Source organism: Anas platyrhynchos, chromosome 7 (assembly GCF_047663525.1).
Source record: "Anas platyrhynchos isolate ZD024472 breed Pekin duck chromosome 7, IASCAAS_PekinDuck_T2T, whole genome shotgun sequence".
Lineage (NCBI taxonomy): Eukaryota > Metazoa > Chordata > Aves > Anseriformes > Anatidae > Anas > Anas platyrhynchos.
Genome location: NC_092593.1, coordinates 3655152 through 3799330, shown reverse-complemented (window position 1 = coordinate 3799330; position 144179 = coordinate 3655152). Strand labels below are relative to the sequence as shown.

The following is a 144179-nucleotide window of genomic DNA, read 5'->3' as shown; positions in this document are numbered from 1 at the left end:
GGTCTACTTCTGCCACATTCCTGTATATTTATTTTCTGCATTAAGCTGACATGGTCTTCTAAATCCACCTGCTTATGGGACTTAAGATAACCACCCATCTCTGATTTCTGCAAACCTCTGTTATACACAACTCTGTCGTCCTCGTGTGTTGGTACATAAATTGATGTAAGGACCCAAACACTATTTCAAGTTGTAAAGGCCAGCTCTTTAACTCCTGCCGGTGACTCCCTGGACAACACTTTTCCATCTCCTATTTCATTGTATGGTACACTGGTTAACAGCTCACTGAGACTTAGCAAATGAAAGCTGCACTCCCTTGAGTGAAACCATACCGCAGGGCAGCCAGCAAATCTTGCTTTCCAGATTATTCAGTCTCTTTTCTAATTCAGCACCTGTGCAGTGCAAAATACACAGGCATTTCAGTAGGCAGGATCCAAATACCATCCCTAACCAACAGGTACCCAGAGCAACAGGACAGTCAACCTCTTTCTCCCATAAATGCTATGCTCATTGGTGCACAGTTGCCAACATGACCAGAACCCTTTTGAGTTTTTCCCTAGATCTGGGTGGTCACAATAGCCTCTTGGAAGGGGAATATGGAAAACATCCTCAAGAGAAGAAGAAGAAGGTTTTCCCCACATCTCCACCACTTTGGTGAGGCCTCTAGAGCTCCAGCCACGGTTTTCTTGTGCAAGTGGTAGGGAACAGAGCCACCACCTGGCAGCTGCCAGCATGAGAATTGTCACCCCTGCCCTGGTTCATGGGGACCCATCCTTTGTGGGTGCAAAAATGGGAACTGAGTCACCAGTGTGGGGCTGACACCCAAGCCCTAGGCAGCTTATACCAGCCCAGAGCAAAGCAGCAGGAATGCTGAGAAAGGAGAGGAATTTAGATGGCACAGAGGAGAGCCTCCAAGCATCACAGCTTTTAATCTACATGCCTGCAGCCAGCCTAAACCCTGCTGTAGACAGACAAGTAATTTCTTATTTCAGGGAATGGCCTTCCCCTCTCAGTTGCAGAGTAGAGACCCATTAAAAATAAAACAAACAAATATATAAACCAAACAAACAAACAAACTTGTCTATGTGGCTGCAATGAGCTGCTGCCAAATGAAGGAGCCCAGTTTTCCTAAAGTCTGTACCATCTTCACATGTTAAAGAACCACATCATCTTCTGACATGTTCTCTCATCTCTTTTTGGTCTTAATTTACCATTCTAAATTGAGATACTAGAGCAGGTGGAGGCAACCCAGCTCCAGGCTAATTGGTTCATCATGCACGTTACGATAATTTTCATTCTGGATTTCGATTAGGTCAGTATGGAGACTGCCTTGGTCAGAGTCTGTAATGATCTGCTTATTAACTCTGTTGCAGGGTCCTTGACTGTACTCATGTTATTAGAGATTGCAGCTGCCTTCAGCTCTGTGAACCGTGCAGTTTTATTGGACTGTCTAATGTCCTGTGCTGGACTAAGTGCTTGGTTTCTGTCCCATCTGGCGCCAGGATTTCACTTTGTTCTTTCAGCCTACCTCCAGCCACACTGAAATTCTTTGTGTTATTCTGATGGGTTTTATTCCAGTTCCACCAGTACTCATTAGACAGTGCATTTCCTACCAAAGCACCATTAGGGAGAATGAGGACTTTATTTTTATCATTTTATTTATTTATTTATTATTCTGAACAGATAACCTATTTGTAAATTTTCCATCAAAATTCTGGTATGGCAATCTAGTCTTCAAATGGTTTGAAATTTAGCTTCAGAAAACTTTTATTAGGGCTTGACCTAATCCAGAAAAGATCACTACTGATTGACAGAACCTAAGAATATAATTGTGACAAAGGCAATACTCCTTATTTTCCATTACAACAATATTTTGATAATGGAATATTTTGGCAAATCTAGAATCATTTTTGACACTACACTTTCTACATCTGAGCATAATACTAGCACTTTCAGTATTTCCTCATCTAAGCAGTGTTTCCAGAAAAAGACATTTTCTTGCTTAACTGACAAAGATCCTTTTTAATGTTTTCATTACAACAAGATTTGATTACTGCAATGCATTTTTCGGCTCATCTTCCTCTTGTTAGAGTTAGTTCCTTTCAGTGGTTCAGCAAAACTTCTGCCATTTCCTAAAACTGCTGACGATAAAAATCCTGTTTTCTATTCTTTGCATTATTCTTTGAATTGCTTCCCTGTTTGTTGATAAGTAACCCTTAAATGGTTTGATTTTTAAGAATGAAACTCTTTATTAGGTACACGGGAAGGATCTTCTGATGTGGGTGGGAAGATCCCAGAGATGCTGGGTAACTTCAGGGTGTTGGAAAAAGTCACGAGAAAGGGATAAAGGGATATTTCATTACTGGGAAAGAGGAGGGAAAGCAAGCCTTCAGGGAGGGTGCAAGGTGTTTGTGTGTGTGCAGAGAGGTGAAAATTAGCTTATGTTGGTCATGTGAAAGAGATTATAATTTCCCCAAGAAAAAATGATTTTGCTACATAACTGTTTTTCATGAGACATAGGTGTGCAATTTCCCTGAGGTCTCTGTGCCAGAATTTCTATTCAAGATCTCTTGGCTTTCTGACATGATACGCCTGTTTTTCTTACTATTTCCATCCCCATATGAATCTCTGTTGTTGACATTCTGGGAGGTATTAATTCTCTTAATGTTGTCAATAAAGGCAAAGGCATTTAGATCAGGCAATCTGAAGTGATCAGCCCTGTACTAACTCAACTCCAACTGATGGCTGCAGTTAAATTCCCAGAAAATTTAACAGGAACAAAATTAGACACATACGAATGAACACACATGAAAAAACACCCCCTCATGTATTGCAAGCAAAACTTTAATTTTCATAGGAAACAAGTCAATTTAATCTTATTTTATGGAAGATTTCCTGCCACATAGAAAGCTGGACATTGAACTGCCCAAGCTGGGAGCTCACAAGACCTGCTTAAACGTAACAAGCCTTTGCTCTGTTCCAAATTTAAATACAATCATTTGTTAGATATTGATTCAATTCCTGCTCCTCTATATCCAAGTTTTTCTAGGAGGTTTGCTACAAAATTTGGTTACCACACTTCTTGCTGACTTTTCAGATGAACATTGAATCACTCAGCAGTTTTGAGCATTTTAACATTTTATATATATATTTATTTATTTATTTAACGGTTGGTTTGTTTGTTCATTTGTTGAGAAGTGCACTGCAGTATCGGTTGGTTGGTTTTGAGAAGTAATGATTTATCCAGAAGCATAAGAAACCTGTGTTTTAAGCCTCAGTCTTCAGTCCCAAAGCAGTGATTTCCATATAGGTCCAGGTTAGAGTAATACAAATCCCTAGTGTCCTCAGTTTTCATTCTTTCAGAGTTGAAGGAAAAAGTGTGACTGCTCATAGCTTGCTAATTACCTGTAAACTTTTATTATAAGGTATCATTAAAGTCCTCCTACACAAAGTAAAACATGAGTAAGAAAAAGAATCATAAGCATGCCAATGATAATTCCTTGACGAATTTTTCTAACACCTGTAAAATTCTTCAATAGCTTATCTTATTTCTCCTGCTCGGCTGTTTAAAAAAGTTTAAATATAAGCTTTGGTGATTGCACTGATAGTTATCACAAATTTCCTTGAGATAATCGTAGAATAAAGCACTGTGTAAATGAACTGTAATTGTAAATTGTCGGTAATAACGTAATGCTAGCATTGGTTAATTATGGGCTATATTTGATCCATATGTAACACTCTAGTTGCTCCAATTTAAGTCAGTAATAGCCCAGACTGATTTTAAATGTGAGTGATTTCTATTCCAGCAACAATAAATCATAATGAGAGATATTGGGTTTTATTCTTTTAAAAACTTACAGCAGGCCAAGTATTTAAACTTTACACAAAGTCAGAAATCCAGGGATAGGTCTTTTTGGGAGGGATGAGGGTTTCTTTATATATTATAGAAGCACGTCACCTGGTTGATGCCATGTGTGCTTCAAAGAAGAGTAGTTTCTTCATTTTTTTGTTGCATATTTTAATAAAGAAAGACAAAAGACAGCCCCTAGATATCCTAGAAGAGTTGGTCCCAACTACAGACTCATCCAAATACAACAGTGCTCAATGGAAACAAAGAACCATGTTGCACTGCAAAGCATTTATACAGTAGGACTGCACACTGAGTAAAGGAACATTTCCAAACAGGACCTGCCCTTTCAAAGCAAAGCATATAGTACAGCCCAAGCTGTCTTTATCATCTAAACATTCAGATAAATTATAAAATTTAAGTGAAATCTTGGCTTAGTTGAAGGTAATGAGTAAGGCGACTGTATAACCTGAGGTCAGACTTAACCCTGGCTAGGCTCTGTAGAAGACTTTTTAGCCCACAGAGAAGCCCACAAACCTCAAAAGAAGTCATTACAAAATCATGATGGAGTCAAAAGCAGTCAGTATAATGCTACAACATGTCATAGGAGTCATGTCTGCTGTGAATTCCAGTTGTAGCTCATATAGGACAAGGCTACTGAGATAATCAAGCACTGGAGCACCTCTCCTGTTGGGAGGCTGAGGGAGCTGGGAATGTTCAGCCCAGAGAAGAGGAGAGTTTGGGGGATCCTAACAATCCATACCTGAAGGGATGGTGCCATGAGGGTGGAGACAGGCTTTTGTCAGAGATGCCCCATGGCAGGACAAGAAGCAAGAGGTACAAATTGGAACACGAGAGGCTGTATCTAAATCTCAGGCAGCACTTTACCATTCAGGTGAAAGAACACTGGCACGGGTTGTCCGATCATCCTCCTTGGACATTTTCAAAAGCCATGGACATGGGAGACGTTATTGCTCTCTACAACTACCTGAAAAGAAAGTGTGGGGAGCTGGGGTCTGGCCTCTTCTTGAAGGTGTCTTCCAGTCTAAATGGTTTTCTGATTCTATGGGCAACCTGCTTTAGGTGTCCCTGCTTCAGCAGGGACCTTGGACCAGATGACCTCCAGAGGTCCCTGCCAACCTCAGCCATTTTGTGATTCTGTACCCCAGTAACACTGGCACAGGGTAGAACCACCACTACATTATATATATTTGTCCCTCTGCATTTCAACAAGGTGACAAAGCTGAAGGTTACCAGACAGGAATACAGAGCAATTAGCAAAACGACAAAAGGTATTGTCAGTGTTTTGATGCAAAATGTAATGACACCTGTGCAACAGGAGCTGTCTCAGGATGTTTTACATCATGTCACGATGATGTCACAAAACATACTGGGGCCTTTCAGATGATGTGCTACATCCTCTTACACCACTAGGTTGCAAGTGATTCAAACAACTGCTGTTCATTTTGAATTAGTGTAACTGTTTGTAAAGACACGTGAAAATAAAAACAAGGGCGTAGTAAGAATAACATTAGCCACAGCCATATTACAGCTATCAAAAGAATTAATGAAAGTGATGCATGACACCTGAAAAATGACTTCAGGAGGAGTTACAGGTTAGCATTTGAGCTGTGGCAGACTACCAAGAAGCGCCTGGCAGGCATGTTATCTTTTTAAGAAGTCAGAAAGGCCAAACTTCAAAGGTATAATGCAAATAAAACACAGGTGCCCTGCCGCAACCACTGTATGGCAAGAGAAGCTGAGCACACCTCACTGCCAGACAGCTGGAGCAGTCCCAAACACATTGCTGTTGTTCCCAGAAGTGCTCTCTCTGGAAAAGAATACCTCCAGGAACAAATACGAAAGGAGTGAAAATGCTAATTTGCTGGCACAATTTCCCTCAAGAAATTTCCTGTCAGTGAGAGGAAAAAAATAAAGATCATGGAATGTCTGTGTTCCTTTTCATTCAAACTCCAAATATGTTTTTGTTGTTGTTGTCTTCTTTTAATTTTTATTTCCTAGGCCAAAAGCTGCATTCTAGCTCTCTCAGAGCTATCACTGATATAAGCCATCCTTCACACATGAAGCTGTTTCATGTAGTCATTACTTTCCATGGTGTCTATATTAAAAGTTCTTCAAATGAATTGCAGCTGGTCTTCATGATGTACATAGATTTTTTTTTCCTCTTTCTTGCTCACACTGAAATAGCTAAGCCTAATAAAAATCTAGTTTGATTTGCAAAATGTATATCCTTAGGCTGATCATATGATTCATAGTGCTTGCAAAATAGAGATATTTTTTTTTTTTTAAGTAGTATTTTAGGAACCAGAGTTATGAAAATAAAGAAGTTACATAACATCTTCAGCCAGAATTAAACATCTTAGGTACACAATGTGTTTGGGGAGAACACAACAGCTCTTTAACTTGTCTGAAGCTTTTCTGACATAATTGTTTGAGTCAAGTTTGTCATTGCAGCAGTTAGGGTGGTGTTGTGATTGAGGGGGATTTCTAGCAGCACTCATACAAAGAGGGTGGCCAGGAAAGAGCAGTGCTGAGGTTTGGGGAACAAACAGTGCACTTCAGGGCTGATCTTCAGTCCTTGTTTGCTGAATCTGAGCCCAAAAGAGATGCTCACACTCTTTATTACAGGGAGCTTGGAAAATACTGATTTGTTATGGAAAGGCATTTGCATCAGAAAAAAAAAGCCCTAATTAAGTTATGCCTCAGAATTACAGGTGCTCTTCAGGAAGGAAATGTCACATACTGCTCCCGCATCCCCAAAATTATCCAGTTTACTTTCACTGGTAAATTAATTCATTCGATCAGCTTTATAAGACCAAAAGTATCAAGAAGGTGAAGCTTTTCACTTCAGGTACTATAGAGTTTTTCCATAGTCAGTCCTACTGCAAAGTTAAATAACAAACCAAGCTGACAAAACTAATAAGTGGCTCTTTTGAGGTGAAAAATGGATTTCACAATTAAGAATCAATTTGATGCAATCCCACACTTCGACAAAGCAAAAATCCTTTATTTTCTAATAATTATTCATTGAGCATCTCCTGCATTGACCACACACTTAATGCTGTCCACTATGCTTAATCATTTATTCAAAGAAAATTTCTCTTGCTGACAAGGAATCAGTGTCTGTTTTAATGCCATGTGTCTTGTTTCTGAGGAGTTTGCTGCCTGGCTTTTGAATTGCTGATGAATTTGGTAATTGCAAAGTCAAAGCTACTGAGCCTGGGATGTTCTGCTTTTTAACAGTAACCTGATATTAAGGTGTTGGTAGGCACAATCTTTTCAACTTCATTAATCAAAACAAAAGTGTTTTGAGGTATCACAGACAGAGAAAAATGAAGGAAAAGTATCTGCCTATAACATTAGCATCAGCTGCAGTCAATGGATAGTGTAGATTTCACTATTACCCCTCTGCATGTGATGATTTTTTTTTTATTGCTGTTGGCTTGTTTTTGTTTTGTTTTTTAAAAAAGGGGAAATGAAAAGCTTTCCCGTGCTATGTTGAGGCAGAGAAAGGAGAACTGAATGGTGTGACGGGTGTATCTATGGGACTAAGGCTGAGCCAGCATGCTCAACTGCACTGCCCTGCTGAATCTGAATCTAGCAGGATAGGTAATGGGTACAGAGCAGAGGACCATCAGGGCAGGCACCAGGGTTTTCATGGCAGTTCAGTCAGTGCCTCCTATTTTTGCAGAAATGATGGACACCATTTTGCTGGGCAGTTTTCTGACAACGTAGCACTAAGACGTTGCTCCCAGTATCACTATGTGTGCAGCTGCAGAGCTGCTCCACACGAGCAGAGTGGTGAAGAAACCTCCCAAATATATCAACAGGCATCACCATCATCCATAGAGCCAATACTGTCAGAACTAGTTTTATATAATGCTCCAGAATATCTGCTGCAGTAAATAAGTACCATTAATTCAATTACACTGTAGAACCATTTTGAAATTAGTGGGGTTATAATGTATCTACAAAATCAATTTTTGAATCTTGAGTTAGAAGTCTAGCCCAAAGCAACTTTTGTTACTTGGATTTTTTTTTTTTTATTAAGTCACTTCAACAGTTGAAAAAGCCCTTTAAACATACTTATGTAAACTTGTCTTTTGTGTTTGTCTGCAATGGAAAAGTTAGCACTGAACATTGCCCTTGCCTATGAACTGCGCTTTTGGGGAGAAAATTCAGTCCCTTCCATTTGAGAAATGAGATTTGTTAAGTGAGTAGGCCACAAGGCAGTAATAAGACTATTGGCAATTTGAAAGACAAAATTAAAAACAATGAAAAAAAGCAAACAGCTGAGACACCGAGTCTAAAAATTATCTATGACATACATAGGAAAATGTTTTCACAAATTCTCCAAAGGATTTTTAATTATTACAGATTGTATTAATTAGTTAATTATGCAATAGATGGTTTTGGAACCATTCCCATCAACATTATGTATACTTAAAAAAAAAAAAAAAAAAAAAAAAAAAAGGAAAGAACAAACTGTCCAGCCCTGTAAACCTCTATTTCAATCCAATGGTCAGAGGGGTTATTGGGGTTCATAGTTTTTGCCACACTGTACACATTCTTGGAAGGAGAATAACAAATATGCTAAAAGAGCATTGGCAGGTTTGTTTGTTTGTTTGTTTTGTTTTTTTGAAGCTACAAAATATCTTTATTCAAGCAATAATGAGCAATGTGTAGGGCATCTCCTGAGGATTAATGACTATCTGGGAGAGGTGATAACTCAGAGGGTAGCTCAGGGCCATTAACTCCAACTCATCATTAAAAGGTGCTTATAAGGGCTTTTATACCTTTTTAACACTGTGCAGATAAGAAAAGCAGTTAAACATTCATCTACTTGTTTCAAGTAGCAATATATACCGATATATACTTTGGACCAGACTCCATGGATTGGGCACAGAAAAAGGAGCAGGAAATTTGACAAAACATTTTTTTCCTTCAGTTCCTGATTTCTAGTTTAGATTAAAGGAGAATTTAAAGCAGCCTTGAGACCGCCCTTAGTAGCCACATTTCACTGAGCTTCTGCAGCTTTTAACTAGACTGTTAAAAGTAAAAGTATATTCAGAAACACCTCCTACTCTTCTCACCCTAGCAAAAGCCCTCCAGGTAAGTATTACTACCTGTATTAGGGAAGCAAAGGCTAAACCTGCCCATAAGTGGAAAGGAATGGAATGAATATGCATCACCATTGCTGTCAAATGTAGAGGTCTTCTTCCCTGGTGATGAGCCCATACCTCAAAATTAATATAGAAATCCCATTGGGGGATGATGGAGAAGAAATAAATAAATAAATAAATAAACAAACCTTTTAATAAAAGTTTAATTCCTCTTCTCTATATCATTCCTCATCCAAACTCATTTTTCTAGACCACACCACAGTCCAGAAGGTTGGCTTTCTAGCAAGTCAGAGACCAGAAGGGGAAAAAAAATAAAGAAAATAGGTAGCAATAGATAAGAAGACCAAAGGGGGAAATCACAGAATCACAGAATTTCTAGGTTGGAAGAGACCTCAAGATCATCGAGTCCAACCTCTAACCTAACACTAACAGTCCCCACTAAATTATATCCCTAAGCTCTACATCTAAACGTCTTTTGAAGACTTCCAGGGATGGTGACTCCACCACCTCCCTCTGATAGTCTTTCACATCCCATTCCCTGCATAGCATGTTTGCAGGACAATGGCTCATCTTCAGGTTGGAAATGAGGAAACATTTCTTCTCAGAAAGAGCAGTCAGGCAGTGGGACAGGTTGCCCAGGGAGGTGGTCCCTGGGGGTGTTCAAGGAGAGGTTGGACATGGTGCTTAGGGACGCGGTTTAGTGGGTGACATTGGAAGTAGGGGGATGGTTGGAGCAGATGATCTTGGAGGGCTTTTCCAACTTTAATGATTCTGTGATTATGTTCTATGACTTGCAGAACCCACAGGTTGGAGGATACAAGATAACAGCAATACCTTTCAACACGGCCTTGTCAAGCAGCTCAACTAGAAGATCTCTAAAGGTCCCTTCCAACAGAACTATTCCATTTGGTAAAAACAGTTGGCAACTGACTTTTGACTTTAATCAACAGCAATTAAGTGCAAGAGGAGACTTTGGCCGTGCCTTGGGGACTATAGGTCTGAGAGGGGCCTACAGGGTGCACAGCTCTGCTGGTGGGAAGGCCATGGCCAGGAGGGCTGCAGAGAGCCTTGAGACCCTGCAGGAGGGTCAGATGGGTACCAAAACCTAATGTGAACTGAAAGCACTAATTGAGCCTGGAGAGGAGAGCTGGAAGGCTGCATGTGACATTTCTGGTGGGGGGGAATAAAATAATAATAATTAAAAAAATAAAAGACAAGATGAAGCTATCTTTGGAGCATTCTGTAATCTCAATTAAAGGGAAAAAAATGAAAATCTGACATTGAGGGAGGCCCAAGAATTACACTAGTCTTGAATAGCTGTAGCAATCACCATAATATTCCTGTCCAACCCGGACATCAAGTTCATCTCTTCACCTCCTTGGTGCTTTCTAGAATTCGAGAATACTTTTGTCTCGGATCTTGATGAGTTGTCTTCAAACTCATCAGCATTATTTTCCCTGTTCTTTCCCTGTACCATCCAAACATGATAGCCCCCTCAGCTGAGAAACCACGTTAACCATGTGTACAATGGTATACTATGCTGCCCATACTATGCTGCCCATACTGGAACTTTTTTTTTTTTTGGCCAGGTCTTCAAATGCATCAAATCTTTAAATAGAAAATTACACCCTCAGCTTTCTAGCCAGCACTTTATAATTTCACTCATTTTCTGATACATTCTTCATGAAAGTGGAATTTGGGTCTTTTTTTTTTCTTTTGGCATATGGAAACATTTTTAATTGTTCCTCCAGTAGCCCACTAAATGATTTTGTTCTACTTCACCCGCATTGCTTCATTTCTTGTATCACTGCTTGTCCTTTGATTACAATTGCAAATGGAAAATGTTTGAAAGTTGGTTTTGTTCTAAGAGCAGCTAGGAGCGCACTGAATTAGTAGATTAGCCTATTTGGCAAGTGAGATCCAAGCTCAGAGGATACTGTAATAAATTTAAATGTTCACATACTAAGCTGCATGTCCATATTGCACAATCACCACCTATTACAGTGTCTAATTTAAAGATAGTTTGTGGCCTTTGCCCAAAATTTGCAACACCTAAATAAACAGGACTATTCCAGTTAATCAAAACATTTTCTCAGTCCAGCTCTCATGAAACAAGTTGGCTGATACCCTATTGCAGCAAGAGGGGACACATTTGAAAATAAAGCAAGGAGAAGAGGTATGGAGATTATTTTGTCCACGTGTCATGCTTCAAAACTGTTTTTGAGCATCTTCAAAGCAGGTAGTTTCCTTCCCACTGTCCACAGCAGAGCAGAGCTAACACTGTGTTGAAGTCTTCCCTCCCTCCTCACTCCCTTTATTCTTTCCACTACCTTGAGATTCAGATTAAGCAACAGTCCCAGAACAGGTTTATTTCCCTTCTGCTAGTAACAGATTCCCTAAAGCATTTTAACAGTCCACAGCATGCACGCATGGGTAACCCGAGCCAGACACCTGGTGACAGCTCGCTGGCACCAGCATGCTGAGGCACAGACCCATGGCCCACCTGGAGTGCTTGGTGGGCACATAAGCTGCTGAACCACCCCATGTGTGCACCTGAGCAGGGTGTGAAATCCCCCAAAATTAGCTTTATGCCTTCAAACAAACCCTGCTCCCAACCTCTTATGGTGGGGGGCACCCAACCCCGCTTGGAAGTGGGCACACAACCACTTAGAAGGGGGCAAACTGCTCATTAACACATCATCTTCCCAAACAGATGGATATGAGATCCACAAATCAAACACTAGCTGTACGGGGGCATTCGGCAGAGCTTGCGAGGTGACACTTTTTTGCACATGATATCATTATTGCTCTTCTCCACACAAGGCATCTGGAGCACTTAGTGACAACAGCTCTCATGTTACTTACCCTTCCCATACCATGCTCTAAGGATGATGGTTTTTAAACTCAGCAATAGTTGCTACCTTATGCAGGAGTGACGTGATTGATCACAACCGTAATCCCAGGTTGATGCTTTGCTGCGGCGTGGGGACACAGCAGCTAGTCTTGTTCTTTTCCTTCCATGGATCAGCAGTTTCTGGGCCTAAAAAGCTCTGCGAGGAGCTTCCATCATAAACAAAATGAAGGTGGGAAGAAACCAGCTGGTTATTGACACCTTCTCTCTCCACAAGGAGTCAGTGGAATGAGTACTTGGCACTACAGGGCTACTCCCAGTGCCACACTCACTGTCTTGTTGCAGGAACAGCACACCTGCTGTTACATCTAAGTAAAACCATGGGTCCTGCTGAGTTCCTCCCATTCAGCATGGGATGGAACAGAAACCACACAGAGAATCCTATACTCATGATCAACTGCAAAGACAATATCAGAGGTAGGAGCATCATGCCCTAGATAACATTGTTCCAAACGCAAAATAGGACTGTCTTGCCACAGTGATATGTTGAGCCCAAATCAAATCTAAATGGAGAATTCTAATCACACAAGGATGGAGAAACCCCATTTCCACCTGAGCCTTAAGTGAATATCTCCATTGAAAGATGGGTAAAAAGTGGAAGAAAAAAAAATAAATAAATCAGCTTTCCAACATGGTTCACTTTTACAGAAAGGGTAAAAATTGGTATAGAAATATCCAAGGTGCACACAGCTTTCACTCTACATCAAGATACGAAGATATTTAATGTTTGGGGAAAATCAGTAATGGGCTGCATAACTCATTACCAGGTTGCTTTACCCTTCTTAGAATATCCCAAGTTGGAAGAGACCCATAAGGATCGAGTCCTAATGCATATGAGGACTCCACTTAAATGCATATATGCTACTTTAAAAAAAAAAAAAAGAGGAAAAAAATAGCAAAAAAAATTGCTCCTAACCCTCAAGAGCATTGAAAGCAGCCTTAAATAAGAAGCACAGAAGGTCTGTGTATGCCTGCAGTATGTGTACTGACTGCTTGCTATGAGCTCCAGTACTGATACCAGATTCAGGAGCTGCTTGACAACGAATCTGCAATAGTTGAGGACCAGCAGCAATAAGAAAGAAGTGGTTCTACCTAGCAGCTGGAAGCATGTGCATTTTAGAATAAAATTTGTATTAAAAAAATAATAATAATAAATCTGTTTCTATAATATTCAAGTTTCTTTAATACCTTATTTATTTATTTTTTGTAATGAATAACAGGGGCTGTACATCCACCATTCGCAAACCTTTAGAATCATGAAAAGAAAGAATAAAGTTAACCTATTATGGCTAATTAAAATTAGTTTGTTGAGAGTTTAATCAATTAACACTGAATTTTCAAGGCAATATTGCTGCTATTCACGCTCAGTGGAAGCACTTTCAGGCAGTCCCTTTATTGCAACATCTATGTTCAGATGACCTTTACTTCATAAAGGACTGAGCTAAACATTTTATACACAGGGCAAAATCTGTTTATTGAAGGATGCCAGGGGACTGTCTTTAGGAATGCGATTTGGCCTCACTTGGGTAATTTACCAAAGACAGAAGAAAGTTGCAAACCTATTTGTAGCCTTCATTTGAAAGGCATGCCATTTCTTTGTAATACTCCCTCATCTCAAGATCTGTGCTGCAGTCCTGCAAATAAGCCTCCTCCCAGACTGATGCTATAGTGATTGTCCTGGTAAGCCAAAAACGCTAAACACAGGACAAACAAACAAACAAACATCCTTCCACACAGCAGATGCTTTCCCAATTACTTAATTTGACTTTTGTGTAATTCAGACATGATTTCAGTGAATAATATTTTCCAGACTGAACTTACTTATGAAGCAGTTTGTGGTCAGACATCAATTACCCACAGTAGGCAGCATATCATTGTGAGGCATTACCTTCTCCATTCAAAGAGCAGCAGAGATAAGGGCATTAACACTACTGCTGGGTCCCTAACTCAGAGGGTTGGTACTTTTACCACATTCCTCAGTGGTGAGGATCCACCCTAGTGCTTGTGCAAGACCATATGTTGAAACAGCACCTGACATCCACCCTGAGCTCCTGAAGTGTTTGCTGACTCATTGTCCACACAGAGGAAAAAATATACATGTATTTACAGCTAACAGTACCCTGTCTGGGTGAGGGATGCAAAACAGATTTCTGAGCTTATTTTTTTATTTTTCTTTTTAAATTTGCAGTTCAATTATTAACGTGGCTTTTCTGCAGTGAATGAGATGAGCAGTTATTTAACTCCAAAAGGAAGAAATATTTAAATACAGAGATACTGCAGCATGAGTTTGTCTTACTGTACTGCTAATGCTTTGCTCTGTTGTCCAGTCAGACCTCTGTGGGCATTTCAGCACATAGCTCAGCACAATCTCCAAAGTCTAAACCAGGACAAAGTTCTCCTATACATGATTGAGGAACAGCTCAGGAAATGGGAAAGCAGCTTTGGCCATGCCATGGTACAACCCTGACCTCAGAAGCAAACTAAGGTCAGTTTACTTCACTGTGCTCAAGCAACAGGCTTTTGAGGAAAAGCCTTTTGGCCTGGTAGGATGCACGCTGTTTGGCAGCAATTCCTGCACCCATTTACAGATACCCTGGCAGGGTGCTGGGTGTCCGGCGACATCTTTTGGCAGAGCCATAAAATGAAGCCACTGCTGGGTGCTGAGATGCTCAAAAAAAACAAGGTACATTTTCATGAACCCCCAGAGACGTGTATTTCCTTAGAGTCAACATACAAGGCTGTATTTTCTTTTCTTGGCAATTATTTTTTCTAAGCTAAGGTGCAGATGGAACCACAGCCAAATCAAAAACTTTTTATGAAAGTCCTAGTTCCTAACGTTTGTTTTCAAGGAACACATAGGTGGGAATTCTTGACTCCCTTTCAGAAAAAATAGGGTTTAGTTATATCTAACCCTTCATAATAATCTTTGTACTAAACTATTACTGGTGTTAAAGCTCATTTTAAACTTGAAATAAAAGCCCACAAAAAAAAAAAAAAAAAAAGAGTAGATATGTTGATAAGAAATGAAAAAGCCTTATCCAGTCTTAGGAGGTGTCCGAAATTAATAAGTAAAAAACTATGAAATGTAAAGTGTTGCTGTACCACCAATAAAGAACCTATCCAGGACACTGCTTTTATTGTCAATGTGTTCTGTTCTCTAACCCCCCCCCCCCCCCCCCCTTTTCCCTCACTTTGACTTCAGTTTCTCCCCAAAACCTCTCCTCTCTTTTTTTTTTTTCTGAAACTGCCAAAAAGATACTACAGCCATGAAAAGAGAAGTATTAAGCCCTCTTTTTCCTAGTTAGTCGTGAGTGCGTTGTGAAAGTTCTTGAAGACAGACCACCACATAGATAATTTCTAAAGGCAGAAGTACCTACTGAAATCCTCTAAGCCATATTGGATGTATTTTGCCGGTTCTTCTAAACGATACTTTTTCATAACTTATTGACCAATATATACCCTTCCAGAAATGGAAAGTTATATGAAATGCAATTAAAAGGGTGCACACATTAAAAAGAATCTCTCAGAATAGAATTAGATTCCCCATATACACAAAAATCCCAGTAAAAAGTGTTTTGTTTTTTGTTTGTTTGTTTGTTTTGTTTGTTTTTAAAATCTTCACAATGAATAATTACTCATCAGTTTCTTTAAGTTTGGTTGCAATTCAAGCCTTTAAATTTGTATGGTTATTTGTCTATTATGACAAATGTACCAATTCTTCAACAGTCATAAAAACGAAATGACAAGCAATATCTTGGAAAATAGTTGTGGGTTTTATTTGCTTGCTTTAAATGCAGCTGTAGTAATTCTTAGAAAGTAAACTAAACTCATTCTCAGCTAAATGTTGCCAAGCCCAACTGTATCACTCTCTCATCCAAGCTAGTCATTCACCTTCCTTTCCACTGTTTTTGCAGAGAGAGAAGTTGAGTGTTATTCAGAAACACATTCAGAAAGGCAAGATCTAGAAATAGAAAAACAGCTTTCATTTATCATACTTATTAGCATCAGATTAGAGAGATTCCCAGAATCCCAATTGTGAGATAAAATCATTGTATTTCATGTAAAGTCCTATCTGGCTTTTGAAACTACAGATTGGTGGGAAAACACAAACACATGCATGCCTGCAGCTTTTCCATAAGCTATGAGATGGCTCATTTCAGGAGACTAAGGAAGCAACATTTCTAAGAAATGACCCAAGACATGTTCTACACAGACACACATATACGTGCATAGTTTACATCAAACGTATCATGAGTTACTTCAGTGATCTTGAATCAGCAACACAAATAAAACTTAAACATTTAAAAGTCTTTTTTTTTTTTTTCCCCTCAGTCATTCCCATCTATTATGCTATAATAAGGAGGAATTTGGGGTGAGGAGGATTGTTGTTACAACTTCAATTACTTTCATTCCAAAAACGTTATAAAGCCAAAACCAACCAACCAAACAAAACTTTTTTGTTTGTTTGTTTGTTTGTTTTTCCCAAGGTACTGAAGTTGGTCTCTGTCCTCGAACAGGTCCTTATGCCCCTGGCCCCATGGAAGTTAATTCTTATTGCCACCAAAGGGCAAAGATTTAATCAAAGATGCTCAGGATTGAGATCTGCAGCCTGCAACTAAGCTCCAGATGATGGGGCTGATATTTTGATGTCTGTCTACACTATGTACGTATGCATCCACCATGGTCAAAGGAGAGCAAACCAATGGCATGCATGAAATGCAGAAAACAATTCAAATGGCCAAATGCAGGTATCTGCCTTAAGCCAATCTGAAGTACTTTCTTGGCTCCACTGATTATATGGATTAGATCTCACTGCCACAAGAGGATCCTCTACACAGAGATCATATGAGGAAACCAGAATTTAGCTACACCAGACTGGAGAAGAGACCAGCTTTTGGTCTCTAGTTTGTTCTCAGTTTGAGCTGGGAAAACGTAGAATCAGTTCTAGATCTTTTGCCAGTTCTTTAACATACCTGAACCGTTTCAGACAGGGTTTACTTACCTTCACCCACAGAACTGACAAGGAATTTAAACTCAGGTAAATGAAAACTACAAATTGAGTTCTTCTACCTCTGTTCTCCTCCTTCAGTGTTAGTTTTGGTATGATAAAGTGAACAGTAAAACAAAGGCCTAATTTTTAAGAGTGTTAAAGAGACTTCATTGACATTTAAGAATATTTCAGTTATCACTTTGATATCTAAATAAGCAGCAAGATTTGCAGACATGCTCAGAGTACTAGGAGCAGCAGAAGGCTGAGAACATTTGGAAAGCTATCCCCAAATTTCATAAAAATTGGCAAGACTAATTGTAAGCAATTTCACTCACTAAGCTTGATGCTTAAACTTGCGGCACACTAATTGCCATCGGGGATGAGCAAGGACTTGGAATTCCTAAAGTGCTTCAAAAAGAATAATGGCTTATCTAAAATTCATTCACTTATTTGAGCTCCAAAGCTACTTTCCAACTCATGCAGTTAGGAGTCTGTTTATTTTATGATTGTTACAGATGTTTCTACCATGGTGTTTGAGATCAGTGTCCCTTCACTGATCAAATGGTTCATGTGAAAGCTACTGCTCTGCTTCAACATGACTCAGTCCAAAGCGTGACTGAAAGCTGCCATGAAGAGACACTTGGATATCAGCAAGCAGTTGAGGGATGCATCTACTTATAAAAATGAATGAGGCTTCAATGCCATGGATACTTCCATGATTTTGAGAATTGTAAATATTATCCACCTAATCCACCATTAGATACTTGCTACCGTTATACTAAGGTCTTATCTTTCTACATACATATTTCCATAATCACTGTAATGTACTGAACTTTTGTCTGATATATGCTGAGAAGCTGACTTCTGCAGTTTTTCTTGCCTATTTCCATTTCATCTTTATTTTTGTTTAATAGCCTGTCACTTTAATCCAATTCATGAAGAAATCAGCACCAAAATGCTCAAATTTATTAATCAGATTCATTGTATACTTAAAAACGTACACCCTTCTGTAACTTGAGACCAGATGAATGAACCGAGAAAACCAACAACTCAAGGATGAAAGAAAAGGCAACGCACTCACAGTTCACTACATCAGTCTGACCTGAACATCCTGCAAGGGAATCGTTTTTGTTAAGAACAACTCCAGCATGTTTGGGAAACAGTGCATTGTCAATATAATCTTTACAATTACAGTCATACGATCAGTACATCTGGAAAATAACAGTCAAGTGATTAGTCTGAACTTCATCTGGATCGGGCAATTTTTACACGGCTCTGTCAAATGTCAGACCTCCTTCTCTCTCACCAATTTCAGAAATGTTGCACCGTGATTTCAAGCAGTGAATCATCCTTCCCTGTGCCAACCATCTGTTTTGTCTGCCCCCTCAGTGTCTGAAATTAGATGACGGAGGGCAGGGCAGGCTTTCTAGAGTGGCCATTAATGTTAGTGGAGGAGGGGCTCTGGCGACAGATTTTCCATCTGAAATCATGGACTGTTAGAACTGGCAAGGACTAGAGAGGAGTGAGTAGAAAAATAATGAAAAGAAGAAGAATTAATAAAGGAACAGGGAGGAAAAATATTCTAGAAGACAGCAAGGGACTAGGAAAAGGAAACAGAAGAAAAAAGTAAAGGGAATGTGTATGAAGGAATAAGAGAGAGATTAAAAAGAGGAAGTAAAAAAAAAAAAAAAAAAGAGAAACATAGAAAAGCTCCTGAGAAATTTGTGTGTGTAGAGCATTGACTTACCCCTAATAAATAAATAAATAATAATAATAATAAATCCTACAGTCCCCACTGAAAATTTCAGCAATCCTGGTACAGGTTAAAAGGAGGAGCAAAGGAAAAAGTTATGAGCAGTATAAAAGGAATAAGATGACTTCCATGAGCCATGCTTGAACTCCAGGACTGGCTGTTTCCAGAGAGAACCTGCAGAAGATGCAGGGATTAATAGGAAGGGTGCTGGATCCTGGGAAGATCATGAATATGCACAGGGGATTGGTCAGCAGCAACTGCGATGGATTTTATTATTTTATTTAAAAGTAGTCCTGGTCCTAAAGCAGTTAGGTAGAGGTGGCCATTTATTCAAGGCCAAAATTTTACCTTTACATGGAATTTGCTGTGGAAATATTAGAGTTACTTAGAGATCGAGCCTCAGAAGGATTCACAAATATTTCTGGTTGATAAATAATGCAGAAGCAACAGAGAAAGGTGTGCTATCTTCCACCTAACACAAGACTTTTAGACACTATTTTTCACTGGCCATGGCCTAAAAATTTCTTACTCCAACACATTTCTCAGAACCCTTACAGCAACAGATTTAGATACTTTTTAATAATCTTTTCCCCAGATCCAGAAACATCTGCATGGGAAAAGTATAAGACTGAGTCGTCCTATTGTTCTTCCTACAATACAACTTTAAATTTAGAAAAGTAAAAAAGTTATATATATAAAAAAAAAGTTGCAAACAAAAAAAAACTCACAAACCAAATGTGTGAAATCTTTTTTTGTTTTCCCTTCTTTTAAAAAACTCTGATCAAATGTTGTCATACATCCCTCCAAGTGTATTGTAATACTATACAGAACAAGGAGTAATTAAGTGTGCCAACTATCTCTAGTCTATCTTTCATCACTGCCAGCATAGATTGTCCCTTAGCATAAAGGAAGGGCTATGAATTGCATGTGAATGAACAGTTAGATCTGTCAGCTAGTCCTCTACTGCATGTAACTAGCATACTTCAGTAAAGGAATTTTAAAAACTGCAGAGAAACTTTATGTATATATATATATATATATATATATATATATATATATATATATATATATATATTTGAAAAAACAGTATGAATCAGTTAAAATAAAATGTTTTCTCAGAGTATTCAAAGTAGGACACTATCCAGTAATAACTAGTTTTAGACCTAAATTACACTAACTTCTTGATCTGTGGTGAGACAGATTTGTCATTCATCTGATATATAATTGAAGTGCTTATCGCTGTTATAAGGAAGCAGTCATTGGGTTGTATTGCTTGGTTTGCCCAGAAGTATGATTTAGTTCAATCTGGTCAAACACAAGCTTGTCTTTGTCAGAAGCCTAAGAGTCTACTACTGCATGCAGGTCAGTGACCTTTCTGTAATATTGCTGCTACTGAACAAGGTATAGGTTTAGTATAGGTTTAGTATTAGTGTATTACACTAATAACATCTTCAAAAGACTTGTTAATAGATGTATCTTGTCAGATGGAAAATAAAATATCTGATTTACACAATATCCATATATTTAAAAAGTGGCTGTTTTTTTTGAGAAATCTTGTATTATGCATAATTCTGCCTTTTTTTTTTTTTTAGTACTGTGTGCATACTTAAGAAAATTTGAAATAAAATTAACTCAATTTATCTGGGATAAGTGGGACAGTGAATTAATATTTAGGAGGGCTAGATAGCTGTTAAATGCTATAGAAATAGTCTCTTTCAAGTCGTATAACCTTTTATTTGTTATTTAGCCTCAGAGTGTAAATATAACATGTTTGCTGGAAGATTATTTGCTCCTGGGAGTAAATTGATGAACAAATCCAGTCTTGCAAAAAAAAAAAAAAAAAAAAAAAAAAAAAAAAGTATTTTATTGTACACAACAGACAGAAGTTAAAGGCTTTCAAACAGTAATGGACCAAATTTTTAAACCATCATCAAGTTGTGCTCTGATTTTGCATCCGCGATTTTGCACCTGCAGTCAAGCACAAAATTGTGGGCACAGTCAATTGTAAGAGCATCTAGCTGTTTGATTGTACCAGCAAATTAAATACTAACTGTTGATGCCTGGCTGCTATCTGCTGCACCCATCGTGAAATTCAAAGACAAAATTAGATTGCTTTTAAAATAAAATGGTGTGCATATCTGAACAAAGTTACTAGTGTACTTCCTGCATTTAATGACACATTCACGTTAGATTGGCTGAAAATGGAAAACAGCTTCCTTTGAGAACTCAACCTGCACTAAGATCTTTAAAAAAAAAAAAAAAAAGCTTACTTTTGATTTGTAGTTACAATGCTTGGTTTCTTCTGCATAAAATTCAGACACCTAAGTGATGCTGAAAACTCATCTATGTTCTCATCACACCGTCCTTTCTGCTCTCAGGGTTTTCAGTAAAGGTAGACCTGAATTTCTCCTTGGAGAGGTATTTACCTGCCCTTCAAGAGAGACAACACAGTAAAATTACCTTTTCAAAACTGATGGTTGTTTGACCACTGCTATGGCCTGTGCACATGGGTTTCTGCAGATCCAATGCCAGAGGTTACTTTCTTATAATTCCCCCAAAGATGCACTGAACAAACAAACAGAATAAAGTTTGTCCATTAGTTCAGTTTGACGTTATGTTGTAGAGCCATCTCTGTCACTGTTTTTACCTTATGACAGCTTTCAGGGGAAGCCATTACTACTCACAGCAGTAGGTTTAAAAGAGGAAAGTATTACTTTCATAATTAACATGTGGTGACTTTCTTGCTCAAACATGAGCAAGCTCAAAAATGAGACAGCAGCACAAGTCTCATTTACTGGTGTCCCCACTCAAATATTCTTAGCAGTCACAAGCAGCAATTGGCCGCCATCGATAGGAGACCATCAATTGCTGAGACCTCTTTGAATTCCCACCTGCTGATCATTTGCAGGGGTCTGTAAGCCTTGGCAAATGACAAAATGGCACTGACCATTTGCTTAATGTCTCCTCCCTTCCATTGATAACACTAGAGTTCTGCTGGGCTAGCCCACAGTCATGCTCAGTACACAGAAAGAAAAAAAAAAAAAAAAGCATTTCATTTCTTTGGAGAAGGGAAAATAAAAAAGATGAAAATAAATAATAATAATAATAATAATAATAATAATAAAAACACTATTAAAGGGAAAGGTGAAAGATGATTTGGATCAGTAGGACGGTCAGGAGATTACAGTGTTATGTGAACAAACTTCTTAGAGAAAAGTAATCAGTGATACCTAAAATGTCGTTAAGGTGTCCTATAGACTAACATACAGCCAGAGTTCACCCAACTCTTATCTGGACTTTAGCGGAGTATTGTGCATCATTTGATTCATATGAATAAGAAAATGAATTTCTCTTTCCACTTGGAAAGACCAAAGAGTACATATTTTGTGTGCACATGAATAAGACGGAGGAGTTTGCTCTAGTCCTTGCATTTGCCAGAAGTCTTAGCTAGCTGAGAAAGATGCAAGCATTTCCCAAAGATTTAGAATTAGTCCAGCAAAACATTAAATAACCTTTAAAAAGTCTTGTTCTGCTACAGGTTTAAAAAATACTAAATTCTTTCCCTTTCCTTTCTTGTCCCCTTTGGATTCTCTGGTGGGTGAAACTACCCATGTTTGTAGTTAGGCAGCTGGCTCAAAATCACTGATAAAAGCAAATGTTGTAAGTACAAAGCACTGAAAAGCCTAAGTCTTCCTTTAATGCTTTACTAGCACTTCGCTAATAGGCCCATGGGGTGCAGTCAGTCAATAATAACCCAATAAAATCAATAACGATAAACAAGAGTCAGTGTTCTAATAAAAATAGAATTTTTAAAATCCAAACCAGCTGTTTCAGTGTTATGTACAAACACAGGCCTGGTGCTGAGGTTCACTCTGCTTCCAAGAGCCAGCTGCCAGTCCCACATGCAGCTTCCATGGAGGAGAAGGCTCCTCCATTGGTCAGCACAGTCACTGTTTATTGCCAAGGTGAATGTACAAGTTTATTGCTTGCTTTCTCCTGTGATTTTATTGATGCTGTTGAATTTTGGTTTGTTTTCTTTTTATATATTTGTTTCATATGTTTTATTTGACGCAAACTCTGAAGATTTTTCCTCCACTATCTTCCAAACAGAAGAGCAGCACATAAAATCAGCTTTGGTCACCTATGAAATGCTTTCCCTTTGTTGGACTGTGCCCTCTCCTATATAATTACCTGTGGATTAAACCTACTGTTGCTGTCTATGAAGGGGCTGGCCACATGCTGTGTGAAGTTGTCTACAGAGAGCATGTAAGCTTCAGGGAGATGAAGAGGTACAGGACTGAAGTATCAGAGATATCTTGGTTTTGCTACAGTCAAAGATCTGCTTTTACTGGACTCTTCAGGTTCAATATCATCACTCTCATTATTTAACAGCAAATACCTAAAAATAGAAGTACTTCAGACGGGAGAAAAATAAAGGCATATAAATTAATCTGAACTCCCTGAAAAATAGAAAAAGTATTTCTTTCTAATCTTGTTTACGAACTATGGCTATGCCATATGAAGGTTTGAGACCAAGAGTTCCTGCCACTTTTTTTTTTTTTTTTTAATAAGAAAAACAACTCTGTACAATTTTTATAAAGCTATTCAAATATGTTCGGAAGATTAATTAACCTTCCTAGATTTAGAACCAATTTTATTTATAGTTCCTTTGATATATAGAATTATGTTCTATTTTACAAATGACAGTTGAAAAACAGGGTTGTGGAAAGTCTCATCCAGACCCTAAATTTGACCCAAATGTTTTCAGTACTTTCATCTTCCCACTAACGGGACCTCCATTTCCAAAAAGAAATATGAGGTATTTGAGAGCAAAAGTGGTTCAACCTGGTACAGATACTTCAGATTAGGAACAACCTACTGCTAGACAATATAACCTGGAGATGTAGGACACTGGAGAATAGGAGACAGAAAAAAAGAGAAAATGCTCCCATGGACTCAGAGCAAGCATTTGAATACATTGGCACCACTGGGAGAACAAGAGAGTGAAAGACAGGGGAGGTGTATGAGCAAAGAAAAAAAAAAAAATTAAAATATATAGATAAATAAAAAATGCAAGTAGCCCCTTTAATCTTTATAGTTGTAAGAAAACTTCTGCATCTGAGTTCTGATAAGCAGTCTGGTAAATGCTCAATTAGACTTTAGGACCTTTGTGTAACAGTGTCTGGTCAACCAGAAAGCATATGCAGATCTGATTGCCACTAACCCCCCACATCCCTCTCCCCTCCCTTTTTTTCTTCAAAAAAAAGCTGAAAACAATTAGGGATGCTTTTAGCTCAAGTGTACCACTGCACAGGTGGAAAAGGAAATCACACAGGATACAGCGTGTGAGAGAAGTCTGATCAAATATTATTTTCAACAATTGCACCATAGCTGGATATCCTGACATAGATAAGTGGCAAGAAAAACAAATTTGGCTCTCATTTACACTCAAAAAACAGCCCTCTAATGGCACAAATAATGTTTCCTATCATTTTCCTATCTACCCTTAAACATTTTTTTCCTCTCTGCAATCAAATTTATCTTCTAACATGCAGCTTCTTCTGAACGCTCTCTGACAAACCCCATCACAAAGTGCTATGTTATGCTCCAAACATATTTAGAGTAATGGTTTACTCATTTTCTGCATGAAAAGATGGGCACAGTACTTTGCAGAAACCATCAAACCTCTTACTTTGCGTGCTTTTTTCTACAGTGCTTCTTTTGCCAACATCATTAATTGCACATAACTCTACTGCATGTACTAAGAAACACAGACCTGGCCAAAAGCAGTTTCTGGCACCATTGCCATTCCGATATATGCATTTCAGCTTAACAATATTATCAACACGTGGTTTTGACTCTTACTCAGAAAAAGTTCTACCATCTTCATTACAAAGGAAGAAGTGGAAAAACTCTTGGTACAAAGTCTCATTTTAACAGAGCGAAGAACATGCTATTAGCAACCATCAAGAGTCCAAAGTTTATCCTTTTCTCTAGGGTTAGAGTCATACAAGGTTTCTAATATCCTTCAAGACAAACCCTTATTTTACTGCAGAGACAGAAGACCATGCTGTATAAATTTTTATGTGCAATAGGTGTGGGTGTCCAATCAGACAGAAATACATAGTACCATGCTCATGAAATGAATTACACCAATGTCTGTTATAAATCTTTAACATAGCTCATGAGATCAATTAAGATGTTCAAGCAGCTACAAAAAGGATGATTGAGGCAAATGGTAACATCAGGATGACCATATGGTAAGGGAACGCTAGAGATGTGTGGACATAAAACGCACGCCATCAGAGTGCCACCAGCACCCGCACACAAAACAGTGAGCAGGGAAATGGCAAGACACCGAGAAAAATACCAGAAGAAAAACAGAACAGCATGGGAACTGATGTACATACAAGATCCAATAACACAGGATTAATAAAAAAGGGCAAGGTGCCTTGTTCCGACAAGTCGCAGGTGTAAAGTTTTAGTGCACCGTGGAGCTAATGCTCCCAACGCCTTGCAGCACCAGCATAGAGCACGTCGCCCAGCCCCAGCACACCCCACGGAAAATGTAGCTGAATGTTTAAAATAATTATGTTTAATACGAGATGATCAGCTGTAAACAGCAGTGATTTTATCTTTCTCCTGACCTGCAGGGATGGAACAAATTAATTGACTGGCCCTTTTTAAGATCTCAGGCCGTTTCTTTCAAGATTGCCCATTGGGCTGTGTTACTGCAAGCCATCATCTCTGCAGGAGACAATGGCCTATGGACAACTTACTTCACATGCAGTTGCGTTATTATAAGGTGATAACAGCACCATTAAGTCATATCACTGCTGTACTAAGGTTAAAGACTTTCATTTCCTAAGGTTGTTCAAGCTGCTGAACTGCAATAGACAATTTAGCTTAACCTTTCACAGCAGTCCTAAATCCATACTTACTAATGAATGCAGCAGCGCATGTGGGGAAACCGTGTTCCCAACACCTGATTAAGAATGGGGGGAAACTCAGTATCTAAGTGCTGAACCCATCTTTTTCAGGGTCCTATTCCTTACCTGAGCAAAAGATAAAACTAAATAGTTAGAATACTAGACCCCCCTAGCTTAAATGTATATAAAGCAATGGAAATAAAGATGAAATGAATCTCTGATCACTCATGTAATTTCCCTCCCATAAGTATTAAAACTTTTTCTGGATAATTTTTTGTCACAGTATTTTATAAGGTTGGGATTGTTTTGCCCTCCTTAATGTCAGAAAAATAAAATACATTAGATCAGATTTAATGCTATCCTTATAAATTATCCTTAGGTGTCTAAAATAGCTTTTTTGTTATTGTGTTTATTTTTCAAACATCCATTTTTAGATCTGTTTTTTCCTCATAGTGAGCCAATACTGCGTATCAAAAATGTGGAAATAAACATTTTACACTTTTTTTAAAAAGGAAATATTGATAGAGGAATTAACATATTTACAAGAGAATGTTGTTATCCACTCAATACTTAAAGAAAAACTGAATAAATAGTTTTGCTTCTGTTCTGGCTTACAGCAACTAGAGTCAAAACTGGTGGAAGATGAAGCTGTCAAGGTGAAGGAGAGCATTTAGAGATTTTTAAAATTTACTACAGTATATACAGAAAAAATGTCTAGAAATATTGTCACCAATTAGAAGTTAAGATTACTTTCTATGACCGCCCTTTTCTAGCAAGAAATAGATGGTCAAGTTTTATGTGGATTTGAGTCTACTGAGCTTTCCATGAGGACCTGTTAGACATTCAGCAAGCCAAAACCAACAACCAAAAAACAGCTAATTCACATTCTATATTCTAGGATATGGCAGAAAAATAAAAGTTGTGTTACTAGTTTCATGAAATTCTTGTGTCACAACTTAGAGAGGTAGACACAGATAGCAAAAGAATATACTAAAATCAGAGATAAAATGCCTCTCAGGGCTCAGAGCCTAAAACCCAAATCAGCCCATTCTCCCATGAAGAAAACCCTATTAAGTAATCTGATCCACCAGATTTGGGCATCTTAACATTAAACAAAGTTATTTTTGCTGCCCCTATGACCAACCTGAGTAGATAGCCCTGATGGCAGTTTTTCTGTTCTCAACAACAGAGAAAAAGCTGAATTTCTGCCTCTAGTGGAGAGAGAAGCAAGTAAGTGGGGGAAATAGCATCTCTTGAGTGATTGCCAAGAATTCCCACAAAAAATAAACACAGTCTGGTGGTTATGTTCTTAACAGCTGTGTTAATGGGGTTAAAGAAACCTTAAAGAAACTGTCTTTTTTAAATGAGCTCTGTTCTTAAAAACCTGATACGGTACAAGTTTTGCTTTTAAACCCAGCTGCAACTCAAAGAAGCACCACTCTAGCAACAATAGTGACTTGAGGGGATGTGGAGGGCCCTCATGCCCTGGCAGAGTTGTGGCAGGGCACTGATGACCAGTGCAGTGCAAAACTTCAGCATCTTCTTAGAAAGAGAGCAAGCAAAGAGCTGCACATGTATATAGCAGTATTGTGTGTCACCTCATCATGCTTCCTTTTCTTAGGTAGCTTAGCTTCAAGCATATCAATATTAAATTATATTCCTCTTAGGCATAACTAAAAGTTCCTTCTATTAGAAACTCAGAACACAAAAAAAAAAAAAAAAAAAAAAAAAAAAGAGGATGTTTGCACTTAGGTTTTGTTTCTCTTGTAGCGAGAGCTCACAGGATAAAATTTAGGATAAAGGGTGTCTCCAGTCCTCTCTCAAAACAGAGTATGGTCCCAGTCCATAGTATATGATGATGTAACAACTCTTCTGGAAATACCGTGTGGCAGGGAAATACAAGGGAAGGCACTGAGACGAGCAAAAAACAGCGCCAGGGATCACAACGTGTACTTACTTCCCCACAATTAAAACATTGCCTTTTTCTTTTTCAACTTTTTTATTGCTATTTCAGTAGCACTTGTGGTATAAACTTGGTCTACAACATGATAGCATGTTATCATCACGTACAAAACGTTTCCTAAGAGAAGGAAAGGCAGCATTTACCATGCAGAACAGGCTCCAAAGCAGTGTTAGCCGCAGCCCAGAGCCTCACAGGGCCCTCACCTTCACCACTTGATTTTGGGCCTCAGGGGAGCCACAGGCATGTTGTGCCTCTCCTGTGGCCCTCGCCAGCTCCCACCAGTCCAGCTGCTACATCCTCCTTTGTGAAGAGTAGATGCCTTTAGGTTCCTGTTCTGGTTGCATGGAGCCAGAAAAAATAACCACCACCCAAGGCACGTACGTTTTCGGATCAGGGGCACCAGCACAGCCTCCCCCCAGAAAAGGCCAGGGTTCAATCTTTGGTGATTGGATCACCAATCTCCGCACAAGGGTAGGTGCAGGGTCTCCCATTCACAGCCACCCCCAGTGTATCCATCTCCACCTGGCACGCAGCAGGAAGACAAAAGACCGCTGTAGAATAATCATTGCCAGCTGCTGGGTAACTCCAATGTAAGATCTTTTCTTTGTGAAGAAAGAAAATAGAACAATCACAGGGACAATCCTACTGCAACCTCTGCATGTATTTTGGCAGTATAAAAATAGAATACCTCTTTCCCAGGTGCATCACAGAAAAGTTAAAGGAGAGGTTTAAACCTTCTTTAGACACATCCCTCAACTTCTACTCTATATGCATTAAAGGCCCTCAGGGATATATTGCTGTAACTGTGCCTGATCCCACCTTTGAGCACACTTCTTGTGGCCCTGAAGCTGCCTGAAAGCAGCTTCTTGTAACCAGTTAGAGGTGACTGCCATTGCCATATTCTGCTGGGGGAAAAAAAATCAAACAAAAAACATACGAACTTTGAAAAATATTATATTTTGTGAACTTGCCTTTAAATAGATGTACATACAATTACATTCTAAAATTAAAAAAAAAAAAGTTTTGGCTTTACAGTTTCAGAGTGATCTTTCTACTTCAAGTAGCCTTTTATAGTGCATGTTTTCTTCCAGTCTGAACATAAAATTCAACCCCAAATTATTTTTTCCGTATTGAAAGTCGGTTGAAAATTGTTAATCAAAGTGAGCATTAAACCTTTCGTGGGGAAAGAATTTGCAACCATCTTTGAACTTAAGCATCATCTGTAGGAACAGGTATGTCAAAGCCTCCTCTGGCCCCCACACTTTAGCCCTGATAGCCCATCACTGCCCTACTGTCATACAGACACAGACAGGGACTGTACACATGGTATGGGAGAAGCCTGGGGAAGAAAATGAGGAGGATTCGAGGTGAGTAAGTGCTATACTAAATCCTCCAAGATCTGGATATAGGTTTACTTAGCATGTAAATAGCAAAGGTATTATAGTAAAATTGATGTGCAGAGTACAAGTGAATGGGAGACCATATCAACAGACAGGGCAGGAGACAGTTCAGTCAAGACAGAAGGCAGACTTGAGTGTTCAAAGAGCTGTACTTTGGCCCCTTCTTCTCATACCAGATGGATTTTCTGGCTGAGACTTATCTGCAGTTTTCCTCATAGCTACTTTACAAAGGGAACAGAGCAAAGAAACCACTTGGATCTGTTTTCCCTAGAACAGGAGAGAGAATATCTTCAGTGCTGTTTTGGATCTAATAAGTCACAGGAGGCACCTTACCCCTTACCTCCCAGTTCATGCATTCGTTGCATTTCTCTGATTACAATCCAGCTTTCTCACTTTCCACTTGACTCTAAATTCTACAAGAGAGCTTGATTGGGTTCAAAAGAGGAGCACAGAAAAGCTTTGGAAAAATCATCTGAGTCTCTTAAATATGTAGGAAATTCATGTGTTCAAGGTATTCACAACCAGAACACAAGAAAACCAGCTTGCCCTAAAGTTAGAGCCAAAACAGAGACCCAAGTGTCATCAAACTGGGGGCGCTGGGAAAAGAATCTAGATCCAGGTTTTTCATCTGGCCTCATCTCAGTGATACACTGGCCCAGATCCAAAAGCACCAAAATGCTTTGGTGCTCTAATCCACACTAAAGCCCTCGTGTGTAGCTCTATTCCACACTTCCCAAATCCTCTTTTCTCTTGAGCAGACAAAACCCCCGATTTTCATACATGCCAGAAATGCTTTGTGTTTGATCCTAAAAGCAATGATTTTTCCACTGTCACTTTTTTTTGATGTCAACAGGATGTCACATATCAATGAGCAGTAAGGTCAGAAGGAAAAGAAAAAAAAAAGAGCTTCTCACCTGACTGATACCCAGGCTGCAACACCATTACATAAATTGCTTCCAGCAATCGTAGCTTTCTGTGTTCTTGCAATAAAGTATAACAAGTCAAAATTCCTGCAATTTCTGGGTCTTCAAGGATGAATTCCAGTTTGATGGGTTTTGTGGGGTATAAACAGAGACCTGACTTCAACACGTGCATCATCCCAGGTCTCTGAACTTTATGAGCACAAGAAGAGAAATAATTCAACCACAAAAAATGACATAAGGAGCATTGAGAGCCTGACTTAAACCCACAGAAAGAAACACATTCAGAGTTAAGCCTAAAAATGGGCTTAAATCATGCTCTTGAGGGCTAGAGGGAGAAGGATTGAAAAAAGAGGTGAATTTACACAACTTCAGCATTGTACTCGAGTCAAAACTTTTTAGCCTAAAGCCTGAAATCGCTGATGGTTTTAGGGCACAGTGATGTTATCAGGGGCAGAAGCAGAGATGTTTCTCTCACTCTGTGGCCCCTCACACCTCCATGGTCCTACAGCAAGAACTGGCTGGATGATGTTCCTTAGAGAGCTCCTGCACCATCCCAAAGCCTCCTAGATACCCTGTGGGAAAAAATAGCATTTGGGTTGCTGGTGGAGAACAGACTCTTACAAACAAGTCCAGAGCTGTCAGACAAAGCTGGAATATGAATTATTCATAAGTTTGATTTATTTTTTTTTAATTAAACACAGATTTTTAAGACAATTTGTCCACTAAGTTTTAGCTTTTAATAATTACTTTTTTAAAGCAGCCTCCTTATAAAAGTGTGAAACCAGCCATTTACTCTTGATTGCATTTATTCTCTCTAAATACTCCCAGAATCCAACTTTACATGAATTTTAATGCCATGCATTAGTAAAAAGATGGATTCAGTATCCTGACTACATTAAATTGTTTTTGCAAACTCCTAGAAAACTGTCATGCTACTAAAGGGAACGTTAAAAAGAAAAAAAAAAAAAAAAGTAATTCCTAGAAAGACACCCCCTCCACAGACATTTCCTAAATCATTCTGCCTCTGTTCTACTACAGTAGACTTTAAATGTCAAAAGATACTACCACATAAGAAATATCTCTGCTTGTTAGTAAATCTTCAAGATATCCAACAATATTCCATTTATACCTCGTGACTTTTAGTGATGTCTTTTACTGATACTTGCAACTGCCTCCCACTCAAACGCTAGGCCTTTTCTCCAATGAAAACTTTCATAAAGATTCAGACGTAGAAAATTAACTTTTACTTGAAATCTATTAAGTCAGTGGAGCAGGGAAAAGAAGTTTGGAAGGATACTCTCAAGCCAGAGAGATACTCATGTCTAACAAACTGTGCCAGCTTGTCACCTCCAAGAGGTGCTCAAGGCACAAAAGCAGTTCAGTGACACACACAGCATGCTGTGGACCTAAGAATGAATGGGGACATTGCAGTTCTCATCCTACTACAGACATCACCAACAATGGGACCAAAGCCATTCCTGAAAACTCAGAAATGACCTCCAAAATTTGCATGTTTTTATTCCATTCCCTTTCCAGTTCCTGTGCAGATGGGCCAATGCTGTTACGGCCCACAATATGTCCCTTCTCCAAGAGCGCTATAGTGCCATTAACCCATGGCCCCAGCAAAGCAGGACAGAAACCAGTAGGATGGCTTATCACAGCTTGTATGCCTTTGAGGATTAAATGATACCTTCTAGATTTGCTCTTTATGCATAAAAAATTTATTTATTTATTTTCACATGACTTTCAGGATCAGGTCCATACACATTATTTTTTAATCTTGTAATGATTGCAAACACTGACTTTTATCTATAGAAAGTGTATATGGCAGGAGATATCAGCACAGATGCACCAGATTCAGTGAACTCACCGAACGAGCTGCTTTCCAAACTGATTACAAAATTTACTTTCAGGCTGGCTTGCAAGGAGACTCCAAACTTTAATTAGTGCAATAGCAGGGGAGTGGGTGAATAAGTCCAAAGCCACCATCTGAATAATTGTCTATTTGTTTATTATTATAGCTTCCACAGACCAACTATTTGCTTAAGAAAATACCTTTAAAAATCCACACATAAAAATCAGTGGTTTGTTTTTCCAGTGTGGGGTTTACACTTTAAGTTTCAGCAACATAATGTACCAGATATTTGATGCTACAGATGGTTGTGGGGAACCAGAAATACTTGAGGGAGGCAGGGCAGGATGTACTTTTTGTATCTCTTACTAAGAGCTAATGCTTTCTTGGTAGCTTTTTAGCAAGAAATTCAGCAGAATCACATTGGTTTGCAACCAGTTCTCCAAACCTGACTGAAGAGGCAGCCACAGGGGCCATGCTAATTATGCTAAAGCACATGCTAATGATGTGCTGGAGGTTGCATTCATGGTTCCAAAAGGGAATCTAAAAATTTATATTTTCATGTAAAACTGCGGTGGTACACGGGGCCCTCTCAGGACACACCCCATGACACACCAAAGCCAGAGCTGCTCCTCACATCCTCCCCTTTTGCACAGGTACCAAGTCTCTTTCCCTTGCTCCCTCTCTCCCTTTTTAGTGGTAATGGTTAATTATGACACACATTTCAATTAGTGCTCCGGCCCTGTGATCAATGACCCACACGCCTTTGAAATGCCAGCGACATGCACAGCACAGCTCCTCCAGGAGGAGCCACCGCAGTGCACTGGGCAGGTTCCAAAGGGTTAATCCCAGAGTGAATTCTTCAGATGTGTAATTTAATACTTCATAACTGCTGAAAATTGGAGCCCACATAATTTATTTTCTTTGGTCTGGGCACATTTGCCTCATGCTTGGCTGTGGCTGACTTCAGAGAGACACACCTAAAGCCCTCAAGTGTCCCAAGTGGCCCATGTCAGTTGTGCAGAGAGATTGTGGTGCTTGGAGCGAGCCCAAGGATTAGGTGTTCCTGAGAAGGTTTTTTTGGCTCTACAAAGCCCACGGATGTCATGGGAATAGGCTGCACTCCTTCCCCCGGCTCCCCCCCTTGAAGGCCACATATCAACGGGGTATCTAACCACTCAGAGACAGGCTTCGCACAAAGGTATACATTAAAATAAATAGAACATGCAACCAGAAAGCACAGAGAGGGAAGGAGGAATTGCTAAGCGGAGACGGGAAACAATTGCTTCATTGTGGAGCCGGCAGCAAGGAATCGCAGAGCCGAGCTCCACCTACAGTCCCCTTCGCAAAGCTGACTCCAGCAGCCAGGCACGGCTGGGCTTCCCTCCTTGGGCTGCTCCAGGAGTTTTCATTTTTTCAATGATTTCTTTAATTATTATTGTTTATTACAAAAAAAAAAAAAAAAAACACAACTTTTTTTGTTTTGTCTAAATATGAAAGTGGGTAAAATAATCACATCATCCAAGTACTTTTGAAGTTAATTTGCTTTCTGTATTTTGAAAGGGAATAGCCTGCTTTTTCCTGGAATTAATTTTAGGATTCTGTCTCAATCTCTGACTTTCGTTTACACCAGCTTCATACCATCTGACAGCATTTGCCATTTTTATTGCTGTTTGAGTGAAGTTCAGTAGTTTCATCATTCCAGTAAAAAAGTTTGTCTAAACTGTATTCTCGCCTCCTTTAAGAAAAAAATAAAATCAAAGTTCAAAAATGTTTGGGATTGTAACTTCCAAAAGCATTAGCCAGCCTCTGAAAGCTTAAGTGATATCATTCCTATTTTCCATTTACTCAAAAAAAAATAAAAATAATAATCTGAGACTAATTCATGCTTTGTTATTGGTGGCATGCAGCAGCTCATCTGCAGATGTACATTGGAGGCAGAGCACCAGGTCACATGGTGGGGCTGCATGCCCAAGGAAAAGGCAATGCTATCGGAAGCCTGGTCAACAGCCTGGGACACCTCGTAGCCTCACCAGGTTCCAGCAGGGCTCCAGGTAGCACTGGCTGACACTTGCTACCTTGTGGCAGCTTACACAGTGTGTTTTCACCAGGTGACTCCTGCCCTCTGGTTACCTGCCTGGGATGCAGTTCTTTGGCAGAGGAGATTTAAATTTTCCTCAAAAAAAGCTGATGAAAGCAAATGTCCTGCAGGAGGTTATTTGCTCAGGTTATTTGCTCATGCAAGAGCAGCCTCACTGCACCAGTACCATAACCAGACGTTTGACTGTGCAAATGGCACATATCACAGGATCATATCTACAGCCAAACCTCAGCTTCCCAAAATCCAGAAGGGATGAGAAGATATGGATGAGGGTGTTTTCCAGAAGATCTTCTGCCTCTTCATTAAAGTACTTATACGAGGAGCTCAGCAAGTGTGCTGCATGCTTCTTAAGTGATAGAAGAAACCAAAAACAAAAATTAGGTTTTTATTGCATATTTTGTTCATTCCTTAACTCAGACTCATAAAAGCCCTTATGCTAATTAAAGCAGCGTGCTCTGCTTGATATTCAGTCAGACAGTGGCAGCACCAGGTCTGTTAAGAGGTAGAAATCTTATTCCATTAAGGGAATTCCTGTATTTGGATTCCTACAATATCATTTGGAAAAACAAAACTAGAATGCTAGAATGAACTCTGAATCTTGGATGGAGGAAAGGAGGTGAGCCTAAATCACCCCAGGGAGACTCAGGAGTAACATTTCTTCCCATCCCAGACAGTAAGGACGATCTGATTTACATCAGCTGGAGTACACTGCTGAGAAAGTTCTGAAGGGAGGGAATTATCAAGCTATGATCTCCTACTACTTAGGCTGTTGCTTTCAAAAAAAAAAAAAAAAAAAAGAAGCCACAAAAGTGATACAAGCAATGGGGGGTTGGGGGGGGTGACTAAGGCTCAGAGACAGCCTTGACATTTGTCATGGACTTGCAGTCCATGCCTGAAGGAGATGGAGCGGGGCATGGTCTTATAGGGGAGTGAAAAGAACACAGTGAGACACAGGGGAAAGACCTCACTGAGAATAAGGTAAGAGATCATTAACTTAAGAACCTTTTATAAATAAATTATCAAGTGCTGCCAGAGTCTGCTATCTAAGACAAAAACCCTCTTATATGCTCAGGAGACAAGCCATTTAAAAATTCTCCATCACTTACAAGAATTTTTGATGAGCATTATCATCTCACTTCATGGTCCAATATGTCCAAAATTTACATAACTTTCAAATGGTAGTAGGTATTAGCATTTTCACATCCTAGGTGAGAAAGCAAGTAGAAAAGATTGAGTGATTTGGATGTCAACAGCAGCGTTAGAAATAGAATACACTGTTCCATCTCCTGTGCAGCGCGGCAGTTCTTGATGCACACTTTTACAAGGCAGATATTTGACCTGTTACACTATGATGCATGAAATAATAAGTAATGAGTGGGCGGGTGATCTCACCAGTGTCTTTAAACCTCCTGGAATGTGTGGGTTACAAGGTTTGAATCATACAGAAGTAGTACCAAATTTGCATGCTGTTTCAAAGAAACTGCAGAAGAAGGATCCTAACCGGTGAAGAATGAAGAAAACTGAAAAATGTCAAAAGAACAAGAAATGAGTCAAGGAGAAACTATTATGAAAACATAAAACAAGATTATCTACCTGTATTTAGGAGGCAGATGTTCAGTCAGGCTCCTAAGAATTCCTATCCCTGACACAATTCTTCCCACTTAGAGAGAGGAAAATAAAAATTTATCTATATATTCATCTTATTTGGTGTGACAGAAGACAGGTGGGACATTGATCCCTCCCATCACTGTCAGCGAGAGCAATTCCCCTACTCCAGCTCCCACCCAGCTGCCAAACCACTATAAACGAGATCAAAATCAGAGTTCACATTTCAGAAAGAAAGATATTAATTTCAGCCAAACATCCATCTGTGCCCAGGCTGAGTTTCTGCCCCTATGTTTTCCACAGCTCCAAGCAGCTGGGAGGCTCAGGAGGTCATTGCCAATAAGACCGCATGGCCAGGCTACACATTTATGAATGAGATGACTTTTCTCCAAATGTAAGACAGTAGACCATGGATGACTGCCACCTTTTTTTCCACAAAACCCTCAGGAAGATGAGTACACTGTATTTCTTCAATTCAATGCTGATATATCTGATTTCCCTCCAGGACAGACCAAACATTAAATAACATTGAACAGGCTGACTGTGAAGCTAAAACACTTGCAATGAAAAGTTTTCATTCTCAGCTTATTTCCTAGTTTACAAAAGCTCTTATCAAAAAAGCTCTCTAAATTGGAATTAGCAAGTGATCCAGGTCTCTAAAGCCCAGGGACTGGAAGTGAAGATTTCTTAATTATACCAGCAGGGGCTTGATTTCTATTCTTAGTGCAGCTGGGTAATGTTGTTAGGTTCTTGCCGAGCACCGTTTTTTATTGGCAGGGATAGCCCCTGGTTTACTTTGGCAAAAATATAGAGCACTTTAAATTGAAGCATCTTCATGTATGTGTGCAAGGGAGCATGCACACTTCAGCCACACACACAGATAACTCTTCAGCAGAGCCCATGTTCCTTCAGAGTTCAATACGTCCTTTCTTGGGAATTTAGTTAAAGCTCCAAAACTGGTAATTACTCTTCTTTTAATATTCTTTTTTTCCTCCCACAGGGTGCTTTTACAATACCTTAATTCCTGCTTCAGGGCTAGAGACCAGCCCCAAAGAGGCTGTTGAGATCGTGCCCCAGATGACAAGTGGCAACACAAGAACCACCACCGTTAAAAACTTTCATTCATGGTGACTGAATTTCTGCACAAATCACCTCCCTGCTGTACTCCAAGGATATACCCAATATTGGGAACAGCCACCAAAAATCATCTCAAGCCCACATTATATAGTACTAGAATCCAAAATTTTACCCCAAGAAAGAAATCACTACAGATTAAATACATAACTCTCAAATCCTTGAAATGCTCTAATAAAAAAAAAAAAAAGTCACATAATAAAATAGTGTGCAAAGTATAACAACACATGCCCATAGCTGCAGTTTAAATGCACTGGGGGTAAGGGGTAGGAGAAGGCAGCATATTAGTTTATCTTCTTAAGGCTCCTCCTGGACAGAATCCAAAGAATTGGGTTCAATCCTCAAGTAGGTCATATATTTTTCTCTTTAAAATATTTGACTCATACTGGCAATGTTCTCTGAAGAAAAATGAACTCTGGACTCAGAACAAGATAAAGCTGTAGTTGTTCAAACAGATATTTGAATCTCATGAGTTGATGGTTACTAGTTGCCTCTGTGAGAGTCTAGTGGTCATCTGAGGCATCTCTCATTTTTGCACACACAACATGCTTAGAAAACGCCAGCAGTCACAAGACAACTGGTGGTCACATGCAGTGCTATCTTTAAAAGAGACAGAAATATTGCATCTTTACTTTCCTATCTGTTCAAGCTGCCTTATCAAAATTCAAACTTTCTTGCTGGGAAACTGTTCTCTCTTTGGTACCTTTTCTGCCAAAATCCAACTGTAACAACAAAAGTTTATAAACAATGAAAATTCCAGCTGCTTGACATCAGCGATGTGAAGCTTTCACTTCACACTGATACAAATATTTACCCTGAGCTCTGGCAAAGCTTTCCTTGCCCATGTCGCCCTTAATCATACATTTTTCCTTGATTGAGTTATGCTTTCCAGTACGTGATTTGCTCTGGTTTACTTTTTAACACATCCCAGAGGCTTCGTCAAAATCAGCTCTGTGCAGGCCATGTCATTTGGTAGCTGCCAAACATGCTATTCAGAAGGACCTTGGCGAATAGCAAAACAGTGTCTTTTTCTAACTGCTCTAATAAATGTGTTTGTTCTTTTCTGACCACCATTTATTTTTTAGGTCCCACATATCCATAAAGCAATGAGCCAAGAAGGTAAGCAGAAACACGCTCATTTTTCCCTTTAATCTACTCCCTTGAGGCAATATGCTGTCTTCTCTTACAGACACCTTAAAGCTGAGAAGCTGAAAACTATTGATGACTCACATTTAAAAATTTACAAGACGGAAAGTTTATTATCAGAGGGAAGAAACAATAGAGTTACTTTGTTGCTGTATTAATCTTCACAAAACTAAGTATACAAGAGTCAAAACAAATACCTGAGTACATTGGATCATCTCAACCTATTTGGACAACTACGATTATATATATTCTTACAAAAGAAAGAAAAATTGACAGGTTTCTTGATTACATTCGAAAAAACTCATTGAAGTGCTTCAAGGAGAAGCATCTACTAACAAAGGAAACTTGCTTCAACATATACATGAAAGTGTACTCATATCCCAGTGCATTAATCAGTACAAAATACTACTTTTGTATACACCCCACCCTATTTTCCTTTTTCATGCCCTTCTACATCCCAAGCAAAGGAAGCAATGTACATAAGTGTTGAAGCATTTTGGGTCCTGGAGAGAGTCAGAGGTTACCATAACTTCAAAAGAAAATTTCGTCTTAACAGCTACAGCCCAGTTTCAACTTGATCTTTGTTAGATGTGCAGGGACAAGAATAGATGGGTCTCAATTAAGTGAGATGAGAATTCTGCCACCAACATGAATAGGATTATAATTGTTTATAACATCTATTTTCATGACATATTTGGGTGTAAGACACAGACTTGAGAATGGCTTATTTTATAATTTTTCTTACCTGTTAGTTTCCTAGTGACCCTCATTTCAGTACCTGGTTAAAGTTTTAGAGTATATTATTCTAGGAGTTATTTAAAAACACACCACACCACAGTCATTGGCAACAGCCAACACAGGTTCACAAGGGGAAGGTCATGTCATAAGAGGACATTTTTTTTGTTAGACAAGATCACCCAGCTAGTTGACCAAAGGAAACCAGTTGATGTAATCTTTCTGGATTTCAGTAAAGCTTTTGTTACTTTCTCTCACAGTATCCTTCTGGACAAAATAACCAGAATAGAGTTAGATATAAGCATAATAAGATGAGTGAATAATTGACTGACAGGTAGGGCCCAAAATGTTCTTGTAAATATATATATATATTTGTGTGTGTGTGTGTGTGTGTGTGTTGCAAAGCAGAGAAACCTGAAGTATTTAGCTATTTAAAGTGGTCAAATAACTACTGATCCATCTGAAAAATAAGACTCAGATGTCTCAAAACCATCTACTATTTCACTATTAACTTGGTGCACACATTCTAGGATCCCAGCTGAGTTGTTTGAAACCCTAAATACATCAGTTCTGAGTTTCACGAAGAAATTTCTTCTTTCACGGCATGCATGTTCTCACCATCCAAAGCATGCTTACTATTGGCATTTCATATCAGAAACAAGAAAATTAGGAAAAAAGTATTTTATGGTCCTAATAAGTCACTCTAATTCAGCTCAAAACTAGGCATTAAATATTTGTGAGTATTCTTCTGTTCTTTGATAAAGTTTAAATCTTCCAATAAAACAAATCCTATGAACGTGTTGAAGTATTAGGGTTTTAAGTTTTGCTTCATTCATTTACAACAAAACTATATTGAGATATGTGATTATGAGTGTAGCGATCCTGGCTTCAGCTTGAAGTTACCCCTAGAGATCTCAGGAGAAGTGGCAAAAGGGAAAAAGCAATCTGGGAAGACTTTTGTATGGCAAATTGTTAAGCAAATAACAGATTCACACTTCAAGCTGGTCAGTGCACATAACTCAAATACAGCAGCTGAAGTGAATTTTCACCTCTGGTTGAAGGAGCACCACCACCCACGGTGGCCCCTTCTCCAGACCCAGCATGGCAGGAATGGGGATGACTGATACTTGTGATAAAATCAAATTAGAAAAATAAACTTGTAGAATTTAAAGTGCAGATTAGATTCAGTCTCTCACATTTTTCTACAGTGTCCCAGCTAAACCTCACATTGTAAATCCATTTGCATCCATAGCTTCAGTCTTTAAATAGAAAATATTTTTAAATTGATAGGTATATGCTGAATGTTTTGAAATCCTCTAGTAAAAACACATTTTAATGTTAAAATCATTTAGGAAGCTAAGTCTCAAATACCCTTGTATCTAATATATATTTTTAAAATTTGATTCTGGAATGACATTAGGGACATTTTAACATTTATACCAAGGCAGTATGACAGGAATCCAATAATTGTATATCTTGTGGTTACTGTTAGCCTTACAGATGTGTTTTCATCACATGAATTTCTGGGCACATTTGGAAATTAAAAAAGATATCATGACTGACGATTTGGTGCCTGAATTCTACAAAACAACTGGGAAAATGATCAGAAAGGGCTAAAATCTAAAAGAAAATAAAAAAAAAAACAACACACACACAAAACACAACAAACATACAAACAAACATAACACACTGATCTTGTGACCACACAGACAAGAGTTTTTTTTACCTAACCTATGTCTCAGCTGGACAATCATAAGAACCTAAATAGTCAATGAAAAGGAAAACGATGTCTCTAAGGATTAATTTCTTTAATTGAAAGGAAGAAATTTAAAGCTTAATTCAAATGCCCAGAAATGATTTGGTGTCATTTCAGATTCTCAGTGGATCCTCCATGTTTCAGGACACAGGACAATAGAGAGCATAAAACCTCCAGAAGCTGCAGTATGAGCTTAGGTAGGAGCTTCTCATTAGATGTGTATTTATGGCCAACTTAACCCCAAAATGCTTTATATCAACCAGATCTTAAAAGCCAATATCCCTCTTTGATGACAGTGTGACTAGCTCAGTACAGACAGGTAATGTCAGGGAGATTAAACCCAATCCATGTGCCTTCTGCACAAGACACATCACAGCACGCTGATCAGGAAAGCAAAAGGGAAATTTCCCACAATCTTAATTGTGAACTCATAATCAATAAGTTAAACAGAAAAGTCTATAAACATTACAGCTTTCTACAGATTATGAGTGAAAATTCAAATGTGCCACCAATTACCCAAGGACAGGTTTGCCATTCTCTTCAGTAGACCCAGAAGTGGTCCCATCACTAGCCACTGATTATAGGAAAAAATACATATGAGAAGCTAAGAAAAACAGAAGTCAGATGGAAACCATGTGATTTATTACTTACATTATTGAAATATTTAGAGTCACGGGTGAAGCAAACAATTTAGACTGAAAAAAACTTCTAGAGTTTCTCAGTCTCACCTCAACAGAATTAAAAACAAGAACCCTTCCAGGCTTTTGACAACAGAGGAAAATATCAAAACTGTGGTCAGATAAGATTTTCCCTTATTAAATTTTTTCTATATTTAACGTATAACATTTGTTGACTGAAAGAAATTCAGGTAAAAATAAGACTATCCCTACTTTATCCTCAAATGCTTTGGAATTTAAAGTTTTTCCATGACTGGAGTGGAAAAACAATGCCATATTGACTAACACTTAAAATTTCACCATGTATTTCAACTACAGTAATGGGTTTCCTAGAATTTGATGGTACAGTTACATGTAGAGAGCAACTGCATCTTTGTTGTAACTGTGGACTTCTCTCAACAGCTTCCATATTCCTTGCCCTCTTAATCAAGGATCACAAGGACAGTTACCAATATCAAGCTGTTGATGAACTTCTCCTGTGGAAGAGACTGAGGTATTCAGCTTCCTTTCCTATGGAGCACCAAATATCCACAATTTTGGTTACAATTTTATCAGGCCAAAACCTTGCCACTAACATCAAACCAAGGTGTATCATTACTTTACTCCACTCCCTGTGGACACACTCTTGTCTCTTTACTTGCTCCCTCAGTATTTGTGGCTATAATTTTCTAGCTTCCTAGAACTTTAGGTAGATGCTTTTCTCCAGCTTTTCGAGGACTTTTCCCTGTTTTTAAGACCATTAGAACCAACATGGAACTTCAAAACTAAATTATTTTTATTGTCAGTTTTTTTTTCCCCCAGCAATGTCAACAAGAAAGTTCACTGCTGTAGCTATTATGTAATTCCCAGGTGCAGAGACAGTAGAGGGAGCACAAGAGCACACAGAGAAGTATTAGCTACAAAAGTATTTGAACTTAGTGTTCAGTCCTAATTATTCTTTGTTTGGGGTTTTTCTTGAACATTATCCATTTGTTACCTGGTGAGGTGGATGGGTGAAGTTCGGCAAGACAAACAATGCTTTGAAAAAAGCAGAGTCAAACAAAAAAAGCTTAGAATGTATAGACTAAGAGCTAGAAAGCTTTCTAACCAAGGAGAAGAAAAAAGGAAAAAAAGTGTTTCTTGAAATAGAGATCTTAAACATAACGCTGAGTAACTTCCTATTTTAGTAACTGCCACAAAGTATTTCTGACTATGTTCAGTACATAACTCATTAAATCAACAGCATTATTCATTAGGGTCAACCAAGAATTATCAGTTATGTTGAACCTTGGTCTAATTTCTGTTTGTTACAAAATAGAAATAAAAACAAAGTTTGCTTGTTTCTGGATTCAACAATCAAACAAATCTCAGCTCAGGTTCATCTAAAATTTGCTGAAGTTCCAGTTTCTAAAGAATTCTTTTCATCTGACTGATGGAAGTCTCCAGACTCAGCTTGAATGAACTTGGAGTGTTTATTATTATTTTTTTTAAATTAAAAATGTGGCTAATTCATTTATTTGTCATGGCTTTAGCTTGAAATCAAATACAATATTGCATTTCTAAATGAGCTTCTTTTCAACTTATCAGTTATTTGAACCTCAAAGAAAGATGAGGGTGATAAAGCTCTTATTTATTAATATAAGAAGAGTAATCACACTGATTTTAGTGTTATTCCACTGTTACACCATTTTAAAATGAAAACTTCTTTCACTTGAATTTCAAGTCTGAGGAAGAAAAAAAGTAGTCTTTACGTGAATCCTTATGAACTGCAGTGCTGAACATTCTTCTAATTAATGTGCATAAAACTGCACACAAAGTGGGGTACGAATGCCTACTGAAGGACCAAGTAAAGTTTCATGACTTTACTTAAGGTTTACAAAGTTCAAGTTTTTAAAGTTTACAAAGAAACTTGAAGTTTCTTTGTATATAAGTATATACCAGATTATGCTTTTCCACATTATCTCAAGTTAATTATGTAAAATACCATTCTTTACACAATATTGAAAGTTCCGCAGACTCATTCATAACTGGCTTAAAAGCAGTGAAATATCCCATCCTGGAGTAATTTTCCTGAAAGTATCAAAACAGTTTTTACTTCCTCTCCAAGTCAACCAATTCCTTGGATATTTTGCCTCCTACCTTATCATACATGAAGCATTGAGTGTTATAGTATAGTAGAAGAATAGTAGGAACGTAGAAACAGGAATCATAGAAGATGAGAGAAATCACACACACACAAAAAGTCAGTTCTCTTCAAACATTATGTCTAGTATGCATTAAACCTCTCCAAACTGCTCTGCAGAACTATTTGTTTTAGTTCTCCAACCAGCTCAATCCAAAAGTCCTGGAAAAGATATCCCAGCAACCACCACCATCACTTGCAAAACAAAACAAAAAAACACCTTACTGCCTCACAGTCATTCAACTTGGATACTAAATATGCTGTCAAAACAGTTACTCCTTCCATTCTAAACAGATCAGAGAATCTGAACCCAAATGTGTGAACTCAGGTGTAGGTCTCATAAGTCCAACCAAACATTCGAAAGAAGAGAAAAAAGAATAAATAATAAATCTCCTAGAGTAATTGAATACCTTAGCTCTCCCAAAGACCACAGAAGTCCTTACCAGTATCTTTTGTACAACTCCTGCTGGCTATTTGGAAGCTAACTACTACTGTAAGACTTCACAAAATTCCCATGCAGTATTTTAATACTTTCTTTAATCAAGTTACTGCATCCCTTAGACTATATATTTTTTTTTCATTCATGAATCATTTTCTTATGCTGTCTAGTTCCCATCTCACGTGAGCTGAGACTAATATTTTCTAATCTATATTCAAATGTTTATTGATATATCAGCAAGTATGAATCTACCCAACTGTCATTGAAGCACTATATTTCTTGCACTTGTTTAAAACAGGGACCCATTCTGAAAGGTCAGTGTGTATAAACAATATGTTTATTGGCTTCCAATTAACTCTGTCCCATCTGTGCAGATGAAAATTATTCTTGTAATAGCTAAGCTTTGCAAAATCAAGATCATTATATACATCATATGAGTTATATAGGAAATAACAACACTACCTTGTCTTATCTAGGTCATTACCTTTAAGTCAAGATTCCTGTCAGCTTAGTCATTTCTGGTCCTGGTGGAAATTTGTATCTGCAAGCATGAGATGCAGAAATGATTCAGCAAAAATTAAAATTACCTGTAATCCTATTTCATAGCAAGAGACCAACACCTGCATGAATCTGACTTCCTGAAGCTAATAGCTATGAGTTTTCTGAAAAATAAGCTCCTCTCAGAGTCCAATTAACACCCAAAATTTGACTCTCAAAGTGATTTGACTTAAAGTATATGTATTCTTAAATAGGTGGATACGTGCTTTACAGACCAAGTGAAAGCAGAGGAGGAATCTTGATCAAAAACTACCTACAGTAAATAGTATTTCACATATTAAAAGAACCAGGTAATTACTAATTCTTAGAAAACATTTAAAAAATCCCTTTGCTTACAGAACAAACTTCAGTGTCATTTTTACATCCCCTAAGCTAATATTAAGCTACAGTATGTTCGAAAATACTAAGCCAAGAACATTGAAGCTTCATTGATTACAGCAGTATCAATGTACACATGATGCTTCTGTAAAAAGCACGAAAGATGGCACTAACAAAAGATACAGCTAATCTAACTTTATGGCAACTCAGAAAAATGCACAATACTGTACTACTATGCTGTCAGGTAATCTACTGCCTCTTTAAATAAATCTAAATATTAGGTCTAGGAGGGATCAACCTGAGAAAAATGCTAAAATATAACTGCTAAAGTTAATACTTACTTAATACTTGCTTTTCTACAAGACTTAAAATGAAAAGGCTTTCCCACTATTATAAGATGTACAGTCTTAATCTACATTTCAATAAGATATTTAAAGGCAATGCTGAAACTGTCAAGGACCCTTTCTTAAGCCTGAGAGAGACCTACAAAGGAATGCTGACAATTTCGTTTTCTGTGACACAGAAGCATTATTTTATCAAGAAAATATTATTATATTCATATTCATTTTAGCACTTCTCTTTGCAAACCCCAGATGCGTTTGGCTGCACAAATGCTATAGTCGCATTTGTGTTGTCAAAAGCCCTTACGATAAAGGTAGATGAAGAGATCAGCATAAATGTACGTTCTTCTGTCAGAAAGGCTAAAAATGAAACTAGAATGAAATTTCTCACTGAAATACCCATAAAAATACTCTAAGAAGTGTCCTTCAACCTGTTGTTTTACTGTAACAGACATAGAAGTATAGAGGGTTTTTCTAGTATCTCTTTGTTACAGTTTACATACCTATTGTTAACGTTAAATTCCTTCTTTATGCTAAATACACATTTTCAGTTTCCTCTTCTTTTTTAAATCTCAATTATAGATGTTTTAAACATAGTAGGTCAAGCACCTAGTTAAATTAACTCTTTCATTAATAATGTGGCTCCAGTTAAAAAGGCTTATATTCTTGTGTGAATGTATACATACAGACCATAAACAGTTTCTAATTAGTCACATGTGGATTCAAATGAGGACTTGTATGCTATAAACCAACACTGAAGTGTATAAGAAACTGTCAGTCAGATCAAAAGTCAATCCAAAATCATCCCATTTGCAGAGCTGAGATGCTGTCACAATTAGTTAGCCATAAATGTTTAAAACAGCAACCAAACTTTTATTCTAATTGAGCATGAGTTGAAAGGCTGCACACTTTGATGTCTTTGCTTTTATCATTTGTATATAGCTTAAAACAGCAAAAAAAAATTTTTTTTTCCTTCTCTGAGAAATAGGAGACATTACTTCTTATTGAAAATATACAGGTAGGTCAAGCTGTATTTGTGGACTCAATATATGGTTTTCAATCATGCATGTAATCACTTACAGCAATAGTCTTTAAAACTGCAATTACAGTAGTTTCTCATTACTATTTAACCATTTCTTCCTGTTAACTGTTGACTTTTTTTTTTAATTCATCTTCAGAATATTATCTGGAATGAGATCCTACATCTCTTAGAGAAACTGATCCCAAGGACCAAATGACATTGTCATTTTCAATCCTTTTTATTTTTTTTTTTTCCTTCAGGAGGGAAGAAGGCAGGGAAACCTATTTCCAGGAAGCACATTTGAGCAGATGCCTACAATCTAAGAATATGTTAACTGAAACTTGAGAGGCAGCAATGAAAAGTCCATACTTAATCTTATTATAGAAACACTCTGTCTGTTAAACAAGGGAAGCAAAAAATACAAAATGCTGGTCAGGTGGAGCAAATGAAGCAAAGGAGCCCCTCACCCGAGTTTAAAGTGGAACATGAGCATAGTCAGTGAAGTATGCCTCAGACCACCTCTCCTTTTTTTGAGGGGAGCTGGCAACAGAAAGTTTGCAACATAATACTCCCACCTCTGCCTTCACTGTGGTCTTAAAAAAAAAAAAAAAGCTTATGTTCAACAGACACTACAGCATTCCTCAAACCCATTGCCCATCTAACAGCCTTTGCTGTCGCAGGGATTCAGGACTTTAGCTTAATGCTGTCACTTATAGGCTGAGTGATATCACTGCACTTGCATCATCTGACAATGAGCCAATGCTGGACATGTACCTATGTATACAGACCTGGATTCATTTCTCTCCTGGTAGGATGCAAACCTCTATCAAAGCTATACCAACTATCAGCAACTACACATACATGAAGGTAAAGGGCAGCAAGAAGACCCTGGCTAATGAGACACACCTCTTGCACTTTCTGCAGTACTTAGTCGGTTGTAACATCACACCCCTGGGAATGGGGCTGCAAAGGCTGTCATCCTCCTCCTCACTTCATGAAGGTTCTTTCTCCCTAAGATGTTCACCACTCACACTGTTCAGGATTTGTTTAAACCCCAGCTCTTTTTCCTGAGACAACTTGCATACATAGCACTAGCAGCAGTTTATTGTAATCTGAGGGAAGCCTCTTCAGCATCCTTCCCTGTGAAAGAAAGGAGAGGAAGTAGTGGACAATCTAGCCTTCTTCATGGAAAGCACGTGACAATGCAACAGCTTGTCTGCAGAGACTGCAAAATCTCTATGAACCCAAAGGTTGCAGTTAAGACCAAGAAATCCTGATGTTAGGGACTGTACAAAAACATGCAAAAAGTGATGACTTTTTTCCAGATGAAGAACAGAGGAAGATGACTGATTTTGTTCTCATTTTTTAATTTAAGCAGTAGTGTAACCTGATTGTTTCCAACATGAGATAACGCAACCATTGATGGTTTGTCCAAGGACACCCCAGATATCTGTGGCAAAGCTGGGAACTCCACAAAGCCAGGGGTTCATTCCTAACACCATCCTAATACCCGTGAACAGTCAGCCAAAAGGTGATTAGAGAGAAAGTCTCCTCAGACAATATACATATTGAAATAGTGCCCAGCATATTCCCTCCAGAGATACTATGTCAGCGTTTCTGCTCTCCCTCACTGGACAAGATGCCAGATACACTGGGCACACAGTGACAGTGGGGAAGGTAGTTGTTCATGCAACTTAGCTGCAGTTTGATATTAAAAAAAGGCTGCAGGATCTGTGGGAACAGGGTATCTAGCAGTGATTGCGGCCATTATTTTTCTCTTTTATACTGATACCTTTTAAACTATGCTTGAGATCTTTGTTGTTGTTGTCTAGTACCCTGTGGCACTGGCCTGGTGTGATGAGACTTCAGCAAGATACGCACATAAAAGCATACACTGCAAGTGTGACAAATTGCAATGACAAGGTTGGGTTGGAGGTAACTTGTGAATGATCTAGTGAATTGAAAATGCCTGCGTGCTCTGCCTAGTAGCAGTGAAAAGAGAATATGGGCAGTGCCAGTTGCGTGCTGCAGGCAGGAGTCTTGCTGAGAACACAGGAGAAACACACCATACCTTATTAACACGCCCAGCTTCTCAACGAGCTCTTTAGAAAACAAATATATAGCATCAGCAATCAACCATATTATTATTAATAATGCAGTTAAAATGTGTGGAGGAGGTGAATTTGGTATGAATCCAGCATCTGAATTATGTACTATTAAAATGAAAATCTCTGCTTAGGTACCCAGAGAACACAGACATTGCTATAAAAACCCAATACACAGCATACAAAGGCATGCAACTAACTAAAACCCATCTCAAGTCATGAATAAAAACAATGCAATAATTTTTTGCACTCTAGAGCATCTTTCATCCATGGTTCAAAAATCAGTCTGCACACATTCCCTGGTAAATACAGCATTTTAGCAAGACAGATGAGGAACAGTATCTTGGTTTTCAGGATGGGAAACCAAGTCAAAAATAATCCAGCATCTGAACACCAGTGAAATTGTATTGATTGATCAGAGCACATTATAAAATGTTGTGTCAGGCTAGTATGCCAAGATAAGTACACCCTTTGTAAAAGCTGTGTATCTCTTTGGTTCCTGTTCTCCTGCAGAGCAATGCTGAAGTCCCTTTCCTCTCCCTAATCCAAAGTGGTAGATGTTGAGGTACCATATACACTCTTACATTATTTAACTTTGATTTCATCATCACCACTTGTGTCCTACAAAACTAACACAGTAGAGTCTCTGTGATTAGACACATCTCAGCTAGTTCAAATCAAAGCTTAAATTATCATCATAGACTGCGATGACACAGTATGATAGACACCTAAATTCACAGAAAAGCACACACCTTTCCTTATGACAGATAAAATCTCTGAAAATTTTAGTCAAAAGATATAAGCTAAAGCAAAAAAAAAAAAAAAAAAAAAGTCATGGTTTACCCCAAAATTTTAAGTTACGACAGCATAGTATAAAATAAGGCTTACATGTTATAACCTTTACAAACGACATAAATCATTATGGTGTGGCATGCAATATGCCATGTTGAAAGGCACCCACAAGTATTGTTGAGTCCAACTCCTAGGTCCACACAAGCTACCTAAAAGTTAAGCTGTATGTCCAAGAACATTGTCCAAACACTTCTTGAAACTCATCAGGTCTGGTGCTGTGACCACTGCCCTGGGAAGCCTGTTCCAGTGCCCAACCACTGAAGAATGTTTTCTTAATAACTGGTTTTTAATTTATTGCACCAGTGAATTACTTCAACTATTTTGCAATAAATATCAAAGTATAAAAATGATAAATCAAAAAAATATTCTCCTGTCTTGATACGTATTCCCTGGAAAAGAGAGAATACTGCAACTCCAAGTAAGGCCTGGTATTTAACAGGAAACTCGTTTCCTGTTTTAATGTTACATGTTCCCAAAGCCATTCAACACCTTTACTTTCTTTCCATCCAATAGCCAATGTGTCAATATCCTCCTTAAAAATTAAATACTGTATCCTTCCCCCTATTTCACCACAATTGTGGAATGTAAATTATTTCCAAATACTATCATAACACGATAGGAGTTATATGTCATAACATGATAGGAGACCTCTACATATATTGCCCCTAGTCCTTTTTCCACTCTGTTGCTGATAACCTCACCCAAATATGAGATGTACCTTTGCTTGTGAAAGTCAGTGTTTTATTAACTCTGCTCAGGCTTTTGTATTGAATACGTGAGATGAGTCTACTCATTTTTAACATTACATCTGTATTCAAATACTATTCACCTAGAACTTGTAATTTGTGATAGCCAAATAAGGTTGCCCTTAAAAATACTATTAATAGGTACCAGTTATTGCTGTTTTTTTTTCTTTGATCTAGAGTGAAATTTTGTACTTCATGATAAATTAGAGAACAACCACCACAGTTAGATAGGAATTATTAAAAAGGAAAATAAATAAATAAATAAATAAATAAACCACAGAACTCTATTTCTTGAGGTACTTTAATAAAAGCATTTTTTTTCTTCTATGTGCATCTTACATTTCCTTCCTTCCTCCTCATGTACCACTGAGATTTTTGTGTGCACAAAATATGTAGTTCTGTATCCCATTGATATTTCAGCTAGCTATTCACTCTCCATGCAGTTTGACTAGTGGAGAAGAGAACATCATGAACACTAACATGTAACACTAGAAAGTGTAAAGAATTCAAATCCACTGTTGTAAATGAATGATGCTCTGAAGATTACAAAAGGCTTAGTCTAGTTTCCCATGCTATATTTAAAAGGCCGGTAGTGGCAAATGGAAGTAGAGTCGATAATAGATTTTTTTTTTTTTTTTTTTTATCTATTATCACTGAAGAATAAGACCTGTACCAACCAAGCATCATGCCTTTCTGTAGAAGAAGGGATATACTTTTAAGAGGTTCCAGAAGCATCTTATATTATGCATCACACTATCTTATTTTGCTCAAGGTGCACAACGTATGTGGCCAGGTCATCTGCTGAAACTAGAGATCTACATTTCTGAACAAGGAAACTGCATCTCACAAAAAATGATTTGCTTTTGGAAATAAACAGCAAGTGAACAGTACTACATAGAATGGAGAAAAAAAAAAAAAAAAAGTGTGAAATCTTTCACTTATTTTTCCAGCAGAAACCACCTACAAAAATCCTGAAGATCAGAGGATGGTACTAAGGCCAGAACATCAATCCCTTTCATTATCCTAGTAAAAGTTATCCAGCTAGGACAAATGCAGTTGTTTGTTTTTTTGTTTTTTGTTTTTTTTTTTTTTTGAGGAAAGACCAGAAGCAAGGAGACAAAAGACCATTCTTTCAATATGCCTAAAGCTGACCAAATCTAATATATGAAAGAGCTATATATATATATATGCTTTTTCTTTAACGCATTTCAAATTGACCTAAATAAATCACTGAATTATTTACTACTTTCCAAATCTAAACCTTTATAGACCTCTAGATTTACCTAGAATTTATGTATTTTTTAATCCACCCTGTCCTTGTGAGGGCAAACATTCCCATATATTCAAAAATTCTGACTTACAAATTGCTGTAAAAACAACAGTATTTGTTTCCACCTCTCTGTTATTATATGCCAAGATCTCATTCCCGTTGATTAATGATGCTAACCAATGGCCACTGACAACTGATTACCATCAAGAATGTGTTTTCTCTATTATAAAATTGGCTAATACTTTAATAGAAACATTATTCAGAAGTTATCCCATATCTTAAAATTCGAAGTATTCTGTCAGGCTGAAAAGGAGAGAAAAACATGTCCCCTCCCCCCTTTGCTTTTCATATAGCTGATGAAAAGAAAAATGTTTCCAGTTTTGCTGTGCATTTTGCTGTAAATTTGTCACACATCTCTAATCATTTCCACTAAATGTGGTTACTAGCTTCAGTGACAGTTTTGTTGGGAGAAAATCACAATCCTTACAAAAAAGAGTGCACATTTTATTAGTTTCTTTTTGAAAATTGTTATCATTGCTGCAAATATGTCTCCATTGGAGAAGTGGAATACTAAGGAAGCCATCACAAGGAGGAGGATGTGAGGCATCTTATCACAGCAATGAGTGGGAGTGCATTTCCTTGTAGTTACTGTAACAGTAGTGGCAAATTTTTTAAAATATATATATATATATTTTTTTTTTTTTTTCACTAAAATGCCATAACGATAACATCTAGGAAATGGCACAGTGCTCCCTGAGAAGTATCATGAATATTCCAGAGCTGGATGATAACCAGATGCAAACAAAACAAATTAATTCATAAAAAATATATAGAGAGACACACTTTGCATTGCTTTAAAGATAAATAGGTGAAGGAAGCTTCAAAACAGGATTTTTGAGCTTTTTTTTTTTAAGCATTTGAAGGAGGAAGAGCTTAGCACAGGGGAAGCTCCAGAACTGCCATTTCAACTGTTTTGTTTTTCAAAACATATTTGATTGAGGACAAAAGAAGGATGAGGAAAGTCTAAGTAGAGTTTCCAAACAAAAAGGGATGACTGGGAGGGCAGAGTTTTGGTTGAAGGTTTCCGTTACATACTGTACATCCAGTCTCCAGGCACAACTGAGGCAAACGAGCCAAAATGCTCAACTCGATCAATGCCATTCATTCAAAAGCCAGAATGTGACAGTGAGAGACTGTGGGAAGCAGCCTAACACAAATGGAAAATTTGCAAGTGAAGAACTATAATAATCGTCTCCCATAACAGTCAGGTCAGGTTTCGAGCCCTCCCCCCAAGCCCCCCCACTCCTTCCCCCACTCTTGCTGGGTACAGTTTAGCTGGCACATTTTGTTCAGGATACTTAGGAGAAGGACCAGAAATTTTCTGCTATGGTAAATAGGTTAGGTAACTCAGGCTACAGCATGGACAAACAGCAGAAAGAGTCTCAGTGAACTCCACTGACTGTCCCATATTTAGGAAAGAACTTGGGCAGGTATAGAGAATCTCTTAATTATTTCCACATCCACAGCTGCTACAAATCAAACGCCTTCCATTGAATACAGTATACTGTAGCAACTCCCCAGCTGGGAATATCAACTCTTAGCTCCCCAGGCATATGCCTCTGCAGCACAGCAGGTCTACCACAGGCCTTCAACGTGTCAAGAGCAAAAGACCTACAGTTCAGCCACCCCAGCAGGTTACTGCACCAACTACATTTAAGTTTACTACAGGTTAGCTCTCTAACATGAAGTAGCAGCCAGGGTGCACCTCTCACCATGGTCTGCAGCAGCTGCTTCACCTTTCAGGGACCTACCACAGAAAGGCTAAACTTTTTCAGGTTCACATGCTAGGCCACCTAGCAAGAAGTTTATGTTGCCAAAACCTTTGCAGTTCCTACTACCACATGCCTCCCTCCCCATCCAAAACTCAGAAACAGAAATCCCTATCACGCGTTCATGGTTGCAACCACTCAAATTCATTCCCTTGGCTTCAGCCAGCACTTGGACTAGTTGATCTCTACTGAAAAAGTCCATTTATGCTGGCAGTGGTACAAAAGCAGTCTACACTGAAAACCAAACCAGTGGTTCAGAGCTCCAGTAGCCTCTCTATGCTTTCTGTGACTGTTAGCTACCACCACAAGCAGACAGTGCATCACGTTCAAGAAAATGTGACCCAGAAGTCATCCCTTCTGTTGTCAAGCTTTACATCTTCCTATATCATGGCAGCTTCCCTGCCTCTGTCACTACACAGCTCTTGTTCTGTTTGTAGTTAGCAACATGAAAAGTAAACATATTTAATTGTTAAACTATTATTTAAAAGTAACCGAGAAATTCAGATTTTGCAGTTGTTTTCAGTAACAATTTAATATCTTTTTTTCCTTTAAATAATTAGGAGTTACTAACACTAATACATATAAACTTATGGCCATCAGAAAATGTGCAAATTCATGCCTATATTTGATCCATGACTGCATAATCACTTGCGCCATATCTAGTAAAACCAGATTAGGTGTACATTAATATACTCATCCATGTTGAAGCAGTTTGCCATAGGAAAGTGAGAATAACTCTGGAAAATAAATACTTTTATCTTTTATTTTTGGCAGGGCAAATAATAACAATAATCTTGCTACAAAGATCAGTTTTCCTCAGTCTCCATCTCTATACGCACAGTTCTCTTGATTCCATTTGTACCTTTGGTGGTACATTTATACCCACATAAAGAACTGCAATATCACCATTTTCAATAGATTCATTTAAAACGTATTTAACACTACAGTATCTCATTTAGCAAACTTCAGCTCACAATCAGTGTATGATCCTCTAAAGGAACACACTACATAGAAGCCCCTAGAAAACATTTAGGAGCAACCAGGCAATTGTGCCAGGGCAAGGAGGTCCCAGGAACACACAGCAAGATAGAGTGCTGACACAGGAGGAGATGGAGACTAGACTCAACGATGGAAAGGAAACTTCCTAAAAGCATCATAAAGCTCCGCACAAAACTTGTTACAATTCAAAAGACCATTTACTTGACCAAAATCAAGCCTAGAAGCCAGGAACAGCCCTCAAGCTGGCACCAAGTAATCACTTTTGCCTTCCATGACTACTACAGTTTTGCTCCCACCTATGATTATCTTCACTTTTATTTTAATAAAACCTGGATTTGCTGAATTTAAAGTCCATGGACCACAAAAAACGTTACCTGGACAAATTCACCACACAGCTCTAACTGACTCAAGACCATAACACATCTTCACAACCTCTTTATTTGTATTATTAACATTATGAAGATTGAATATAAATCGGCAAGGTCATAGTAAAAAAACAGGCTAAACTCTGCATCACACATCAAAGTCATCAAAGAACCAAAAATCACACTGTACTTACCTTGATGGGCCATGAAGCTGCAAGTGACACTCAGAAGCAGGAACTCGTGAAAGAATCCCCTCACTGAAGCATTAGGAGGAGCTTGAATTAACACATAGTAGAACTTTTGAGCCATCCCAAAGGACCACATTCAGGCCCAGGCAGAAGGAAATGTGGGAGGTGATGCCGACCTGCCCACCCAAGGTGGACTCGTTACCTCCACCATCACCACCCTCAGGTGAGCACCATCACCACCCCATACCAACCCTCAGCCTGGTGCTGATTCACAACACAAATTATTTCTTCATGGAAATGTGTTCTTGTAGGTACTGCTAAATATGTACAAGTACATAGTCACCTGCCAAATCCCTGATGTCCCTATAAGCAAACCCTTTTCTTGGGTCAACAGTGAGTGATTTGTTTTTCTAACAACAAAGCTTCCATAGTGAACACCTTTGAACAAATACTCATATGATAATCACTACATCATACATTGTATTTCTGGCATAGCTTTCATACAGCACAGATTACCCCTATTTGATTTACTGTCGTAGTAGTTATATTCCCCATGTCTTTGTCTGCCTCAATTCAACCTTTGAGCAGTTTTGAGAGCTGCTGGTCCAAGAGTAGTCTGCATACCCTCCCAAGTATAAGTATGATTTCCTTTGCTTAAGAAATGTTAACCTTTTCAAAAGCTAATTCCAAATGTTCTATTTGCTTTCTTGTGTGTTTTTGGGTGGTGTCAGTCTGGTACTTTTATGAGTCAGATCTTCATAACTGCAAAGTGCAATTAACACAGTTAAAAGCAACCACAGTTTCATTACAGTTCTGTGCCTCACATTAAAGACATATTTCTCATATGCTTTACTTTTACATGGCATGTTATACTGAAATCTTTGTAACACAGTTCTATGGTTATCTTCCTTCAAACGAAGTGAAAACTGTCAAAAATATACAATGTTCCAGAACTTACTATCATAAATAAAGTGGCTTTGATTCCCTTCCTTTCCATTACACTCATTTATTCCTAACATACAATATTCAGTAATGTTGAAACTTCCCAAGGTGGTTTGCTATTTGGTGATGCATCTGCAGATGCCCACCAGAACCTCTTTTTTTTTTTTTTTTTTTTTGTTCATCCCTCCCACAGCATCTTGCTCTGTGATACAAAAGCACTTAAAATACAATTTGAAATATCACTAAGACCGTACAAGAATTGGCTTTTCTCCATGGGAATAGGACTTTACTCTCTGTTCAGATACACCATATGAAACTGATACATGAAACCAGAAGCCAAGTTTTAACCTCCAGCTTTACTGATGTTCCTTGGATGAGTACTACAGAAAAATTAAATAAATAAATAAATAAATAAATAAATAAATAAATAAATAAATAAATAAATAATAAAGTGACAGAAACAAACCAGGTATAAGCCATTAGCCTGATGATGGGTCTAAATCCATCCTGGTCCTACACTCCTTATAGATCACAGCATCTGCAAGTGCCCAGATTTTCTCCTTCCTCCTGAACTGAGACTGTAGCAGGGGTCACTCAGTTCCTGCTTTGTCTCTGTTTAGGCTTAGTGCAATACTATTGATAAGCCAGACTTGCAAATCCCCAGGGCTACTTTAAAGATCGTGTTTCATTCTTAAATATAGACTGTGCATGAGCATGACCGCTAACAGGTAGGTGCATGCTGCTAAATGTTCTTTTAAGCTGCAAAGCCCTTTTGTTAGATTTTTTCAAATTCTCATTCAAGCATTGGTTTTGAATGTTTAAATGGAGGGTAGAAAGAAGAAAAAAAAATAAAATTAATCTGGAATGTCTATTAGTTTGCTCTACAGATGTTTCCTTTTTTATTATTATTGATCTTTTTTTTTTTTTTCTAAAAGATTTTCTGAAATTTTCTAAAAAGTAAAGTGGGAAATTAAATGAAACATACAAATGTAAATAGCAATGTACAGTTATAAAGATATGTATTTTGAAAAAAAGTCCCATTATTCACCTATTTATCAAATATACTAGTAAGGCACAAAGCAGACAGATAATAAAAGGACACCACTTAACCACTTAGCTAATCTGTCCAAATTGGAAAGAAGATATTCAGACTCAGAGGTACTATTTAAATAAAGGAATATGCACCATGTGGTTCAAAGCATTGTATAAAATGTCATGTTAGAAATGCTAATATTCTAATAAATAGATATATCCCATCTCACATTCCTTTGGATTTAAAGCTCTGCAGTATTATAATATGCTAAGTTAAACATACAGGGCCACAGTCAGAGGTGACACAAATAGCTGTGCAAATTACACATTGGTGAACGTGTGCAAGCTCTGGTAACTTGCATCAGAGAAGGCAAAGTACAGGGCCAGGAGCCACATTACAATAGGGAGTAGCTGGGTAGGAGCAATAGAAAATAAATAAAATTATGTAAATGAATGCTATGCAAATGTGCCACATCTTTTTAAAAGGCAGTGAATTGCACGATATCTATTTCTCAACACAAATAATTGTCAGGATCCTGGGTATACTATATTCAAGGGGCTGGTGGTGGGTGAATAAATATCGGGGCTGATTATTTGACTGATTCTAGGATGTAAGTGGTTTTTCAGGTAAACAAGACCAGTGCCTGGAGCAAAATACCATAGTAATATGACCAGAAGGGTGCACAGATAGGTGTCATACAATGACATTCGATTAAAGATGGTTGAATACATTTTTTCAATTACTTTTTTAAAACTGTAACTGGAAATCTTGGTTTTCGTTGAAATGCATTTGTAAATTAGAAGCACACATCTTGAAGAATATTTTATTGTTTGGTCACAAACACTGTGAGTAATGAGAAGCTATTTCCTGACCAGCTCCCCTCTGCGTAATAAGTTGAACAATGGCTATTCCATGAAGAAACCAAGATGATGGGAAGAAAACAAATCTTCCAAGAACTCCTGTCAATCATTTGCTGACTGTGGTGTAAAACATTGACCACTGAGGCCAGAATTCAATTCAATAAATTAAAAGAACTGAGCAAATTATTTCATTCTTCTTAAAGGCAAAAAGTCAGGAAATGCAAGACAACTATCCGTATCATAGCTGTGTGCAAATAAGTTACACAACCCAAAAGCACTCCTTCTCCTTCTGGCTGACAATGCAATGTGTGTCACAGCAGACTTGTACCTCGAAGGCTCCTTGTCTCTTCCTGTCTGTGCATTTCCTGCAAAGTTACTGGTAAATCCTGCAAGTTTCTGGTAAAGAATACAACGCTCAGGTTATATTTTAAATCATTTACTATGTTGCTCTTCATCATCTGCAGTTTCCTGACTGTGCTGTAACATCACATATTTATATGCACAAGCATACATATATGTACAGACATACACACAACCCTAGATGTTTACAGGAGGATTTTGCCTCTTTTGCCTGAAGGAAGCATCAGACAAGTACCTTAGGGCTCAGCCATGATGCTTTAAATTTACGGTGCCACTGAGTGTGTAGGTATGCCTGACCGTGAACCCAATGTGCTCCCGTCGCTGGGGACAGCAGGTTCTTTCGTCTTCCTAATGGACATTCCTCTATGAATGTCTGTGGCCTACCTGACTATAATCCTTTAAATTTTAATTCACTTTACATTTAGCCGAGTCATAAATACCATTTAGGTACCAATATTCTGCTTTATGCAATCCCTAAGGTGGTGCTTTTATTTTAATGAAGCCATTTGCAACTTAAGAGGAAAAAATATTCCATCTTTGATTGAATATATTTGTCAGTTTTATTCCCGACTGACATTTTTATGTGAAAACTTGAATAAAACTAAGGGATAGCTTCTTACCAACTGGGATAAAAGTTTCAGTGTGATTTTGCCTTCAAAATTAGTTAAATAAATTGTCTTTGAAATTCATTTTGAAAACATCAAAGTTAACCCAATCTATAATCAAAAATAAATTCCAGAATTATATTGCATTACAAAATGAAAAAAAAAAAAAAAAATCCTGTTATTCACTATTTTAGAAAAAAATATACAACAACAGATAACAATTTTTTCTATTTAAAATGTCATTTTTAGTATCATAGAGTGGCATTGACTTACTTCTACTGTTATATGAGAAGCCAAATATTGAAAGTGTTCTAATATTATTTGCTTTCTCCATTTTTGTATTGTGTGGTAATTTGTTTGTAGTAACATGTCATTTCACTGAATGAGAATGCGTGTTTAAGTGATGCTAGTTTTGCTTAATGTGCTGATAAAAAAAAAAAAAAAAAAAAGAAAAGAAAAAAAAAAAAAGAAAAAAAAAGGAGAACTAAAGCAATTTCACGTAACTGGCAGTAAAGTTCCTAACTTGAATATGCGTAATACTCTCTTCCTGGATAATTTGCTTTTCCTATTTCTATAGCTCTAGTGCAATGGGAATTACGATAGGAAAGTGCCTTTCCCTTGTATAAAACAGGCAGAGGTTACCTTGCATTTAGGCTCTCCCTATATCAGAGTAAATAGGATTTTTTCACATTAACACTATTGCTGATCAAAACGAGAATTTTTGTATTAGGGCAAACTGTAACACATTTAATTGTTTTTAATCATGTTTAGAATTGCACAGATTATCATTAAAAATATTTTAAACAGAAATTATCATAGCAAAATACACAGGCCTGCTCTGCCTGATGCTCCTGTAATAGAAGTAACTCAGTTTGAAACACCTTGCACTTCAGGTACCTTCTCATTCCAGCTCATTCCCAAGACAGGAGAGTTGTGTGTTTTTTGTATGACAGGCAGGGCACTTGAGGTAGCTGTTCTACAACCCTGCAAAGCACTGCTGGTATTAGAGCAAACAAAAATCAACACTGAGACAACAAAAGTAAGAAATTCTGACTTTTGGTCTCCTTAAAAATGTGTCTCTCAACACATCTCTCAACAGAAGGTGCAGCAACAGAAAATGTTTTCCCAAAAAGCTGTTGAAAAACAGAAATATTTGTAAAGTTAATTCAAGCTTTAGTTTCATGCTCATAAAATTTCACTGAGACAGGTAAATGGCATTATTGCCTTTTTATATTACAAATTACATCACGGGTCCCACAAGGCAGTGAGCTGCCTAGCTCTGGCTGGAGTAAGTCTGAATTAAGCATCTGGAAACACTACAAACACTTAATACTGTGTATAAACCAGATCACAGCACTCCAGCACTAGGGAAACCTTGCCTTTCTCAAGGTAAAAAAAAAAAAAAAAAAAAAAAAAAAACACCTTAGCAAGAAAGTGCTGCTCCAGAGTTAGAGTTATTAGAATTATTAACTCAGAAACTTAATAATATGAATTGTCTAGTCTGTAACATATATATATATATATATATATTTAGATGATATACCTTTTAGATAAACTTTTTAAAGTATTTTAAGTCTGTTTTATAAATGTTATAGCAATGTTAAGATAAGTTTTCTTCAATACTTAATATTTGTTAAGACCTGACTACTTTTTTATTTTGGCTGTACATAGTTGATTTATGTAAACATGCAAAATTATTTCACATTGGTCTTTGTAGGTTAACTTAGCCACTTATTGACACTGGTGGATTTGTGTGCAAGTACGTGTTTCAACTAAATATATGTTGTAGTTATTTTCATAAATGCTGGGAAAAAAAAAAAATAAAAAGTTGTGTAAATGTCTAAATATGCACATTTGAATATCTGTCCAGCCTTCTGGTTTCATTCTGACCCAGTCCAGTGGCCTTTCTTGATCTTTTAGGAAGAGGCAATGTTGTGAAAACTGAACACCTCTTACTTAGCCAAGATTAAGACTGAGAACCAATTTATATCAATTTGCATGGAGCTACCAAGTCTGAGTTCTTCCCCTTGAGATTGGTGAAGCTGGATTGCCCCATTTTGGCCAATGTGACCACCCAAACATCACTATCTTGTTTCCTATCCTTAGCCGTTGAAATGGAAAGGAAGGTTAATGTTAATAATTACCTGCTTCAGGAAACACCTCTGAAAGCCCTCGGCTTTAGCAATAGAAATCTGACTCCATACAGTATACTACATTTGGTTTGATCCACAGCTCCTTAAGTCAGTGGGAAAAAATGCAATTAATGTCCAACTAATTGATGGATTGGGGTCAGTACTTGAATTTTCTGCATATTCAGTTGTCTACTTTTTTCTACTTGGCCAAAATTGTTAAAGGTTTGTTTTTAATTAATTGACTGCTAATGAATAGTGCCAAATTCACATGAATTAAATCCTCCTTCTATCACAGATTGCTGAATGCCATAGCATCCCCATAGGCCTGAGTTCTCAGGAGGCACAGCTCTGCACCCGGGGCTGTGTGGGCACTGAGGTTTCTGGTCAGGCTGCAGGCTAGTCTTGTTGCTGTCTATTCCAACATTTAAAGTGAATACAAAAGTCTCTAGCAAAGAGATTTAGGTCAGTATTTACATATTTGTCCAGTGACATTATGGGTGCTGTCAGCTAATACAACAAATGCATTTGTTGTTTTGATTGTTTATATTTCGGTTGCTTAGGGTTTTAGTTCTGTTTAGATTGTTGATATCTAGCAATACATACACTTGGAATAAGGGCAAAGTCAAGGTCAGTGCCCTGGCAGATCCACTCCAGACCTTGCAGTCTGGACGAGGAGTTGCTGGATACTCTTGGGGCAGTTCCTATACTGACGGATGTGCTCAGGAACAGTCTCTCTTGCTACTAGTGAGAGTCTAAGATCTCATCAAGCAAACATTGTTGAATGGTTAGACCAGAAGTCTTTGCATAATATACATTTGATTTAACTACTATTGCAAAATAACTAATGTAAAAATGCTAGGCAAGCTCTAAGAAAACAATGAAGTGTTCCTGCATATTCTCATAGGGAAGTCAGCCCTCCTTCCTCACAAAGGATAAATGTAAGAGTAATTATTACATCAGAGTGTACATCAGAGATGGTAATGTAGGGTGGATTTTTTTTCTGTTGCATGTTTTCCTGCTACAAACTAGATCTTGGGTTTCAATAGAAACCCAGCTGATTTCCTATAAGAACAGGCATAGCAATCTCAGCAGCAAACCTCAAGCATTTACAGTGAGGAAAAGCATGCCTAATTGTCATTACTTTATGGGTAAAATGAGACACAGACAGGGTGGCCTGGCTTGACCCAAATCACTCTACCTGGCAGAAGTGAAGCTATAGTTGGTCACTTCAGTACCAAACCAACAGTTTATGCTGTCTACCTCATTCATTTAAAAATGTATCAGGTTTGGGCATTATCATATCATAAAGATGCTTATAAGAGTGGATGGTACGGTATAGATAGGACTCTGGCCTGTGGCCAGAAGCTCTGAATTACACTTTTTCTTGGCTGCACCACTCACATTCAGTCTTATATGAAACCTGAGCTAATAACAGATCATAGATATCTGTGCCAGGTGCTGAAGTGATCAATTATTTTTCCAAAAATAATCATATAAGTACAGTTAAAATCCCAGAAATATGGTGTCTGCCCATTGCACAGACATACATATTTTGATAAATACTTCCTAGGCCATCTTTCCCATTCACTGCAACTCCAAACATTCTGAGAAAAGTGTATCTCAACATAGTATGAATTGCTCAGCGCCATATCACATCTCTGTGACTTCATGCAATTTCCTATTTGCAATTGGATGGAGTAAGAACAGCAGGTTTTGGTTCTTTGTGGCTTACTAAAGACTCAGATAAATAAGCATGAACCAGGGCTGGTTATGTCACTCACAGACATTTATGCTTTGAAATCTGATCAAGCAAAGAGTGCAACCACCAAGACCTGAAACCACTCTTAGATTCGTGGCTATTCTGGTCAACTCCTAATTTATATGAATTTATAGCATAGTTTTCTCCAACTTTTCTTTTTTTTGGTTCCAATTTGTCTATTTTATTTTCTTGATTTGTAATCCTCATAATTCTTTTTTACTGCTACTATGCATTTGGATGAAAATTTAAGAGCTTTTTCATACTCTGAAGGCACTCTTCTGTTCAGTAAGGCAGCAACTTTTTACTTATCAAACCATTTCTCTTTCTCTACTTGAGCATGTGGATCATTATTCTACCTTGTGTGCATTCTGTTGCATTTCATCAAAGTCTTGGTTCTGACTGTACTTTAACCTCTTCTGAACTTGGACATTATTTCTCTGCTATTGTAACTTGTTTCTACATAAGATCTTAGCCCAAGCGGTCAATCTTCCACTTATGCCCCTGCAGTACTTTAGAGTTTCAGAGTTTAAGGACAGAAGTATCATTTCTAACTTCCTAAGGACTGCAGACCCCCACATTACATTACTGCCTGGGTGCCCCTGTATGGTTTCCAATAACTTAGGTTAGAAACTGAGCCTCCAAAAATTAAACCATTATGTGACAAACAAAAAAAAAGTTGTCAGTAATAACAAAGAAAATCCATGTAATGGCCTGCAAGAGGACATGGTTGTACTGTTGGGTGCTGAGACTCCACATTCTCAAGAGGAGGCATGAAAGATGGCTCCATGGCAAAGAACATAAAAGTACATTTTTCCCAGTTTAATTTTTAAAAACGCATTTTCACCCTCCAAATTAACAATTTCTCCCCCAAATGTGCACATGAGCACCACAATGTTTCTTGTACATAATGATCGGTTAGCATTTCCCAAAGTACTGTTCACCATGAGTAATATCAAACAGACGCTCACAATGCTAGATCATCCCCAAAGTTTACTTTATCTATCCTACACAAGTTAACAGGGTGCCCAAGTGCACCACAATATGCATGCCACATCACATTCTTTGAAAGCAAGCAAATGTAGTAGAAAACCATACCTAGAAATTCAGTCACCTCAGATCTTAACATCTTCCCTAATTTCTGCCTATAGCAGACTTCCTCTGGAAAAAGACTCTGTGTTTTAGAAAAAAAAAAAAAAAAAAAAAAAGTAAAAAAAAAAAAAAAAAAAAAAAGAAATTAGAATCTAATGGGAACCTGCCTAAAAGCTGACAGATGTCCCAACTATTCAGAGGTACTGCATCACAGAGCTGGCACTAACAGGCTATGGTACCCTAGTTAGCATTAACTTTGTTCAGTTTATTTGCACTCATTTCCTTACAGCACCCCTTCTGATGGCCCTTTCCTTGACATTGTCAGGACTGCAGAAGTCAACATGCAGATAGCCATGCTGGTTTTACATCAGCTATTTAGGATGTTACGGCAGCCTAGACATGGTGCTGACAAATTTATAGACATAGAGCTGAGACCAAGGGCTGAGACAAAAAAGTTACCACAGCTTGAGGAATTACTAGGAATTTGCTGAAGTGCTTTGCACAATTAGTATATTCTTGGGCCATCTCAAAAGAGGACAAAACAAGTTAAATTAGACTTCTTTCTTTCAAGTTGAAGATAATGTATTTTACCTTCCCATTGCCTGAGGCTATGAGGGTGCACCAAATTGGTTTCTGGGGCTCAGCTGATGTTTGTTAATTTGTCAAGCCACAGTAACTCAATCACATACCCGAATCCCTAGCAAGAGTCACTGCCATTATGCTAAATGCCTTATGCTAGCAATCAGAATACGGTTATTGATATTAATGTACCATCTTAGAAGCTGTGTTCAGCTAATACAGAAACACTGGAAAATGTGTCAGAGAACCTTTTGCTTTCCCTGTTCCTTGGTGATGGTGGATCCAGTGGAGGTTTGGCTCTGTCACCATATCACATCTCACCACTGACAGTGGCGATCCTTTACTGGATGCGGGGGGAAACTTAGTTAATAGAGATGAGGAAAAGGTGGAGGTGCTTAATGCCTTCTTCGCCTCAGTCTTTAGCGGCAATACTGGTTGTTCTCTGGATACCCGGTACCCTGAGCTGGTGGAAAGGGATGGGGAGCAGGATGTGGCCCTCACTAGCCACGAAGAAATGGTTGGTGACCTGCTACGGCACTTGGATGTGCGCAAGTCGATGAGGCTGGATGGGATCCACCCAAGGGTACTGAGAGAACTGGCAGAGGAGCTGGCCAAGCCGCTTACCATCATTTATAACCAGGACTGTTGAGTCCTGGTTATCAGGGGAGGTCCCAGTTGACTGGGATGCTAGCAAACGTGAGGCCCATCTACAAGAAGGGCTGGAGGGCAGACCCGGGGAACTATAGACCTGTCAGTTTGACCTCAGTGCCAGGGAAGCTCATGGAGCAGATCCTCTTGAGAGTCATCATGCGGCACTTGCAGGGCAAGCAGGCGATCAGGCCCAGTCAGCATGGGTTTATGAAAGGCAGGTCCTGCTTGATGAACCTGATCTCCTTCTATGACAAAGTGACGCGCTGGGTGGATGAGGGAAAGGCTGTGGATGTGGTCTACCTTGACTTCAGCAAGGCTTTTGACACCATTTCCCACAGCATTCTCCTCAAGAAACTGGCTGCTCTTGGCTTGGACTGGCGCACGCTTCATTGGGTTAGAAACTGGCTGGATAGCCGGGCCCAAAGAGTCGTGGTGAATGGAGTCAAATCCAGTTGGAGGCCAGTCACTAGTGGCATTCCCCAGGGCTCAGTGCTGGGGCCGGTCCTCTTTAATATCTTTATCGATGATCTGGATGAGGGGATCGAGTGCACCCTCAGTAAGTTTGCAGATGACACCAAGTTAGGTAAGTGTGTCGATCTGCTCGAGGGTAGGAAGGCTGTGCAGGAGGATCTGGATAGGCTGGACCGATGGGCTGAGGTCAACTGCATGAAGGCCAAGTGCCGGGTCCTGCACCTGGGGCGCAATAACCCCAAGCAGAGCTACAGGCTGGGAGATGAGTAGCTGGAGAGCTGCCAGGCAGAGAAGGACCTGAGAGTGATGGTTGATAGCCGAATATGAGCCAGCAGTGTGCTCAGGTGGCCAATAAGGCCAACAGCATCCTGGCTTGCATAAGAAACAGTGTGGCCAGCAGGGCTAGGGAGGTGATCGTCCCCCTGTACTTGGCTCTGGTGAGGCTGCACCTCGAGTACTGTGTTCAGTTTTGGGCCCCTCACTACAAGAAGGACATCGAGGTGCTTGAGCGAGTCCAGAGAAGGGCAGCGAAGCTGGTGAGGGGCCTGGAGAACAAGTCCTACGAGGAGCGGCTGAGGGAGCTGGGATTGTTCAGCCTGGAGAAAAGGAGGCTCAGGGGCGACCTTATCGCTCTCTACAGGTACCTTAAAGGAGGCTGTAGCGAGGTGGGGGTTGGCCTGTTCTCCCACATGCCTGGTGACAGGATGAGGGGGAATGGGCTTAAGTTGCACCAGGGGAGTTTTAGGTTGGATCTTAGGAAGAACTTCTTTACCGAAAGGGTTGTTAGACATTGGAACAGGCTGCCCAGGGAGGTGGTGGAGTCACCATCCCTGGAAGTCTTTAAAAGACGTTTAGATGTAGAGCTTAGGGATATAGTTTAGTGGGGACTGTTAGTGTTAGGTCAGAGGTTGGACTCGATGATCCTGAGGTCTCTTCCAACCTAGAAATTCTGTGATTCTGTGATTCTGTGATCCCTCTCTGCCAAAGCAGGGAGCAGACTCAGGGAGCAGGAGGGTTACTGCTTTTAGGGTTTGGTGACAGCAACAAAGACCTGTCTCTGTTGGAAGAAATACCGTGTGGGTTTTTCTCTCAGTAATTTTTCCAGGTGCAGAATATCTGGGATATTCTTGCTCAGACAAGGGCACAAGACTGAAGCTCTTACTGATCACTCACAATTACCACTTTGAACTGAAGCCTGAAATCTGTGGGAAAGATATTCTACATGGTGTTCACTCTAGCTATATCCAGATAAATTAACAACACAATGTGACCCTTTATATTTATTTCTCTCACTGAAAAAAATAAATAAATAAAACAGACCTTTAGTATTTCCTCTCTGATTTAGCAAACGTACTTGATGTTCACTATAATTTTTGTTATATTTTGTTTTGTTTTGTTTTTTAATTCTACTCTTCTACTATAAATTTCACTGTATTTTACTATTTACATATTAAACAACATACTAGAACTGATGTTTATTGTTTGGGACAGTAAAATAAGTATTCCATCCCTATATTTTTCTGAAGTATGTGCCGCACTTTGTAGCTCTGGATTTCACCTCATTATTTCAAAATACACTCCTTAATTGACTGAGATAACGCAAATAATTTTCTTATTGATATAGTACCTTGTGTGCAGCCACAAGAGGAAGGCAGGTCAGGATCTCTTCTATACACTAGAGCAGAGTATCAGTGCCAAAAACAGCATCGTGGGTACTTAGAATAATATTATTGTACGTTAATATTGTAGCCTGTCAGTTTCTTTAAAACAGCGCAAATTTATTCTGCTCTCAATTTATTCTGCTTCTAGCCCCCTCAAACTGGTAGTGAGGAAATTAAAAGCTTCTGGGAGTTGGATACTGGGACAGATTCTGCAAAGTAGCCTGGGCGAGTTCTCATTTAACTCTTGGCCAAAAAGCTTTTGTGTGGTGGGTACTGCTAAGCCCTGCTGGAAATGTCATGGAAGTGTGCAGGTCTCGTGCAGCTGGAAGAACAACACACAGAACTACAGTTCTTTTCCTGAGCCATGGCATAAAAGCAAGATACTGAACCATAGTTAGGTCTATAACCAAGCAATACTTACTTCAAGCCATTTCAGTTAATACCTGTGAAAGGATTAGCACTGTAGACAAGCCTTTAGTGGCAACAATGATTATCTACTATATGTCATGAGGTGCAGTGAAAAACTAAAGTGCAAAATTAAGCTCTTTACTAGCTTAAGGAGATTTTTTGTTTAGGTGCCTATGGAAGGATAGATGATAGACTCTGCTTCACCTTATAAAACAAACATTAAGGATCAGCAAATCATGGTGCAAGACACTTACAGGACTTGGGTGGCCATTTGAGATATGAAATGAAAGTCACTTTATAATAGACTTACAGTAAACAAATAACATGAATTATTTGGAGTTGATGAAAAGATTATAAATTAGATATCCCTGAATGCTATTAAATATCAGTTACTGGATCTTTTGGCAAACTTACTGAAAGGTTGCGCAGTGTTTTCAATGTAAAATCAGACTCTCTGGTGAATGGTAATGATGTCAACACTCATTTTATTTCCATTTTGCAGATGCAGACTATAATACATAGCAGATAAACTGGCTCACATATTTACTTTTTGAAAGATGACAGGGCAGAAAGCAAGTACTGCCCCCCAGGTCCTCATCCACAGCACCCAGCCATGCGTTCTTAGCCCGGAGTAGGAGTGGGTCTATTTTTCTATTACATCTACTTTGAAAGGGACAGTATTAGCCAACTCCAATACAATTTGAACCAAATGTGATTCTCAGTAACCTGACTGCTATGTTGGGATGTAGATAGGAAGGAAATGAACACGACAAAGATTTCTCCCAGCCTGTCTTCCCAATGGCACAGGAAGCTTTTCTCCTCTGAATCTGCGGTACTGCAGCTCCTTGGCTGTAGGATATACCCTGCCAAGATACACACTGTTAGGAGGAAAATCTAGCCTGGAGTTAAAGCTGTGTGGATCAGGAGCAATCTTCCATCTAAGCTAGCAGATGAAGACCAGCTTTGATTCATCCATTGAAAGCATGATTGGCTCCTATTCAACTATATTGCCATTGAAGGAGCAATGTGAGCTACCATTTAGATAAAGCAGGTAAATGTTATAATGGGTTACAAAACTGTATTTTTAAATAGGTGATCAAATCTTTGTGGATTCCCCTGGTGAATGTCCATAAACCTATGACAAAAAACATTAGCATGAGTTGTAGCGTGAACTATATGAACTTATGTGAACACTGGTGCAACTGTACTGCGATCTTGCGGTGTTTGCATTAAAAGAGCCACAACCTCAAGGTTTGAATCTCAGTTTCTTACATGGAGAATTCACTCAGGTAAAAGCATGAACTAAGTTCTTACACATATTAAATTACTTATATCTCCAAATTACATATTGCTGGTAATACGATAGGTAATAGACAAGTATAAACTTGGTTATTCACATGGTAGCTGGTTTCCTTCAGAAACAAATATACAATCAAGTCTAAATATTTTTTTTCACCTCTATCCAGTTTCTATCTAGTTTCCATCATGAAGGTTAAACAGAATGCTTAATGAACATACAATGACATGCCGCCCTCACCAGATTAATCTATTGGTGAACATATTGCTTTCACTGATTTTAGCATCTTCCCTTTCCTTAAAGAGGGCATCCCCTGCACTTGTATCTTCCCCAAACTAATCACACAAATTCTGCTGATTTCTGTCTTATACTATTCTAAAAGTGAAGTTCCCATGCTCATGTTCAACCACTCTTCTTGGCTTCCACTGTACAATTGCCTGAAGGTAGGTTAAAAATTAGCGTTCTTCAACAATACCACTAGTACTGTAAACCTTCATTAGACCTTTTAAATACTTGCCCCAGACTGGACAAAATTTCCTATTAAATCCCCTCTGGTTTCTGGCAGTCATTAATGAGAATGAGCCACGCTGCCTCTAAGGCTACCCAGCACTCACGTCAGCATCTTGTAGTGTCAGGACCAGCCAGTGCTGCACAAAGAGCAAGGTTTTAAGTACAACACAGCTCTTTTTCTGCTAGAAAACTATACATGCCATACAATCAGGTTTTAGCCTTCAGATTGGCCATTCAAGAATGGTTTTACTGATGATAAAACTGGTATCTATCTGGTGCTTTTCAACAGGTGAACTATCTAATAAGCAGCAGAATCCCTGTGCTAAAGAGATTACACTCTGAAGCACTGAATGTAGTAAAATGCTGCATTAAATTTAGCAGGTGCTTGGCGTGCATTTATTAAGTGATTATTCCCTGGGCTGGTACTTCCCTCCTCCCTATTTCAAAAACTGAGCTTTTTTTTTTTTTTCATTGACTCTACATCTATCTTTGAGCTCCCTCTCCATTGAAGAAATTCACTGCTGCTCCACAAAAAGACCATACATCAGATAACTGGAGTTAAGAGCTATTTTGAAGTCTTAAGTTGCACTTGTCCTGGCTCTCCATGCAGGAATGAATTTCACTCCCTGTGTATGTGCACATTTGAAGGCTCTAAAATGTTTTAGACTCACAAATTGTCATTCTGTTCTGATGGCTTTTTATTGTGTATGAGGCTGAGCTCTTGAGTCATGGCATTTTGCTGCTGATTGGAGAGGGAAGGAACCACTTCTAAGGAATTACAATGTTTTCAAAATAATTCTGAATAGATATTATGAAAATACATTACATAAACCTACTGAACCTACTTCAATTCACTTCTTTCTTCATTCATAAACATTTAAAGTAAAATTAGTTTAACTTCACCTCAGATTAAAAACTGAATTTAACTTATTCTCTATCCTCTAATTAACATTGTATATATCTATGTAATACACAGTTGCAGTTATATAGATGCACTGTGCAGAAAAAGCATCCTTAAACCAAGCTCTCTTTCTAGAGCCAAAATAAATAAATAAATATGGTAAATTCAGAAGTACCATTTATTAAACATTATAGCCTTTACTTAGTATTCATGTACTTAATTTCTTTGAAAGTAATTTAGAGTAGCTTCAGTTTTCTTTATCCTTTCCAGAATGTAGTGCCCTAGCATTCATCTCATGTGGAATTTATAAATACAAGATTACAGATTTATGTATAGCAGCACACTTAGCTGTGGATGTTGATGAGAGACAGGAAAAAAATAAAAATAAAAATTAAGCAACCTAATAATAACAACAAATTTGATTACAATAGCCTTATTTTTTCATGATAATTCATATGACGGAATTTTATGTTTGTCTTAACAGAATTTACCGATAAAAGACTGTGATGTCTGCATTCATGCAGTGAATTTGCTGCACCTTCCATCACCCAAAGCAGTACACTATACTCAAAATTTTCTTCTTTCTTGTTTTAAACATTCTGAAAAACAGAATATAAAAATTCTGTATGTTATTCAGCATTGCTACAGGGGTTAAATTGTTAATGCTTTACTTTCACTGTAGTTTTTTATCAAACTTTCTTTATTCTTTCCCTGGGGATAAACAAATGGACAGCTTTCCTCTCTAGTATTCCTCCTTCCATTACCATCACAGCAGAATGCATCTGAGACTATAATAATTCAGTGATGAAATACAAAATGTCGCAATGCCATCTCTCTTAAAGTGAACTGAGATTTTGTTATGCCATTTTAGGTGCACTAATAGCTCCTAAAGTCCCATGGAGTATCTTAATGTGAATTTAATGAGCTGATAGCATATAAATGACAGTACTGTGAGGGTGAAGGTGACATAACCTTTTTCCTTCTATTTGATGTTTGTCTTTGAAAAAATACAGATCTTTTCAAAACGTACCACATTATTACAAAGTGCCGCATCATTCAGCAAGGAGGCTACTATTGTTTTATCATTTTAAAGCCTATTTTTTTCTGCTCTCTTTATGGCACAGGAAACAAGAGCACTTTTTATTTCATCATTAAGGTAATAAAAATCTCAATAATTTCCCATGAGGAACAGTGCCAATATGTGGCACTCAGGTGCTCGTGGTCATGTTGTGTTGTGCACATCCAGTGACAACCCATCATTTTTAGCATTCCTGTTTGCCCTGATGGCCATTCTAGTAACATGGCATCAGTACAGTTGTGTGTGAATCGCACCTATACCATCCGTCTTTATTTCTCGTGTCATTTTTGTTTCCTCCTATCAAGGATAAGACTAAGAGGTCTACTCATCATTGCTGACTCCCAAACTCAGTATGTCATTACTGGAGCACTGCCATTTATAACGAGTTGCCTCCCTTCACCAGCCCGCTCTGCTCGATGGTGTCACACCCCATTGTGCGCCCAAATCCCAATCACCTTCCGCGCGGTAATGAGCTGTGATCCCATCAGCACTGGCTTGGATCATCACTGACACCATCACGCCCAGGGGAGGAAGGTACCGACAGTAAAAGATAAATATATTGGTAATCAGATAGCAGCAGATGTATAGAAAACATAAGTGGCAGATTAAGGAGGTAACCGAATGTATTAGGTTATTAAAGTTTGCCAGAGTGTAGCAAGGCAGCTTTCCCACTGCAGTTAGAGGTATTCTGTTTAAAAATATTAATTCAAGTTTAAGGAAGAACATCTTATGGCTTTTTTTCGCCTGCCTTGAACACTTAGGGACGTGGCAGCCAATTATTTGATCACTTCCATGCTAAATACTGTGTCCCAAAAAGAATAATAATCAACTTTCTTTTCTCTTTCACCAGGTCTTATAAACATATTTCTAAACAACACATAAATCCCAGAAATTTTAGAAGGTTTTCATTGTTTGCATTTAGGTCAGTCAAGGTGGGCTTTTTTATTTGCTTTACTTTAAAGCATATGTAGGACAGATTATGAATTAGATCTGAAGGCAGCATTATTTCAATGTTTTTACAGTCCCAGTGCTGCTACACTCAGTACACAAGAGGAAATAAATTAAATTTATAAAAGTTATTTCTTCCACCAGCATAAATGATAACATTTGCTCTTCTGAGAAAGATGTACGTTGGGCTGCATTTGACAAAGGAAAAAATAAATAAATATATAAACAGCTTACGTGTTTCAAAAAGTTGGAATTTTGGCAATCTATGAAATTTGTTTAGAAAAACCTTTTCGTTGCCAGGTGACAAGGCAAAACATATCACATATGCTTAACAACCAGCTCGTACATATTTTGTCTTTCCAAGGTTTCTAGGGCTGGTCAGGCACAATGATGCATTACAGCTGAAGGAGCTTCCAGCAGGGACAAATGTTTGTCTCTTTCCAAAAGAATTTTCCTAATCCTTAAGAAAAACAACTCAATATTTCTCATTGTTTAATGATTGAGTAAGGATTAATTCTACTCAAAATTCATCGTATTACCAGTCATAACATATATCGATGTGCTTGCTGAGAATGCATACTACTGGTTTTCTGGCACATCATGTTTGTTAGCATTTCATGGTATAGTACAAGAAAGTATAAGCAGTAGTTCTGCTAATACATACAAATTTCTTAGAACAGTCTGACATTCTATCGCTGCTCTAGTGTTAGAAGACAAATGTAGGCAGTATAAAAAACTACGGACAACTAAGGATCAATGATAATAATGGGATAAAATGTACATCCTAATACTTACAAAAGCTATGGTTACCATAGTCTAAGCACCTTAGGATCTCTGATATTTGTGTGTTAGCAACATTTAATTTCACTGAGGAACTTTCTCATTTCAGTGGAAATGAATAATTGGTTAAGTTTGTCGAAGAAGTCAGAGACAAAGCAGAAAAAAAATAATGCAAAAATGTACTCAGATTCCCCCCAAATCAGCCATCATCACCAGAGGCCCATTCTTCCCTCTCAAAACTCAGGCCATGCTTGTGAACATTTACACGTATCCCATGGCCTGTAGCTGGAGTTAACGGACTTCATACATGTGAAATTAATTGTGGGGATAATTCTGAAACAATTACCTTTTCTTGGAATCGCAGTCAACAACTATTCTAATAAATCATGGTGCTGCTCACATTATAATGATCATTAGTAATCAAATGCATCTGTATACTCAGCCTGTTTGCTCACTTAAAGTCAAAATATTAAGAGGCAGAGCAGAGTGAAGAGTCCAAGCTCCCATGTGCCAAATGTGCACTATGGACACAGAGGGTCAGTCCACTCACTTCTAAGCACTTTATTGTAGCTGTAGTTGTAAATTGTTTCTGCCATACTGCAACTTTTGATCCCACTCTTTCTCGGAAGGAGACTCATATTCGTGCCTACATACTCTACGTACATACATCATTAAGTATTGTCTTTTTTTGGTCACTCTTTTTTTTTTTCCTTTCCTTTCTAATTTATGGTGTCCCTCAGAAGAGCATTCAGCATGACTCTTGAAATTAAAATATTTTTTTATTCCTCTTCTTTCTTAAGTATTTCAGAATATTCTGCTGTATTAGCTTTCAAACTGTAGGCATTGTTTTCTTGTGGATGTACTTCATGAGAACACGTAACAAAGTTGGCATAACATGTCATTTGCTAACAGCTACATATTCCTTTAGAATCCTTCATATAATTACAGAATGTCTATATACCATAGAAACAGAATTAAAACCACAGGAATTTAGGTATCAAACCTAGTCTGAAAGATAATCATATCTATAATAACACTTGTCAGTAGAAAGAAATAAATCAATTTTCAAATAGCATCATTGATTCATTTTGTACAGTGAGTCGTTAGTTCTTTATTTCTCTGTGGTAGGGAGGAGCTGCCGTCATGTCCCTTTCCCACCCAGTTGGGCATTGCCTTGTAAACAGGTTGGGTTTGATACTGGAAATTTTTCTTCTCTCCACACCAATCTTCCTCATTTCCCATGTTCTTTAGGGGCAGCCATGAGGCAGATGTCAACAGGGAGCCAGGCATGCAGGGGATGAGCACACACATTGCCCTTCTCCAGCCTGCTACACCAACTCCCACCTACCCCCTACCCCGTGAGGGAATAGGGAGGGGGAAGTGCAGACAGAAAACTCAACCCTAAAAAACTTTTTATTTTATTTTTTTTCCTGTCAATTGTAGAATATAACTTCTTGAATTAGGTATCTGGTAGGAACACTTGTGCTTGCAAATTCCAGTTTGCTCTCCCTGCCGGTAAGCCATGCATGCCAGCAAGCCAATTTCCTAGAATACTCATCAAAAGACAACAACAAAGGGCAATAATGATGGCCAAATCAAATTTATTTAAAAGGAAAAAAAAATACACAAAGGCTTTCTGCATTACAGTCCAGCTGCAGTATGCTTCTACCTGCTGCCATTAATATTTGCCAGTCCTCTAACGCCTTAAAAAATTCAATTCTGTTGACCTCTTTTGCTTTTTCATTGTAGATTATACCCAGTTGCAGTACAAGGCATCCATTTAAACAGTGTAAACTTACACTGTGAGATATGATCCCAGATGAGGTATTGCCTCAAACAGAAAATGAAAAATATTCCATGCATTTTAAACATGAATCAAAGATCATAAGTTACACAAATGCGTAATACATTTCTGCTATTCTCCGGCAGAAAAGAAAAACAAAACTGGCAGCTATAGCAATTGTATAATGGTAATTATTAGGAGAAATAATTATGCAAAAACCTGTTCAAATTATATACAGGATGGAATGACTCAAAGCGAGAAGAATTTAAAGTGATAGCTAATACTTCAGCAAACCTATCTGTATGGCACCGGGCAGCAAAAATCAGACAAAAAAATGTATCTGCTGAAATCTTTCTGGACTCTGAAGTTTTTTTAAAATTGGACTATACACAACTATTCTCACTCAGTGCCTGGGGTCCTGCTGCAGGGATTTCAAGGTTGGCAGTGAAAAGTCTTTTTCCCCAGTCCCTTTGCCTGCTAGCTGCACAGGCTGGTTTACTAGGCAGACTCCAGGCCACCCAGGGCTCTCTGCAGCACTAGGGCACAAGTACTCTCCTACACACAGGAAAGGGTGTCTTTACCCAATTTTATTACAAATGGATCATAATCACATATTTATGTTCATTCAATATTACCAGTCCACCCTCAGCTGCAGGTGGGTTTAGAAAATTAAAACACTGAATTAGAGGTGATTAATGGAGCAAGATGCTGCAGCTGAGGTAGGTAGTCCTGCAACACTGAGGTCCAGCCTGAATCATCACCCACCCTGGTAAGATTATTATTGTCTGTCCACAAAGCTGATACTTCTCATCCAAGATGTTTTCACCTCTGGTCCTGATCACTGTAGAGAGCCTCATCCTGTCACCCTGATATTCTGTATGGGGGAAAATTTCAGTCATTGAAATTATCATCTTTGAAAAGTCAAGGAAGGCTCACCACATCTTCCTGTTTTGTTTGTTTGTTTGTTTGTTTGTTTGTTTCCTAAATCTTTCCCACATTCGAGTTCCTCATTCATTCTGTTCCAGATCTTGCTTCTCAAACACCTCTCCTTATTTTCAAAACTTCTATTTGTGTCATGTCCCTTCCTACAATTAAACCAATGTTTTGAACAACTTTCATCAGCACCCTTTATGGTGACTTTACTACTCAAAAGCCTATTTACAGTTATTATTTTGTTCTTCACCCTATGGTCATCAAATACCAAATCCAGGCATGTGCTTCTCTTTTCTTCTCAAGATACATAGAATGGAAAATGTGCTCAGGGACTCAAGAGAGAGGATTAGTCCATCAGCTCTGATCCAACACATGCTCTTTTTTTGTCAGATGTTACTATGTCTTTGACCTCCTCTTCATGGACCATTTCATTGCATGGTCTGAATGTTAGATCTGCTATCATGTTCACAATTCTGAGTACTGTACAAAACTTACTCCTTGAAATTCTGATAGCCAGTGAAAATGCAGTAAGGAAACTGACAAAGGCTTCAAGATACAACTTAAAATGTCAAAAGACAGAAAAAACATGTTGTGCTGACAAGACAGTCATATACAGTGAAACTTAATCAACTCATCATATCAAGAAAGTTGCTTCTTTCTGTAAGGAAAAAAAAAAAAAAAAGAAAAAGTTAATTTTATTTTTAGAGGGTCATATATGGTTGTGGTTCCAACGTCTAGGACAGCTCAGAAAATATGACATTTTTGTGCATAGGGAACAGGGGCAAGTGGTTCATATGATTTACTCTTATTAGGAATAGTGTTATTTCCTTCAGTATTTAAATATTTTATTTATTTCTTCAACACACATAATCAGCTCACTGTGTTCTTTCTAATTACATTAGCTTCCACTATACAGTCCTTCAGTGTTACAGCATTATAGGAAACAAATACAGTGCCATAAAAGCAAAAACCCACTATGGACTCAGACAGTGAGACAGTTGCCCAAAATTTAAATTAGGAAAGATAATATTCAAATGTTACTTGAAGTAATAATGTAAAATTTTCTAATTTTAGAAATTATGCATCCCCTACTCTTGATTTCTTCAATGCTGTTGCCTGCTGGGCACCCCCATGAGGCAGGGAGATGTGATTATCCCTAATTTAGGGATAAAGACCTGAAGCACAGAGTGCAGTTGATGTGACATGTCTAGGTGACATGCGGAGCCTTGGCTATGTAACAAGTACCATGGCCTTGAGATGAGTATCTATGCAGGACATCCACAGCACCAGCCAAGGAAGCCCTTCAATCTCCATTTTCTATTTGTTTCCTCAAGAGGTCAGGTTAGGACTATTTTCTTTACTTAAAGGGTTGTGTGGCATTGGAATGGGCTGACCAGGGAAGCAGTTGAGGCACCATCCCTGGAGGTCTTTAAGAAACATCTAGATGTAGAAGTCAGTAGCATGGTTTAGTGGTGGACTTGTCAGTAAAGGTTGGACTAGATGATCTTAGAGGTCTTTTCCAACCTGAATTATTCTACGATTCTATGATTTTTATCACTTCTGCCTGCATTAAGCACTCTGGAAGGAAAGTCCATGATTCAATCCACACCATGTACCTTTTCCTGTGCCAAAATTTGGCTGACTCAAGAGTACCAGTGCCTGATCCCTCTCTGCACATCCTCTTCCCAGGCATATCCTGCTTCACCAAGATTTTGCATGTTATTTCAGCAATCGGTTTAGCAATTTACTTCTCACTCCCCTTCCCTTCTCTGATGTCTCTCTCTCACTGAAAAACACACGTAATTCCTGCATATTTTATTTCTCAGATTTCCCTCTTTCTTTATTACCAGTTGCATCTTGGTAGTAACTCAAAGACCATAAAAAACAGAAGAGTCTTATTGTGGTATAACAATAAATTCAACTAAAAAGGTAATAAAAATATTGAGAAATAAAGGATAAACAAACAACAACAACAACAAAATTTAAATGGTGTGTGGTTAACATGAAGGCAGTGACACTGGATTATATTATCAGAGATGGATGAAGAAGAAAATGCTTTATCCCACCCACTAGATCATCCTGGTCCCTCTCTATAGCCATAAGTCCTTTTCTGCTGCGTATAAGGTGTCACAAAGGGAACAGGAGCAGTGGAGATACTTGCTAGCAGTCACATGAATGAGACCAAAAATACTGAATGCTATGCGAGCATCAGTGGAGAAGAAACAAACAGCAACATCACAAACTTCAGGGGAAAGAATCTTAATATTTTTCCCTCCACTTTGGCTTTCTGCTGAGTTATGTGGCAAGCTGGAACTGACACTGCATATCTGAGGAGGTTAAAAGAAGGAAATCAAACTGAGTTCAATAAAAGACTGAACATTGTAATAGCAGCAGTTTGGGGGTTATTCATTTGTATTTTGTACGACATACTGTGGACACATATTTTGCTTTCCAATGTACTGAAGTTGTATGCAATTTTTATTGACAACTGCATTATAAAAGCTGCCACAATTCAGTTTGACATGCAGCTTTTGCACAGTGGGAAGATGTGGCAAATGGTTTGTTTTTTGCCTTACAGGAAATTACTGAGTTTTTCAGGACCGGAAGAGAAAGTAACTATTTTTACTTCAATTTTATTGAAAAAGGTGAGTTGCATTTTTGGGAAGAGGAAACTCATTCCAAGAACTAAAGTCATTATATCGCAAGCTATATCCCAAGCCCATTTTTGTAGCCAAGAACTCTCACACCATGTGTTACAAGGTCAGCAGTGAAGCTGCTAGCAATGTTGCTATTCTTGTCTCCTTTGTTAGGGTTAACACCTTCTGCAAAGCATGATCTACTTTTAAGGCACAATATAAAAGTTTAATAGCACTGGTAATTAGTTCCAACAGTGGTGGTTTCTTTGATATCTACAAGGGCTTTAGTTAGGGTCCATAAATTCTATTTCACTTGGGTCAACCATCCATCAGGTGATAACTACTGTTCCCTGCTACCCACCTGGACTTGCTGCAGTGTGAAGCTGCAGTCAACACTGAGTACTGTTTATTCTTACAACCTAACACAATAGAAATGTTTCTTTGGTTTGTCTGGATATTTGGCAGAAAACTTTGGCTTACCATTGGGTCACAGACTTTGCATGAATGCTGTTACGCATATTTTATCCTCATATTGTGAAATGTGTAGCAAGCTAGGTTGCTTGGATAAACTTTACCAAAAAAATGACAATAGCATAGCAGTGAATGGAATTTACAACTCATGCTTCCCAGTACCTTCACAGCACAAAAACTGTTTATTAGCACAAGTTTTCCCTTTGTATGTTGTGTTTACTTGTTTCCCAGCAGGGTCTGCTGATGTTAATGGACTCACAGCAGTACATTCTACTTCTGTTATTACAGGTCTAATTCAGTCATTAACATTTCATTAATGGACTGGCCTCCTAGCTGTTTGCATGGCTGTCTAGATATTGATGAGCTTTCTAGTATAGAAAACTGGTATTTAAGGCAGACTCTTAAAGGTTTATTAAACTGCTAGTGAATCTTCATAGCATTCTGTCATTTATTTTAGAAGATAAAAGCTAAACAGTTGAACAAATTTACATTGTAAAAGTTGTCAGCACCTGAACTGAAAATAAATCGTATGCAAAAGTGCTCAGGAGGGGGAAAAAAAGCACAGATTCCACATGCTCCATTACCTGGATACACGAGTCTCCAGCTCCTGCCTTAAAACTGATGTGGCTCAGCACTGCCAAGTCTGCTGTGCTCTACCTTGGAAGGAATTGCACTTCAGTAGGATACAAATTGATTCCTTTTTCCACCTCACAAGGGTGTTCTGCAGCTCCACTAGTTCACATTTTCAGAGACTTTGAACTGGAGTTTTTAATCCTGCCCACAACCTATTCCGTTGTGAATAACTTTACTGATACCACTGGAATTAGTCTAAGAGACTGTTCAGAATAGCAGAGCAGTAGTTTGGGGACCTTTGACATTACCACCAAGAGGAAGACATCATAATTTCTAGAGTTCAGTAATTTTCTAGCATTATCAACAGTGCAGTGGAATCTAGTTATAGAACTATGTAGGTAATTTCTGTACCCCAATGGAAGGTAAGAATCCTTGTGAAATTGCTCAATGGAGTTATGAGGTGCTTCCTTTTACCACCTCAGCCTTTTCCCTGTTAAAAGGAGTGTGTATTTTGAGGCACCACAGAGGATTGGAATATATTGTATTATATCATATGAGTGTCCAATACAAGTACTTTGTGAAAATTACTAATTTGATATCATAATTATGCTTGTAATATAAAATTATTAAGCACTGTCATATTGCACAGTAAATGGAACTTATATTGATGTAATAAAATGTATTTCAATTCCATTACAATAACTTTATAATATTATTTAATGGTATCCACAGTTAACAAAAATAAGATACAGCCAGGAAAAGCCCAGCTGACGGGTCCTGTATACTACAATATTAGGTCATAATAGATATAATTTGTGAGCTCTCTTATGTACTTTATATTTCTGAACAACCACAACTTATTTTTGTTTTTGTTAGAGAATGAGTTATTAAAAAGTAGAGGTAGGATTAGAGGCAAGTAAACAAAATCCCTAGAGTAAGTTCCCTTAATAAGTATGGTATTATACATGCCTTTGATTTCTGCTTTATAAATGGAGCTATAAATATTATTGATCCTAAATTCATATTTTTTTAAAGGATCTTGCTAGTTCAGTCAGTCAGTACTATGTCAGGGTGACATGAAAATAGATCTCTTATTACCAAAACTGAAGCTAATTATTTTGATAAATGTATCTATGCTTGAGAAATCAGAGGGTGGAGGGGGTGTAAAGAGAAGAGAAAGAAAGGACACTGTGTTTTCATACAAATATGTTCAAGTGTTTTTTCTCCTCTGTAGAACTGTCACAGCCCAGTATGTATGAACTACTCATTTAACAGTGGGGGAAAAAAAAAATAGAATTATGAGAAAGGATGACAAATCCTCATCTAAACATTTTCATCTAGGCTTCTTTTGTCTGTCAGGGTAAATAAAATGAAGAAACAAACTGCAACTGGGGTAGGGAAAGGGGGGAGCAGTCAGCTAAAATGTCATGACTTGCTTCTCTGCAGGTGTCAACTTGACTTCACTGAAATGGCATACAACTTTGATTTTCTCATCAGGAAAAAATGTTTATTCCCTTTACCAGACCTAACAGATAAGAAACTACTGTGTGTAGCATTGCATATTTTGATATTGTGGATATCTATGTGTAGCTATTATTGAGACCATGCTAAAAATATTTTGTGTGCTTCATGTTGAATTGTTGTCATGAATTATTAAAATGATCTGTTACATTTTCATTAAACTGGCATTCTTAATAATTTAAACACTGGTCTTTAAAACACTGACTGTATATTGATGATATTCACAGGAAGAAAGAGAACCTCCCAATTATTCTACATCTTGAATATATTTATTTATTTACCTCTCCCATTATGCATTACTATATGCTTATATTAGTTTGTTGTTACAGACTATGCTGTTCTACATTTTATTTGTCATTGAGAAATTAGCTGCTTTTAATGTTGCAGTCAGTATTTCCAGTTACAGGAAACTCATACTTTCAGATGGTTCAGGTATACATCATGGGTAAAAGTTCAGTTTACTTTGGGAAATGAGGTAGGAAAAATCTTCATACAAGTGTGTATGATAGTTTATAGCAAACCAGTGGTCCATTCAGATGGCAACCTTCTTGCACCTGAACAATCTCTAATACTAAAAAGGAAAACCAACAGTTAAGAGACATGAATAAGTTCACTAGTTGAAGTCTAACCTCAACAAAATCCTCAAATTTCTTCTCAGCTATTTTGAACAAAAAATATATATATTTTTTTTTTCTGGTGATAATAGATGAAAATGAAGGTTTGAAAAGCCTTTTGACAAAGCATTTAGCTTTGGTGATCATCTAAACTTTATCAGTGATTATGTAATATTACATTTTATATGGGAGTATCTAGGACCATTTTACTGCCTTCAGGGATGTGCCTCAAGGATAGATGTTTGAAGAATGGTCAACAAAATTAGAAGCAACTGTTCTACCATTGCATCTTAGATATGTGCTTAACAACTGTATCTCCCATAATCTCTTGAAGACCTGAAAGTTGTTCCAAAATTACTATTATTAATTATAATGATTATATTCATTATAATAATTAATAAATTTTGTTTATAGTAATTATTATTAATAATAAAAAAACATATTCAACTGTTATTTAAACTTTTTGGAAGGGGGAAGTCTGATTCAAAAAGAGAAACAACTTAATAGGCTTTACTCTTTCAAAGCAATTGTGAACAGCTTTCAGTGAGGAGATGATATGAATTTCATGATTTTGGATCACAAGCCCTGCAAGATTGCACCCATCTGCACAGATCTTACAGTACTCCTAAATGATTTTGACATTAAGTTTTTGCATTACCTGTGGAAAGTCACTTAAATCCTCTGTGTTTCTGTTTAACTGTGAAATGGGAATGAGAGACATTTTCTTCTTTATAAACAGGACTTCCTTAGAAGAATATGTTAAAATAAAAAGGCCAAAAGTTATTTTAAAATATTATAATAACATTATTTTTAAACCTTATAATAACAATAATGAAAACTGCTTTAAAGTTAGAAGCTATTGCAAAGACTTCAGTAATTATTCAACTACATTTAAACTAGTGCAAATCTAGCAATGTCAAAGCCAGAAGGTAATATCCACCATCTTCTACCTTAGCTACCAAAATGACAACATTCACCACAGGGCTTTCATGAACTTTCTAAGGATATTTTGGTATGAAAATACAACTCACACATCATCATACTCACTCAAATACTTCCAGTTGAACCTCAGAAAGTGTTGCTTTAGACTTTCCGCTTTTTTGGTTTAATCTCTAGATGAAACACAAACTTGTTTAAGAGCAACCATTTTTCTAAACAATGAAGGCTTTATCTTGTTACTGATCCCTGAAATGATGACCACCAGCAATGGGTTTACAGGACTACAAGAAGTATAAGAAAGTATTCAGATTTCAGGCTGTCAAATGAAATTGAAAAAAGAACCAATTTTACTGTTAAAAGTTCAGAGAACAATTCCATTTCATAAGTTTTTTTTTTTTCTTTTGCTGAAATTAGACTTTCATAAATTTAATTATAGATTTTTAGAAACAAATTTTCTGACAAAAAAAATAGCCTGTGAATTCCAGAATAAGAAAAGAGTCTAAAATACTGAAATGCTTTAAATACACAAGAATAACATATTGAGCTTAATGAGAAAATAAGATATTAATTATCCCATTGCAGACATTATATGTATTTGTGAAATATGAATTTGTCAATTAATAAATATGAATTTGTCAATTCCCTTAATCTCTGTGGATGTCACTTGATTACACCGCAGAGCAACAAACCAAGAACTGTTTCAAAACACCTTCCCAACACTGAGAACAAACTCACAAGACTCAGTGTTCCTATGGAAGAACTAGAGAGGACAAAAATCAGAAATTCTGGGAGTCAGTTAGTGTTAATGAGACACCGTGATGTGTTACTGATGTAACACCAATACTCATTTTACATAGCACAGACATAGTAAGACTTCAGAATGGTAACTTCAAACATCATGCAAAGTATGAATAATTTTCATTGCTGCAAATCTAAATAAAATAAAAAAAAGCATCATATTTCTTTCCCACATATGTCCTTGTAGCCTCATAAAACAAACTGTGTTTCATTATATGATTATGAGCTTGTGCATATACATCACGAAATGTTAACTACTGCAGAAAGTAAGAAAATAGATTTTGACATTGGAGAATTATTTTTGCTACTCTCCTGTGCCTTTGGATCAAAAGGCAGAGCTACTTGGCTGTTTAATCTGGCCTGAGTCCAGAACTGCATACCATGGTGAGAGATGCCAAGAACACTGATGCCACATGAAACAGAAGTTATCTTCTAAAAACTCTAAATAATCACAGGACAATTTGTATTTTAACTGATATAAAGAACAATCTTGTTTGTCTTTCTTGCCTGGTCAGGAGTTATTTTCATATAGGCAACTGAATTCTGTTCTTATTAATAATATGTCTGAAATGCTGAGATATCTTCACTACATAGCATTTGACATCCCTTCCATCCCATCCACCCACTGAAACGCATGTTTTTCAGTTCATACCATGCTATAAAGGTCACCAGGTAGTGGTAAAAAATCATAAAATACGTTTTTTCTCTTAGTTTGAAATCTAAATGTATATGAACAAAGACTCTTCTTGTCCAGTTTGTACTTCATCACTATTTAAAACCATCTAGTTAGCCCTGTATGCTTTCTGTCGATTGTAAAGTACACTGCTGCCCTTTTAATTAATTCACAATACAGACTACTATTGTTTGGTTTATTATCTTCCTAAAAGGACAGATGATTTCAGATGCACTAGATGTTTAAAATGTTGGAAAAGCAGTAACAAAAGTAAATTTGTACAAAATATCATTACATTTTATGTTTGCAGTTCTGTTTTTATTTATGACATGGAGAAAACTCAACTTATAATTCTCTTTCTAAGATAAAATTCCTCCCTACTGGGTCTGTGAATACCCAGTGTCATAGCTCCTGTTGCTCTGGTTGGGAGAAAACCATACAGATTTTGTAGGGCATCATGCACTTCTCAGTAGTTTTGCAAATAAGTGTTTTGAGTTTTTTGTTTGTTTTGTTTTTTAAACATACCAGGATTAGACAACACAAAACAAGTATCAAATCACCAATCATTTACTAGTGCCTTGTGATCAACCATACCTCATTCACAACACAAGAACAAGCATCCCAAATATCCTGATTAAACAGTCATTTCATGGTTGTTTGCGCCATGTGACTACAAACATTTTCAGACACACTTTTTGTATTTAGCTGAGGGTCCCTGTTGATGAAATGCCAAACTCTCTTATTTAAATGTCAGCAACTGGCTTGTAAATAAAAGTAAATTATTTATTTTAATTTATATTTTCATTTGAAAACTCTCTCACTTACTTATTCATCCCACACTATAAATTAAAGGTCCATACATGCACCCCTTGGTAATTATTAGAATTTACATTCTAAAATGAATTTTCAATATTTTCTGTGTTCTGTAGTCCTATTGGATATCAGAAGCATTGTTTGAAATGAAATCAGATCCTAGAATTGTAATCAATTATCATATGGACACAGATTCCACTCACTGAAGTTATTAGTGTATTATTTTTCATGTTCAACTGTTGGTGCTTTGAGAACTATTGCTTGTAATGAAAATAACACAGGAATTAGTGATGTGAAATGCTTCCTCAACTTAATTGTTTTTACTACTAAAACATAACATTGTTTCATATTTGAGCTTGCAAAGAGGTATATTACTTCATCTGTTCAGTGGTGACATGAAATCTTAGAATACAAAAGAAGGGACCCACAGTCACTCTGGAAGACAGGAATTAAAATTAAGGAATTTTCCTGATGATATATGAGAAGTAGCTTATAAATAATTCTACATGAGTTTCTCAAGAGTAAAAAGTCTAGCAAAAGAAGGATTTTCTATGTATCATAAAATATTGCAATCAAAGCCCAACCAAAATCCATTTAAATCACTATAAATAAGCTATTTCTCACCTGTAGTATCCATCATCTTTTTACCTGAACATGTTTGCATTTCAGTGCAAGTATGACTTTTGTAGAAATACAAAATAGTATTACTGAATGATGTTGCACCATGAGTTTAAACAAAAATAAATCATAAGGAGCTTATTTTATATGCACACATAGTATCTAACTGGTTTCTGCAACAAACTCTACATATAAATGGCTACTTTATTATATTGCAATTGCTGTAAGTTCTGTTTCCACAGCATAACTTCTGGTCAGATCTTTCAGCTCTCATGCTCAATGTATTTTCTTCTGTGCAAAGTGGATGCTAACAGAAGTATCCTGGCATGGTATCACTCTTCAATGCATTGGCTGGGTGTAAAACATGGGAAAGATGCAAGGCTGCAGAAAAGTAGACTCATTAGGAAAATGTATATAGCAACATATCAGAATTGTCCATTTCTATTACCATAAAGATACTGGCAATAAGAGGAAAAAAAAAAAAAATCAGAGGAAAATTAAAAAGGGGTATTATCCTTTAATGGATAATTGTATACAACTTTCTTTAGACCATAAAATAAAAAAGCAGCTAAAATGAAAGGGAATTACTAGTTGTTTTAATGTACGTTGAAGCAATTACAACATTGAGTGTTTTTCCTAATGAAACTGTGGAAACCTCAACACTTGGAGGGGCAGGAAAACGAGATTCAAGAAGATATTGGAAATATAAAGTAAGCATCAGAAGACTTCAAAACAATGCCAGACCTCCCAATCTGCATCACCGTGTTTTACAGCCATGCATTCCAGTAATACATACCAGGCTACACCCACACTGCTGCCAGCCCCCACGGCCATGCCTGATTTGGGGCATTGTGGTCCCCCTTTCTCTCTGAAACGAGGTGGGAACTGCTCAGCCACTGCAATAAAGGGAATGCTGCCACTTCTTGATGTGTAAGCACAGGGATTTCTTTCTGAGGCAAACACCGGCAAGTGATGTTCCAGGCATTACACAGCTTTTCATCCCTGAATACCTTGAGGCCTCCAGAAAGACACTCTGGGAAGGTACAGAGCACCACACAGGTGGAAAGAGAACTTTTTTTAGCATTTTAAAATATGTTTCAGCCTCAGGGCTGCATATTACAATAAGATTTTCCTTGTTAGCATGTTACCTCTCTTCCTTTGTACAGAACTGTCTTGCAGGCTCATCTACCCTGTCTTCAAGGTTCAAGGCAAATGTAAAAGACATTATCAAAGCCAAGGGAACTGTACGGTTTTGCAAAGCTTTTCTGTACCATTTAAATGAAATATTGCTATGTTTTTTATGGAAATGATATATCTTGAACAGACCCTTAATAATGAGAAATATGGAGGGTGAGGTAGGCTAGTGAAGTTTGACCATTATTAGTGAAACAGAAGACCGCAGCATAGAAGTTTAAATCCCAAACAATTTTGTTCCCATAAGATTACCAGGAAGAGAGAAAATTCATGTCTCCTGTCTGGAAAAAGAGTCTTACAGGAATGTAATCTGAACTTTTCAGAGTTAAACTTTTGTTACAAATTAGATATAAGATTTATTGAGATGCTTCATGTTTAATAAAATACTCATAACAGCTTGTGATATTTCACAGGATAAATACACAGTTAACAATCTTCATGGCCTTATTTGTATAGCAGATCTAAGAATAATAAATGGTTCTTTCAGTAGCAGCATGACAACAAGTTATTTCAGGTGATAAAAATGTGTGAGATAGGAGTCAAAATGACAAAACTCCAAGGACTGGAGGTTCTAGTGCATACAGTCCCAAATGAGGTTACACTAATCTGATCATCACTTAAATTCCCAAACCACCTAAAATAAGGAGATGGAAATTTCCACACATTTTCCCAGCAAAATCCACAACCGTTCTTTTATTTCCTGCACAGCCCAAGACAGCTTAATCTTCTCATGTTATTCAAATCTAATAAAAGATTAATATCAACTTAGAATAAAATAATATATAATTATCTGAAGACAAACACATGCAATTATTCATCCTGGCTATGTCCCTCAAACAACACATAAACAGAGAAAGTTCAATACCTCTTATAAAGTACTTTCTTTCAAAAATACTAAGAAGTTAAAACTCTCAGAGTATATTTGACTACAGAAAAAAACACACATTGCTTTCATTTTTGGAAATGCTGAGAAGGCAGACACTCTTAGGGAGGTCAATGAGACTTACTGATTACACAGTGTTACGGAAAATTAGGCTACTTATTTGGGAACTAAATATGGATTTTAAGAGCATTCAATGAAGTCACACTTCTGAGTATTTTGGAGCTGGCCTAAATTTTTTAAAGAAAAGTTTGAGATGTTGAACAACAACTTCTTGGAAGAACAAAATATTTATTATGTTCTTCATACCAATTAAAGGCAATTCACATAATCAGGAAAAGAAAAAGGAAAAAAAAAAAAAAAAGGTGATTTGGAGGGGTTAGTTATTGGCTACACTTCCCTTTTTCCTGTAACAAAACATCATTTTGCAATCTACTCAAGGTACTTAGGATGGCCTCTTGTCATCTTTGACCCTTTGGTATCTGGAGGACAAGCGGAAGGTCCACAGGATGGTATTTGCACCACCAGTGATGGCCTCTCATCTGTCCTTCAGAATAAAAAAAAAAAGGAGTTAACACAGCTTAAAGAGAAGGGACAAAAGAAAAGGATGTAAATAAACACTTTCAGTTTTAAGATAATTGTTAAAAATTAAACACTTTCTACGAAAGTCATTCGCATTGCTTTATCAGGGTCAATTTATTTCTGATGTTTGCCTATCCAAGTCTCGGCAGGAAGCTGAACCCTTGATATTTAGTTGTTTGACTTTCACAATAATAACATAAACTGTCTAAATAACTTTCAAAACCAACAAAACAAAACAACAACAACAAAAACTAGCTAGACATTTTAAACTAAGACAACTGCTATTGCTATCAATTTAAGTAATCACTTTCCCAGCTGACAGATGCAAAGCTCTCCGTTTTCAGATAATGACTTTTCCAGCTGACAAGAGTCAGGGAACAGGAAGTGTATGTGGGGATAAGTGTTTGGGAATTAGAGGACAGCTAAAGTTTGTGGCTACCTGTATTATCTAAACGAGGTTAGTTTACTCCTAATGGCACTTTTTAACCTGAAAAATAATGACAGTAAACATTTTAAAATCATTCTAGCACAGCCATATACTTTCTTATGATACTGGGTAATTTTAAAATGTTTTTATTTTCTGTTTGAAAGCAAAATAATTACATCAGCCAGTAGTTGCAGTTTTCAACAGTGCTTTTGCAAGGCAAGGAGAAATGGTACACATTTTATTGTTTCTGTCTGCACTTAAGCTAAAACTGTTCCCTGATTTTCAGCAGTATTGGAAATTCAGTGCCTCATGACTACAAAAAAGACCCATTATTAGAAATATGGTCAAAGCATAGAACTGGAAAAATTTTTACTCTTTTCATAATATTCACTGTCCTATGAAGTATGACACAGGCTACTAGGCTCTGTTGCCTTATTTAATGGGTTCAAAACTTCCCTTCTTTGAATGCTGGAAAATGCCCATTTTTGGGGCGGGGGGTGGAGGTGAAGGAGTGGTGTCTGTCCAAACTGCCCCAATTCTTCACAGACAGGGCTGATTAAAGAGCCATGCAACCACTGTAACTGCCTAGGCAGTACGCTATATGAGACCTTTCTTGCCCATATTAGACAGCAATGTATTTAATCTTGTGTAGTGTGGGGAGAAGAGGCCACATGTTAGCTCTCCCTGGAGCCGTCAGGAGCATAAAGCTGAAAATCTGATGGCAGTTTCATGATCCAGCCTTTTCCTGTAGACCAACATGTCAGACAGCAACTGCTAAGTTGCCCTAAAATAACAGAATCACCATTATACATTAAAGTAACTCAACCTGCTGGGCTGATCATCATAAAAAGTTATAACCCAACATCATACTTCAGCATTTACCAGAAAAGGAAAGTCTGAGGAACTTCAGCTACAAGTCTGTAAAAGTATCAACATAAGCCAGCACATATGACTGTCAAGCTGATATGAAATGAAATATTTCTTTTCATGATGACAGACTGAAATTTTTATTAGGTTTGACCAAGCCGGAAACTAAATATTGTTGATTTTCTTTTTTTTTTTTTTTTAATCTTGTGCTCCCTATCCTGCAATAATAATAAGATGGTGTAACACACACACAAACAACAAGAAAAAAATCAGTTTTGTAAAAACCAAATAAATAAAAATGTACAATTCCTGAGCAGACATATCAGCAGTCTTCATATCAATGAGATCAAAAAACTTCCACAAAAAATAGTCAGTTTTTCAGTGTAACTATTGCTACAGCCTTATTATATAATATTTCTATTTCTTCTCTATCTACAAACTTTTTTCAAGTCAAACTTCCCACAGTCATAATAATAAATCAAATATGAGGCTTGAACTCAACATCTCTGGTTTTTCTCTTCTGGTTAGAAGACGCTGGAGGTACAAAACAGCATACATGAGAATCGTAACACAATATGGAATATAGAAAGAAAACGAGCTAAGTACAGTCATGATGAGAACTAAAGACTGTGAAATCTGATCTCTTAGAAAAAGAGCATATATGATGTACAGAAATAGCACCCAAAAGTACAAACATGTATGAGTTCATATTGCGCACTCCCTTTTTAGTGCAGCTTTCTCACATCTGCACACACAAAACTTTTTTTTTTTCTTTTCTTTTGTTCTGTTTGTATAGCTTTAGCATACATTCATTATAACAGTATGTCTTTTTTATTAATCCTACTGCAAGGAGAATACAGAGGTGATTGTGGTAAGGTATGGAGGATCACAGATAAGCTAAGGGAATGTAAAAGAACAGTATCAGACTTTCACAGAATCTATCAAACACAGAAAGTCTATTCTCTCACCCAACATTTCTCACTGAAGCCTGAGGGAGGTCTCACAGCACACACTAATGATAGGAAATGCAGTCCAAAGCTCCACATATTGTTTTATTTACTTTTTGAAAAATTAAGCTTCATTGAAAACCTGCTTTGGCCTCACACCCATAACATCACCCACCAGAAACTATTACTTTCCTTTGAAACGTGCCTAGTAAACTTTAAAAGGCTATGCCTCCAAAATCAGAGTATATACAAATACTTAAGGGGTTAATAAACTCTTACAATATACCAAAATCACAAGTTTTATACCACAACTCTGTACAATTGGGACTCCTAAGGGAGGAGTAATTGCATTGTAGTACCGTTAAAGTTTGATTTAGGTTTCTCCATCAGCAGAATGAAGTGTGTCTTACTTCTCAGGTGTGAGACTTGGCTGCTCTGCCTTTTGCAATATATTATCCCAACACTGTCAGAAAATGCTCAGCAGCGCCAATTCTTACTAAACTGGGTGTGTTATAAATCCAGTGTAAGCGGGGGATTTCTTATGCCAATAATACTTCTCAACCTTTACCTTATTACCACACTTCTTGGCTGCTGCAAGATAAAAAATCTTTTAAGCTTTTTACTGCTTGTGTGTGAAATCTCAGATAACATAGCCAAATGCAGGAAAAGTTCAGGGCTGTTTTATGACTTCTTTTTATCAAAAAGTTTGATCTACAAAGTCTGAATGCACAAATTCTTTGCTGTTGGATGAGGTCAGTGAAACCACACCCATTCCCTCGACAGACCTTCCTTTTCCTTTAGTAGACAACTTCACGTGGGCTACAAAAAATATGCCCTGTCAGACGAGAAACACGTGCCCTCAGATTGAAGGCAATGCCAAGTAAATCAGGAGCTTTCTACGCAGCAGACTTCACTGCTGTGTGTGCTTAAGACACATTATCTGTGAGTTTTGGAGGTGAAGCCCCTCCATAATGAAATTCAGCTGAGCAGGAACTAACCTAGAAACACCAGCAGGAATGCTGAGGGCTAATGACAAGACAGGTTTGGCACAGGGGGATGCATGAAACAAAATCACTACAGTGAAGATTTCCAGAGAAAAATGTTAATCATCTTGTAAGAGGGAAAGTGTGTGACATGAGGAACAGGAAGGAATGGCAAACACATGTCAGGCAGCACACTTTATTTACCTTTCATTAGCATGTCTTCCTAGGAGAAGGTTAAATACTCCAGGAGAGGGATGGGATTTTTCTTATGTTAACTAATCCAGAGAAAAGTGAACGGAGATTTGCTTTCTTCAGCATTCATTGATATTAATTGCTTTATTGAACTAGCTGTGGGAACATGGATTTCCCAATGCCAGCATAAAGGATCATTATTTATAAGCTAACTGATCCCACAAATTCTACACTTAGCTCAACATTTCCGTTGGAAACACTGAAAGAATCTTAAAAAAAAAAAAAAAAATCATTATATTTCATACTTTGCACTAAAGCACACCAGCTAAATGATACAGGTTTTCCAGGAAAAAGAAAAACAAGTTTTTAAGCCACACATAACAGATTCCAAATCAGCTCTGAAATGCTGCATATTATTACATTTTTCCTCCAATTATTTTTCTTTCTTTCCCTTTTCCCCTGACTTACAGGTGTCCTTAGTTACAACCATCAGTAAAAACAAAACACATATGCAGACTATAAATCTGTATTTGTGTACTGATTCATAAGAGTAAAATATCTTTAGTTCCTCCTTCCAATTTCCTTTCCCTATTCAATTCATAATTGTACTGCAGTATATTGGGTTTAGGCTTTCAGGAACTCATTTTTGTCCCAGAAGGTTGGTTAGCAGAAAAGACTTGCAAGTGTAGGTTCTGGCTTCAAGAAAATACATGTATATCAAGCAGGAGAGATTCCAAGTAGAATAAAAGCAACTAAATAAACACTGCAAACTTTAATTAAAGTGCTAAGTTGTCACTGTGACCCTTTGGAGATAGATATGGATGACTCAGTCCATCAGAGTTCATGTTCAGCAGTCAGTGACATCAAATTATGTTTCTTGGAACCAAGGAGTTAATAAATTCCAAGAAGAATCAACAATGAATGTTAAATTCTTTTGTTCTAATATATCCCAAAAATGCTTATACCATTGCTGCAACTTTGCTGTTTAAAGATCAATTTAGGGACTTCATGTGCTGTTTTAAATCATAGCTGGGCTAAACTTGGTATGTAAATCGCAAAGTTATAGATGTTTGTTTTTCTCATATTCCTTTCTCTTTGTATCACAGTTGGATTCCTTCACCAGACCCCCAAAAAGTAATCATTTTTGGCATATTTTAGACACCAAATATGTAAGCTATAAAGGAAGAACTAGGTTTTAATTTAAAGTTGTAATCACTCAGTCCATGCAGAGCTGCCTGAAAAGATGCACAGTGTCCTTTGTGCAGATATATTTGATTCAAAAGATCGTGTTATGGCACAGACTTCAGTTAAAGAACATTCACCAGGGGAAAATAGCTTGGCTGGGGCTAGCAAACTCCAGGATACTAAACCTGCATTTGAATACCCTTGGCCAGGTGGGATACAGCTAGTTTTGGCTTTTTAATACAAAAAGTATAATTCAAAAAAATGAAATGAAGATAGATATTTGATAAAGATATTATCTAAGATTTGTATAGCAAGAGTGATGTGGCCTGTATTAATAGTCAAAGGCTGATCATAAGTGTTGGCTTAAACTGATGCCCCTGACCGCTGCTCCAAAGCACATCAGCAGAAGAAAGTAAAGAGCATGTGGAGACAAATCCTTTAAATTATCTGTTAAATTTGTAGTTAAGTAACCAGTTGTAAGGATGGAGTTTCTACAATTTTCAGTATAAGGGAGCACCTTCAGAAGACAGGGCTCACCTACATACTGCAATCAGGACTTGATATGTTGTGATATACGATGACCAGGACTTAAGGGCTGTGACAAATTTCTCTCCTTGTAAGACAGCAAAGAAAAAAAGAGATTGGAGGAATTTAACAGAGAAGAACATCCTGTAACTATAGAGGAAAATATACAGAAGCTACCAGCAAGCATAAAACAGATGGTAGTTATATTGCCAATAAGCCTGAGTTTAGAAAGCATACCAATCATCTCTAATGATTATCAGGAAGAAAAATGCAACTTTTATATTAAAAGGGGGTAAGTGCTATATAAAATTCTCAAAATTTATAATGAAGGGCAACAGTTTGCTTACCCAAAATAGCAAGAAAGCAACATAAAACATAGTTCTAAAATTTCACACAGAGTGCATCTCTCATCCCTCTCCTGTATTAATAAAATGCAATGGTAATTCTTCTTAAAAATCCAAATACGAAAAAGAATTTCAAGTTTAGGACATTAAAAGGTAGGACATTACCATACAGGAAAGGGAGCATTTAGGAGCCTTCCCCCTGCCCTATCCAAGGAAGTATTTTTTAATTCTTTCCTTTGTTCCCATAGCTGTTCTTTCAAGGTTTCAGAATATGTTAAACTGAAGATTTAATGAGTATATGTTGCCAATGCACAGCTAATCTTAGCATTAGTTTTGTGTGTACCTATGTAGATGTGTGTGCACATACTCCATAAACTTGGAAGATGACCTGTGTCTTACTCAGGTGGAACTGGTCATATTTTGTATTCAATTGAAGTGCTCAAAGGAAGCCTGAAAAAAACCTTTACGTCACTTATTTGAATTGGGCTGGCATGGAAAATCATGTTCATATTGTACTCATTTGTGGTCTGCTTCTCAGGAATTTTAACAGATGACAATTCAAAGATAAATTTGCTTTAAAAATAAATGATGAAAAATAACTGGCTTCTCAGCTCTTATTTCATAATCTCGAAAGTATGTTCAGATTTATATAATTAAAGTAGAAAATAGAAGTCTAAAAATGAAATCTGGTTTTGCATTAGAGCAGTCAGCATTAATAGGATTCTTCCTTCGCTCCCGTTGTTTGCTGCTGCAGTGGCACACCCCTTACCCAGCTTTAACAAGTCTCCAGGAGTGGGGAAAACACAGCCCTGACCTGCTCGGGCTGCAGCTGATGCCACTGCACGGGAGCTCCAGGCTGGAAAGTAGCACAAATCTTCTCAAAGGCTACAAGGAAAGGAAACATGAGACACCAAGCAGGTCTCCTCGGCCTGATTCAGGGAGGTCCTCTCCTCTTTATATCTATTTTAATCATTTGACTTCAGAAGATATGCGGTCAGAAGTCCATGAAACATATATGTGCTCACAACTGGGCAGAGACTGCTGAGCTGTAGCCTACAGGTGTAAGAGTTCATACAGTTTTCTTCCATTTATACGTGACCTCTAGCTGTGGCTCTCAGCACTCATTCCCTTCTTTAATCTTTAAGAAAAAAAAAATACTTTCTTTCCTTCACACAGTGATCATTTGGAAGCTGAGCGTGTTATACTACAGCACAAAAATTATACAAACAGCCAAAACAGCTCGAATTTGATCCTGCTGAGTGAGGTGTAGGGCCTAGGGTCTGACTGTAAATCTTAAAATGAGCTGCATCTCTGGAGAAAGCAAATTGCTTTGCTGGACAGGAAGCTGATCAGCAACTCTCCCAAACTTATGAAGGCTCCATTAATTTTCTTTAAACTAATAGCGGCCAAATCTGCTCAAATAGCCTTAATAATGCAGACCATGCTTCAAATGCAAATATGCCTTGTGTCTCTTCTAAAGACCTTTGGCAAAAGCTTATGATACTGTAGGTAAATTCTGTCTACCTTTTCTAACCATCCCTGCAACACCAGGCTTCAGGTATGTTCCAAGACATTAAAGACAAATAAACCAGATAGTTGAATACCACATACAGCAAGAGAAAGGGACAAAACAGCCCTGGTTTAAGTTGCAGAAGCAAAAAATCCACAACCATGTAACACCGAAGTTTGTTGCTCTTCTAAGTAGTGTTAGTGCAAAGAAGCACACACCTGAAAGAAAAATAAATAAACAAATAAAAACCAAACAGATTTTAACAGGTGTTTTTCTGTCTCTAGTAAATCAGACTTTAAGTCTTCTAAATCAATTCAGTAAAAAATTCAGCTAAATAATCACTCATAGGAATGCCAATTTCTCGTTTATTGTAGGACCAACATAAATTCTGTGCATAGGTCATCCATTTCTAACTATCATTGCATCATTTTTCCAGCTTTATCTTCGCATCATCATACCTCTCCTGTATTATCCACTGCTTCTTCAGCAATGCCAACCCTGAGATCATGTCCATCTGCTTCCTGGCACACCTACACCCATCTGTATTTATGTCATGTCTAGTCCAAGCCTCTCTTCACCCATTTTTCGATATCTGTGACTTCCATGGTTGCATTAGGAAGTCTGCATTCTGAAGAATGGCTTAAAAGGTGCACGTGTTCATTTATTGACATACTTTAAAATGATTGAGAACTGCCAAGCTGCATATACAGTTAATATGACTGACTGGATGATCTAGGAATATCATGAATTTCTCGTTGTCATATTCAATAGCACTATTTTTTCATCAGATTATTTGTATCAAGGTCCCCATTTTCATGTGTGTGCTTTATAGGTGTTACCACAATGGGATTCTGACCCAAATTATAGTCTTGGGTTCATCAGCTGTTACCCTAATAATAACAATAATAAAGCAGAGCAATTGGTACAGGTGGGCTAACCTCCTAAACTGTAAAAAATTGGATTGATTACTGAGTACTACCTCATACAAATATTTATTGTATACAAGAAGGAGAGAATAGTTTTCTGGACACCAAATGTAAAAAACTGAAATTGAAAACTTCACAACATGTTAATCTGACAGCAAGCAGAGACGGACTTCCAGTACATTAAGGAATAGGACTGTAATTCAAAAGTCCTTGTCAAATTGCAGAAATGACCTAAAAAATAACATTAATTAAAGAAGGAAAAATACAAACTTTATGATCAGTTAGGAATAACCAGGATGTATCAGAAATAAAATCAGAATAGGGAACATCATGTTCTGCATAAAATGATCAGGTCATATAATGGAGCAAGCGCTCCACATCATAAATTGTATACATATATATGTGTACAACTGTAAGAAATGTGAAATAACCCATTATACTCCTTGGTCTGGATACTTGGCTCAACTGTACTATATACTTGGCTCAATAGTACTATATACTGTCATGAAGTATCCAGGTAAAGAAAAGATGTGGTCCAACTGGAGTGAAAGTCTAGAAGAAAAGAGCAAAAATGATAAAACACTTAGAAAAATGGATTTGAAATAAATAAATAAGAAATTTGTATTGTTACTTCTGTAACAGAAGGGACTGAGGGAAAAATGCACATAAAATATGTGCAATATGATGCAAAGAGGAAGGAAGTAAATTGTTATATATGACAATTATGGACAGGCAAAACCATCAGTATATTGAGGTAGCAGCCAAGGACATTTTGGTGAGATTCTGAAAAAAAAATCTCATATTTAATAAAATAACATGCTACTCAGTACTACTGCAGATGTCTGAAATGGACCTTCAGATGACACTTATTTAGAAAACTACAGGTCAAAAAATAAAAAATGGACTGTCTAGTGTCAGAAGAAAAAAAAAAAAATAAAAAAATAAAAAGAAAAAGAAAAATCTATGACTGTTTTGATTAACTTCAGAAAAAAAAAAAAAAAAAAAACTGTATTTGGCTGTATGGGAATAAAAACTTGAAAATGAGAAACATTTTCAGCAATTTCATTAGGATTTACATCCTTTAATGTGAGATATACTTAAAATCTATTTTTAACCAAAGAATCTTATTAAAATAAGAAGATTGCCTGGTTTACTACTTGTAGTTGTTTCAAGCAGTGGAGGCTGATGATGCTCTTTATAAACAATAGCGAATAAATTTAAACAAGCTAAAAGATGTTTAATGTAAAAAACTGTAGCTTGAGAAAAAATATGTTGTTGTGGATTGCATATTTTACATGCAATTTATGCTGCAGTTTCTCTTCATTAACCACATCTCACAGATTTTTCAAAGCAGCGGCATGAATATTATTAACATGTGTTAAAAATGTGTTTAAAATAATGTATAAAGCTTTGTGTTTAAAGAGAAAGTTTAGGTATAATGAACAAGGGTGTCTGTATTGTATATATTAGTTTGTATGTGTGTTGATATAGAAACCAGACTGTGTGTCTACAGACACATGCACATATATATTGCTTTAGAGTTCGTGTTTTAATTAAACTGAACTAGACCTTAACAAGAACATCCAATTCATAATTCGCTCATTCCGTTCTATAGATTCTTATTAGTTAAAGCAGAAATAATCCATTCTGAAATGTGACACATAGAAATTGCTAGTATCTTCTTTTACTGTATTTCTTTCCTTATCATTGGTTTCCTTTTACTAAAGTAATCTCAGGAAAAGTCCTGACGCCTTCCATTTTTCTCTGCATTACTTCCCCGTTGTATCCATCTTCCAAAATTGCTTTTGCTGACACAGTATTTATAAGAGAAAATTGTCGATAATGACAGACACAGAACTTGAAAATTACAAAAATTAAAAACTTTTAATTTGAGCACTTGACAATATCCAGTATCACTGCATCAATCCAGTCCTACTAACATCTCCACTTTAGTGTGTCTTTTTGGTTATAACTCTCAAATACAGCACCTAAACTATAAAAAAATAAACAAAATATGTATAAAAAAATAATAATTCTATAATCAGACTCTCATATAAGGTTCTGAAGTAGTATCTTCTGACATTTTAGGCATGAGACTTTGAAATACACTCAGCATTGATTAAATTTTCTCCTGCAGATGTAAATAGGAGTATTATTAGGTCAACAGAGCATTTTTACAAAGTCTTTCCTACTGTCTAATGTCAAGTACTAACCTGAACTCTTTATCAGTAGCATGCTGTGTTTGGTGTATACAAATTCTTACTTTTTTTTTTCCCTCAAAGAAAGCAAAAAATATCTGTGGATATTTTTCACTGAAAATAAAAAAAAAAAATTTTTTTGCTGAAAAAAAAGGGCTCCCCCCCCATCACCCATCTTACTGGAAAGAAAACCAAGATGCACTATTCTGAAAGGCTTCCCGGGTGACAAGATGTTAATTCTCAAACACTTCAGATACTGGAACCAAGCAACAAGAAAAAATTCTCTTGATGTTTTTGGAAGATACCTGTGCAGCTATACTATGTCTAGTTAGAATAACATTAACCAAATGGAAGATTAATAATAGTATGTTCTTCTTGATTTAAAATTTCATTTGGGGATAGATGTATAGTAATACATTACTTTACACGAACTTCATGTAAAAATATAAAATGGAACAAGTAGAAGTTAGTAGAAAGAAAGAACAGAAATATCTGTATGAATGTATCACAAACAAAACATATCTTCCCCTGAAGAAGCAGGCTAAATATAATAAAATGCTCTTAAAAGTTATTAAGTTTTCATTTCAAGTAGCAGAAAAATCCTGCTCCTCCTCCTCCACATTCTCACCAAGCTGATCTTGCAGCTTATCTTTCTTTTCACTGTATATCATTTGCTGGAACAGGTTTGCTGCTTACACATCTCTGCACAGATATTTTTCGCCCATGTATACCTGTTCAGTGATTTGGCAGAATAGTAGTGGCATTTCTTCAGCTTTCAGTGCTGCTTATTTCATCATCTATTGAATGTTCATATTTCCCTTCTCCTAAGTCATCCAACCATATTTTTTGGACTTGGCATAATAAGCTCATCTTCAGGAGACCATCTCCACATTACCGCTTGATAGTTTGCATGCAATGTATGTGGAAATAGATTAAAAACTAGCTGGAATCAGTTTCACCAATTTTGGCACAGACGAGTTGAGAACAACATTTTCTGATAGTAACTGCTTCACTTTTTGGACATAAAGACAGTGCATGAGTTTCAGTAATTTCTCAAAGATGTGTGGTGAAAGCGTGATGCATGTGCAAGCTTTAGCAAGGTTTTTTTTTCTTTTTTTTTTCAATAAACTGCATTTCAGTACATTAGCTTTAGCACTTCCAGCTTTCTCTTTTCTTCTCTTTTCTACAGAAACACGTGTGGCATTGCACCACAGAAGGCACACAGACCAACACACCAATTCAGGGCATGAATCTTATTGCAGATCCGATTCCAACTTGCTGATACAGGTCTCTCTTGGGCTCTCCAAGAAGAGCCCAAGGAAGGTTCTGTTTTTGGCAGTGATCATGACCTATTAGTACTAAATGTAGGAAGCACTAAGCACCCACAAGAAGTAACACATAGTATTTTTTATATTGCCTCTGCCCAAGGTGATTCAAGCAGCTCAGTGTGCTTTGGTCTGCTTGAATAGGAGGATGCAAGAGCCACAGTATGGCTGCAGGACATGACCCGAAATGCAAAATAGGAGCAGGACTAAAGCCTCCGTTAGGAAAAACAACCCCCCCAAAAAACAACAATCAATTTTTTTTGGTTTCAGGTTTGGCCTTAAAACATAAAATTTTGTGCAGCAGAAAAAATACAAGAATCAGATAAATTTTTGGCCAAAATATTGAAACTCAACACCACTTATTTAGGTTTGAATAATGTTCTGTTTATTGTCTTAAGAAAAGAAAGAAGATTTCCTGCACTTTAATACTAATGGCAATGTGTCTGTTAACCAGGGAAGTCAGGGCCAGGGGTTAGGATTAATGTAACATCATCTGTCCAGTCTTTCCCCTTGTTCTTTATAAACATATTCTTTAACATGTCATAAAAGAATGGTCCACAAATATTGTCACATACCTATATAACTATTAAAAAAGCACAGCATAACAAACTAAAGAATAGCTCTTACAAAATGAGGAAGAGCAGTGTCCTAAATGTAGGTCTTTAATGCCTTAATGTTTGCAGAAGAAAGTGGGGGGGAAGGATCGTTTGTTTTTAGCTTTCTATTTATTTAATAGTCTTGATCTTAACTATGTGTGTCTGTTTTACAAGCTGTTTCCTAATTTTTCAGCTGGTCCAATCTCCCCTTGCAATGGTAAGGTTTGCAACTACAGAAATCCTCCATCTTGGGGAACAAGGCCCCCAGTGCTGACCAGAGACAGTCTGTGTTTTAAGACTGCTTAGAAACCAGAGCTTTCAGAGTTGGGACTCCACAGGCTTGATATGTAAAACACTCTCATCTTAAAAATATTGGTAATTGTATGTAAACAAAAACTCAATTGGAAAAGAAGTCACTTGAAGACATATTGGCACTAGACACACGCACAACTGGAAGCAACAGTTGAAATCAGCTAGAGCTCTGTGAATTTTGCAGAGAGCACCAAAAGTGCTTCTAGAAAACCAGGGCAGGACATCAAATCAGGGTATTTCAGGTCTTCAGGATAATTTACACATGGAGCCAATTCTGAATCAAAAATTTGCATGTGTATGCTGTGCAAACAGTTATGATATGTCCATAACCAGACCCAACTAACTGAAAAAAATAAATATATATATATAGTATTAGTGGTAGTTCTAAGTGAGTCTCAAAGCAACCTAGCCCACAGCCAGGCTGTAAAACATCCTGCACTTCTCCTCACTCAGTGAACCCTGCTTCATCCCAAGTAAATCACAGTGCAGAATGAAAGTCCAGTCTAAATTAAAACACTACAGATGAATGATAGCCCCCAGGCTTGTGCAGTTATCTGATTTTCCATAGAAACTAGCCCAGCTTCATCCCATCTTACCTCAGACATTTAGTGCTGCCTACACTAGAAGTCTACTACACTTAAGCTTACCCTGCCATGGACTGAAATAGGCAGGTACTTCTAATGGGCAGCTGGCCACAGGTGGATCTCTGGGGTTGTATATCAATTAGTTTATAATTAAGCAAGGTGGGGCGTGGTACCTGGCTCTGAGGACAAGGAACATAATATGGATAGCACAATCATGACTGCCAGACCTCCCTAAGCACAGAGTGGGGTGTCTATGCTGAGGAAAACACCTTGGCCCTGGCCAAAGCTGTGCCAGGGACTGTGCTAACACTGTAGGGGATGGGCGAGTTGTACCAAGTGTGCACCTGGGGAATTGGGGTGAGTCACATAAACATGAGCTGGGGCCCCTCTCTGCAAAAGGGCAACAGAAAGAGACCAGAGAAACTAATTCTAATTTTGGTGGTTCATGTGTCTTTATCTAGGGGTATATCGATGCATGATCTAACAGCCCACAAAATTAAGAAAAAAAGGCTCTCATTAATGATAATGTGTATAGGGCAGATTATTACTTTATTATTTCCTCATACTTGTATTAACTCCAGTAACCCTGGAACAGTTTAAATCCATTAGCAATTCTGTCTTCTGTTCTGCGTCGCTCAGGCACCATGACTAAGTCTGCACTTAAACAAGACTGGGATGTTTAAAACTGGAGTCCTTCAGAGGCTTCACCCATGACATAGCTTCAGCATTAAGTATGAAGGAAAGAGTAGAAATGAAAGGATATTTATTATAAAACAAGAGAGTTTTTTAGAACCAGCCTGGACATGTGACATTATTTGGAGATGTGACAAGTCTTTTTATAAGAAGATTTTAGTGCTGTGCATTGGAGTTGACTGTTGCCTACTGCACTACACTTCTGCGTATTTCCTAAGCATTTATAGAAAAGACCTGATTCGAGTCTCCCAACCCTTTTTTAATATCCAAATATATTTCACTGCCAAACCAGAGATGTAACCAAACTTCACACCAAGTAATAAGTAGATCATTTTGCCTTCTCTCACCTCTTTGAAGTTTCTCAGATATCTTTGTTTCTCATCTTCAGTGTCGTCTAAATAGTTGAACATTTCTGCACTTTAGATCAGTGCATGTTAATCAACAAGAAGATAGCAGCTAAACAGTTATTTTTTCTCATCCAGCAATCAGGTCTATGAGGTCTATATACAACCCCAAATTCTTAAACTAAAAGTTAAGACAGCCTTTCCCCAGGGAAAAGCTAACTTCATTTATAAAACATATTTGATTTCCTTTTTCTAATCTCTTCATAGCCTTTTTACACTGCTGCGTGCTTTAATTTTGCTTTCAGTCAGAAGTTTAAAAACTTTAGCTTCTAATAACTGGAAAAAATGGTTATTTAAAGATAACTGCAACTTGCTTAACATGCCAGACTATCATATGCTCACTGCTTTGAAGCTGCAAATTAATGACGAGCAGGAACAGTGACTATCTTTCAGAGGAAACTGACCTCTTTCTAATGGCTCATCGCTAATGTCATCTGTCTGCTGCATCTCATTATGTGAATTTCACGGAGTAAGAAAGTATCTTAAGGCTGTGCACAAATAAAAAGGACCTTCTAGTATTGAGCACTTTGAAAATTTTTGATCTCTCAAAATACCTTCCTTAGATACTGGTTTCCCCTTTTGTGCATGGCACGCTGCTTATGTCATCTATTCTCTGTGACTAATTATGTTAATTTTGTGCCATAAAAGTAACTGAAGGCTGTTAAGGAATAAAAGCTTTTGAGTGGCCTTATTTCATAAACACCCCTTTTGAACAAGGCGCATTTAGTCATATTTGCAGTAACAGAAAGAGTCTTGTGCTAAAAATACAACAAAGGCTCTTGAATATGGCCATTTATTCCTACTTTATTAGGTAATTTATGAAAAGTATGAAGGGAAGCCTTTTTGTTACTATAATTTGCATAAAGCTGGTGCCCCATTAATGAGATAACTTCCTGCCTTTTGTGTACCACCAGCTGGAAATAGAAATATAGGAACTTTTCTGTCTCCCAATTACTTAACCTGCTGAGTTCAGAGTTGGAGAGTAAACAGGATTCATATCAGTCAAAGAAGTTGATTTATGCTGCTCTATCTAAAATATTTTTATTTAATTAAGGAGCCAGTGAAAGTGAAACATTAAAAATATACTAAATGTCCATCAACTACATGGGACCAAACCTTTAGACCTGTGCTTTAATTTTGCACCTGTCCTTTTGTGCTGTCAGTCACAATTAGTTGTGCTACAGACTGTATCCATCACAAATGGAAGCAGACATCTAAACCTGACATTTTGAAGGTATCTGGATGCCAAGGGATGCAGATGGGGTCTAGGCATCAATTTCAAAAATCACCTAGAAACTCAATTGGCATCCAGTGCCCAGGCACTTTCAAACATCCTACTAATTGCCTCTCTGGTGCCTAATACTTTAGAAATTCTGATCTGAGTAGAAAACGCCCTTCCCTAGAAGCAACAACTGAATGTTTCCCAATGAGATGAAGATCCCTCATCTATAGCACTGATCCTCATGCCAAAAGTTCAGTCCGTCTTCAGACTGGCCCAAATGGTGCAATAGTACAGGGTATTCTGCTTAAAAAAAGAGAATGTTTTCAAATTCTCTTCTGTTTTCAAATATTTTTCCACTTTAATGGCAGCATTTTTACTGCTAAACTAAAAGTATTGTTTATTAATTGTGGCATGTGAGAATCATTTATACATGAGGTGATGATTTAGCCATAAAATCAATGGACCAGCTCCCTATTTAGATATTTTTTACAGTTTACTATCTCCAGATTTATTTCAAGTGACTTAATTATAATTAGAATAACAACAGCTCCTTAGAAGTGTGCTGAAACACATGCAGGTTACAAAAAAAAAAATAATAAAGATTCTAGATATATAATAAGACTAAGTTTCAGCTGCACAGTGTTTGAATAGTTTGAGGTCAGTTTGTTGAAGCATAAAGATTGCTCAGTGGTCAAGTTGCTTGATTAGCTGTACCCACCTAATCTGTTAGATCAGAATAAAAAATGTCTTTTGCTGTGGAATAGAGCATGTGACAGGTTCATACTCACCATACCCTGCTGCTGCTCTTTGGTTATACTTCGAGATTTCCCTCCTTTCCCATCGCAGAAAGGCTGGTTTCATCACTGCTCAACTCTAAAGGAGGAAAGGGCAATCAAAACCACATATCACCTCATCTAGTTAAAATATGGATATATTTAGAATAGCTGCAATAGAGTTGCCACTGGCATTTTAACTATGAGCTAAACCATGACTGCTGACAGGATAAAGGTTGTCACAGTCAAGGTCCTAATTACTCTACAAATTGAGGCTCGATTGTAAGATTCATCTACTTGTGCTTAAGGCAAAGGGCTGGGGAGGAAGGCCTACATGGACTCCTTTCAAGGCCAGTAGAGAGACACAGACAGCTCAGATGGGCTGATTCATACACCTTTGAAATGGTTTGAGTACAGACTTAGGAGGTATGAGCTGAGACTCGGATATATATTTTTAGCCCAAGTTGTACTTGAAATAACACAGTTCAAATGATCTGAAGGGGTCAGAGTTTGAATTTGAATCTTGAACTAGTTCACAATCACCTAGTTTCCTGTGCATTGCACAACAGTGGCTGAATTTCTACCTGTGGCAAAGACAGACCACAACTTTTCCCAGTTTGCTCACATCTGTTTTCCATATTTTTACCTGACACATTAATGATATTGAATATTTTGAGCAGAATGTTTTGATGCTAAGGTCTCCTATACTAAAAGATTGCATGGAAAAAAAATAAATAAATAAAAATAAATAAATATATATATATATATATATATATATATATATATATATATATATATATATTTCAAGGACCTGGTAAGCAAATGGGAGCAGACGTAGAGAATTCACTCTCAGCTTATAGTCCTGATGCAGCAAATCAAGTAGGCTGGAAAGCATTCAGATAAGTCCTTAGTGTTGCTTCTCTCTTCTGGGTGTGAATCATTCACAAGCAAAGAGCCACTGCTCTGCCACAGAGAAAACTAAGGCACCAACCTGATGTCTCCAGGGATACTCCCTATAGACTGCTGCCCAGAACAACAGGGTACCACAGTTCTTAAAACATCCACAACTGCTTCTAAATCATATGCGTACAGTTATTTGTTTTGTGGGTTACAGAAAAATTTAGGAAACACTGTTCTTTTGTTGTTTCCTGCTTGAAAAGCAGAAATGGAGGCAGGAACATCTCATGTAAAATGCTAGAACATAAGAACATAGAACATTATCTTCTAGGCTGACCATCAAGGAAAACCATATGCAACACATTCTCACTCCTGACATTGATTAAATAAATCTAATTAATTCACTTTTTTTTTTTAAACTAGGAAAAAAATATTTTATATATATATGCATATTATATTTTTTTCTAGATAAATATCTTTTTCCCTCTTAAGGCAGCTTCCCTGTCACATTTCTCTTCACATCAGTCTGAGTCCTGCAAATGGTGAGTCCAGCCCCACTGGGCAGGACTCTGTGCAGCAGCCCTCCCACAGAAGCCTTCCCCAAGACAACAGCCCTTCTATGCACTGCTTGTGCTCATGTCAGACTCCTTTGCTCTGTGGGTCAGCTGTCCCCATAGCCAACTATATGGTGTGTCCATACACACATTTACATTATCCCCAGTCCTGCCAACAGCATTCCTAGCTGCAAAGGGGAAGGGCATGGAAGGTGGTGCACAGGCTCACAGAGCACCTTCCTTTCTCCTTGCTGCTGCCAGTATGTAGCAAAACTCAGCCAAGCACTTACCTGGGACATAGTTTTGCACGTGGCTGGCCCAGACTTTCCTGAGCTTTCTGCAGGTATGCTGAAATTAAAGCTCAGCTGCTGTGGGGAGAAGGGAAAAGGGAAATAAATGCATATGTATCAACAGGAACGAAGAAATATGCCTAGAAAGTCTTTGGGTGTTCAGTGTTTAAGATTCAGTGGAATATGAGTCTATATAAAACTTGAAATAAAAGAAGCCCATTGACCTATTTAATGGGACTAGTCATTAGAGCCACGAGAGCTAAGGAAAAAACAGCCTAATGAGGAATTAAAAACTAAAAAAGGAAAAAAAAAATCTACCCATGCCCACTAGCCCAGGGCTAGCTTAATTAAAGTCAATGTAGAAATCTACAAGAATAAAGAAATAAACAGTTAAACGTGTTATTTTTATATTTTTATCCCTGTATTCCTGTCTTCTCATTGTCTGTGATTGGTTTCACTCTCAAATAAACCAACAGCCTCATTTGTTTTCTATTCTCTGCCTAATTTGGATAAATATAAATTTTGCTGGGCAAATCCAGAAAATAAGTTGTTACCCTGAATATGAAGCCCTGATGAACATTGTTTTTTGATTCTGATAATTACGAATATTTATAGTATGTGGTTTAAGAGGGCAGCACTAATTGGACAATGGTTTCTGGACTCTCTTTTCAAAGCACTTAAATGATAAATCATTCACCAAAGACTGATAATATAAATAAAGCGAGAGATTGGCTTTCCCCCGCTCTTCCTTTCTTTTGATTTACAAAACAGCTCCAATGAGCTGTCTGTGGCCAAAAAGCCAGTATTACTATCAAGTTAGAACATTGTTATGTCTGTTTACAATGATTTGGGAGACTAGAGGGGAAAAGTTTGAATCAACAAATATTTTCTACATTCCTACTGGTAACTCCAAGGCCCGTTTTCAGGGTTTTCCAGCCTCCCCCCCCCCACACACACACCCTCTTGTCTGTTACAAGTTATGATGTGTGGATGAAGGCTTTTTCCCATGCAGTAATGACTGTATACTGAGATTTCAAGGGGCTGTTCATGACAATCCCATTTTCTGTGTAATTTCATGGTTGTCTTCTTGAATGAAGATATTGGCTGCTCTGAAGCAGGAGGTCAGATGCTCCTGCTCCCTTTCAGTATTGTTCCGGAGTATGTTTCCTTTCAGCTGATGAAAAGTAATTCATCATTTACACCCTTGAATTCTGCCAGCGTTTTTTGAACAACTTTTCTTTCCCCGTGGTACCTTGGGCCCATGAAAGAGATAAATAGGTTCAATACAACACCAGGCCCCGGATCCTGGGAGCAGGTTCGGCCTCGGAGGCCCTGAGCTGCCCCTTTCTCATGATGGAGTTTGTCACCTTTCTACCTCTGGAAGTCAAATCCTGTCGACTCAGCCATCTTTCAGCCTCTCTGAAGTGGCTTTGGCACCCACTGGGGCATGTGAGCTTAAAATTGATTTTTTTTTAAGATCTGTCAAGTTCCCTTAAGGGAGTGGGCTGACAGCCGGCAGGCCCCGCAGCCTATCACAAAGCGCTCAATGTCTAACAGACACCCGAGGAACTTCCTTGGCGGGGGCAAGGGGCCCCCAACTCCTGACACCTCGGGAGGGCAGCGTTGCTGAGAGACTGGCCCTCCGCAAGAGACATTTTCCTGCCAGCCTGCTCCTTTCGGAAGCCTTTTAGCCTGGCTTTTTCTTTTCTTTTTTTTTTTTTTTTTTTCCGAAGCAGAAATGTTAAATGAAATAGTGATAGCCAGCCTAGCTGGGTTGCCCCAACGGGGTGGTGCTGCCACCTCTGCTGTCCCTGTTTGATCTGGGGGGATGCCCCACATCCAGGTAGCGTTCCCCTACGCGGCTGCAGTCCAAATTATTCATTGCAATGCTCCTAATGCCCTCAAATATCAGTGGGCTCATACTCATAGGCAGCGACAGCTACAATGCAAAGAGGAAAATTTGCAGCTACTGCTAAAAGAGGGGGAAGCATATTTTAAATAGATAGCTCTTTAAACAGCCACTGACATACACAATTGCAGCAAAAGGCATCCAAAAGCAGGACTGATCGTTTTAGCAGATTTCTGCAACCCTGTGCAGACCAAGGCTTCACCTCTGGAAATTTTAGTCCCCAGAGAGCAGCTTGGAACTGCCAAAATGCAGTACCACAGTACCTTCACACAGCCTTACAGGTATCTGTGGGCATTTCAGAAGCTGGCCAGGTAAAACAAGATGAGTTTTGAAGGAAAGTTTCAGCAGATTAGGTCACTGGAATGAAAAGCAGAGCTTGTTGCAGAAATACGTCTAACTGGGGCTTAGTCTAAAGCAGTATTTATTTATTTTTTTTCAGTAAAACTGATCTATTCCAATTTATGTATTTAAGCATTCTGAGACACAAAGATGTGTAGTAATATAAATCCCCCCCCCCCCCCCTTTTTTTTATTTGTATATCTCTCTTGTTTGGAGTAGTCTTTTAGAAAAGAGAGTAATCTTTCCATTTGATCAATTTTTGTTGACTTTTTTTTGCTCAGCACTTACTGCTGTTGGGGACTAAAATATGGAATATTCCCTTGGCTTATTTAAGTACAGTATGGCTCCCTCCTTCCTTTGCTAGAAGTCTTTGTTTTTAACAAAATTATCCTATGTGTCAACATTACCAATATAAATTCTCAGTGGGCAAAAGGATTGGTTAATTTGCTGTTGTAGAGACAGCAGGGGGAGCAAACATCACTGCATCGTGGGGGAATTCACAATAATACTGGCTATGAAAAAAAAAAAAAATAGACATTCTGAAGAAAACAATTCTTATATGCATTTATTATTGCCAGCCAGGCTAAAGCTATAGGTTAGCCCAAACTTTTCTATGAAAACCATTAGCAGAGGCAAACAACAGCTAGGAGAAATTATTAAGTATGCAACAAAAGTAATGAGTGAGTCAAGCTCTTTGTAAACTCATGACAGGAATGCTGGAACCCTGCTCTTGAAGCTGAAAGATCTTTGCAGCTTTTCGTGAGTAATCTCTATTATTATTATTATTATTATTATTATTTATAACGGTGCCTTTTTCTACATGCAGAGTGGCACACTATGCACAGACGTGGCAGAGCCCTACCAGACCCACCTGACAGTGCATGTTGGTTGTGGTTGGGTGACTGGGTGACTGAAGTCTGAAGTATGGTGCAGGGTCAAAGCAAAGTGCAAGCTGGAGCCAGACGTCTTGGCTTTGTGCCCAGCTCGTTATCAGGGGACCATCTGGTGGCAAGACCCTGGCCAAAACAGAGTCGTACCAGACCCAGGGGCAAACACACTAGCCTCATAACTATGTTATCTCAGGTACCTGAGATATATCCCTTACCTGCTGCACACCTCCTTCTGCTCATGTTTTCCCTACATAGTAACAGGTTACAGCATCGTGTTTTTGGGTGCTGCCCAAAATGAATGGTATCAGTAGCTCTGGTTTTCTTTAAAGTTTGATTGAAACTCTGAAACCGGATTGATTTTTTGCATCTAGTACTGCCGATCAGGTCACATTAACTGCTTATGAAATGAATTTTGTGATGTCTTATGTTTGTCAATTCTTCAGGTGAGGATACACATGTTGCAACTTAAATCAAAATATTCCTCCTTTGTTCAACAGCTCTCCATCTGCCCATCCATCCACCCATCTGCCTCTGTGTATTCACACACAAAAATAAAACCTGCTAAACAAATCCATTATCTCTTTGTCCACACTATCATGATTTGTGGATCTATTCTTCTTTTCAATTTTCTGGAATACATTCACAGGATATTATTATCTCAAATATTTTTTCTGCAGTTAGCATTCAGCATTCCCTTTTTGCTTTTCTAATTAGACTTTCAGTTTGCTTCTATCTTATATAGCCTTTCAGCTGTTCTACCTTACCAGATTTTGTACATTTTTTTCAACACCTTGTGCTTATTGCTTATCTTACTCTTTACTATACAACCCTACTTAGCCACATTGGGCATTGTTACCTTTATCCTCCTTTAGACTTAAACCAGGATGAATTTCAAATGTCCTCCAACTGTTTCTGAAATATATTCCAATTTTCTTCAGTAGATTTACCATACATTATAATAAAATCCTGATAAAAATTCCTTAGCACACTTTGCATTCCCTCAAAGTGAGCCTGCCATAAGACTTGCATTGCTTCTTACTCCTCAACAAATATTTTAAATCAAATGATGTTGAGATTGCTGGATCTTTCATACCTCTCAAGTTCAACACCCTTTATTACCCTTGGCTCAAATCCTTGAATTAATTCAAATAGTTTCTGAAAGACAATTCAATAAAGTGCACAAGAAACTGGAGGCAATCTTACATTGCCTTTAGAGACATGAGTATTCCTTCCTTAGTTTTACCATACTTATTGTAGTCAATAATGGAGTAATTAAAAGCCATCGTTATCAAAGTTCTGTCTCTGTTGAAGGCCTCTCTCATCTGCAAGCAAAGAATCATTCAGAAAACCACCTGACTACCTTTACTGTGCTTAACTTTTATCAAAATTGACATTGCTATGTCAGCCAAAATACTTGCAGCATTTCTCTCTGAAGACATTCATCTCCCAGGAATACTGATACAACTCCTCCTCTGTCTCCCCATTCTCTCCACAAACCCCAGACTAGTATCTCAAAACCTCAATTTCTTGCCTCAATCCTATCTGTGTTATTCCAATAATATCATGCTTATCCTTGATACTCATAGTTATCATTGATAAGTCTTTGATGTAATAAATCCTTGATATAGTATCATACTTATCCTTGCTATAAGATATAATCAAAAATGAAAGCAGAAACTTAAGATACAGAGTAAAATATATTACTTGCCAATTTTCCACAGTAACTTTTCATCATTACTCCAAAATTACTTTTTAATGCAAAGAGTAGTTCCAATCACATAGAGGCCCACATGATTCAGATACTATCATAATCACAATTAGATTACATTACTGCAATCAGGAATGGAGATCATTAAGAGAAAGAATATAAATTGCTTTAGTTTTACAAGTACTGAGCTAGCAAAATTATAATTAATCTCCATTTATAATCTTTTCTTTCATAGAACTGCAAAGCATGCTACTTTTTTTAGGCCATCAATACAAATTAGAACTAAGTAATAAAGCCCTAACTACTACTACTGTGCAGTTCTCAGTCGTAGAAACTTTCACATTATGTACAGAAGGCTTTTCATGCAAACAGTGCCCTCAGCATAGAGGGTTTTTTTACTGCGGTAAGTCCAGCTATTTCTGTAGTGTGTTTGCTGTTTATAACACAAAACACAATCAAAACTGTCTATCTCTCTTCCAAACAATGGATGTGAAGTCTGCTTCTAAAATTGGATGATACTTTTTCTGAGAGATGAGACAATAATGACTTAGCAGCAGAGGCAAAAATGCACAAATACAACATTTCACAAGTTTTCAGAATTTACCCTAAAAAACAAGTATGTGATGATGTCAGGAGTGGAAAGCTGGCAGACAAGGCCTCATCTATCTTGGGTGTATATTGCTGCAGTGAATATACACATCTCTGATAGAAATTTAATGTTCTCATATATGCTTTTTCCTAATTTTAGTTCCCCATTTTGAGAAACAAGAATGCTAAAATCAGTGGCAGCCTTGCCTACATACTAAATATTCTTCTAAAAAGGCAACCCGTACCTTCTCTGACAGATGAGAAATAAATTATTCAAAAGGAAAAGGGAAACAAGTGAACCCTCTTTTTTAAATGCATAAGTGACTTTCTCTATTAATTATACCAGGACAGAGCAAAACCAAAGCAATTGTTGGAGATTTGCTGATTCCAAGAACAAATGACCATCCCTGGTCAGAATCTCTTTTGTGCTCACTATATGGCAAGAAGAGCTTTAAATCCATGTGAAACAAATTGGTAAGATCGCTGTGGATTCCTCAGTTAAATTCTCTCTTCACAGTTCCCTGTATGTGGGCTACGCTATCTAACCCAGTCCTTGTCCAAACTACTAATGAAACAATTAAACGGGGTCAGCATAAAAACTAACTTTTAGACTACAAAGCAGACACTGGATAGTTTATGTGTTACTTTAAACACTTGTTTCATAACAGCAGCTTATTCAAATCTACTCTGAATCCACTAGTACTCTACATTAGTACATTCTATTACTAAATGTTTTATTGAATATATCTTATCCATTCCACTGTCTCCTTAGACAACAGAGCACAGACTTACTTTGAACAATTTTATTCAAACCCCTTAGCTTCTGGAGTCTGTTCTGCTCACTCAACATCACCAACAATCACCTCCAAATTTTTAATGTAACTATCAGGACCCTATTTTTCTCCTGATAACACAACAATATATTTTCAGGCTTCCTTATCATTTTCTGCAGTTCTTCATGACAATAAGTAATACACTATGTAATATTTTTCTACCATGCAGGTAATTATGAGCCATGCTGTGTTATGAGTGGCAGGCATGGATGTACTCGAGGGACTGTCGTGACTTCAGCCTTGTTGGCAGCAGAAGGAGGTGAATTATGCCATTCCCTATAGCTGACTGTGACTACTGTGACTAGGTCAGCTTCTCACAGTTAACTTTTTTTTTTTTTTTTTTTTTTTTCCACAAGTGACTGCTGAAGTTCAGTGATGTTTTCAGGCTTAAGTCTGTCTGAACAAATGAAGTTTTGGATGACAGTCTTGGATGAAGGCCTTTAAAATCTTTGTAAACTCTATTTCAGATATGCAAATGCTTTGGGGATATGGCTCTTGATCAAGTTTTCATGAACATCCACATTCCTATGCTGAAAAGCGTGTGAAATCAGTCATCTACCAGACCCAAGTAGAAATTGCTTGATTTCAGTTTCCTTGTCTGCTTTTTCTATATGCCTGAAATTGTCTTTATCATCTTTGTCTATGCAGTCTTTATATTAAAATGTTTTTCTTATTTACTGTAACCAATTCAGTTTGGGTCAACATTAAAACCATGCCACTCACTTCAAAGAGATCCAAAAGAATGCAAAGGAAATCTAAGGAGAAACGTATGAACACTAGACAACATCCAGAAAACAATGTAAGACCAACATATTTGCTATTTTTTTTAATTAAAAGCTAAGACTATCCAGTAGTTCACATAGCATAGTTAAATGAACAAACAATATTTAACCTACTAAAATATTATAGATCCAGAACTGCATGATGCACATTAAAAAAGTAATTCAGATGCTTATTTTAAAATGGATAAGGGAATTACATACGTTTGTTAGAGGGTTTTCTGCTTTTGGTTTGTGGATTATTTTTTTGTTGTTTGTTTGGTTGGTTTTGTTGTTGTTATTTTTGTTTTGTTTTAAATCTGCCAGCAAAAGAACTTGATCTTAGTGGTATGTCAGAGATAAAGTTGAAACACCAGAATGCCCATGGCAAATTCAGGGAACAAAGACTCACTCATACAGAATAAGAATGAGCAGTTATGTATAGCATGCTATTAACTCAAGGTGTTTTTGGAAAGCACAAATGATGAACATCAACAGCATACACACAGACATATACATCTACTTTCTTACATCTACAAGTTTTCTTCCCAATTCAGTGGAATAAGAGCTGTCGAGCTACTGCAATGATGGACATATTGCTGGAAACCAACTAAAGAGAACAATGTGCCAGAGGTATCCTGTGCATAACAAGCCAATAAAAATAAATAAATAAATAAATAAAAATATATATATACATATATAAATAAATAAAGCATAGAACTCTTTCTTGAACATTGAGAAACAGAGACAGCTTCCCATCTGTAGCATCAACCCATGTGTGGGCTCCATGGGTGAAATGAGTAGCCAAACATCTTTCAGGTATTATGTTACAGTGGAATAAATCTCCTTTCACAAGGAAATCATTAAAGAAATAGCTATGAAATCACTGCAGTAGTCATTATTATTTGCACTGTTTTCTTTCACTGAAAAGTGAAAACAGTTGGAAGGGGTGTCATTTGCTTGTGTGCATGTGTTTTCTAAGATGAATCCAGTTGCTGTAGGATCTGGTGTGGCACACCCATCAGCAAACTCTGAGATGAACCTGCCTAATGAGAGAGCGGAGCCTTTCAGGCACCTTGCTGAAGACAGGGACAAAAGCAATCCAGTGGCACGGAGTCTAGTTGGAGGCCTATATCTAGTGTTTTCCCCCAGGGGTCAATACTGGGTCCAATATTGTTAAACTTATTCATCAATGATTTGGGTGATGGATGGAGTGCCTCCTCAGCAAGTTTGCTGATGATACAAAACTGGGAGAAGTGACTGCTCTCTCAGAGAGCTGTGCTGCCATTCAGGAGGATCTCAACAGGCTGAAGAGATGGTCAGAAAAAAGGAGAAATGAAGGAACGGGAAATGCCTTCTGCAGACAATCTGCAAGTTTAACAAAGAAATTGAAGGCTTGACTCAACCAGCCTTCCTAGGTCTTTACAAAAACAAAACAAAACAAAACAAAACAAGTATTCACATGAGTAATAGATATTCATAACAAATGCTTAGGTAGCCTAGGAATGAGAGGCAAGAGCCACAGAATTTCAAGAGAACTTTGTGTTGATTAGATCAAAATATATGTTTTCTAAGAGCTGAAGTAACAAAATCTCTTAAAAGTTTACCAGAGTTGTGAGTTTGCTGTTGTTTAACCCTGGCAGGCAGCTAAGTACCACGTATCCACTTGCTCACTCTCCCCAGGTGGGATGGAGGAGACAGAAAGGTAAGTGTGAGAACTTGTAGGTTGAGATAAATGACAGTTTACTTGGTAAAGCAAAAGCTGACAACAACATGACAGAGTTCTTCATCAACAGATTTTTCAAATTAAAGTAAGCTACGTTTCTAAAAGATAAATCCTTTTTTGAGTGTGAATTAATTTAGAGAGCACTATCGTCTGTACTGTACAGGTCAAGCTATATCATTGCAATGGTCCCTTCTGACCTTACGAATTATAAATGATTTAGTGACCAAAATACTATCTTAAAAAATTAAAAATACTCTCTCTAAAAACATAGATTTCAATACCAGAAGGATTCAGTCAGTCCTTTATCATTCAGATGTAGATAAATTGAGTCCTTGCACTTTTCTCTCTATCTCTTTCTCGTAAAATCTAAGTCTTGTCTGTTCTACATAGATATTCATGACATTTTCTCACAAGAGCTGTGATTTACTCCAATGTCTTCAGCCAAAAATATTTCTTCTCCCCTCTGTTTTATGTTATGCGCTTGCTTAAAGTTAAGTGGAAATAAGAAGGATAGGAGTGGGAAAATAAAAACAGAAACAGGCATATCCATATCACCAAACAATACAATTTCGATTTACTTTTAAAAAAATTAAATGAACATATAAAATATAGTTTTGTTGAAAAAATCCTGAAAATGTAAAAATTAGAAATGTGGGCTCTACTAATAAGAGCATATTTAACATCTAAAAACAAAACAGCACACAAACAAACATAAAAAGTTGTTTATAAACTGATAATTTCTGTGAAAATATGGAAAAAGCCACAAGAAATGGAAAAATGGGAATCATACGTTACATGAAAGCTTTTCAAGTTCAAATGAATTCATGTAGCTCATGATACATCCATTCACCAATAATGGCTTAACAAAGCTGTTTATTGAGCCTGCTGTATATGCAATATATGTCCCTAGATATTTTGGACACTTACATAAATAAGTAAAAATTTATATAGATTTATATTTTAAATAAAATATACTAACACCCTTCTAAGAAAATTTCTCTAAATTGTCTCTAAATTTTCTCTGAAAAAGACTATGTCGTATAGTAGTGAATACTACAATCCAAGAAAATATATGTCCCAAAATAAGATGACATTTGAAAAAGAAATATGGATGAGTTACATAGACTATTTGTCCGGTTTCTAATTTTCTAGGGGAAAAATTATCAAAGTATCAATGTTTCCATTGGTAATACGAAGATGTTAATTCCAAAGAAACTGACAAAAAAAAATCTGTAGCCTATTGATCATGAAGATAGACTTAAAAAAAAAAAATAAATTAAAAGTAAACATTAAGGATTGATTGTTTTTAAATAAACTCACTGCCTAATAAATAAATAGATTAATAGAAAAGTTAAGAAGAATGACAAAGTATTTATTTTAAAGAAAACATAAGCACTGCAGATGAAATCGAAGCAATTAGCTGAAAATAAATTCCATTGTCCTCTAGGTATAGGGCTAAGTTATAGGTCAGCAATATAGTCTTGTAAATAAAATTTTAAATGCACAATAAAAATAATCCTTTCAGAAAGTAGGCTAGAAGACCTTTATTTAGGCCATAATTAAAATCTGATACTACAGCAAAAAAATCTGGATTCAGCACAATGACCTGAAAATCGCTCCTGTCTCCATGTAGTAGATCTATTGTGTCCCATGAGAAAGTCTGAGGATGGGGCAGCTGAGATTTCTGTCTCTCTCCCACTCTTGTGTATCCCAGTGCATGCAGGGGTCATCTAGCGGTTAGTGAATTCCTTAGGAGCTGAAATGGTGAGAATCACTGCTAGATGACCTCTTCCTGGTTGTCCTGCACAGTCCTCACCCTGAGCATGGCTTTTGCTCTTTCGTGCCGAATGAGCCTTCAGAAATATTCTCATTCAAATGCCACCAGATTTCTTACAGTGGACTTTCTGCAGCTGAAATTTCCATTGGACTCAGTTTTGTCCATAACTTTTCACATGAGAATTATTTATAGATTGTTTAGGAAGTATTATGGGGGCTGGTATCCTGCAAGTACAAGATTTGTGTTCTGGAAATGTTTGCCATCTCTTGGTACTAAATATGTCAAAGTGGACTGCACAATATCTGGGACTTTCACATGATTAGACAGGACTTTCTCCTGCAGAAAGTAGCCTCATAATCTAAAGATAATTGGAAATTTATTGTAGAAATTTTGGTGAAATTATTTTAAAGTACTTTCCTTTTTCTGTGCAGCTCACAGTTCATTTACAGTGTTTGCAGAAATGATTCACCTTACGGAACATTTTTTTTTTTAAGTTAAATTTATTACTTTTATTATTTGTACATTGTCAGCTCCATGCCACATAAGCAGCATTATTCCACCTTTGGCAACGTGTAGTTCCACAGTCATTTTTAAAGGTTAATATTTTTTTTTTACATGATAATATGTACAACTGAATATTTAAACTTTAAAAGTTTAGACTGAAGGGGAGATATAGTGAGGCCTGGAAAGGAGCATGGTTTGATTCCACATGTCAATATATTAACCTACACAAACTTCTTTCAGTAAAAATTGCAGGACATAGCGATTGTGGTAAACAAAATGCATATTTTAAACCTTATAGCACTTTCATAAGAATGCCATTGTTTTAAATAAAAGCTCTTTGATCTTTTTATGGGAGGAGAGAAAAGCAAACAAAATAGATACTTTTCCAAAGTTTCCAAACTTTTCCTTTACATATTTCTATTCTGTCTGCTATGTTACCTGGGCAATGTAAAGATAAATAAATAAACAGATATATACATGGACAGAGAGAAAAGGGGGCTCATTATCCCATTTTTGACTACATTTAAGAATATTCACCAATAAGCAGAATATTCACCAATAAGCAGAACTTTCTATGTCTCTCTTCCAGGCTTTTTTCACACACTGTTACTTCCATTTGGAACTTGCCTGCTGTTGCTAGATCATCATTAACACATAGGGGACAGAGCACTCTATATATATATTTAAGAAGGAGAGTTAAGAAGCTTGCAGGGATGGGGAGAACAACATTTACTAAGAAGATGATGAAAATCTGTCCTGCAAAAATCTCAACTGGAAAAAGGGCACTTGTTCAGGCTCCTGGTACCCTAAATTAGAAAAGCCCTTTTGAAGTCTGAGGAATTAGGAATTTGGGGCTATGTTGACCTGAAAAGACCTTTTCCTACTACTTTGAATATCCTGTTCACTTCAGGAAAAGCAACTACCCCCATGCTCCATTCAAGTATGTGAAGTATAATAAATTGGAATAGGCTCAAATTAAGAGCAGCTGAAAAATATAGACCAAGATGACAGGATTTTCTTCATCAGCTTTTTGATGTTTTTGAGACATTTTCAAGATGCATTATCTTAGTCATGAATTCCTGATCCCCTCCACTATGATGACAAAGTTCAACTTTGAGTCATTTTAGGATATAATTGCCACAAAGGGAATGCAGACTGGGAGAGCTGGACTGGGTATTTATCATTGTCCAACCTACTGCATCTCAAAAACTGCTAATTTTGACCAACTGGTATGCGTCCTGGCCAGAGGACTCCTTTTTTACACATACCACCCTAGACATTAGCAGAAGCTTCTCAAGGTTTTAAATGGAAAACCTAGACACTGAAGTCATTTATTTTAGGAAATGCAGATAATAACCAGCCATAGCATCTTTTCCAAGAAGAACCTTGTTTCTTTAAATCTCAAGCTTGTTATTAATAACATGGTGCTAATTAACCAGTTCTAAAATGCACACACAAAAAAGGTCAGTTTATGAAATAACTCATGAAATATAATCAGAATGATAGGAAATATGGCAGCTGGGCATTCTGCATGGTGATGCCAAGTTACATTACACATGTACGTTTGCTTCCTCAGTGGCAACTCAATTCAAGGCTTCAGAAGTTCCAGGTGTTTTCATAAAAGTCAGGCTGTGACAGGTGAACATATTTCAGAGAGAAAGAAAGATAGCAATGGGAAAATAACATTTTTCCCTGCCATTATTGTAAATTATTTACCATGGATTTCTTGCCTAGAATTTCACATATATTAAACAGAAAAGCATCTTTCCAACATTACCTAGGTAATCCATTTGTATAGTGATCTGCTGTGCCCCAGTGAAATGCCTAAATATACTCAGAGTTATTTGTTTAGTTGCTAGAAAAATACGTGTGCCAATAAATGCTGGCTTTCAGCTTAGTCTGATGAACACAGACCAATATCACTGTAACTTGCAGTCTGCTGCTTGCTGAAGCTGAACCCAAGTTTCTTGCAGCTGAGTTAGTTAAGTCAAGTGTAATGTTCTACTCTGTCATTTTTGGCTGCAGTTTTCTGCAGTTGAATATAAAAAAATATTATTTAAAAAAAAAAAAAAAATCACTGATAAGTATCTTTAGCTAAACCTCATAGGTAATTAACAAATGAGCTGTAAACCAGTTCCTGGCTTTCCTTGATACTAGCTATCTTGTTAGCCAACGAGTTTACAACAAGTGAAGCCCAATCATAGGCAGCACATACTTGCAGCTGTTAAAATGACAGCAATGCTAAGGTAGTGGCTATTTCTTATGAATATGCACACGCTCAGAAATACTTTGCTGTTGTTTTTTTTTTCCTAACCCAAATGTTTATTTGCTGTTATTATACTTTTGAACTGCAAATACTCCCTAAGGCATGGAGAGAAGCAGCAGTACCTTGGTTGATTATTTGCCCCAAATACATCTGTTGTTGAGCAGCAAATTCTGAACTTGACTAGCACTTGCCTCCCCTTCTGCCTCCATACACCAGATGCAGCCTTCTCAGATGTGCTGAGTTTCTGTAGAAAACACACATACACACTGCAAAGACAAAATACTTCAGAAGATAAAACAAAGAGCTTCAATGAGATCAAGTTCAGTAACTCAGTTGTTGCCAACACAGGTGTAAAACCCACTTGAGTTACAACCAGCACTTAAAGGATGCAGCCCAACAAGAATGCACTGGCTAGATGGGTTACCACCAACCCGTAATCCATGTTTTACTGTAACCAGTACTCATTCACAGATAATCTTTTGAGGTAAAGGTGAGAATATGCTTTCACAAGCTCTCTTGGGGCTTGAATTTGATTTGAGTAAGACAAAGGCGAAAACTGAACTTTCTGCATCTCCACAAGGAGGAAAGAATCTTCCTTTTTAGAGTCTCCATTTGCACTCCAAATGTTCAAGAAATGAGAGAGGCTGACAAGGAATGGAGCTGTTTCACCAAGAAAAATATGGTAGCAATTTTCAAAAAAGGTGAAAGGTTTCTGTGATGTTAGTGGAGTGTGTTCTTCTTGATACTCACTAGGAGAATAAGAGAAAACTAAGCTGTAGGAAAGAAAATTTAGGTTAGGAGTTGGGGAAAACTTCTGAATTGTGAGGATAGTTACCAACTGAAATAATATGCCAAGGAAGTTAGGAAATCTCTATTACTGCAGGCATTTAAAAAGAATTAAACAAACATCTGTCAAGACTGACATAGGTATTGTTGATCTTACCTTGAGGCAGGGATGCATTAGATGACCTCTCAGGTCTCTTTTGCCCTGTCTTCTCTGATTGCTGATTCATGTCTTTCTTTTCTACCTCCCTTGATGTCTTTACTTATGCTACCAGACAGGAATGTTCAGTAATCAATTCTATCCCTACAGTTAATGCTTTTTCTTTGTACAGACGGTTGGCTTGAGGAGTCAGTTTCAGCCATAATCAAAACGATTCCTTAATAAAAACACCCAACATATGTGAATCACTCTTCACTTACTACTGTAAAGTTGATTTTTAGCATAGACTGAAGCCACAAATAAGACTTTTAAAAATAATAATACATAGAATAACTTATAACACCATTTATGAAACCACTTCTGTCCTTCAAAAATCTTCACAACATTTTCAAAAGAAACAGCTACAGGTGCTGTTCTTTAAAGATACCTAGTTTCTTTTTCTCATTATTGTGTCATACAAAAATAAAAGAAGTAACTAGGATATCACAGTTAAACTTAATTTTAATTATTTATACAAATATATTTTACAGTTGTATTTAGAGCAGATATTTTTTTCAGGTGTTTTCTGCTCTTTGCTGTTCTAGCTTTCCTGTCTTCAAAATCACTGAATAGCTCCTAGCAATGTTTATATTGTAGCAGGGACATAATGATTCCATATACAATATTTTGCAGTGTTTTCTTCAAGGTTTGAATAACTTTCCTACAGGTGGATAAAACATTCTTTATTAGGCATTCATGATACTAAAAATAAACTTATGTTGTAGAGAAAGGCCTTAGAAAGTTCAATTTTCATTTAGGAAAGCCAAGAGACCTGAAAAAATATTTTTATAGATCATATAACATTAATTTCAATTAAGTCATTTGCCCCAAGAAAGAATATACCTATCTAAATGGGGTTCAGGAGTTCCTAGATAAATATGAAGGATTAGTTCCTTTCTTGCTTGCATTTTTCTATATTTTCTCTCTTTTTGGAAAGCATTTCTGTTTCCCTGCTGGGCTCAAACAACACATGAAGGATTTGTTTCCGTTACCATCCAATGTCTACACAGAGGGAAGAACAGAGACATTATCAGTATTTGCTTTTATCTTGCTGCCCTTTTTGTTCTAGACACATTTTTGCCAAGTTAATAACTCAATAATGGTAACTGGTAACTCGATAATAATTACATTTGATAGTGTATTATATAGTAGGTTTTCATTTGTCAATCTTAAAACGCTTCTCCAAGGAAGCTAAGTATTGCACTGTGTGATCATACCAAGATACAGACTCATGATGTAACTTGCTCAAGGGCAGACAGCAGGCCAGTGTCACAATTGGGAATATAGTTGGCATTTTCATGATCTTTAGTGCAGTGGGCTTTTTGCTTCATCATAAAAGCAACCACATTGCACAGTTTGGCTACAACTTCCCTATTTATGTTTTTTTTGTTGCTGTTGTTTTTTCTTCTGTGTTTTTGTTTTTGTTTTCAGTATAAAAATGGCTACCCAATAGCAGTCATTAGCAACGTGTGATATTAGCAATACATTAACAATAAAATTAGCAAGGATATTAGCAATGTATGGTCTGGAATAAGATTCTACAATGAGAAAAAATGAAAATCAGAGTAGGTCACAAAGATCACTTCCAAAATAGGTGAATTCCAACTATGCTTGGGTGTAACAAAAGTATCCTTATTATACGTGTCCTTACCATAGACTATTTATATGCAAAATACCTACCTTTTATCAGGTTGCTATACTATTACTCACTGGGAAGGAAGCCTATGTAAAGGACTCTTATGGGTATTTTACTTTCTATACTTACACCAAATGTACTGCCTATTTGCCTGAATAATAATAGGCTGCTGTAACACTAATAACACATACAGATATCAAACTGGTATGAAAGACACATGTACACACACCCTTTCATAATACTGTACTTAAAAATGCATTACATTGTAAAAATTTTTGGAAAGCAATCATGTAGTCACATCAGACAACTTTTGCACTAAGACACATACTAAAGATATGCCAAATTTAGGAGATGATATCTGGACACCATATAAATCAAAGCAAGAGGACTCCTATTAATTTTCATGGGATACAGAATGTAGTCTAATCTATAAATTAGCTTAAATGAATTAATTGACTACATTCTATTTATACCCAATTTTACTTTGCTATGTAAACTTTAACAAAAAATCTCATTCCATAAAAACATTCTAGCAATTTGATCCTTCGTAATATTAGCATACTTTTAAAATGCAAAATCAGAGCTAAATGTTTTAAACGCCAGCTCTTTAGTGCTGCACTTCAAATAAAATCACTGGTTTAGTTGCTGAACTAGAGTTTAGAAACATATTTTGTAGAATATTGCACAAAGGCAAAAATAAGTAGTTAATGAACAGCTCTATATAATTCTCTGTAAAATATTAGCATTTCAGGCAGCATCCAAATGTGTGTTCCCTTTGTAGAGCAGATATGTTGCTGAGATATTCACAGCTACTTAAGTAATCTCATATTCAAACTATAACACAAGACAGTGTTTAATGTTCCAGAGCTTCGAATGATGGAAGAGAGGGGTCTTGAACTAGATGTGCTGACTGGAAAATAGCATCAAATGAGTTGTGAGAAATCCAGTGCAGACTATTTCAACTGCATCTTGAAGGACTTCCTCTAAAAATTAGCTCCAAATATAAGCAACATTAGAGACAGGAAAAACCATTCAAACTTGAATGCTGATTCTGTAATTCAACATACACTTAAAATGTGAGAATTGGATAGTTAATTACTGCAAAAGATTTATGGAAGTCATTGGAAGTCCAAGACCGCTGTCAGGATGGTTCATGCAGGTGGAGGGGCTGAGTCTCAGAACCCATCTTGGCATGACTGATCCTAGCTCAAAATGTCTTAGCAGGACATCGTGGGATCTGATGAGCCATGGAAATCAGCATCATGGCCACACAGCTCCAGCATGCACAAGTTTCCTCACTATTCACATGGTTCTTAGTGCAATTGCTGCAATACACATTTTATTCATTAAAATATTTTGATTTTGTCTCTGAGACACACAGCCATGACCTGTCAGTTAGCATCAGTTTAGGCAAATGGTTCTGTTTTGCTACATGGGCCAAATTCTCTCATCATACCTGCTGCAACTAGATCATATACTTGGAAACCACATTTATTAATATCAAGCATACTAGTACACTAATAGAAGTACCTCTGAAATCAGCACTGAACTGAATGATTTGTGAAAAGAGGAAATTAAAGTGAAAGCTTTAGGTCCAAGTTATTTTGGGTCAGAAGTTCGTAGCTGCCTTATTCTGTCAAATCAGGATCAGCATTCAGGAATGAAAGACATGACTTGAATGCAAGTCGTAAACATGAGCTGTCCCATTGGACTTCTGTTCTAGATGACTGAAATGCTGCTAGTACCTGAGAGAGAGGTCTGGATTTGGGAAGGAAAGAAGCCAGTAGACTAGGAAGAAAGGTCACCATGAAGAAGTGTACTTTATAGTTTACTACAGGCTTTATAGTATCTTAGGGGACTTTCCCTCCTTAACAAAGAAAATACTGGGTGGTCGTGGACATTCAATCTAGCAGGAATTTAGGCTAGCCCATAATTAATGAGAGATAAGGAATCTGAGCTATTCCAGGAGTGTGTGGATTTACTTAAAAATAGACATAGTCTAGAGAAGGACAACATCCCACCAAAGTGTATGTATATATTGCTTATAGACCTTCATTCCCAGACACGTGGTAAGAGCTGTACACCAAGTATGCCACTCCTTCATAGTCTGAACCAATACATCCACTGAAGAAAAGTCATGCTCACAGGAAATGTGTGTGTGTATAAACACACACTTGATGTTTTCCTCAATTCTCATCATATGTTTCATTCAATAGACTTATTAATCAACCATAAGAAATGAGTTAAGATGTTGAAACAGTCACGGCCTTTGTTCTATGTCAGTTTTGTTGGCTTAGCTGACATATAGCTACAAGGCATGACGGATCAAAGTAATTAAAGTTCCAATCATTTACCTTTCTACATTCAGTGTCAAGACAGCTAGCCTTCACCCTGTGTTCAGAGCATTTTCATATTTTTTTTTAACATGTTATAGCTGCACCATTTGCCTTGCTGTACTTAAGAATTTGACAGCATTTCCATTATAAAGTTTGTATACGAAGGCTTGAGATTCCCTCCGGATTCAAACTTTGCACATAAACTCACAGACCACAGGCAATCCAAAACCAAGCAACTACTCTTTATTTTCCTTTTGTTCATTTACTTTAGGGTAATTTAGTTAGCTTTTATTCACAAGAGAACAAAAAGTTGCCAATTCTGTTTCTTTTAATTTCAAGGTACATTTTTTGTGTTTTGTGATACACAAATGAAACTTATTAGGCTTGAATATTACTCTTCCATCATACATGTTATTTATAACAAAGACTATGAAAACATTTGGTCTAAAAAATAACTTTTGAGGTATGTAGCAAGGAGTGATTTGGGGGTATTTCAAGAACGGGAATTTGGTGTGTTTTTTGAATCCAAACATTAATTAAAACAGTAAATTCAGATTTCCCCAAATTAAAGAAAAACAATATGAAACCAAACAACAGCAACAACAAAAATAGAAGGCATAGAATGGCTGAGGTTGGAAGGCACCTTAAAGATCATCTAGTTCCAACCTGTTGTTATGGGCAGGGATGTCACCCAGGTTGCCCAAGGCCTCATCCAACCTGGCCTTGAATACTTACAGGGCAGGAGCATCCACAACTTCTCTGGGCAACCTGTTCCACTGCCTCCACTCAGCTTGGTGTCATCTGAAAACTTGCTGAAGGTGCACTTGATCCCACTGTTTATGTTATTGATAAAGATATTAAACAGTACATGTTCCAGGACAGACCCCTGAGGGACACCACTCATCACTGGCCTCCACCGTGACATAGAGCCATTGACCATCACTCTTTGGGTGCAACCTTCAAGCCAATTACTTAACCACTGAATGGTCCACCCATCAAATCCATATCTTTCCAATCTGGAGATCTGGATGTCATGTGGGACCATGTCAAAGGCCTTACAGAATTTCAGGTAGATGACATCAGTCAGTCTCCCCTTGTCAACTGATGCAGTTGACAAAATGCATCTTTGTTAAGTGAAACATAATTTGAATCTTGGCAACAGTATTCACTAACTAAATAGAAGAAAGCACATTAGAAAAATGCAGAAAAGCAATATCAGGAATTAAATAACTCACAATCAGTGAAAATGACTGTCTCCTGGAGTCTTGCCATCTCTTTACCTTCTTCTCTTCCCTCACAGCTTGCCTGTTGCCTAAAAAGGCTGGCTGGATCTATCAGGCTGTGGAGTGGGAAGTCATCTTCTACTTCTCATCATGGTTTGTATAGGACCTCATATGGGACTGGCACAAGGCATATGACATTTATTTAAGGACCCTTTGCACATCAACATATACTATGAGTTAATAGTCTCCCATGCCCCCAGGTCTTATCTACTGCACATAATTCAACTTAATAAAAAGAAAATAAAATCTGCCTAGTTTTTCTGTGAAGCTGTAGTATTGGATACCTTCATAAGCTTTGCTTTCACAACAGGTATACATGTACAAAATCTGATGGGTTTATTATACTTTAGAAATTGATCATGGAGTTGTAGATTGCCCATATTTTGACACAGCAATCTGAGAAGTTTTGGGAAAATAAACAAAAACAAAACACCTTTATACAGAAGCAGACTTCCACTCAACCTGTTTTACTATCATATAGCCTACAGAACTCCATAACATTCACAGACTGTTCCAATCATGTATCAGACCTTCAGAAGGACAAGAAGATTAGATAGCTTCAGGGATGTTACTGCAATTCCTACCAAAATATTCCGTCTCTCATTGGAAGGAGTTGAGGAAACAGTGGCAAGGAGAGACAGAGGATACATAAGCTTTCTCCTTCCATATTATTTGCATTGTTTGTAAAAATCATTCACGAACAAAAAAGGAGGATAATTTAAAATGAATGTCATTTATAATGAATACCTCCACCAGCATTTTTATAAATAAAACAAGGAGCAATTATTTTTCTGCTATGTATTTACAAGAAACGGGCAAAGCATTGTACAATTTAAAAAAATAATAATAATAAAAAAGAAAACAGAAGGACATCTCATTCCTCAGAAGTTTAGGACTGACAAATCACAAAACATTACCTACCTTGTCAGAGTCATTACAGGTCTATCTTGTGTCAAACTCAGTCAACATACGTTTTACTATTTACCTTGATTAGGGTGATATCAAGCCCAAATTCCTGTCATTCCTCCCATTGTCATCTCACTTTTCTCCCTTCAATGACTTTTTAAAGTTCCCAAAGCATGAAATATCACTTTGATGCTGCATCACATCCACTTAGAAAGCTCTGGCATGTAGTGTTATGTTTAAACCAACATGCAAATGTAATCAGGAATGACACGTCGTCCCAATAATGCAGTCACTCAGCTTTGAGAAACTCAAAGAGACAGATTATAAAACAGAGATTGTCACAGTCACAGGTTTGTGCTTTTGGAAATGAGTCTCCAAGTTAAATTTTAGGAAAGCTTCAGTCTTTAAGACATTCAGCCATGGATCTAGAGTTGGCCGTCAAGGTCTGATGGAGAAGGCACAAAACTTATGCAGGTTGCTACCACAGCATTAGGGCTGCTGTAAAAGTGGAATGGGTTGCTCTGAGGGTTTTCCTTCCTCATCTCTACAACACTGGTTAATAACAGTCTCAGTCAAACATTCCCAAGCTATTGACCCCAAGAATAGGGGGCAGGGGAGGGAAGTGAGATTTTTCTCACCTCTTATCCAGATAATTCTCATTAATATTTATTAACAAGACAAGATTGTGCTAACATCCTGCTGGAAATAGCCCCTGTCATGACCCACCCAATGACCAGGAGGAATATGAGCCCTGTCAGTCAGTGAGGCCCTGCTCCCCTGGCACTTCTCAGTGTGAATCACCCCAAAAGGGCTCCATGCATGTTGTTAAAGCAAATCCTACGTGTTGGTGATCGCCATCTACCCACAGCCCCTGCGTCTGAGCTAAGGTCACCCAGTCCCAGCGGAGGGTTTAGCTGCCTGGTATTTCATGTCTTAAGCAGCACATACTCACTTGTGTGGGCCTTCCGCATAAGTGTGACCCTTGGTGTTTTACTAGCAATATTGATTTTGGCTTTACAATACTCCTGTTATCCCTATTATAAAGATGAGGAAAAAGGCACAGCTAAATGACTTATCAAGGCTGACAAAAAAGCGAGTGTCGGAGCTGAGAATAGAAACCAGATCACCTGAGGTTTCATTTCTGGAAATGTTTCCCCTTTCCTCTTCCTTTGAATCTTTGTTTAGCACTGGGGCAGGTCATTTGAAATCTGGGCAATATTCAGATATGCTTTCTCTCCCAGGAGGAAATAAAGCTTTACAGGCTCACTTTACAGAGGGAGCCAGTTCGCTCAGACTGCCGAGCTTTTGCAGCTCTCACAGGACGCTGCAAAATCCAGCAATCAGACCTGTGCAGCCGGAACGCTTTCAGAGGAGATGGCAATGCACAGAAACAGCGTATTATCTAAAAACAGGCTCACACAATATGTTTCTATGGACATCAGAAACTAATCTTTGAAACAGTCCCTGATGAGGGCCGGGTTGGCCTGAGCTGCATTCTGAAAATGTTCCAATTCCTCTTTTGCATCCGGTGTGTGTTTATTGGAGAAAGAGTAAGTTCTCGTTTAAATTCTGCACATGGATTTGCACTGTGACCTTTTTAGGTGTTACCTCATGGCTCTATCTAAAATTGGTAATAAAATGCACTCATGGTAAGGAACTGCTAGGTGATTTTATACAACTATAATTTTACACTCTCAAAAGGCAGAAGATGTAATTCCTTAAGCCACACACGGGAACATGGTGATACTGGGCTGGATTTTTGTTTTCAAAGCCAACACCGTGTGAATAAAGCCAAGTCTAGACAATGATACAAATAATGAGTTAAACAGATATGCATTTTAGCTGATCTTGATGCAGAGTAAGAAACCCATGTGAAGTCTTGCTGAAGTAAGGATGCTACAAAATGCAAATATAAACAGCTCCTGCAGGAGACAGCACTGAATCTTAATGTTTTTATGTTATTTTACCTATAACTGCTACGTAAGTGATTCTGGAGAGTCTCCTAAATTTGCCACACTTTAAAAATTTCCAAGACATCCTATTCATGTATGAAACAAATACCACTGACCAGTGTGATTAACAACTCACAGTGAGAGGCTACCCTGGAAAATCTGATTTTATGCAAACTTCTTCTCTTCTTGTATTCCTTTATTGCATTCCAGAACTGCTCAGATTGTAAGACTAAAGAGCCATTGAGTTAGGTAGCGGTCAAATGCAAAGGAAGTGAGAATATGAAAATGAAATATTTAACATTGGTCAGTTTTCTCATAAAGTTCCACACAGAACACCACCAAGCTCAGTGGCACTCTGCCCAGACACAAGTTCAACTGCACTGATCCAACTGGACAAACAGGGAAAAACTACTTAGATGGAGAGACACTGTGCACATTTTCTATACATTAAACACACTCACATGTCACAATAGTTTGCTACTGTGGTAAATGCATTTACACCAAGCAACCATAGTATATACTCACAATGAACTGGCTTCAGAAATTTTTGGCTGTCTTGGAAGACTCTGATCAACCTTTTAAGTAAGATACCAAGTCATCAGGTTTCTCAGTATGTTACAACCGAAATCTGCAGCAAGTTTCTGTGGAAATGCAGCTTCTCCAGCTACTCTGCTGATGAGCAACTAGATGTCTGACCTGGAGACCAGAGCTGGGGCCACCAGGCACCTTCCTTCCATGGGGGTCCCTCAGTTGGGATTCCCTCCTGGCAGGGTCCTTCAGTTCCACTATCTCTCACACAGAGGTTTCTGAATGGACAGCTGGAGAGCTGCCTTTTTCATCCTCCTGGTGGAAAATCATTTGGAGGGCCAAACAAAAATTTTCTGTTAGAAGATATAAAATAGATATCTTCACTGAAAAACAATTTACATTTTGTCTCCTAATCATAACACTAACAAGTTAGCTAAGTTGTAATTCACAAATGAACATGAACAAAGTCTAGATCAGGACTATGTCCTATTCTACATTTCCTAATGTTTATTGTTCAGGTTTGGAACTCTAAACATAGACAGCTATATCCATGTCCCAAAATAGAGACTACTCATGTAGGTGTTGTCATTTTACAATTAAAACAAGACACAGCCACCCAATATGTGTAAATGAGTCCATCTAGAGATATTTCTCCCTCTGTAGAAAGTATGACTCCCATACTCTGCCTGTGCTTATTCTGGGGTTTACTTATTCATTCTAACTAAAAGATCTGAACAAACAGATTCAAATTCTTTGTAGAAAAAGGCAAGGTAAAATGGAAAAGCTATCAGACTCTGAAATGCACACAGTATTTCTGCCCACTAAAGAGTGCCAACAAGTATTTAAAGCCTAAAAAGACTTAGCAGAAAGGTGGAGGTGCAGCAAGGTAGCGAGATATGAGCCATCTGGAGCTACCCCTGGGTACTTATAGATTACTCACTTGCCGGGCACCTGCAGGGAAGGGAACAGTTGTCTGCATTTCTGAACTGAGAGCAATATTGTAACCCAGCAGGTACAGGAGGTTATGTGGTGTGATTTAAACTAGAGACATACTTTACAACTACATCAGAATTTTGCTTTTCTACTACACATTTATTTCAGCTGACAACAGTCTCCCTGTCCATATTTGTAGGGCCACAACGCATTAGAAAAACATTTCAGAGTTCAAAATTGGGTTTCAATTCAGCAACTAGCACCAATGCAGTAAAGTCCTTAAACATTTCTAGTACACTCACTGTTCTAAGTACTTGCTATAACTAGAAACCTTGAGGCAACAAAAAATTCCATGTCTGGATAGTTCCAAGTTTACAGACAGCTCCCCATGGATTAGTGCACATACAATAGCAGCAGAAATGTCTGGATGTTTTGTCAGATTATACCTGTATACCACCAATGGAAGAACCGCCAACCACTTACATGTACATTGGCATGAAGTTCCTAAATGCAATTGTTGGATTTAATATTTCTATTTACACTAATGTACTCATTTCCACAAACACATCAGATAATTGCTACACTTACTTCATCTAGAACCTCTTTTCATAGGTGACGAGACAAAAAGGGGTCTGCCAGTTCATCACGTCCTTCATGGTGTTATATTTGGTTCATAAGTGCTTTCCTAAAGTGATCCCGGTCTACTTTGTAGGCATGCTTTGCCCTCATAGGAAGATTATTTTTGAAACTTATCTTTCTAATGTTTAAAAGCTTTCTACTTCACCTGCAGCATGTTCATGATCTGTTTAAATTCATTTGTTTTTCTGTGACAACACTGCCTTTTAGCTCAAATATATCAGTGAGAAATAAAATCAATGTATGGTGGAATAATGCAAATATAAAACAATAACAAAAAGTCACAAAAACTGTTTACTCTTTTTAAACATTGTAAATTCACACAAAGTGACTTTTTCATAATTTAAAAAAATACAAACGTTTCAAATCTGGATATAGTCTGTCAGCTCAGTAGGAAGAATCTTTTCCACAGGGTGATATTACCAAGGCCTTTTCTTCACCATTAGGATCTAAGAAATAGTTGAATTCAAATTACTAGTGTGTCTAAAACAAGCACAGATCATAATTTGGCTCCCAATAGTCATCCTGCCCTTTTACTGATGTCGTGAAGATTCATACAGTCACATCTGCAGCTTGACTATGGCCTATAGAATCTCTCTTCTGCTCCCCAAAGAGACTAGCAAATGGCCAATGATTCAGCAGATCTGCCCTACATGTATATTTTCAATTGTTACCTGTTTATATTTACCATAAACATGTTTACTGCTGATTAGCAGTACAAAGCAAACACACCCATTAAATACTGCTTTAGGAGGCATCTTGTCTTCCAATCCACCAGGAGAAAGCTTGCAGATAAAAGGCTAATTAGATTTAAAAATATATATATAATAATAAATAAATAAAAATAAACTGGTATAATATGATCCTAAATTTCAGACACATCTTATATTTTAATCAAAGTATACAATTTGACTCCCCTATGTCAACTGGGAAATATAACCATTTGCCTTAAAAAATCACTTTCCCAGGTTTTCCTGAAGTCTTTTCAGCATGAAGTCTAAACCATTTCTATATCAAACAGGAATACTTTTTTTTCTTTCAATTTAGAATGACAACTCTTTCAAAATATTATTCAAATGTATGTAGAAAAAGCTTTCAAAGAAATTCTCCCATCATAAATGAGAACATTCATTTTGAGTGGAATGACATTTTTCATTTGCCCTGAAATTATTGTTTACTTTTATACCTCCAAAATATTCATTTTAAATAGTCTTAAAGTGAACATTACAAATGCCTCTTTTTAATTGTCAGAAAACAAATGAAAAAAGATTGTACAGCTCTGTCTATGATATAGTTGCAGATAAAGTGCTCTTTTTACAAACTTCCATAATTATAATTATTAAGGGGTAAGAGTAGCTGAGGGAATGGGTGGAGAAAAAAAAAAAAAAGAATAAGTAAATAAAAAGGAAGTGACTTATCAGTTGGTTTGGTTTAGTTCTAGAATAATAAAATATTTATTACTATTTTTAATCATTAATTTTTTTTTATTATTATAGAAGCTTAATGCTATATAGGTTAGAAAGACTGAAGCATCACCACTGCAGATGCTATACAAAGCTGAGCAGGGTAGAAGAGTCCCCAGAAGTCGACAAAGAAGCCTCCTTCTCTGCAAAATCCCTTCTACACAGAGCAGATGCTGGACAGGTAGTAGTCCAAAGACAATGACCATGAACAAAGTTAACTGCTCAACAACCTGGTTTCTACAACACATAGGAGCTTTCTCTCACATAGGAGCTTTTTTTTACCAGAAGGAGGGAAAAAAAAAATAATAATAAAAAAAAATAAATTCCTTAAAGCAGACACATGTCACAGGAAAGACTTAAAACCTGGTCGATGTGGATGCTATATATTCTGCTTTTCGGTGCCTGGCATTGCGGAGCCTTCCTGCAGCTCCACCAGGCTTTTAGCATGCAAACACTCAAACCCTCCTCAAGAAGAATTCCAGCTGCAGTAAGAAAAACTGACTCAGAGTCACATCAGTAAATCTTTTTTCCCCATATGACTTCATAATTCCCTTTTGTACTTTTGCATTCTATCAAAGATTAATACTTTATCAAGAAGATTAAAAACTTAGAAACTTGGTCTAACATGTTATGCATGAGTAAACAGTACCGAGGTGTGTGTAAGGATCTGTGCAAGAGTAGTAAATTGTGTTCTGGAATAGAAGGATGAAGTAGGGCTGTGTGAAAGTGGATATCAAAAAGAAACATTTGAAGTATTTTTCTTTAAAAACATCAAAAAATAAAGTAAGAGTGAGAGAAAAGTTTCAGTGTTGATATGCTTGGAAGTGTTTAATCGTGAATCTTAAATTCATGCAACTGTTGTCTCAGCAGCAAAGAGAACGGATTCACATTATCAAACAGATCTTCAGTTTTGGCTCAGAGATGATTGTGCCTTTCTGTTCTCAAATCACTGTGTTTGAAGTTTGAGGTCTTCATGTTTATGGATGTGTTGTTAGCTAAAGAAGCCAAGAGTAAGCACATTATTGCCACATATAATAGATCAAAAATATTGGTATCATTTTGGCACGAATAAATCATAAAATGTGATCACATTTTGTATGATTTTTCTTAAATATATATATGTATATATATATATATATATATCACTTCGATTTTGTTTGGTTTTCTGCAAACAGAAAACCTGAATATTTTCAAGGAAGTTTTTACTTCAAAAAGAAGAAGTAAACATACAAACACTTCTAAAGGTTTCTGAAACAGCTTTGAGCATTACACACCTAAAACAAACAAACAAACAACAACTACTACTACAGAATTTTCTTTAAAGAAACTGTTTCAGTGAAACGGATTAGTGTACAATGCCAACCACTGAAGTAAAAATTGAGATTTCTGGACAGTCCTAGCCATAAATAACCTCAAGAAAAATAACAGTCTTCATGTTATGGATTAGTTATCTCATGATAGTGAGATGCTGAGATATTAGAGATTTTACTAATTTTTGTGACATCAACTGCTACACATTCCCTAATTCTTGATGAAAATAGATATTAGTCTTCATTAGACCAACAAAGAAGCAAGTTCAATGCCTCATTCAGTTCAATGCAAGTTCAATATGAAGCATATAGGATGCATCTTCTAAACGAGAGAAAAGACCCTTTTGGATCTGAAAAACTTCAGGCATTCCAGATGGAGAAGGATGGTAGTTGCAAAAGGTGGTCATCCAAACATTTTACAGAATCATTTTCAAGTGAATTTCTACACAAAGGTTCATGTATTTTACATCAATTAATTTAACTAACATATACCTTAATAATTCTATATGATAAAATAATATCTTTGAGAAGTTATCCTTTCCATAATTTTAAAGATTAGAAGATGAACTGTGACATAGGTGACATCTACTCTAAATTCCCACTAATGAAAATCACCTAGCTTTTCATTTCAAAAACTGATTTTTTTTCTTTTACTTAGAAAAATGTGAACAGGATTTTTTAAAATGTAATTTCTCAAAACTTCTGCAAGTTGGTAATTATTTTTCACAACGCTTTCCCACAGAAAATATTAGTTTTTATTAATTAGTAGTTTGGATGAAAAACCTTTAATTGAAAAGTTTTACTAACAAATTTCACTGTAGATACCCATGATTACTCATGACTAACTCCCAAGTATCCAGTTTCAACACCCAGTCATTTTCCATAGAGCGTTCTCCTCATCTCAAACACAAAAATTGCAAAGCCAGGAGCAGAGGTTTCACTGACAGTTTTCAATGTTCACAGAGCTCTCTTGAGAGGATGCTTTCCTTCCATGTTCAATGTCATCTGCACTTATTCATACTGACAGTATTGATTCTTTCTGTGAAGTCCAGAGAAACACTTAAGTTAGGTAGTCTGGAGTCTGTTCAACAAGACATTAAAAACAAGCTAAATGTGGAACTGGTAAAATTATAAATTAGTCAAGAGGAATTTGTCTGGCAATATGATGAGGACCTATTATTCCACGTTGTTCCTTTATGTGACACCTCCAACTGGAGAAAGCTCAGTGGAAGGTTTGCCTCACATGAACTGAAGAAATCCACAGGCGTGATATTTTGATCATCTCTGACAACTGGGTAATGAGAAAGAGCACAGTCTTGCTGCATGTGGTTTGATGTAATTGCACATCAATAAGCACTGTAGATGACAAACAGAAGAGTGGTGCAAAAATATACTGTGGTTGGCAACTGTGGGTGAGGAGGAACTTTTGGCATAAACGAGCACAGAAGCTTATGTGGAGGCAGATGACTTACCAAAGAGTTGCTTGCTTTCAACTTTGACAAGTGTTTTCTTTCAGTGTTGGTGATGTACCAAGCTAAACGTATTGTTACACTGAGATTGACAGTTGAAGTTCGCATTTCAACTGCTGCCCATTTAATTCACGAGCAGTAGATGTATGATGAAAGTTTAATGTCATCGACAGTTTTAGCAGAACTCTGTGGAAGAAAATATCTGCTGAAATATTTGTCCAGCTTGGATATACCAACTAAAACAAAGAATAGTCAACCCAGAATAGCAAGGCAGTGTGGTGAGTTCACAGTCGCTATCTCCTTGAAAAATGTGAAAGCCAACAGAGGTCTCTAGAATGGCATTGACTACTGTGCTTAAATGGAGTTCAGGTACAATTCTGAAGTGTAATGAAATTTGGTCAAAGATGCTGCACGCTCTCATTCAGAGTTTGGTCAGGTTAAAAAAATAACCTCCAAGGTCCATTTTGGTAAGCAATGTGATCTGAGGTCCTCTTATAGCCTCCAAACCCTCACAGGCACCATGATGGAGTTCTATACAAGGAGAGGTTCAAAAGGGTTGGTGTACAAAATCCAGGTGGAGAAGAAAAATGCAAGTCACCCATGATGTGTTTTTTATGGTCTGTGCACAGTGCTGCAGCCTTGGTCAGCTCTGAACAGTGCCACAGGACTTCACATGGGAAATACTTTCTCTGAGGTAAGCGGCAGGTTCTCACTAATTGTGGTTATTAAGAATTCAGTATACATGTAAGTTTTTCTGAGCATAGACCTGTGAGCTCTAACATCCTGGCCAAATACCAAGTTGGATAATTATTTTGCCTACCTAAATGTCCCCTTTTTCATTTGAATAAGGTATTCTTCATTTTCAAAGCTGTTATACAGTGCTGTTGAGCGCTGTTAAACAGCTGCAATATTTCACCCCAGAGATGGCTGCATTTCAGTTGTGGGTGATGTGATCCAAAGAGTTTGAATATCAGTTTAATCACTTTGGCATCCTTCAGGAACAAAGTCACTATTTAAATGTAAGATTATTGTAGAGAATAAAATTGTCAATAAATGTAGTAATGTCTATCTCTAACTATAAGCAATTACAGAGCTAATCTCCAGCTCTCAAAAAATAACACCAGATGGTATTTTTTAGAAAAAGTCAAATGTAGAATATTATATTTTTTTTGCATTTTTCAGTACATCATGATGGCAAATAATATTATGTGAATCCTGCAAGTACAAGAAAAATCTGCAAGTATAACATTCTTCTCTTCCAGCGAACATCCTGTGAATTCATAAATATTTACATTTTGCAAGTTATAATTATGTAGCACTGGAGGAAAAAAGGCAAAAAAAAAAAAAAAAAGTGACTGTATATACAAGTATATAAAAGAACATTCATAAATTAAAAATGTGCATTGTTCTGAAAATGATACCTACTGTGTTTTTATGTCTTTATGCTGAACCATAGCATAGCTTCCTACCTCTCTCTCAGTTGGGTAAAAATTATAGTCGTAGGTTTGAATGACTATTGATTTCTTATTGTAGTTTCTATTAATAGTTGTAAGTCATTATGTATGAACTTATTGTAGGTATTTGCTAACATAGAAAGAAAAGTTTGTATTGCTACAGGGATAATCCCCCTTCACAAATTGACAAACACGGTTACAGATGCACTCCAAATATATATTTTGTGGAAAACAAACAAACAAAGTAACAAACAAAACACAATTACCTAAATTGGCATAGTTAAATGCTATCTTGTTATTGTTGTACTTTTTTGTTGTTGTTTTGTTTTTACTTTTTTTTTTATTAGTTAGCTTGGTGAGGCAATTTGTATACAAGAGGATAATTTTAGTGTTAATAAATCTGAACTGCTTGAAAGTCTTAAAGCTGAAATTTCTGTTGCATGAGTCCTACTTTTCAGCAGTAACTATTCATTGAAGACTATTTTTATTGAAGAAATTTTACCATTCTGATTCATGAATAATCCATGAACAGATGTTGATTTTTTACAAGTTCAGGTGTTATTTGAAATTGTTTGAATACTTTATATAAATATATCGAAACCTCTGGGTTATTCATACATTTTCTTTTGTTCCATTAGTCTTCAACTATTCATTGTAAGATGGATTGTGTCCCAATATAAATAAATCCTTTCCAATATAAAAATGGTTAGAGAAATGATCCAGATATATTATTCATGATGCAACTCTTTTTTTATAAAAAAATAATGGATTTACACAAATTATTTTGTCTTCCCTTTGTGTTTGTAAATCTTTAATACTTTTGTTTTTATATGGTCACTTCCTCTGAATGTTTTTATGAAAACTGTGTGTATCTGTTCATGACAAATAGAAAAGGATTTATGAATATGAAAGTGACTTTGATAGCTTAATTAATAGTTATAAAATCATTTTTCTCTCTCTAAAGTATCTGTTCAGTGCTGCTGAGATAAAAACAAAACCACAGTGACAGCACATTTCCCTTGCAGACAAACTTCTAAATTTCATTTTTGATCAGATGACTGTTCAGATGAATTCATTTTTGACCAGGACTCACTTTTCTCTTTTCCCATGTTTCTACACAAGTAAAACATGCATTCCTCACTCTTGCTTTCCATCTTGAAGCATGTCAAATTTGCATCCACACTATACAGTTTATCACATGAGAAGCCTGTGAACACAGCAGGTGACTTTCAAATAATTATTTTTACCTTGTTAACGTGTACACTATTACACTAATTCCAGACAATCAATTTCACCTCTTCCAAAATGAAATAAAACTGTCACTACAACTATTGGATTCAGTCAGGTTTCCAAATCACTTAAAGCACTTGTCTCTAAAACACTGCATTTACACAAGGTTAATCCTTCCCTCTTAATCTTGAGTTAGATCACTTTTATATGCCTTCCTGGTAGCCACTGGACAGACAAATATTTCAAAACAGAACACAGCTCCAGAAGGCAACTCAGAATAGTTTATTGGAGCTGCAACTTCTAGGTTTCTATGGCCATTCCAAGGCAAAAGATCTACACAACAATGTAGCAAGAAGTGACAAAATTGTACTGATCTTCAGACACCTTACAACACCATCAGCAGAAATGTTCTGGGAAGTGATTAACTTTTCTCTGTTGACACACTACCTATAGTAGAAAGGAGTAATTGTCAGTATGTCCATGGCAATATACAGGCACTTGAGAGCTCTGTTTGTTTGTTTGTTTTTTAATGAATTTGGGGAAGGCAGGTGAGACTTTGAACAGGTATATTACTATTCAGAGCCAATTTTCATTTGATTAGGAAAATCTAAAATTTGACTAATTATCATAGCTATAGGGAACTATGTGAACTTACAGTTCACATTCTAAGCAAGTTAGAGATTTTTGTATACGATTGCAAGATACAGTAAGGCTTTCTTTTTTCTTTCTTTTTTTTTTTTAATGGTTGGGCAGTGTGGTAACTGTATGATTTTTATTCCTGATTCTTTCTCCCTATGCATAATATTCATGGAATATAACTGAGTCATTAAACCAGGTATGTTTATATGTTACCACATATTTCAATGTCTTAAATATACTAATCCCCATAGTTGACAGCACTTATGTTGCAATGACCTGCAGTCATCTGATCAACTTTCAGAATACTTACTAGCTATAATCAAATATATTCTCATCTCTTATTTGAACAAATCAAACAGAAATTGAATACATTTTTTTATGAACACTAGCAATATGTTCTCTTCTCTGATAATTTTGACATTAAAATTCCATTTTAATAATCCCATCCTTCAGGCTTTGCAGACTCTTAAGGTATTAAAGCAAAAATTATCCTAAGCAGTTAGATTATAATGTATTTAAAGATTAGACATTTCATGTTGAATATTAACTGCTCCACTTCCCAGTGAAAAAAAAAAAAAAAGGCTTTTTTTTTCCTTTTATAATTTATACATTTTTTGATAGGTTGACTATACAAAGTTCAAACCTTTTATTAAAAAATAGTATTAAACATATTTGTACTCCTGCATTATATTGAACATTTATATATAAAAGTATGAGGAAACATTCTTACTTAAATCGTCGTTATATTTCAATGTCTTAAAAATACACAAAATGACTGTTCAATCTCAATACAGCTCAATACAGCAGTAGACATCTGAGCTGAGGCAAGACTGAAAATATTTTGCAAGTAACTTTTATTGATATCTTGTAAAAGATGGGAGTTATATCTGGACTTTGGGTTTCATAATGATAAAAAAGTACAAGCATTACCTAATCTACATAAAAAATAAACTAGACCAAAAAATAACTTTTAGCCTCATTCATATGCATTTTACCTATTTTCCTAGCTAATAACATTTGAAGATAAAAGTATAATTTGGGTGGGGCAGAATTTTATACTTCAAATTAGCCAGTACAAAGAATACATCCCATAGCCAGAGTAGCTATGATACAAATCATAACAGGATAGCAGACGACCTAAGACTGACAGGGCAAATAGAAACCATAGGAATATAAATTGTATTCAGCAATATTATATATTTAATAACTGAAATAACAACTGTAGTAAGATGTAATCATTTAATCATTACAGATGTAATCATTTGCTTAAAAGCAGAGCTGTTGTGTGATGATAAGTGGTAAAATAGATATCTGATGTAGTCAAAGACTTCCTCAATGATGGCTCTTATTTTACTTACCTACCTACCCCATCAATGCACATCTCAATCTACACATCTGCTCCATTTCTAGGTATGCTGCATGACTGCTCTCGTTACTACAGCCCCCTGCACACAGTTCTCTTGACTTACTCTTCATTTGCCTTTTGTCATTCACTGTCTCTTTTAACTCTCCATCATGAAGTGATGTGACAGCTATCAGAGTCAAACAAATCAGCAGCCCCATCCCTCATGAACCCAGCCTGGGAAATCAGGGCCATGTGCACTATTTGTTTCATGGTGTGGAGAAGTACACTCCAGTGCCATCCACACCAAGGAGCCCCTTCTCTGGTAGAGTGAGGAGAAGCAAAGAAGACAACAGTAAAACCTGTGGCCCTAGTTTTCTGCTCTAGTTTGTGCCAAGAAAGCTAGCTTTGGTCTTAAGCCTATCCTCTTGCTTATATTCAACTTGCTTTTTTATTATTTTCTTTGGTGCTTGATTAACGTGAAATGCTCTAATATGGGTCTGGACCCAGAATAACTCTTCAGAAACAGCTTCCCCAACTTGTTACCAACATGGACACAGCCTTCTTGCCAAGCTAACAAAGCTACTCTGCAATAGGCACTGGAAGAGCAAAATAAAAACATCCATCTAAAAAGTTACTGTAGAGGATGTGTTCAGCTTTAACTTCAGTCACAGTCTTATTCTGCAATAGCTTCTGTGCGTAGGCAAAAGTTCACACACAGACAAATAAAAAAAAATAAAAAATCTGTCTTTTCAACTTTTCAACATGCAACTTGCAGTGTAGCTCAAAAGACTCCAATTCTCTTATGCCTGTTCTCATAGCAGTGATGCCTACTTGCCACTTGCATGACTTTCCTTCCTCAAGGCAACCAGTGCAGGGTGTTTCTCCTCCTCTTGTATAAAGAGGGTTGGGGGGAAATCTTGTAATACAAAGAGACTTCTTTTATTTTATTTTTTTCTATTCATGTGTAAACAACATCAAAGACAGTCTGGCTTTGTTTCCACACTGTATGACACCATAAATACACACCCTTTCCTGTACCATTACTTGTTCATTTTTTAAACAATGTGCTTATGCTATTAGAAGTGTATTTTGGGTTATTTCTATGGAACATTTAACATCTTTTCTTTGTCCTTTTGCCTTGCCCTTCAATTTTGACCATGATGGATCTAAGCATATTTAGGACATTAAGGGCAAACTAAATTGTTGTTTATACTGTTAAATGTAAAAAGCATAATGGTAGGGTAGTGTCTATATTCTGGAAAATAAGTACACTTGTCTGATTTTTATTACATATCTTCTCTACTGATGTGTACTGAGAAAATTGTGGGGTCTTTGTTGAAAATGCAATATGAAAGTTTAATACAAATCTCTGCAGGATATGTCAACCTGAGCATACACTCAGCAACTCAGAACAAAGGAAAAATACTTGCACTGTGGGAGAGACTCCAAGAATGCTTAAACTGATCTGCTGCAATCACAGGGCTTACAGACACAGGTAAGGAACAGACATGAGTTATCTTCTTCATCACAGTTAGGACTTGGCATCCTCATCTGCCCTGGCCCCACTGTTGGTACCACAGCCAGCCCCCAAGGTATGGGCTAAATTAGGCTGCTATATACATGGTGCAGCTCACAGAGAAATGACTGCAAAACCTGGAGTCAAGAACCCGCTAGGACTTTTTCCAAGCAAGATACACAGTCTGATGATCTCTGCATGCAAGGGCTGCTAATCCATCCACAGCTCTTTGAACATACACACACCACTTTGCCTGCCCAGATGTTTTCTGATTAATTATGAGGTCATTCACAATGCCAAAAACGTGGCCTTGTAGTTCTCCAACACTCTTGGAAACCCATGGAGTGTTTAAGGGAGATGGAAATATTAAATACAACATGCATATAAAACACAATAAATCAAATGAATTTGTTTAGATGAGAAGCACTTTTTTGTTTTTGTCAGCACAGCAATTGTATATTCCATGATTATTATAATGTTTTCTGACATAAAACTGCTGTATATCTGACTGCTGTATCTGACCTAGTCCTCTGGTTTCACCCCTTCTTGCTTTAGTCAATAGTTCTTAAGAAAATATCCTTATTTTATAGTACTTCACTATTTACGAGGTCAAAATTTGAAAAAGAGGGGCAAATATACGCAGATGAGTGAAAAGCTCAACCCCAACCAAACCCAAGACATTCCTTCACCACTCCAACCAGCCTTCCTTCTCCCTTGGAAAGCTGTTGACATTGCCATAGTGATCACTCCACTCCACTGTGGTCGCTTTTACAACTTTGCATTCAACGGCAAATAACATCAAAACATCCAAAGCCCAGAACCAAACCTCTCAGCATTGCTCCTACCACCAAGATGTTTTACAACCCTGCTCATGGAGACCCAGGGACAGTCCTACACTGCTGCACTCTGGCCCCACTCTAGAAAGCACCGTTTGGGAACCATGGGGGAAATTTAGCTCTGGAGTATTTTGGAAATTAAAAATACTACTACCTTTGTCACACTTCGCCTATGCTGCTTTTTTCCCCACCACCTCAAACTCTCAGGTGAGCAGCAAGGTTGGCAGGGGTTTGCAGAGAACCTCTAAGTTTTTATAGAAAGAAATCTTGAGAAATTGTAGAAGGTGAATGAGAATAATTCTTGAAAACAGGGTGATCAAAGACACAAAAAAATGACTGTTGAATAAAAAGCCAGGACGTTCATGGGGACTCTTCACCCAAAACCAGGACCTCAATAATTATTTGGGGGATTTTCTGCTGTGACTCTTTCTTGTATAGTATAAACATCAAATTGTAAATAACGCTATTTCTTAGATATTTACTGCTTGGATATTTATCATAGATCCAAGATATCACTTGGATATTTACTGCTTTCCCATCTCCTTCTACACATTTCAGGCTCTATGCAGTGTCCACAGCCCATGCAACCTCAGCACTGCAATCCAGAATTTGCCATAATAAGCCTCTCTGCAGCAGGACTGCATGCAAAAGTATAAAGGGTTGGTATTTTTTAATTATGTTTCTCTGCTTAAAAAGATAATATTGAACATGTGAAGAGCATAACACAAGGAATGATGTCTCCACGTTGCTGGACAGTATGAAATGAATTGTGCCTTGAGAGTTGTGAGGCATGCTGTTCTCCTTAGCCCTGAACCTAAAGATGACAATCTGCAGCATACTGAAAAACGAAAATGTGAATACAGCACAAAAAAAAAAAAAAAAAAAAAAAAAAGAGGGTGGGGGAGAGAAGAAAAGGAAAAAGGAAGAGGAAGAGGAAGAGGAAGAGGAAGCAAAGCTAGTTTCCACATAAATAGGATATCTGTTTCACAGAATGTGCTTTCTATTAGATTTCAGGTAAAAAAATAAGAAAAAGAAAAAAAAGAAAAAAAAGAAAAAGAAAAAGAAAAAAAAAAGAAAAAGAAAAAGAAAAAGAAAAGGAAAGAAAAAAAAGAAAAAGAAAAAGAAAAAGAAAAAGAAAAAGAAAAAGAAAAAGAAAAAGAAAAAGAAAAAGAAAAAGAAAAAGAAAAAGAAAAAGAAAAAGAAAAAGAAAAAGAAAAAGAAAAAGAAAAAGAAAAAGAAAAAGAAAAAGAAAAAGAAAAAAAGAAAAAGAAAAAGAAAAAGAAAACCATACTTCTGAGACAGAAATAAAGTCCTCGAAACTAGACACTTGTTGCTGAAATTAGATGTGGCTTGATATAGAGCTAATATAAATGAATGCCCTTTGAATTAAAATATTCCTGATAAACCTTCCTTATTCTGGCTGCTCTCCTAATTTAATTAATTTTAGAACTTTGGATGAGTTCAAACTTATAACATTTGGGATTTTAAATTCAGGATTTTGTGTCGCATTTTATGCCAGTTAGTGATAATGACATATCTCGAACTTCAAAGGTGTCTAACCAATTAGAGATTCTCTGCAAGAGAAAATTTAGAGAAGAAAAATTAAAGAAAAACTGTATTGGAATAGTTGTCCACAAATGCTGAATATTAAGCATATTTTGAGAATACATGTGTAGAATTGCATGTACAGTTTTCTTTTAAATTCTGACTAATTTAAATTTTTAGGATAGGAAACAACAGCAGTCCCTTGAGTTTGCTCTTCAGCCTGTCTGTTACTTGTACACCCCTATAACACCATGATTTCATGCTACTTGTGTTGCTTGTTATATATCCTAAAAATTCAATTTTCTTATCCCAGAAGGAACGAGCTATAAGAGGTGAAGCCAGTCATTTGATCATAAAGTGTTGTCAATGTGAAGAAAACTGCTTTTGAACACTCTGCCACCACCCTTATTTGTGGTAATCATGCAAATCACTATGAGCAGTTCTGAAGCCCGAGTTCATTTGACTTCGAGTCAAGCTACAGTAATCGCATACATAGAGGGAAGGAGAAACACCATTTGATATATGTGTCTATGAACATTTATCCCTGACAAGACTGAACAATGTACAAAAGTAGCATTACACCTACCATGCAGGGATATATGAGTCTTCGAAATGGTGATCTCTATCTCAAAAACTATTTAACCAGCCTATGATAGGAGAGTTATTGTGGTTGTAAGGCTTTCTTTCCTACAATGATAGAGCACAGTAAAATGCTTTATAAAACAACACAGAAGTTATTGCTGACCAGATTCTGACTCCAGTAAATTTATTAAGCTGTATCTTTCTACAAGTTCTTCATTCTCTTCTCCTTTTCCTTGTGTGTAATGAGTTTATCTTCCACAAAACAGATTGCATTTTTTCCTGTTCATTAATAAGATCAACAGATTTTGAGGGGTGGATTTGAAAGATGGTAGCCAATATCTAAGCATTGTATTGTCAGAAGCTGATCAGTAAATTGCACTGTTTTAGAGTGGTAGAGGTTTTTTGTTGTGTGTGTTGTTTTTTTTTTCTTCCCCAAGATATTATTACTTTATCTTTAGAAGCATTTTTCCTGCCCTACAACACTTGGCAAGTTCTTTAGATTATTTATTTTATTTTTTTACTTGAAACAAATCACTGGTAAAATTGCAATGCCCTTCTTAAAATTAACCGTGGAAAGTAACTCTATCAAATGCTAAGAAAATTACTACTACTGAGTGCTGGCCACGGACCAACTCAGTGGTGCAAAGCCACTTTAAAATACTATGAAGTCCTTGCTTTCTTCTCCTCTAGAGATCCACTAGTGTGACAGGCTGACCTCCCTACCTAAGATTGGATATATTGATCCAGAAACTGCTCTTATCAACTAGAACCGCATTTGAGATTTTCTGGGCATGTTATTACTACTGAGAAATGAACTTTTGTCTCTCAAGCATCATATCTAGAACCCTTTGGCATGCAGGGTGAACTCAGCGACCTTAAATGTCTGATGTGCAGAAGCAAATATCAAAACACGATCTATAATTAACAGAAATGAATTCTCAGCCACTTAAATACCCAGAGTACTTGCATTGACTGTAGGACTAAAAGCAAGACTGTGATATAGACCTCCCATAACTGTTAACAATTTTGTACAAAACTGTACGGGAAAACTTTAACTCCATCTGTATTTGTTTACTTTAAATTACTTTTAAAAGAGAGGATTTCTTAACTATTCTCTTGCAAATGCCAAAAACAAACAAACAAACAACAACAACAACAAAAAACATAACCTGTTTAAAAAATGCATATATTGTTTTGCTTTTAAAAACAAGATGTGATGCATTTGTACCAAGTGCATTGTCTCCTTAGTAAACCATAGGTTACATGTTTAACTTAGACTCAGATGCATAAGACTTAGATATTGCAGTATTTCTACTGAAGCCAGTGATGCTAATGATATGGGTTAAGTTAAGCAGCTGTTTAAGTCTTAGTGGGATCAGGATCCTGCCTTCAAGTG

The 144179-nt window shown here is 37.3% G+C and overlaps 1 long non-coding RNA gene across 3 annotated transcripts; it reads right to left on the bottom strand.

The window, feature by feature from the left end:
• Positions 1-73717: 73717 nt before the first annotated feature.
• Positions 73718-128605, bottom strand: LOC119717496 (uncharacterized). 3 transcript variants are annotated; one of them, XR_005267131.2, is made up of 5 exons: positions 118325-128605; positions 104905-104982; positions 103179-103263; positions 81312-87115; positions 73718-75496 (listed from the first exon to the last, which is right to left on the bottom strand). It is a non-coding gene; the product is annotated as an uncharacterized lncRNA (long non-coding RNA). The 3 variants fall into 3 exon arrangements; XR_011810525.1 differs by lacking the exon at positions 118325-128605 and adding an exon at positions 107077-107304; XR_005267132.2 differs by lacking the exon at positions 81312-87115.
• Between the last annotated feature and the right edge of the window lie 15574 nt (positions 128606-144179).